Genomic DNA, 144,179 nt, shown 5'->3' with positions numbered 1-144,179 from the left:
TGTGTGTACTATCTAGTGTGCGTGTGTGTGTTAATGTGTTTGTGGACTGTATATATTGTTCACACCAATTTTGGGGCAGACACTTTGCTAAATACATGTATCCACGTGTTATTATTAGCTAGAAATTGGCTTGCAATAATATATATTTTTCTAAATTAGCGATTCTCCAGCTTGTACACATATCTGAGTCACCCAAAAGGTCCATTGAGGCACAGATTGCTGGGCCGCATCCCAGAGTTTCTTATTCAATAGCTCTCGGTGACCTAAGAATTTGCATGTTAAATAGAGTCCCTGGTGATAGTGATCTTCCTGTTTCAGGGACTAAACTTTGAAAAGTGAAGCTTTGAAAGATTATTTCAAATCTCAGAGCTACCACTGGCTAGATATTTTTCCCTAAATCCTGTGGTGACATTTTTGTCATCATCTTATGAGGACAAAAGGTGATAACAAATCTGAGCCCGAGTCTGATGTCCATGTCGCCGTTCCTTTTCGCCTCCCCGAGGCCCGTCACCCCCCTCCCTGCACTGCCGTCTGAGTGGGGAGGTGGTGAGCTTCACAGCATGCTTGGTGCTCATTTTGTGGATGTACCACGTGAGGAAGAAAATAGAAACACCCGAGTCATGAGTGACAGGTGACACAGAGAGACAGCCTGAATAAGCAGAGCTAAAGTAGAATCTGCTCTCTGAATTGTCCACGTTGGCTAGTGCCAAAGTCGCTTGCCTCAAACAACTCTTCGGTTGGAATGTCCTCTGAGTCACTATCATAAAAAAAATTAAAAGTCTGATTATGAAAACCCACTAGGCACCAAGGACCGAAAAGCACTTGGAGTCTGGGAAAACCCAAAAGGAACATTGCTGAGATCTCCTCTGCCGTGAATTGTAAATCCATGTGTTTCTTGGAAAAATTTAATCCACATGTTTTGGGATCATTTACACGTAACTCATCAAAATGAAGTTTTATAAGAGTTATTGGATGTCTACGAAGTCTGATGTGCTTTTCTTTCTTTCTTTTATCCCTCCCCCCCACCCCCACCCACAAACATAAGTCCCTGGAAGCACATCCATTCCCACTACCATTCCCAACTTCTCAAGCTGGAAGTTCTATTTCATCAATAAAAAATAAGCCCAGAATCTGAAAACGGGCACCCTCAGGCCTAACCTATAAGCCTGTGAAACATGACAAGCTTGAAATCCAGGCAAATAAGTTCTCTGGTTTCTCAGAAAATCCCACTAGCGGCTGTGGGAAGAGAGCCCACCCTGCTGCAGATGTGGCCTCCCCCACAGACAGCCCTCGGCCTGGCCCGGGAACACAAATATATTCCAGATTTGGCTTTTCAGTTTTCAATTCAAAGAGAGCTCTGCCCACTTTTCTCAGGGCAGCATTCTGGACTCCGTGCCCAGGAACTCCACGGGATACTAAACCACGAGGAATAATTCCAACCTCTCTCCATCTCACGCCCATGGGAATGTTTCTCTGGAAAAAGACCCCACTCCCTGCAAGGTCCTAGCCACCCAGAACCTTTTTTAGGGACACCTGAAATAGAAGGGACATAGTGGGCATGATCCACCTCACAGCTCCTAGAGCGAGTACTTCTATCCACATCCAGCATCCATTACTTACCCCATATGCTCTACATCCCTTTGGCCTTGTTAGGTTGCTCATGATGAATAGCTATATTGTTTTTCCAACTTGAAGTTACCATGAGATTGCTGACAGTTCGGCTCTCTTTCTCTCATCCCTCAAAAGAAACCCAAATCCAAGGAAAACGGTTCCCTAACAGATTATAGTTTAAATTCAAAGCATCTGAGCTCAAGTCAAGGAGCTGGTTTGGAGGCTGTATCTGCCTTGGGAAGTTTCCCCTTGTTTGTCCTGGGACCTAGAAATCATATTTGATCGAAGACTGTGTTAGTTTGGGTTGACTAGAGAAATAATTCCAGGGACCCTGTCTGTGTGTAAGAGAGAGCTTTATATCAAAGAGCAGTTGTATATTGAGAAAACATCCCAGCCCAGTCCGGATCAAGTTCCTAAGTCCGATATTAGCGCATATACCCGACACTAGTCCATAAATTCCTCTTCAGTCTCACACAACACATGTAGAAAGATCACAGGCCGGTTGGTAAAAAGTCTTGTGAATCCAGTGGCAGTATCTCAGCACTGGTGTGGGTCTCCACGTGGCTCCTCCAGCTCTCTGAATGTCTCCTCCACAGGACGGTGAAGCAGAGTGTGTCCCACCTCCAGGGAGAAAAAGAGGGAGTTCCCAGAATCCTCATGAGAAAGCCACGCCCACAAGGAGGATCATCAGGCTGTGACCTGATTGATGGCTAGACTCCACCCCTAGAGCTATTTATCAAGTTGACATGAACTTAACTAATTACCACAGAGACCAAAAAAGCAAACGCAGTCATCATCGGGTCGGTGCTAACTCATAGCGACCCCTGTGGATTTCTGAAACTCTTCACTGTCTCTGGGAGTAGAAAGCCCAGACTTTCTCCCCAGAGCTGCTGCCCACGAGTGGTTTCAAACTGCTGACCATGAGGATAACAGCTCAATGTGTCACCACTACACCACCAGCTTAAGGGAGAGGCACACCAAATGTGTCCTCTAGTTTTCTACTGTGTTTTCATCTTCGTCATCACTACGTCTTGCCCCACTGTTAATAAAGAATTTGTTGGTTGAAAAGGAGCCAGCGGGTTCGTATGTTTTTCCACCCCCAAACTGAGAGATAATAGGCTTTCCAGGATAGTGTGGCCGAGTGAAATTAAGGATTAACATGTGATTCCTCAAACCTCAGGAAAAATTGTCTAAAAGTAAGTAAGCTCAAAATCACTGCCACTGGCTCAGTGCTGACTCCTAGTGACCCTCTCTCTGCACAGAGTAGAGCTGCTCCGCAGGTTCCTGAGACTGCAAATCTTTACGGCAGTCGAAGGCCTCACTTTTCTCCCGCAGAGAGGCTGGTGGTTTCAAACTGCTGCCCTTATAGTTAGTAGCACACGCACAACCCACAGTGCCACCAGGCTCCCCAAATAAGTAAAATCACATAAAGACATACAAGCTTATGCTGTAAAACATGACGAATGTATACCGAAATTTAGGAACTGACTTGACATTTCTACGTTACCCCTGCAGAATAACCCTTCAACACACACACACACACACACACACACACACACACACTGCCATGGAGTGATTATGACTCGTGCTGACGCTGTGAAACAGAGTAGAAAGTACCCTTGTGGGTTTGTGAGACTAAATCTTTACAGGAATAGAAAGCCTCAACTTTCTCCCAAGGACCGGTTGGTAGATTCGAACTGCTGCTGACCTGGTGGTTAGCAGCCTAACTTGTAACCCACTATCCCACCAGGGTTCCCTCCCAAACTGTAGGGGAGAAAAGGATGCATGGGGAGTTCAGCCCAAATTAAAGTGTTTTAAGACCGATTTGTGTTTTGTGTGTGTTATTCTTTAAAAAAAATGGTTATGCTCTAGCGTTATGGCAAGTTTGACAATCCCTTGATTCCTCTTAATTTGAAATCTCAGAAGAGACAAGAATTCGGAAAGCCTTTTTAGAAACTAGGAGAAATACAATGTAGCTATAAAAACCTGAGGCAATTTCCCTTTCCTTTTTATGACTCCCTGCTTGATGCACAACTGTGTTACTCAGCCCTGTATTAACTAAATCTTCCATCTCTGTCCTCCAGGTTATCAGGACTCTGTCTCAAGACATGTCTGCAAAGCATAATTCCACATTGAATTAGGCCGGAGAACAGGCCCAGGCCATACATCCACGTCCTCCAACTAACCCCAGAACCAAGAACCCCCGGGAAGGCGCACATGATCTGACCCAGCGTCCTCCCAGGTCCCTTTGGAAAGCAAGGAGTTGTGCATCCAAAAGAGTGTCTGAGGAAACACTATTCAATAGCCGGACTGTGGTTTATGGACAGAGATAGGTTAGAGGTCAGAGAGGGAAAGGAAGAAATCAGAACCCCATATATCTAAGGCGAGGAAAGATCCGGGTGCCCCCAAATCAGGAAACCCTCAGCATTTTGGTCATGACACCCCGTGCTGCTCCTTGTCTGTGCAGACAATAGTCTCTGCTCAGTGTTGGTTTAACTGCAGTAAACTGGGCTAGTAAAACAAGAGGGGCCCGAGAGATTAAGCAACTGCAGATAAGAGAACGAAGCCAGGCCTGTCACAATGATGACAGCAGATAAAAGACAGAGGCATACGGTGTGCTGAAACCACTGGCAGGGAATACGAGATTGCAAATTAAACCTTCGGGAACAGCACAGGACTTTCTACAGCCGTCTTGTGCTTACATGTTTGGAGAGTCAAGGCACCAGTCGGTGGGATTGAAGTTGGTCCGGAGAAAGCTGCCCATGGAAATAGAAGAATGTGGGAGGGGCCGAGATAAGACTGAGCAGCACATCCTGAGTCAGCAGTGAGCTACAGAACCAACCAGGGACACACCGAAGTCCCCCCACAGGGAGCCCGCTTGGAATCCCAAGTCCAGAGATGTGAACCGCAACTTCCAGTGGAATCTTAGCCACCGCCTGACCAACAGGAAGTTTCTCCTCATGTCCACAGAATTCAAAGGGGTTGTGGAAGCACACAGTGAGTCAGCCGCCCTTCGCTGGAGGAAGAAGTTGGGGCAACCACTTTGGACAATATGTTGTTTTGGAAGTCAGGGTTTCTTTTACAACACTGGAGCCTGGGAACATAGCGTGCTTTATATAAAGCAGAAAATAAATAAAAGGTTTCCAGGACTTCCTCTCCCACATGACCAATCCCAAAACCCCGGCGGACACGCCCAAGTACTAAATGGATTCAATGAGCATTCATTGACTCCAACTTTTAGAAATGCAATACACATGAAACTATTTTAGAAGTTCTTTCTTAAAAAAAATTTTAAAGGTCACCAAAATGGGGACAAGTGGCCACATAAATTGGTTTTTATCAACTGGGACCTTTCAAATGACATTAAACAGGCTCCAGAGGTTTGCCCCGCCCCCCTCACCCCCCCACCCCCCCACCCCCTTTTCTGTTTTTTAAGAGGAGAAGGGATCATAGGTTTGAGGTGATTTCAGGAAACACAATTCGACATAAGTGTTAATAATTTAACGTCTGTGAGTAAATTATCTAAGGGTAACTTGTTTTTAATTTGGCAGGCGGGGCGGGGTGTGTGTGATAAATATCTTATCATCTCTGATTTTCAATTAAAATATACATTTGTGGCCGATAATATTAGTTGTCGCCTAATATGCATTAGATTCTTCTTCTCTAATAACAGAATACATGGTTTTTAACAAACTGAGGCCATAGCTTCTAGGAGTGAAGGCATTCTCCATTCCCCCATGCAGCTAGGTGTGGTCATGTGGCTAAAGCCGGCTAAGGCAAAGAGGAAGCGGCGTGCATAACTACGGAGCGTGACCTTAACAGAGAAGGCGCATGCTCCTCTTTACGCTCTCCTCCCTCTCTGTTGGTTGAAATTCAAATGCCATGGCTGAAGTTTCAGTGATCCATTTGGGCCTGCATCCACAGGCATTCTTGAAACTGGAAGTCACCAGCCGTGAAGGAACAAGATGGCAGGAGCCTACGTCTCAACAGCATGGCATGTCCAAATTGTCCAAATCTGACTTCTTGCATGTGAGACAAAGAAACATTCCATCCTATTTAAGCTACTGTTGTACACTTCTCTGTTACTTGTGGCCAAAACTAGTCCTATCTAATAAGTTGAAAACGTGTTTGTATTATTGAAGGAATGGAGTAGCCATCTAAATTCTCTATCATGTTTTTCTTAATCTGGTTGCTAAAATGACATGGCTATAGTCAACCCCCTACTACTAGTTAGTATCTAGTCTCTTGGCCCTGTGGCGCCTCACATGTGTGCGAGATGAGGGAGCCCAAGAAGAAGGAACAGAGATCTGGGAGCTTCAGCACAAGAGCACACACTTGTGCAGGTCAACTTCAGTGCTTTCAAGGTTAAAAAGGACCTGTGGATAGTGACCTTTGTCAGAGAAAATTCTGGCCTAGAGAAAAATACCAAGCCTTGGACCTTGCCATCAAATTATTAGTGATCGTCAGCTTTAAATGAATTCATGTTGTAAGAGTCTTTCTTACCATGTAAATACTGTAGTCCCTCATATTTGACTTTAGAGCTTATCCTATTTCATTCCTAACACTAAAAAGACCTTTGAAAGATAAAAGACACACAAACAACCCAAACCCCAGCACCATCGGTTACTTCTGCCTCGTAGTGACCCTGTCGGATAAAATAGGACAGCTCCTCTGGTTTTTCCAAGACTGTATCTTTACTAGAGCAGAAAGCCTGACCTTTCTCCCATGGAGTAGCTGGTGCATTTGAACTTCTGGTCTTGGGGTGAGCAGCCAATGTACAACCCTTTCCCCTATACTCCCTCCCATCATGTCCATTTCAATTCATAGAGACTCTAAAAGACAGGGTGAACTGCCTCTGTGGGGTTGTAAGACTTGAAATCTTATAGGAGTAAAAAGCCCTGTTGGTGTAGTGGGTAATGTGTTGGGCTACTAACTACAAAGTCAGTAGTTCAGAACCATCAGCTGCTCTATAGAAGAAAGATGAACTTTCTACTCCCATAAAGATTTACAGTCTCAGAAGCCCACAAATCTACTTTGCTTTACGGGGTTGTTAAGACTCAGAATCAATTCAATGGCACAAAGGACATATCATAAGAACTTCATATCTATATCTATCTATATATAGATATACTTTAAAAGTGAATGGAAAAAAAATTAAAAAAAACAAAAAACAAAAAAAAAAGTGAATGGAAATATCCCATGACCTTTTGAAGCCCCCTCGTATGTGTTAGGACATGGGAAAGGAAGAAACTGAGGAAGAAGAGAAGACTGGATCTTAAAAGATTATCTTTAGAGATATGTCAGTCTAGGTTGACTAGAGAAACAAATCCAGAGACACTCATATGTCTGAAAGAGAGAGTTTTATATCAAGAATAATTATATATTAACAAAGCATCCTGGTCCCGTCCAGATCAATTATAAGTTCAATATTAGCCCATAAATCTAATCTTAGTCTGATACCAGTCCATAAATTCTTCTTCTACAGACTCACACAGCACATGCAATGATGCTGAAAGCAGGAAGATCATAGGCCGGTGGGTAAAAAGCCTTGTGGGAACACCTCAGCACTGGCATGGCTCTCCATGAGGCCCAGGTTCTGGCTGCCATCAACATAGTTTCATGTGGCTTGTTAACTGAATGTGAAGCTGAGAGAGAGTGTGTGACCCACCTCCAGAGAGGAAGACAGGAGTTCCCAGAATCCTCAGAAGGCCATGCTCACACAGAGGCATCATTGACTATGACATGATTGAAAGGGTAGACCCCACCCCTTCGCTCAAATTGACAGGAGATTATGTAATTGCCACAAGAAATTTCATAATTATGCCTAGAAGACTGTCAAAATAAATAATGTTCTGGGCATTCACTCCTTGAGGCAACTGAAACCATATTGTAAACACATGACAATACTGGCATCAAATAACAAATCCTGGTGGTGTAGTGGTTACATGTTGGTCTGCGATCCCCATGGTCGGCAGTTCCAAACCACCAGCTGCTCTGCAGGTGAAAGACTGGGCTTTCTACTCCTGCAATTAGTCACAGTCTCAGAAACCCACAGGGTCACTAGGAATCAGCAGTGACTCAATGGCAGTGCACGTGTGTGTGTGTGTGTGTGTTTTAACATGACTGACATGCATATTAGCTCAAAACATGTAAAGAATTTAAAAACCAAGCTATAACCAGGAAGGCAAACTTAGGTGTCAGCAGACCATCTGCCAATGGTGAAAACAAATAATCCTTTTGGAAGTTTCGATATTCAGTTGGCAAATTCAACTTAATTTTGATCATATTAATGTGCTGAATATAGAAGCTCCTAATAAAATAATGGATCTACATAACATTTATTAATGGATGCTAAAACCATTCACTAAATTTGACTGGGAGACTACAGAGTAGATGGATCAAGGGGAGGACAACTGCTGAACTCACTGATCCAACTCAACATCGCACAGAGAGCGAATCAGACCGTATGTGCCTCCTGATGTGACGCAGTGGGAATGGCAGAGCCGCGGCTCTGAAGCCTGCCTAAGTGAGGAGCCTGAATCGGACTAAGTTTATAGCTCTGAGTATTGGTCTACTGAGAAACCTAGGAGATAGAGAAGCATGCCGAATGATATCTTGGAGACGCAATCAGCAAAGTGTAGAATATGGAACCATCTAGAGACAAATAAACGACAGGGAAATAAGACTGTAGTAGGAGGGATTGTTACCGGGAGGTAACACGAGGTTTTGAGCCTTTCCTCTCTTGGTTCTTGACCTACTTGCAAGAAGGAATTCAGACGAGCGGCAGCTTTCAGACCAGTGTCAGGGAAAGATGTGAACGGAATGAGTGAGTTTAGTGAGGAGGTACTTTGGTAGGGAACACCAAATGACTTCCGGCTAACCCAAGGCCATACAGTAAAGTGAGGAGCATGGTTTTTATCCTGCTGATTGGTGGGTCTTCGGGTCCTGCTGGCTTTTGGGGTCATCCCTCCTCTATCCAGGGACATGCACCCCTGCACCCTAGGGTTCGTGCTGTGTCATTGTCACCAGGCCCCAAGAAACCAAGGGTCAATTCAGCCATTCTGGGGGGAAGGGGAGAGGAGTGTGAGTATCCTGTCTTGTCCCACCCACACCCTTTCACTATTTCAGTCTCTTCCATTGACGAGGAAATGAGTTCTATGTGCTCTTGTCTTTCTTTGAGTTGGGAAGGCTTGGAGATGTGTTGCTGCACCTTCCTCTTCTGTGGGGATTTCTTCCAGTGTCACCTTTCCCTGACCCCTTTTCCGGTTCTGTCTGGCTAACAGGATCTAAAATGGAAAAAACAACAACAACCAAGAAAACCCATTGCCATAACATTGATGCTAACTCCTAACAAACGTATAGGACAGAGTCGACCCGCTCTGTGGATTTCCAAATGTGTAATGCTTTATGGGAACAGACAGCTTCATCTTTCTCCTGAGAAGTAGCTGATGGCTTTGAACTGCTAACCTGATACCAGACTATGGGTAGCCCATTCTTCCATCAGAGCTTCTGATAAGGAAAAAGAGTTTGTTTTAAAAGAGCCTTTAGAGACTAATCACCTAGATGCAATTTGTGATTTTTGTTTATATTGTTAAATCAATCAATTGATCAATCAATCCAGCAAAGGAACAAATAGTAATAGAAAAATAACTTCTGAGACCATCGGGGACATGTAAATATTGACTATAAATTTGATGATACTAAGAAAATATTACTAATCATTTAGATATATTAGTAGAATAGTGAACTTGGAGCAGGCTACCGTTTCTTAGATAGGCCATTAACAATCACAAGCAACAAAAGGAAAAAATAAAATGAACGTCATCCAAATGGAAACTTTTTGTTTTTCAAAGATATTATCAGGAAAGTGAAAGCATGTAGCCCATAGACTAGACTGGAGAAGATTTGAAAATCACCTGACAAAGATCTCATCTCAAGAAGATAGAAAACGCTTGCGATCTAACTAATCAAAGACAAATATCCCAAGTGAAAATTGGAATAATCATTTCTCCAAAGAAGATAGATTTATGAAGGGCCAATAATTACGTGAAAAGATGCTCAGCATCATTAGTCATGAGGAAGATGCAAATTAAATCCACAGTGAGATACCACTTCATGCCCACTGGAAGGGTTTTATTAAAAATACTAACAATAACAAGTGATTACAAGGGGCTGGGAACCTTCCTACATTGCTGGCGGGGAAGTTAAATGGTGGAACCCTTTCAGAAAGGAGTTTGGCACTTCCTTAAAACCCTAAATAGAGAGTTGCCATATGACCCAGTAATTCTTTCCTGGATTCAGACCCAAGCTAATTACAAGCATGCCTACCCCAGAACTGTGCACAGATCTTCAGAGGAGCATTATTTACAATACTCAAAAGGCGGAACCAACCTACGGTAATTGCTCACTAACTGATGAATGTAAGTGCAGTACATTCGTGCAACCGAATGTTATTCATCCATCAAAGGAATGGAGTACTGACATGTTACTGAAGTGCCCTAACGCTCATTTGCTAACCTGCTGGCTCTCGCTTCTGTATTTTTCCATTGCTTAAGCTTGCTAGTTCCGCGGTAGTTTTCTTGCCCAGAGCCACCGGCTTCAAAATGTTGGTGGCCGCTACCCACGTCCATAACGAATACAAGGGAAGTTCCCTCGCTGTTCTTCCCCCTAGTCCGCGTGGGCCAGAGTGATTGGGCGTGAAAAGTCACCCCACCCACTCATGGTTTGTTGTTTTATTTTATTATTTTTAATAGTGTTGTCTTTTATTTATATATATAATTGTATTGGGGACCTGTACAACTCTTATCACAATCGATACATCCATCCATTGTGTCAAGCACATTTGTACATTTGTTGCCCTCATCATTCTCAAAACATTTGCTTTCTGCTTGAGGGCTTGGTATCAGCTCCTCATGTTTGCCCTTCCCCCAATGAACCCTTCATAATTTATAAATTATTATTTTGTCATATACTGTCCGACGTCTCCCTTCACCCACTTTTCTGTTGTCCGCCCCCAGGGAGGAGGTTATATGTAGATCCTTGTAATCGGTTCCCCCTTTCCACCCCACCTTCCCTCCACCCTCCTGGTATCGCTACTCTCACCACTGGTCCTGAAGGGATCATCTGTCCTGGATTCCATGTGTTTGTGTTAGATCTCTCTGGGGAGAGACATAACTCAGTCCTTGGCTCCGCCGAGAAAGATTCATGCTGAAGCCGAGTTTTAGGAGAGTTAGAAGTTTTAGGTTTACACAGACACCCGCAAGGTTCCCCACCCCATGCAGCCTCCCTGGACAGTGGTTGGACAGTCACACGGTCGGTGCCAGGCTCCTGCCTTTTCAATTATCCCGCGGGAGGCCTGGTGGACCATCCTGGTGGACCCCATTGGCTGAATTGAATTTACCTGGCCTAGGTGGGCCAATCCAGATGCAGCATCCACCCAAGTGTACCTCCCCTTCCTGGTCGGAAACCTGAACCTCTGAGCATGCGCAGTGTACCACTCCTTCGTGGGCTGGTAGCTCAGACCTCTGGGCATGCGAAACCCCAGTCCCTAAGCTAGACTACCTGACATTTCCAGTTCCTGTCTGTAGGTTTGCTGGTTTATAAACCAGCATTTGAATAGCGCTCTGGGCAAGAGACTTTGGGCGACAGCTGACTCCCGGTCCCTCGCTTTTAATAAAGCTTCTCATTCGACCTGTTCGGTGTGGTCCTGGTTGACTTGGAAACCAGGTAAAACATTACAATATGATGGATATTGGAAATATTTTGCTAGGGAGAGATGCAGGCACAAAAGGCTACACATTATATGACTCTCTTCATTTTAAATGTGCAGAACAAGCCCATCTAGAGAGACAGAAAACAGATTAGTGGTTACCACAGGCTTGTGGGGGGAAGGATGGGAGTGACTGCTAGTGGGCATAGAGTTTCTTTTTTTTAAATAAATCATTTTATTGGGCATCATACAATTTTATCACAATCCATACATATATCAATTGAATAAAGCACCCTTATACATTCATTGCCCTCATCATTCTCAAAATTAGAGTTTCTTTTTAGGGTGATTAAAATATTCTGGAATTAGATTGTGGTGATGGTGGCACAACTCTGGGAATGTATTAAAATCACTGCATTTTATTTCACCTTAAAGTAGAGAACTATAGTTTGTTAATTAAATCTGGATTTAAAACATTATTAGATGTATGAATGAATAAAGGCATGAAAAACAGTGTTGGGGAAGCCAAACTGCATGGGTCTCCATTGGGCAAAGATAGCTTAATTTGAACATTACAAAAGATACTACCTGGAGGGTCCGGAATGTACTGGACCCGCGGTACCAGCAAGACAGGCCCCTGCTGGGCATGTTCCACACCAAATTCTTCGTGACAGCTGGTGTCAGCCACCTGGCCCCACCCAGCCTGAGCACCCACTACGGTTCCAAATCCCACTGGAGGTGACCAGGGCAGACCTTAGGAACTACCTGCGAAGTATGTACAGGGTGCGCGTGTGGGGCCATATGGACAGGATGCGGTGCCATCCCAGCAGAAAGCAGGATTTCACTCCAGGGTGAAACCACCAGACTGCAAGGTGGCCTGCAGGCAACTGGCTCACGGACAGACCTTCACATTCCCTGACCCGTTCCAGGAGAAGCCGCCAGGCTCCGAGGGCAGTGGGGACTCAACCACCAGAATCAGCTCTTGGAGCAGGGTCACCAGAGAGAGAGCGGCGACCCGGGTGCGGCATCGGCAGGGGTCCCCTCCTGGTTCGGTCTGTAGCAGGGACACTCATGTACCCAGCATGTAGGCGGCTATGATAAAAGTTGTGCTACGCAAAAATAAAGAAAGTAATACTAAATAAATACCCTCAATCTATTAAAAAACACCAAATAAGCTTAAATGTGTAAACTCGTGGATTAAAACACAAGACCAAGTTTTCTTTGGTCTTCTTCAAAGGTAGTTCCTGGGAACCATCCCAATAATGCCCAAAACGAGGAAATCAAGAATCAAGCATTTATCCGGGTTTTCCGATGGTAAATATGATCTCTACCTCAAGGTATCCCAAGCACCACGTCTCGTCTTTAATGAACGAAACGCCAGAGAAGGCACTGACTCTACAGCAACTCAGCCACCACAGCGCGAATCATGCACCCAGACGCCTGCTGCCTGGTAACGGCACAGAACGGGAGACGCGCAGAACGCACGTCTCTCCTGAAGAAGCGCACCCAGGGAGCTGTCTCATCAAGAAAAACAAACCTGAATCTGACCAAGACTCTAGATCCAATTTCCAAGGTACAGAAAGTACAAGATACAAACAACAACAGCAAAAAAACCCCTCAAAACCAAGCTTACTGTCATCGAGTTGATATGTCAGGCTGCTAACTGTAGGGTCAGCAGTTCCAAACCTCCAGCTCACCCATGGAGAAAAACGAGGCTTTGAGACTTTCTGTTCCTGTAAAGAGTTATGATCTCAGTGATCCACAGGGCCAATTCTACTCTGACCCCTAAGGTCACCATGAGACAAGAACATGTTAACCCACTATGGAGATGCCATCCGTACAGGTCAGCCTGGGGGAAACTAGAGAACAAATGTCCGTACTTAAAAATATATATATTGTGTATATAATATTTAAATATATATTATGTGAGGCTGAAAAAAGGGAATACATTGAAAGAGATTTATTTAAGAGGGCAATCAACTACTCAGAATGTATTAACCTAATTTGGTGGGTCCTGGTTCAAACAGAAAACTGTTTAGAAAAAAGAAAAGAAACCCTAAGACGGAGGTGAATATTTGTGGCCATTAAGGAATTGCTGTTTTTAGGCATCAGAACGGGATTACTGATGCAGTGTGCTTTGTGGGAACGCTTATCATTTAGAGATAGGTCACTCAAGTTGCTCAAGGTAGTTTGCAAAGCCCACCTTATTAATGGAGCCCTGGAGGTATAGTTGTTACAAGTTGGGCTGTGATCCATGGGGTGGGCAGTTCAAAACCACCAGCGGGAGAAAGACTGGGCTTCTACTCCAATAAGCAGTTACAGTCCTGGAAATCCCCAGGGGGGTCACTATGAGTCAGCATTGATTCAATGGCAGGGAGAGAAATGCAGTTAGCCTAAGGGACTTTACTAAAGGCAATCTACGGAACGTTTCTAATGGTCCATAATTAAGAGGCAAGCAGGCTGGCTGCGGATGTCACCTAAAAAGGGGGCAGAAAATTCTGAGAATCTTCTCTTATTTACCTGTGAGTGATTAAAACGATTTACCTTCTCGCTAGTCAATTAACAGAGACATCCTGAGACTAGCCTAAGACTTAAAAGAACGTTATTGTTCTATTTGTTTGGGTCAGCTATTGTTTCCTGTGGTAAATATAAACCTGAGTAAATATAAACTGAGTAAATATAAACCAACTTTACGTGACTCCTCCGAGTGTAAATTTCTAAATTAAATGTATCTATTCTTTATGTACTCTGATCTCAGGGGGGATGCCATTAGAGATGCTGTCGGCCTTCTCTTGGCTAGCCTGCCAATTAACTTCTCTTCCTTCCTTTCTGCCTTGGGGTTCCTGAACTGGTTCACTTGTTCCAGGGTAGAACAATTATTAGTGGTTAACAGATACATGCTAAAATAATTACAGATGAAATAACACAAATTCAATCTAGTCCTCTTAGGATTTCCTTTAGAATATTTTGGGGAGGAAAAGTCACTTAAAGAAAATAAATTTTAAAAAAAAGAAAAGAAGTAAGTTTAGCCATGAGTTGATGTCAGCTGAAGGTATGTGATCTCTTATCAAGCACTTTACTTCTTTGCATCTATTTTACATATAAATTTCCATAAAGAAGCAGTGAGAGTGGGTGAACAAGTAAATGTGGTGAAGAAAGCTGATGGTGCCCGGCTATCAAAAGAGATAGTGACTGGAGTCTTAAAGGCTTGAAGATAAACAAGCGGCCATATAGCTGAGAAGCAACAAAGCCCACATGGAAGAAGCACACCAGACTGTGTGATCACGTGGTCCCGAAGGGATCAGTTATCAGGCATCAAAGAACAAAAAATCATCATATCATTGGCTGCACACCTCCATGATACGATCGCCGAAGACAAACGGGTGCATAAGCAAATGTGGCGAAGAAAGCGGATTGGTGCCCGGCTATCAAAAGAGATAGTGTCTGGGGTCCTAAAGGCTTGAAGGTGAACAAGCGGCCATCTAGCTCAGAAGCAATTAAGCCCACATGGAAGAAGCACACCAGCCGGTGTGATCACGAGGTGCCAAAGAGACCAGGTATAAGGCATCATACAATATATATATATATATATACCATAGTGAATGAAGGGGGAAGTGCAGAGTGGAGACCGGAGGCCCAAATGTCGACCACTGGAGATCCCCTCATAGAGGGGTTTAGGAGAGGAGTTGGGTCAGTCAGGGTGCGATGTAGTACCGATGAAGAACACAGCTTTCCCCCAGATCCTGGATGCTTCCTCCCCCCAACTACCATGATCTGAATTCTACCTTGCAGGACTGGATAGAGCAGAGGTTGTACACTGGTGCATATGGGAGCTGGAGGCACAGGGAATCCAGGGTAGATGATACCTTCAGGACCAGGGGTGTGGGGGGGCGATGCTGGGAGAGTGGAGGGTGAGTGGGTTGGAAAGGGGGAACTGATTACAAGGATCCACATGTGACCTCCTCCCAGGGAGATGGACGGCAGAGAAGGGTGGGAAGGGAGACTCCGGATAGGGCAAGATATGACAAAATAGCAATCTATGAATTGTCAAGGGCTCATGAGGGAGGGTGGAGGAAGGAGGGAGGGGAGAAAAAAAAGAGGACCTGATGCAGAGGGCTTAAGTGGAAAGCAAATGCTTTGAGAGGGATTAGGGTAAAGAATGTCCGGATGTGCTTTATACAATTGATGTATATATATGTGTGGATTGTGATAAGAGTTGTATGAGCTCCTAATAAAATGTTAGAAAAAGAAAATGATTAGGGCAAAGAATGTACAGATGTGCTTTATACAATTGATGTATGTATATGTATGGATTGTGATAAAAGTTGTATGAGCCCCTAATAAAATGTTTAAAAAAAAAAAGAAGCAGTGAAAAACCAAAACTGGTATCTAGTCTCAGGTACATACAAAGCTGCTACATATGGTGCCCATAAGGAACCAGGGTCAGTGAGTTCAAATTAGTGGGCTGGGTGGGCTGAAACCAACTTTTGGGTTAGTCAGAAACTAAGCTCACTGTCAATCAGGTTGATTCTGATTCACTGTGACCCTATAGAACAGAGTTAAAAAAAAAGACTAAAAATGTATGCATATTTATGGAACTGAGAAAATTTTTAAAAATCATTTTATTAGAGGCTCTTTCAGCTCTTATCACAATCCATACATCCATCCATTGTGTCAAGCACAGTTGTGCATTTATTGCCATCGCCATTTTCAAAACATTTTCTTTCTACTTGAGCCCTTGCTTTCAGCTCATTCCCCGCCCCCACCCTCCTTCCCTCATGAACCCTTGATAGTTTATAAATTACTATCTGAGGTAGTTAATTTATTGTGCCAACCTGGCCGATAAACACGGGTTAATTAAAAGGTGGAAGGATAAATGGCTCAGTGAGCCTCTCCTTTCTAGTTTTCGGGTCTCTTGCTTTCTGATGGTTGTACAAGGGTGCAGCTGCCTTAGCCAGTTTCCTGCTTTAGCTGGCAAGACCCACTTCCTGCAGGACATCCCTGAGGAGAAACCACACGGATCTACCCCGATACAGCCCTGGATGCTGGAGCACCCGTGTGGAGACCCCTGCCAGCACTCCGATGTTTACACATTCACTGACTCGGCTTTCCTCCTGCAGTCGGCATCATTGCGTGTGTTTTGTGAGATGGAGAAGGACTTTGTGGATTGGTGTTGGACATATGGGTTAATGGGTTAATGTTGGGCTTGTAGGCTTGGGCAACACTGGGTTGGGATGTTTTTTTATGTGCACTTAACCTTTATATAAAACTCTCTTATACAAGACTAACACATTATCTTTTTCATGTCTTACATTGACTGTTGTCTCCCTTCTCCTATTTTTTTGTTGTCCATTCCCCAGGGAGGGGGTTATATGTAGATCATTGTCTCCCCCCACCTTCCCATCACCTTCCTGGTATCACTACTCTCATTATTGGCCCTGAGGGGTTTATCTGTCCTGGATTCCCTGTGTTTCCAGCTCTGATCTGTAGCAGTGTCCATGTGCTGGTCTTGCCAGATTTGTAAGGTAGAACTGGGGTCATGATAGTGGGGGGGAAGAATCATTAAAGAACTAGAGGAAAGTTATACGTTTCATCGTTGATATACTGCACCCTGACTGGCTCATCTCTTCCTCGTGACACTTCTGTGAGTGGATGTCCAATTGTCTACAGATGGGTTTTAGGCTTCTACTTTACCCTCTCCCTCTTTCATATCAATATGATTTTTTGCTCTAAGCTTTTGATACTTGATACCTGATCCCATCAATATCTCATGATCACACAGGCTGGTGTGTTTCTTCCATGTGAGTTTTGTTGCTTCTAAGCTAGATGGCCACTTGTTTATCTTCAAGCCTTTCAGACACCAGATGCTTTATCTTTTGATAGCCGGGCACCATCAGCTTTCTTCACCAGAATTGCTTATGCACCCATTTTGTCTTCAGTGTCTTGTCAGGGAAGGTGAGCATCACAGAATACCAGGTTATTAGAACAAAGTGTTCTTGCATTGAGGGAGGACTTTTGCTGCCTTACTACTTAACAGTAAATATATGTACAAAGATCTGTTTCCCTATCATTATATATAAATGTATTTATATATGCACATGCCTGTATATGGACCTCTATAAATGTCCTTTGCCTCCTACTCCTTTCCTCTATTTCCTTTTACTTTCCTCTTGTCCCACTATCATGTTCGGCCTTCATATGGGTTTTAGTAATTCCTCTCAGCTACATTGCACTTGATCAAGCCCCACCAGGCATCCTACATCCTCCTCACCACCGACTTTAGATCACTTGTTGGAACTCAGAACTTTTATGGGTATGGAAAGTCTCATCTCATCTTCAAGAGCAACTGGAGGGGTTGAACTACTGACCTTGTGGCTAGCACACTAACCCACTACACCAGCAGAGAAAATCTTTGTACCACCCTGAAAACAAATAAAAATTAAAACCCTCGGCTGTGGAGTCCATGTCATCTCATAGAGACTCTATGAGGTTTCCAAGGCGACAAATCTTTTTGGAGGCAGACTTCCAGGTGACTCTAGTCCTGGCTTCTCTCACCAAGGTATTCTTCTTGGTGGACAGTGGAACTAGCAGGAAGAAGAAATTTACTTTGCTAACTGGAGAGGTACCTATTTGTCTACTCAGAAAGTCTATCTTTTTATTACACGTGGTGAAGAAGTATCCTTTCAATCTTTGCATACAAGTGGTTGGCAGGGCGTTCCAGATAGGCTGGCATGCGAGGGCAGGGACCACTGAGAACTTCTTCAACTTGGAGCCTTTGTTACAGAGCCGTGTAGACTCCAGCAGCAGAAACTCACTGAGATGGGGAAGGAAGCATAGCAGCAAACAACAGTCAGCAAAAGCTAATGGCCACTAGGGGGTGCATTAGACTCCCTGTAGCCCCCCTCTTAGATCGGAAGAACAGGCATTTCAGACTCCAGCGACTAAATGCTTTGGAGAAAGTTCAAAGTATCTACCTTGCAATCATATCAACTGTTGCCTCTAAGAAACACATACACCGTTCTGCTCCCAAATGTAAGCCCTGGAGCCCCTGTGAGGCTGGCTAATGTCCCACAGCAGTTCCTCACTGATTCTAGCCAGCTGAGTAACTCTAAATCCATTTTCCACTAAATAAGCACTAAAAACAAAACAAAAAAACTAAGGCCATCAAGTAGCTGCTGACTCACGTGACCCCATGAGCGCCACTGGGTTTTCTTAACCCAATGGTTCAGGTTTTTCTTTTCGTTTCTTTTCTTTTTTACATATCTATGCTTGCTCCATGCTGCTCTTTAATTTTAAAAAAGACATGTTTAGTTAAAATTTCCATTCATGTTGAGAAAAAGGATAATCTCTCTCTCTCTTTCTCCCTCCTTTTATTTAGCATTTCCCACCCTTTATTGCCTATTCTCTTCAAAACTTATTTCATGGGCTAACTCTATCTCACCTGGAAAAAAACTTCTAGGTTTTCCATTTGCTTTAAAAAAAATCATTTTATTAGGGGCTCATACAACTTTTATCACAATGAATACATACATCATTTGTATGCACATTTGTACATTCATTGCCCTTGTCATTCTCAAAACATTTGCTCTCCACTAAAGCCCCTGGCATCAGCTCATTTTCCCACCTCCCTCCCCGCTCCCCCTCCCTCATGAACCCTTGATAATTTATAAATTATTATTTTGTCATATCTTATAGTGTCCAACGTCTCCCTTCACCTACTTTTCTGTTGTCCGTCCCCCAGGGAGGAGGTTATATGTAGATCCTTGTCATCGGTTCCCCCTTTCCAACCCACCTTCCCAGTATCAGTACTCTCACCACTGGTTCTGAAGGGATCATCTGTAGTTGTAAGTTCCATAAATGTACATACATTTTACAAAAAAAACTGTTCGATAGGGTCACGGTGAGTCAGAATCAACTTGATTGATGGAGTTTGGTTTTTGACTAACCAATAAGTTGCTGGTTTGAACCCACCCAGCCCCACTATGGAAGAAAGTCTGGGTAGCCTGCTTCTATAAGGATGCTCTGTCTTGTTTTTGTGCATGCTATTATCTCTGCGGGTCAGAGAAAACAACTGGACTGACAGTTCTGGGGGGACATGGGAGAGGGGGAGGTGTGGGGAAAGGTAGTGGTGTTAACAAACCCAGGGACAAGGGAACAACAAGTGATCCAAATCGGTGGTGAGGAGGTTGTAGGAGGCCTGGTAGGGCGTGATGAAGGGTAATGTAACCAAGAGAAATTATTGAAACTCAAATGGAGACTGAGCATGGTAGTGGGACAAGAGGAAAGTCAAAGAAATAGAGGAAAGAGCTAGGAGGCAAAGGGCATATATAGAGGTCTAAATAAAGGCATGTATATATGTAAATATATTTATATATGAGGATGTGGAAATAGATCTATGTGTATACATTTATAGGCTTAGTATTAAGGTAGCAGATGGACATTGGGCCTCCACTCAAGTACTCCCTCAATTCAAGAATACTTTGTTTTATTAAACTGGCATTCTATGATGCTCACCTTCCGGACACAATCGCTGAAGACAAAGCGGGTGCACAAGCAAATGTGGTAAAGAAAGCTGATAGTGCCTGGCTATCAAAAGATATAGCGTCTGGGGTCTTAAAGCCTTGAAGGTAAACAAGCAGCCATCTAGCTCAGAAGCAATAAAGCCTACATAGAAGAAGCACACCAGCCTGCGTGATCATGAGGTGTCGATGAGATCAAAGAACAAAAAATCACATCATTGCGAATGAGGGGGAGTGTGGAGTGGAGAGCCAACGCCCATCTGTAGGCAACTGGACATCCCTTTACAGAAGGGTCTCCGGGAGCAGACCACCCAGTCAGGGTGCAGTGTAGCAACGATGAAATGTACAACTTTCCTCTAGTATCTAAACGCTTCCTCTTTGCCCCCCACCCCACTATCATGATCCCAATTCTACCTTACAAATCTGGCTAGACCAGAGGATGTGCACTGGTACAGATAGGAACTGGAAACATGGGTATGGAAAGTCTCATCTCATCTTCAAGAGCGGCTTGTTATGAGGCCCCAATAAAATGATTTTAAAAAGAAAAAAAAAGAGCGGCTTGTGGGTTTGAACCACTGACCTTGTGGCTAGCACACTAACCCACCACATCAGCAGGACAAATCTTTGTACCACTCTAAAAACAAATTAAAATCCTCCGCTGTAGAGTCCATGCCATCTCATAGAGACCCTAGAACTGTCCCCCGGTGATTCTGAGGCTATACATCTTTACTGTCCGCATCACAGGGGGTGGAGAGGTGCTCCCCTTTACCACCTAGGAATCTAAAGAGGCTTTAGGAGCTCCGTTTTCAAATGTGTGACCAACGTTGCTTCAAGTCACCATTGTTTCAGAATGGCTAAACATAAATCTAAGCTGGCTAGTGCAGCAGCACCCCCAAAAACCCAAACTCACTGCCTCCTTCCGGGAGCAGAAAGTCCAATTCCCCTGCCCAAAGGCGGGTGGTTTCGAACTGCAGACTTCGTGTCTAGCAGTCCAACGGATGACCCCATTCAGCCACCAGGGCTCCCGAGGCCCCCTTCCCAAGCGGCATAGCCGCACAGCCGCCCCCACATTCCCACGCTGCGTGTGGACCGACAAGGCGGGAAATGACTCTTCTCCGACGTCTTGCTGCTCGGGGAGTCTGGCTCCCCGGCTTCCTCCCTAGTGATTTCCCGACTTGGCTTCGGCAGGAAGCCGAAAGGCGCTGCTCCCAGCGGAGGCCCCAGCCCATCCCAGGGAACAGGACAGCTAGCAACCAGGAAGCCCCGAGGAGAGGGGGCGGGGGGGGGGGAGAAGCGGGGAGGAGGAGGGGGGTAAATGAACGGGTCATTTCCCTGGAAGAGACAGAGACGAAATACAGGTTTTCTAATGCTGATTCATTCGCCCCAGACGCTCCCCGCCCCAGAGCTTCTGCATTCCTTCCTGCCCCCCCTCACCCTCTACCCCCGCCCCCTGCTTCCGCCCCCGGATATCCCCTTCGTTGCTAGTTCTGGAAACCAGTGGGTGATAGGTTAGCGCGGTGCTCATCCCCCGGTGTCACCTAGCAACGTGATGTTCATAAATAGCCACAATCATCTCTTCTCCAAAAACGGCTAAAACTTCTTTTAAAGGCACCAGGGAAAATGCTCTGCGCTTTCGGCGCGGGTGTGAACGAGGCCCTCCGGTCCCAGCCTTCCGCTCGCCCTGCTCAAGCCTTTCCCCCAGCACCTTTGGGCTTGACACCTTGGCTTTTTCAAACTGTGCGCATTTCCTCTCGCAGGGGCCCCCACAGCTGTTCCTGCAAACGTCCTCCACTCCATCCATTCAGCTCAAAGGCAATTCAGAAGCCAGAGCAGTCCTGGCGAATCCTCATCCAGTGCACTTTTCAAGAAATCCCACTGAACTGAACACTGCGCACGGTTAAGACTGAGAAAGAATGCCCAACACTTACTGGATTAAAAAAATTTTTATTTTACTAAACGTTTAGGCACAGGAATAAAAGCACTCCTTTTAACTAGACCAATGCCTGACAAACCTTAACGCGCATCTCACAAATACAACCTGCGGGGAGATGTGCCCTTTGTTAGGTTAAGCGATTGACTATGAACCAAACGGTTAGTGGATTGAGTCCATGCAGGAAGAAGACCAGGCCATTTGCTCCCATCGAGATTATAGCCCAGAGAACTCAGGGAACAGTTCTCTGCCACGCAGGGTGTCTAGGAGTCAGGACCAACTTGACAGCACCCAGTAGTGATGCTGCGTTTTCAATACTGGGCTAGATACAAAGATGAATAAGATTATGCCATTGAGGATTCACAGCACAGAGAGACACGTAGTTGGCATCCCAGGTGGATGAACTGGCATTCCGAACAAACCCTCCAGCTTTTCGTTTTGTCATTGTCATCACTGGGACTTCCAGAAGAACCTCCTATATAAACCTGGAGACGCCAACCACAGAGCTCTGCATTATCACAGAATAGAGCCTCAGGCTCTTGGCCTGAGGAAAGGGGTGGATGCTGGGCCCCTGGACTGACAAGGGTAGGATGACTAGCTTTAGGGGGGCACCAATTATATCAAGCATATTTGTATATATGTTGCCATCATTCTTTTTAGACATTTCCTTTCTTAGTATCAACTCCTTAGTATCAACTGCTCTCCTCCCCACCCTGGTGACCCCTTGATAGATTATAAATTATTATTTTCACTGACTGCTATCTCCCTTCCCTATGGTTTCTGTTATTCATCCTCCTGTTAGTTGGTGTGTGGTTTTGTGTTGATCTTTGTGATCAGTTTCCCCTTCCCTCCCCACCTTCCCTTTCCCCTTCCCCTTCTGGTATCCAATTCCCATTCCTGTTGTTGGATTCCATGTGTTGTGAGCTCTTGTCTGTACCTGCGTACATGCTCCAGTCTAGCCCACAGTGAGAAGCAGCACTGGGGTCATGATATTGGGGGGTCAGGAAGCCTCAAGGAACCAGAGGAATATTGTGTTTCATTGGTTGACTCACTCCTTCCCTGTGACCCCTCTGTGAGGCGATGCCCCATTGTCTCCAGATGGGCTTTGGGTCTCTGTAGGGGGGATTATTGCTCATGGTGATCCAGGTATTCCAGCTCATGGCGATCCCATGCACAACAGCCCTGCCTGTGCCATCTTCACGATCATGGATATTTATGAGACTTGTTGCAGCCACTGTGTGTTTTGAGTACTTTGCAAACTGGGGGTTGGGGGGCAGAAGGGATCATCTTCCAGAACTATATCGGGCAGTAGGTTTCTTACTGGCTAATTTTCAGACGCAGATCAGGCCCATCTTCATCTGGAAGTTCTGCTGAAGCCTGCTCACTGTGGATGCCCCTGCAAGTATTTGAAATACTGAACACATCGCTCCAGCATCATAACAGCAAGTGAATCACCAGAGTACAACCAAGACAGATGGGTAGTGGGATAGACAGAGAGGAGTCCTCTTTTAGTTGTTGCTGAGTCTGAGTTAATACTTGTTAAGGTTCAGTCAGGGACCAGGCAGTAAACAGATGCACGCTCACACTGGACACTGGAAAAACAGTGAATGAAGGCATTAGGACAAAAGCATGCATCACCCTGTGCAAGGGTTCGCAGAGAACCGTTAAGCCCGAGACAGTGGTTGTAGTTGGGAAGATTGGTGATCTCTACAGAGGAAGGTGGCCTAGAGAGAGAGACACAAGGCAGGGAGCATGTTTCTTGAGCTTTTTCTCTTCCTGCCTTCCCATCTCTTTAGGAAGCCCAACCAGAAGCCCGGGGACCAGAGCTAGGTGATGCGATGCAGTGTAGATGCGCTGAACAGAGCAGCGTGGAGCGTGGAGCGTGGGCGTGGGGAGATAGATGGAAACTCTGCAGCCCCACAGCCAAGTGGCTGGGTGAAGGCTCTTTAGTTACACAAGTCTGGGAGTTAAGGGAGAATTCAAATTTGGAGATAGAAATTTGGGAGCTCTTCGGTTTATAAATAGTAATGAAAACCTTGTCTCTGGATGAGATCACTCAGCAAAGATAAAAGGATTAAGGCCTGAGATCAAGGGCAGGTTAGCAACTGAACAGAGGAGGCGGGGGCAGCATGAGCAGAGGGGTCTGAGAAGGAGCAACCAGGGAGGTGAAAGGGAAACCCGCAAGGGGGGCCCTAGAGGAGTGTCATTTCAAGTCCACGGCGAAGGCCAAGTGTGCCCCAGGGCAGTCAGCAAACTGGATGAGCCGCAACTGTCATTCTTTGCTCACCGTTCCTTGTGATGCTTTTCCCGCCCACGTGGATGAAATGTCCCAGATGTGTGCTTGCTTCCGGGTCATTCTCAGCCCATGAAAATGTCATGAGCCACATGAACATGTCCAATCCAGGGTGAATCGGGATTCAGAACCTGATTGAAAGTGAGCAACTTCCCGAGCCTTGAGCCTCGTGGCTGCAGAAAGCCTGTAGTACATGGGTTCTCAACCTGTGGGTCGCGACCCCTTTGGGGGATTGAATGGCCTTTTCATAGGAGTCACCTAAGAACATTGGAAAACACATAGTATTTCTGATGGTCTTAAGAACCAAGACACTGCTCCTCTACCCGTCTCCAGGCGGGTCCGCCCACCTACAGATACACCCACCAACAAGTACCCAGTGTGAAGGCTGTTACCCATGCTACACCGTGCTTCCAGACAAAATTTCATTGTCATTAGAAATAAATATTTCACAATATGTAATTACATATTATTTTGTGATGAATCACTATGCTTGAATTATGTTCAATTTGTAACAGTGAAAATACATCCTGCAAATCAGATATTTACATGACGATTCATAACAGTAGCAAAATGACAGTGATGAAGCAGCAATGAACATAATTCGATGGTGTGGGGGGCACCACAACCTGAGGAACTGTTTGAAAGGGTCGCGGCATTCGGAAGGTTGAAACCACTGCTCTAGTAGAAAGTGAGAGGTTAGCCAGTTCCCTCCCCCGCTCTCCCTCCCGCAGCTCCCCCCCCTCCACACCATTTCTTGGCTAGCTATTAGTTGGGTTCTTTTAAGTAAGAAGCAGGAGAGAGCTGTGAGAAGGAGGCAGGGAAAGTCTGGCTCCACTGATTGGCATTGCCTTGAGCTGGCATTCATCCACCTGGAGCCAGACAGATACTGAATGCTGATCTTTCAGGATGCTTTAGAGACCCCTCCATTGGGAAGCATTTCTTGTCTTGAAGTTTCCTGAGATGGTTGACACATTCTCCAACTGTCTGCCTCCAACCCTGTCCTTGGACTCTGGCTATCTAGGGGTATATTTCAGGATCTTTCTACGAAGCCTGTCTCATGCCGCCCACTCTTTCTCTTGGGCAGACTGTAAGCTTACTGAACACCAGCACCCTGGTGGCCATGCATTGCGATCGGCAAGGTTGGCCGTTTGAAACCACCAGCCACTCCGAGGGAGAAAGACAGAGCTTTCAACTCCTGTAAACAGTTAAAAGTTCTCAGAAACCACAAGGGCAGTTCTACCCTGCCCTATGGGGTTGCTCTGAGCCGGCATTGACTCAAAGGCAGTGAGTTTGGTCCTCTCTCACTCAGACCACTCACAGCTGCCTCATGGGACAACTGTAATTCAGAACAGCTGTCGGCGGGAACGTCGTCACTCCCCAACCCTAGTCCCCTGCTGCGGGTAACAGGGCTTCTTCAGCAACTCTTTCCCATCATGTTTCTCAGCAGTGAGTCAGGCACTTGCCCACTGTATCGCACACGTTTTGGGAATACTTATCAAGATTTCTGTGTAGGCTTTCTTCAGCTCATCTTGTTAGGTAGCTAGCAGCAGGGATGAGATGTCCATTGGCGCATGCCCAGGAGAGCCAGCATAGGACAAAGCTGGATTGCCCGCCGGTGGGCGGGGATGGGCGTTACACCTGGAGCAGCCCACCTGGGCCAGGTGATTGCAATTCAGCTAATGGGATCAACCTGGGGTCGCTCACCATGCCTCCCCCTGGAATCCTTGAAAAGGCAGGAACCCAGAGGGAGAGGGGCTTGTCTTGTCTGGTCTTTTGGAGGAAAACTTGGGAGAGAGATCTTTGCGTGACCCTGAGCAGTCTCTGCCAGGCCGCAAGGGCAAAAGGAATCCTATAGGTGCCGCATAAAACCTGAAGCTTCTTTTGACTCTCATTAAATTCACTTGGATCACGAGCCCGGCATCAGTGTGAATTCTTTCTCTTGTGGAGCCAAGGACCGAGGATTGAATCTAGTCCGGAGAGAGAGACCTTACAATCTCACTTGACTTAAAGTAAAAAGCAAGCGTGTTATCTCCTTCACTTTGAAGGAGGGTGCGATAGTTTATCATCCTCTGAACACAGCAAACCCTTTCATGTCCTTGAGCAAGGCAAGGAGTCAGGGCAAATAAGCTGATCTTGATCCCAAAGGTTAGGCGGTCTGACATGTCTGAGGAACAGCCTGAAACATCGAAGTGGTTGACATCTCTGTGTGGGGTCTTCAATGATTTGCCTACAAAATGACTGTCGGCAATTTCTACCAGGCCATAGGCGCGTGCCATTCCTCCTATTTCAAGGTGAAGTATATTCTCCCTCTCCCTGAATCAGGGCTGCCTTCTGAACTGTTCTGAGCCCTCAAATGTGTAGAATAAAGCTAAGATGGGTCCAGACTTCTGCCTTAAGAAGCCCGGCCGTGTTCACATTTACCATCTTTAAAGGTAGTCCTCATATAATGAAACCCAACTGCCCACTCGGGAGGGAGGTCCTAGGAATGAGAAACTATGAATGAAGAGAGGCCCCACCAATGCCAGCCATTCCTGTCACCCCAACGGACATGAGTGAGGCGGCCATCTCATATCTTTCAGCCGGAGTCAATCTTGCCCAGCTTGACTGAGAGATGAGCTATCTCTGCCCTATTAGGGAGGGAAAACTATGGACAAATACCCTGTTTCCCTGAAAGTAAGACACCCCCGAAAATAAGACATACTTATAGTTTTGCCTCTCGCTGAAATATAAGGCATCCCCCTGAAAATAAGCCCTCCCCGAAAATAAGCTCCCCACAAAGCTACGGTAACTCTGGAGCAGCGGGCACCGCTGCACAGCTCACTGTTGGCCGCAGCGCAGCCACACCAGACAGGAAGTGTGAGGTCTCTTTTAGTAAAACAATAAATAATAAATGTGTACTGTGTTCTTCTTCATGGAAAAATAAGGCATCCCCTGAAAATAAGACCTAGTGCATCTTTGGAAGCAAAATTTAATATGACACTGTCTTATTTTCGGGGGAACAGGGTACAGGTACTTTATGTTTGAGTATTGTTTGGCATGTAGAAATAGGTAAATGAGATGAGATTGAACCATCAACAACCCCAAAGCCAATGGCATCCAGTTGACTCTGATACACTGTGACCCTACAAGTCCGTCTCTGATACACTGTGACCCTACAAGTCCGTCTCACGTCCTTTACATGGAACAGCGTGACAGCTGTGCAGTGCCTAAGGAAGCGCACCGAATCATGGATTCATTTGGATGACAGTACTGGCAGACAAAAATCGAAAGTATCATGGTCTGCCAGAAGCACAAGCCAATCTGCCTTGGATAACATACAACCAAAATATGGTTCCTCCTTAGGAACCAGGAGGGCAAAACTTCATCTTGGGTCCTTTGGACATGTTCTCAGCAAAGGCTAACCCCTGGCACAGGATGCTGTGCTTGGCAGGGGTTCAGCGAAATCAGTGTGATGGGCTGACACAGTGGTTGTAACAAGGGGTTCAAACATAACCACACTTGTGAGGGGGGTGCAGGGCTAGGCAAGCGTTTCCTTCAGTTGTGCATGGGGTCACTGACACTCGGAGCCAAGCTGAGGGCTCTTGATAAAAAGCAGCTCCACGTGGGGCAGGAGGCGGCTCTGACGCATAGGGTGCTCTCGAGGGTGGCATCCTGTGACTTCAAGTATTCCAGGGCTAACTGAACCTTCTTCCTCTGGTTCCCAAACTGGAAGGGTCTTTAGTGTCTGGGACCAGTGGGAGGATTTTCTTTTCCCAAACAAGATCTCCGATGAGACAAACTAGGTTTGTAGAACCAAACCTCTGGATCAAAGGAAGTAGGGGTGTCTGACCCAATTTTCAGCACTTTTCATTTCCCCTCCAGCCACACCGGCTTACCTCCAACACCAGGTCGACAATGAACTCATTGCCGCCCTCGGAAGTGACCAGCACAGGACAACCGACCTGATCGCTTGGGCTGTTTGGGTCCCGGGGCACTTGGGCCAGGTGGACAGCGCAAAAATGAACACCTACGTATTCATTCATTTAGGGAACACTGGTGGCATAGTACATGGAGTCCTGGCAGCACCGTGGTTACACATTGGGCTGCAATCCGCAAGGTTGTGAATTCAAAACCACCAGACATTTCTCAGGGGAAAGACTGGGATTTCTACTCCTGGAAACAGTTGCAGACTTGGAAACCCGAAGGGGTGGTTCTACCCTGTCCTTACACGGTTGCTATAAGTTGTCATTGACTGGATGGCAGTGTGTGAGAGAGAGGTGGCCCAGTGGTCACGAGTTGGGCTGCTAACCACAAAGTCAGCGGTTTGAAGCCACCAGCTTCTCCGGGGAGAAAGACAGGGCTTTCGCCTCCCGAGAGGAGGTACCGTCTTGGAAATTCACAAGGGCAGCTTGACCCTGTGCTGCAGGGCTGCTGAGTCAGATTCCACTCGATGGCAGGGAGTATTGGGTTGATAGTTATTCACTTAAAGATAACTATGGAGTTACTACACTGCTAGGTGCTGGGGCCTCTAATGATGCAGAAAACACGCTGCAATTAAGGGAGGCCAGCCGTGGAGGGCACCCCGAAGTTGCCACCACTCACTGAACTGGCGTGGCTCTGGGATCCACAAGCAGCAAGTCTCGGAGGGACACGCAGGGTGGCTGCGGTGGCACGGCGTTCTGAAATACTTTGGTCATTGGTGTGATCTTGATCAGGAGTCGGGAACATGCCTGCAAAGTGAGCACAGGGGAACGAGGAGCAGGAGCGGGGAGCGTGCCAACTCGATGAGCAAGACTTCCGAATTCCCCAGAGGGGTCCGCAAGATGAACTGCATTTTCACCCGTTGCCGTCCGTGGCTGAGAGACAACCGCAAGGTTCTTGGTTAATCATCTGTTTTTCTTTGGGCTCCAGGATCCTGTGACGGCAAAGTGTGACCCACTTTTGTACTTGAAGAAATGGGGGAGCCCAGGAATCTGTGGGTTTGCGTGGGGGGGGGTGTTTAGCAGTAGTTAAGGTGCTCCCTGCCCCCTGTCTACAAACTGCTAACACTGAGCACCTGATGCCCCTCAATAAAATGACTTATTTCAATCATAGAACAAGAAGTGGGAAGTCCAGTTAATGCTATGGCAATCACGTAGCTGAACAGATAGTGCCCGCCTGGTGCTGTGGAAGACTCTACTCCACCAGCACAGGGGAGACCTAGGCTGGCGGAAAGGGGAGGAGGAGTTAGTTGGGAGGTGTGTTACACTCCTGGGGCTGCCGGAACAAAGCACCACAAATTAAGTCGTAGTCTATTCGTTCCAGTGGCTGTTGTCACTAACTGCCACACACGGGAGGGCTCACGCCACTAGAAGTGCTCACAGAAGCTAGGCAATCTGATACCAAGGTGTCAGTAAGCTACGCTCTCCTGAAGGGCCTACAAGAGGATCCTTCCTTGTCCCTTCTAGTCTCTGGGGGTTGCCTGTGATCTTCGCTGTTTCCTGGCTTGTCGCTGGTTCACTCCACTCTCTGTCTCTTTATCCTCACAAGTTGTTCTCCCCGGTGTATCTGTGTCTAGATTTCGCTCATCTTATACAGACACCAGTTCTAATGGAGTGGGGCCCATCCTACTCCAGTATGACCTCATCTTAACTTGATCACATCTAAGACCCCATCTCTGAATGAAGTCCCATTCACAAGTCCTGGGGACTCAGACTTCGACATATCTAGAGAACACAGTCCAGCTCATGACAGGAAGAGGCAGGCGAAGGAAGCATTCCGCCACAGGGGATGCCTGAGCACAGGAGCTCTGGTGGGCAGGAGCGGGGACTGGAAGCTTGAAGGAAGCGACAGTGGCCAGAGCCCCGCAGGCCAAGGCCCGGCGTCATATTAACAGTTGGGGTTTTGTCGTGCGGCCAATGAAAAGCCACAGGGGGGATTTGAGCAGGGGAGACATTGGATAGGCTTCAAAGTACGGGGAATAAGTTGGAGGTGAAGGCAGTAGGCTAGGGCACGGACAGGTATGAGCCAAACAGACAAATGTAAAGTCTAGGCATGAGATGATGGCAGCTTGGACCAAGATGCTGAGTAGCGGCCTGGGAAGAGGGGTGCAGGACAAGACAGCCCCCGCCCCCCACGGCTTCTAGTTTCTGCCCTGCACCTGGTCACAGCATGATGACAGTCACTGAGAGAGGTCGTATAGAAGGTCCAAGGAGATCATGAGAATACTGAAGTGCTTTCTACTCTTTATACCATCTCTTAAGAGGGCATACTTTCAACTATTTCATTCTTCTCTAGAATGTTGTTTTTTTTAATTAAATACTTTTGGGGGGGCTCTTACATCTATCATAATACATCCATTCATCCATTGTGTCAAACACATTTGCACATATGCCACCATCATCATTTTCAAAGCATTCTCTTCCCACTTGAGCCCCTGATATCAGCTCTCCATTTCTTCCCGCTCCCTTCCCTGCCCACCCTCCCTGACGAATCCTTGATAAGTTACAGATTATTATTTTCATATCTTATATCATCCTCCATCGCACCTCACCCACTTTTCCGTTGTCCGTCCCCCTGGGAGGGGGTTATATGTTGATCCTCGTGATCGATTAAAGCATTTATGTCATTAAAGAGATAGCAAGTTGCTGAAGGTGGTGAACTGCTCTTCAACATGAACAGGGCTTCCCACAAAATGCCGGAATATTCTCAGAGCACGTATTATCCAGTCTTTTATTTAATCCTACCCCAAATGCCGTCTTCCCACCCAACCCCTCCCCATTTATTCTTCCTGAATGACTGGAGCACTCACAGTTTGATTCAGTTGTGATGTGTGTTTCTGGGCACAGCATCAAAACCTGCAGCTGCTAACTCCATTATGAAATCTTAGAATTTCCGAGGCTTAAGGGAACATTCGCTCTCAGCTGAGACCCAAAGAGCTAGCTGGAGACAGAACCAGGGTCAGCGTCAAATGAAACAAGTAGATATCAAATGCGCACTCACAATCGGATAGGCGATTTCTTTCTTATGGAGTTGTCTTTGATTTTTTTATTCTTATTTTACTGTTCAGCAGAAAGGAATGTCCTCACATGAAAATCTGGTTCTGCTAAGAAGTTCCTGTCCTTGGTTCCTATCTCCAGGAGTTAGTTTAGCAGGAGGCTCAGACCAGTAGGCCAATATTAGCCCCAGAGATAGGCGCTCCCTGGTATGGGGACAGATGCTAGGGAAGGGACCAGGAGAGACTTGAGGGAGGCTTCAGGAGGGAGGCGGTGATTCTGTGAAGTGTTGAGAAGGGCATACAGCTGGTTAGACGGTCAAGTGCACGTCAATCAGGGGGAAACGTGTGTGCAAAGGGCACAGAAGCATGGATCGGTTGTGAAGAAATTGTCAGGTGACAGCAGGACTTGAGAGACTAGATCCTAGTGGACTCCTAGAGATAGCTGCCGTCTATCAAATTGACCGACTCACAGTGACCGCATGGACAGCGGACGAACACGTTGACCAGTCCTGCATCATCCTCATGGATTTGAATGCATCGCCTTGGCTACTGAGCCACTCTCTCTCTGAGGGTCTCTCCTGCCATTGCTGGCCCTTCACGTCACCAGACATCATGTCCCCACTTCTAACAATCGATCCCTCCTGATGGGGTGTCCAAAGCAAGCTTGCTAGACCCTGCTCTGTTGTGATTCACAAGGTTATTAGGTGATTTTTCACAAGTGGGTGTGCAGCCTTTCTTTCTAGCCTGCCTTGGTCTGTATGCTCCACTGACACCTGTTCTGTGGGCGACCCAGCTAGGATTTGAAAGACTGATGGCATAGCTTCTCCCATCCTCAGCTGCCACAGGATGACGAACAGAGAGAAGGGCACCTCGGCCATGCTCACGAATAAAGGCAATCCATTACAGTGCACCTGACATATAATTTTGATACATAGAACCGCTCGAGGGTGTTGGGGGTGCGGTGATCAAGTGCTCGACTTCTACCTGGAAGGTTGGCGGTTTGAATGCACTGGCTGCTCTGTGGAGAAAGAGGTGGCAGTCTGATCCATAAAGATTATAGCCTTGGAAACCCGAGGGAGCCGATCTAGTCTTATCCTACAGGATCAGTGTGAATTGGAATTGATTTGATGGCCTGACCTTGTCTTTGGAAGCCCATGTGGCTGCAGTCATGTGGAAGAACAAGTCACTGCAAAACCCCAGCAGTCTGGTTTGCCCGCTCAGGGGCTCTGAGGTGTTGCCGTAGGTTGCAGGTAGATGATGGGCTAGCCCCACATGTCTTCCTAGTTTGTAACTCAGGTTGAAGGAACATTTGCTCTCTAGAGAACAAGAAGCCTAGAAGAAACTTCCAGTTGTGGGAAACTGGACCGGGAAGAGTATAGTGGACAAATTCTCTAAGCTGGTGATTAAAGAAGCCTGGGAGGCCAGGATTCTGGGGGGAGGGAGGCCTTCACATCGGTGAGTCAGAGAAGAGTCCCAGCCACATTCTTGTAATTGAAAATCAGCCTCATGATATCCACCCATTATAGTGCTACCTTAACCACAAGCACAAGGAGTGGCTGGCAGCTCTGATCTCCAGGAGCAGACATGGTGCTATTGTTCTCCCCATCAGGGGGCACACCCTCACCTTACCGACCCCCAGCTCAGGTGTTAGGTTACTCCCTCCATGAACTCAGGGATCTATAGGGGTAAAATACTGCCTGCCTTCTCAGTAGGTAGGTGGCTGTGGTTGAGGACCTTGCATGCCCCAAGACTATATAAGTTGGTGAAATAATACATTCTCTCTCTCCCCTGCTCACACCTGACTATGTGGAGGAGGTGAGCAGCCCAAAACTTTTGTCTGTGTCTATTTTTTCCAGTCAATGGCACAACCATCCCTTAGGACCCATCAGGATGTGGCTCTAACACTGTGTCTAAACTTCTGCGAGGAAGTCATGACGGATCACAGCACACTTCCGTTGTTCCAAGTGAGCCACACGACCACACCAGACCGAAGAATGATGAGGTCTGTGAGAGTCGGTCAAAACGTTTCGCTTCTAGGGTTCCAGCTCATACATGCATGAGTTTAATCCAAAGAAACTTGTTTAAACAGGTCTCTGTGTTCTGCGCTCAGCTGCAGATAAGTTCACTCTGAAATACTCGTGTCTTAGAAAAAAGGAGTCCTATTTGTGCCCGGGGGAAAAAAAAGATGATTTTGGGTGAAGGTAAATATCAAATTTTAACAAAACTCAAGTAGACATCTTCCCAAATCTTCTAACCTTTACAACAAATTTCCCAGAACGTTGTCCCACATAATGCAACAGTTTTTAGATGCATCAGGGACTTTAAGAAAGGGCAGGAAGACCTTTAAGATGGGCCAAGAGCGGGAAGACTGCCGGCCTCAGCAAAGCAAGACACTGGTTGAAGTCCAGTGTGATAGATAGAAATTTTTTGTCAAAGACTGTCGGCCTCAGCAAAGCAAGACACTGGTTGAAGTCCAATGTGATAGATAGAAATTTTTTGTCAACTTGGCTGGGCCAGAATTCTCAGAGTTTGGCAGTTAAGACCTAGTGATCTCTCATGATATGACCTCACACAATAAAATCAACTCCATACAGGATGTGCTATGAGCAACCAGTTACAAGAAGATTTGGGTGGATGCAACCATGACCTTACTCAGGTCACTGATGCAACTGAAAGGAAGTTTCCTCAGGGATGTGTCCTGCTTCTAAAGAAAGTAGGCACCGTGGGAAAGGGGTGCTTTGCTTTTCCTGGGTCTGGATCCTGCATCTGGCTCCAGTTCTTTGGAGTCAACAGCATGCCTTATTGCCTGCCGATCCTGGGAGCTGTCAGCACCCTGCCATCTGACCTGCCACCCTTGGATTCATTGGCCTCTGCAGCCAATGTCATCTTCCTGCCCCAGCTTGCGTTCATTAGTGCCACAGCCACTTCAGACGGTAGAAGCCTCCAGCCTGACATCAATAGACTTGGAACCTGCCTGGACATGCCTGCTTCTCAAACTTTCCTGGTCTAAATTTGTCTCCATATACACATCCATAAACGTCACTGGTGTTGCTTCTCTAGAGAACACAGATGGAAGAAGACCATAGACTCGCCATTGATGATGAACTTTTAACCATTGATGTACTTTTAACCATTGATGTACTTTTAGCCATTGATGTACTTTTAACCATTGATGTACTTTTAACCATTGATGTACTTTTAACCATTGATGTACTTTTAACCATTGATGAACTTTTAACCATTGATGTACTTTTAACCATTGATGTACTTTTAACCATTGATGTACTTTTAACCATTGGTGTACTTTTAACCATTGATGAACTTTTAGAGTTCACATGGCTTGGCGTTTTCAATTGTTAGCAAATATCTTGGCCTCTGTAAGCTTTCTGCTTAATGGGTACCAAAAGCATCACATGAAAATCAGCCAGCTCAAAGAGCTCCTGCTTCCATCAGTCTTTTAAGGAAGCAAATGAACTCTGCTATGGACTAAAGCGTAACCAGACAGGAGTCGTGGAGTTTACCAGGATACTTTGGAGAGCAATGTTAAATCCAAAGAGGGGCTTCCAAGGGGACCTGCTGGACCCGTTAAAATCAAGACAGAAAGATTAGCTCAGAAGGGTATGTAGCAATTTGGGGGGATATCAATGTGAGAATCTTGATAGATTTTCTTAAAGGACAAAGGGGCTTATTTTGAAGAAAATTGAAAAATGCATTGATTTGTGCTGAGAAGTGTTTTTTTTTCTTTTTTGACTTGCTCAGCTGTGATAGTGACACAAACTTATGTCACCTTGAAGCTCTGTAAGAGTGTAGGGGTGCATCTAACTTGTCAACTAGGGTACTGCCTGATGATATCTCCTTAGGATGTGACCTTCTCTTAAGGAGGGTCCTGGGAACTTCCCTTCCTCTTTGTCTTCCCCTTTCCCCTGGATGTCTACCCAGGCAGCTGCCAGAGGCCTGAGGCGTTTCTCCTGACCTTGGATCTATGAGACTTTGCATCCACCGGCCTTGGATCTTCCTGCATTCTATATCATTGCATGTGGTTTCCTGAGGCTAAAGAGAACTTAGGGACTAGTACCAGGCTATGGGCTTGAGTTGGACTGGGCTGGGACACGCTTACTCCTTGATAGAAAGCTCTTTCTAACACATACATGAGTGTTTCTCTAGTCAACGTGGCTTGTCACACCTTCAATGGAAGGCAGCAAGGGCTGTCCCATAAGACTTTGGTTGGAAACCTTATCCCATCTGCCCTACAGCCCTGATCTCGCCCCTTCAAAATTTTTGGTTTTGTTCTCAAGACGCAAAGAACATTCCAAAGACACATGATTTGAGTCCCTTGATGCCAAACCTGCTATTTTGAAGTCACATAAATAGAAAAGCACAGATGTTTTTCGAGGAAGGATTGGAGCAATGTAAGCACCGCCTTCAGCTATGTGTAGACCTAGGTATGACACCTGAAGGAGTATTTTTTGTTCTGCAAAACTTAGACCCTGGGACCCAGTCTGGAAAACTCAAGCTTCCCAGTTTAACAATGTAGTAGGCCATCTCACCTGCTTTATTGGCAGGGGAAACCTTTCCACGTCAGGTGGCTGTCAGGATAGTGTCTCTCTTACTCTCTGAGAACGAGTTTGTCTCCAGAAGGCTGTGTGGGCTTATGCAGGTGTCGGTTGTTATGTGGAAAATGTTTTCTGCAGGTGTTTCAGACCAAGGAGGGGAAGAATGGAGAGGCCTATCATTATTGGTGGGGAGACCTGAAAAGAAACTGAACTTGGATGAGGACCGACATGAACTGAACTACTGCATGTGCTGCCTAAAACCTCCACAGGTTATGGGCAGGTGTCTATCGGTTCTGATCATGTTCTACTGAACATCCATCCAGTAGGTTTTTGTTGTCTCAGAAGGCTTTTGCTGTTATTTTTTCCCAACAGAAAGCAGTTCTCTTTTTTTTTATTAGTCCATCTGTTGGTTTTAAAGACCCTACGGCAGGCTGTCTAGCCCTGGACCACGGGAGGAGTACAGGTATGTGAGGCAGAAGGAGTGGCTCCCTGATGATCTAGCCACTACCATGGCTTTACAGACTCCTGCCCTTCCATGTGAAGCCCCTCAGTGACCCACTCTGACGACCATTGCCTTTGACACTCTCATCACAAAGGACCTCCCATAAAGTTTCAAACATTGTACACACTGACCATGGCTTCATTTGCATAAACAAACTAAATGCTATCTTGGCAGGTACATGAGTTCCTTGGAGCTGCCTCACAAAGTACCTGAAACTGGGTCGCTTGAAACAATGAGCGTTTGCTCTCTGACAGCCGTGGAGGCCAGACGTGTGAGATAAAGATGCCGGCGGGGCCAGGCTTCCTCGGAAGCCTCACGGGAAGATTCTTTGCCCCTTCCCAGCTTCTGGTGACTCCCTCTGGCAACCCGTGGCATTCATCTGTTGGCTTGTAGCAGCAACACCAATCTGTCTCTGTCTTCACTGATACCCTTCTCCGTGTGCCACGACGCCGTCTCTAGTTATGAGACTTTCCGTCAATGGACTGAAGACATGTCCTCATCCAGTGTGGTCCGATTCTCACACATTCCATCACAAAGACCCCCACTTTCAAAAGAGGTCACAGGCTGAGGTCATAGGCATGAATTTGGGGGTGGGGAGAGGGTGTTATTCATGGCGCTAAATTGAGATTTAAATGAAAAAGCAGCAGAATCCATTCTCACTTATTTAAATAGAATATACTTTATCGAAGAACATTGGGAAGCTCACCGCATCTCTGAGTAGACTAGGGAACTCGGCCGGAAAACATTAAGGCAAACCAGGAGATTGTTCTCATCAAATCCTACTGCTACTCCCATCTGCCTGTCAGCACCGAGCTGTTTCAGAGCAAGATTTCAGAAGACTTCTGAATCCTCTAATCCAGGGGTCCTCAAACTTTTTAAACAGGGGCCAGTTCACTGTCCTGTGGACCCGTTGGAGGGCCAGATTACAGTTTAAAAAAACACTATGAACAGATTCCTATGCACACTGCACATATCTGATTTTGAAGTAAAAAAAAATGGGGCAAAAACACCCGGCGGGCCGGATAAATGTCCTCAGCGGGCCACATGTGGCCCCGTGGGGCCGTAGTTCGAGGAGGCCTGCGTCTAATCCCTCAGAAGAATTGGAAACATTCACCCCCATGCTTGACAGAAGAGCCATTTCCTCATGCTGTCTCCTATCCTATTGATGCTGTCTCTAGTCAAGATGACCGCCACACGCCTGCAACAGAGACGCAAGAGAAACTGGCAAATACCCATTTTTCTACTCTTCCCTGGGACACAGCGCCTTCAATGCAGGAAACTGACAAAATATGGGATGGGCATTACAAACCTGTCAGGCAGCCCGAAATGACGGCTATCCAGGAGCCACTGATGTCCTCCTTGTTAGCAGATTCGATGATTACGTCTCTATTTTTGGCTCATCCTTTCAGCAGGATTTGACAGTGGATCACTCACCCGTTGAGGCCATTCCTTCTCTGCTCTCTTCATAGCATCCTTTACTGATGCTCCCAACGCTCCTGGCTCTATTTCTTTTGCAGGCTTGTTCTCTGAAGAAGCCGCTGGGTGACTGACCGCATAGGGGTTGGCCTTATGATCGATCTTTTCCCAGACACACTTGATTCTTAAAGAATTTCCAATCCAGGACCTGACTCTAAAGACCATGTTAAAACCAATTTTACATCTTTGAAGTAGATGACCCCTCAGCGCTGCTGTACATATTTAACTCCGTATTCAGTCTCATAGTCAAGCCAATGCAACACTGCATGCTCCTTCTCCTGCTACCTGCCAAGACTTGCGCATACCCCATGCTGGCCCACATTGCTGGGGGGAAACTACCTGCGCTCCAATTGCTTCAGTCTAAGACACCTCTTTCACTGGTTCTCCCCTCCAGCTCCATTTAGTCCTGGCCATTTTTCTTCTAAAGTATAGGTAGACTCTGTCTACTTCTCTCCTTCATGACCATGACCGTCGTCCAAACAAACATCAAAGTCACTGCCGCAGAGTTGATTCCAACACATAGAGGCTCTGTGGGACAAAGTAGAACTTCCCCTGTCGGTTTCTGAGACGAAATCTTTACTGGAATAGAAGCCTCCATCTTTCTCCTGCAGACAGACTGATGATTTCAAACTGCCAACCTTATGGGTAGCAAACAGACCAACCCATAATGCCGACACTACCAGGGCTCTAGGCTGATAAGAAATCAACTATACAAAATAACAAATAAATGATAAAATAGGAACAGCCTCCTAACTTTCTGTTTTGCTTCCTCTCTCCCCAGTAATTCTCGATACAGTCGCCAGAGTAATCTTTTAAAAATTAAAATGTCCTCTAACTGTAGCGGCCTGAGGTGACCTGTCAAGATGGTTCGCTACTCACTCGACCCAGAAAACCCTACAAAATCCTGCAAATCAAGAGGGTCGAACCTCCGGGTCCACTTCAAGAACACCCGTGAAACTGCCCAGGCCATCAAAGGCATGCACATCCAGAAAGCCACCAAATACTTGAAAGACGTCACTCTGCAGAAGCAATGTGTGCCTTTCCGACGGTACAATGGTGGTGTTGGCAGGTATGCCCAGGCCAAGCAATGGGGTTGGACCCAGGGTCGGTGACCCAAAAAGAGTGCTGAATTTTTGCTTCACATGCTTAAAAATGCAGAGAGTAATGCTGAACTTAAGGGTTTAGATGTGGATTCTCTGGTCATTGAGCACATCCAGGTGAACAAAGCCCCCAAGATGCGCCGCCGGACTTACAGAGCTCGTGGTCGGATCAACCCATCCATGAGCTCCCCCTGCCACATTGAGATGACCCTGACTGAGAAGGAACATATCGTTCCCAAACCAGAAGAGGAGGTTGCACAGAAGAAAAAGATTTCCCAGAAGAAACTGAAGACGCAAACACTCATGGCTCGGGAATAAATTAAGTTTAAAATAATAAAAGTTAAAGTGCTAAAAAAAAAAATTAAAATGTAAAATAAAAAAATCATTTTATTGGGGTATCGTACAACTCTTATCACAATCCATCCATCCATCCATTGTATCAAGCACATTTGTACATGTGTTGCCTTCATCATTCTCAAAACATTTGCTTTCTTCTTGAGCCCTTGTAAAATGTAAATTTTATCATTCCCCACTTGAAGTCCTCCAATTCCTTCTTCTGACACTTAGAACCAAATAAAACCCCCATACTGTGGCTTACGAATCCAACATGATTGCTTCATATTTTCCCATCCTCACTCCCATCCTGGTTTTCCTTCCATTATTGTTGTGTGAGCTAGAGGCAAAGGTACTAGAAGGTCTTGTATTAACCTGGGAGAAATCAAACTTCCTCTCCTAACCCACTTTCCAGACTTATTTATGACTCCACCTACCTGCAGGATGGAGGAGAAGCATGATGTTCCTGTGTGCCAAAACAGAGGGGCAAGTCAAATATGAGTGAGCACCATTTCCAATTCCTGAAATACACTTTCCCCTAATGTTCACCTGTCTGGCTTCTTAATGGCATTTAGGACTCTTCTTAAAAGTCACTTGTCATGGCCTGCATGGTGTGTCTTCTTCTAAACTATAGGTCAACTTGCTGGACAATGATCCTCAGGGGTTTGGCAGTTATGACATGATGTGGTTACCGTGCAGGACACGATCTGATATGATCCCCTAATCGGTGGTATGGGATGAAGGTTAAGGTGCAACACCCTCACTCAGGGTGAAGCCCTGATCTGATGGAAGGAGTTTCCCTGGGGTGGGACGGGCATCATGTGTTAGCTCACAAGATGGGAAAGGGAAGAGAAGCGTGCTGTCTGAGCGGGCCCTCTCCCATCAAGAAAGAAGAGCGTGTCCAAGACACTTTCTCAGAGAGATTGTGATTAGTCACCCCCGAACTCAGAACTCAATTACCATGGAATCAATTTAGACTCCTAGGAGTTCAAAACCAGCAGAGTTCCTCAGGAGACACATGGGGCTTACTACTCCTGTAAAGAGATATGGGAGTAGCCATACCAGGAGGGTAGGGGAAAGGAGGAGAGTAAGGGGGAACTAGTTGCAAGGATTGACACATAACCACACTCCCACACCCACCCAGAGGGGCGAACAACAGAAACCGTGGCGGGGAGGAAGACAGCGGTTGGTATGATATGAAATAATAATAATTGATCATTTATTAAGAGGTCACAAGGGTGGGAGGTTGGAAAGGGAGGGAAAAAAAGAGGCGCGAATACCTGGAGCTTAAGTAGAAAGTAAATGTTTAGAAAATAATTATGGCAACATATGTATAGATATGCTTGATACATTGCTGTATGGATTGTTATAAGAGCTGTAAGAGCCCCCAATAAAATGATCTTTTAATTAAAAAGAGCAAAAGATATAGTCTCAGACACCCACAAAGGCAAGTCTTCCTTGTCCTATAGGGTCACTATGAGATTAGTCACCCACATAATCTTTATCTCAGCTGCATATTAATTATCTGCATAGGCTTCAAGTCTCTGGTTTAATTTTGCTTGACAACCCCCCTCCCACACCCCAAATGTAAATTCTATGAATGCAGGCACTTTGTGCGTCTTGCTGGAACCCCCAGAGACCCTCAATAGATATTGATTGAATAATTAATAATCACTCCAAAATGCAAATCTGATGGCGGAACCACTCTCTATTCCGTGCAGTTGTCTAATCTTGGGGAGACCATGCCAATACCCTGGCATGACGTGTGAGCCTTCGCAAAGTAACGTCCTTCACGCCCAGTGATTGGCGGGGCAGGGGGTTTGGTAGTAAGCACAGGTGTCTCCAGTCTCTTGCCGTGTCTTTCTCTCCCCTGTACCCAGAGTTAGACAAACAAACACTAACCACTCGGAGAACTAATAAACGCTTGCTTCTTCAGACGGATTGTTGACGGTGTATTTAATGGGAATGGGGAGCTATGAATGGTCCTACCGAAACAAATGGGAGACTGGCTTTGCAGTGGTGAAGCACTTGACAGCTAACCCGAAAGTAGGTCCTTTGAGCCCTCCAGCTGCAGTCTGTGGGAGAAAGATGTGTCAGTCTGGGCATGTAAAGCTCACAGACTAGGAAACACCACGGGGCAGGCGACACTGTCTGCTAGGGTTGTCGTGTGTCAAAAACGGGCCCAGTGACACGCAACAATACAAAGAAATACAACACAAAGGAAGAGATTCCCTTTTTACTTAAACTTGCTTTCACCGGCCAAGGAGGAATCGGTGTTCTAAAGAAACCACTCAGGGAAATGCTGTCACTGTCTTTGCCAGGACAGTGGTAGATGGTATGGCTGAAATCCCCAAGTATCAGGGGCTTATCTCAACAAGAGGCCCCTTCTGTCGGGTCCCATCAGCTCGGGGGACAGGCAGAGCAGCAGCAGCAGGGCAACCCAGCTTAGAGAAAGCTCTTGGTGGCCCTCGGTCCGCAGGCACATGGCAAGCGCCCTCCCCACGGCCAGGATGCCCCAAGGAAGGTCAACTGGCCGCCGCAGGAGCGGCGAAGGAGGCGCCCAAGAGAAGATCAGCGAGGTGTCCATGAAACCGGAGCCTACAAAGGTGGGGGGACAAAGCCAAACAAGGCCGCAAGCAAGGGATACATCTTCAGACAAAAAAGAGCAGGCAGCAAGGAAAAGGAAGCACAGGGGCAACAGGGTGAAGCCGAAAGATTTAGTTGCCGAAAGTGGAGAAAAGGAGAGTCCAGCCTGTGAGGAAGCAGGAGAAGAAGCCAAGTCAAGTCTGATGAATGTTTATCCACCATGTCTTATCATGCCTGCATCTGCCTTCCTTCTTGTACAATCCAGAGGACTAGTTTTATCAACTATTTTGTAAATGCGACTTTCTTTAGTAGGTCCAGAAACATTTTTTACATGCATGTGTTTATTTAAAAAAAAACATATTTGAACTTGACTCTGAGCTCGATGGGTGTCTGCAGACAAGTTATATGCTTGCCTTAGTCTCACTCCACTCAAAAGCACCTCACTAACCTCAACTCATTTAAAAAAATCATTTTATTCAGGACTCATACAACTCTTATCACAATCCATACATACATCAGTTGTGTACAGCACATCTGTACATTCTTGGCCCTCATCATTTTCAAAGCATTTGCTCTCCACTTAAACCTTTGGCATCAGGTCCTCCTCTTACCCCCCCCCCCCCCCGCTCTCCCGCCCTCATGAGCTCTTGATAATTTATAAATTATTATTTTGTGATATTTTGCCCTGTCCGACGTCTCCCTTTTTAAGAAAGAAGAAATGCACTTCACCCCGTTTTTTAAAAGTGTAAATGCTTAAAGTTTTTTTTTTTTAAGACGTGAAAGCATTCCCTGGCTGTTTGTATGCTGGAACAATCAGGAAATAGAGGGATGTTGTCAGTGGGAGGCTTTGCCCGTCTTGGGTGCCAACATTAACATTCTATGGGCTAGGGGCTGGGAGGGAGGCATTTTGTATCCCTGGTACAAAACATACTTAATGGCAATTTGGCTCACCATCATGCATTCTTATGACTTGAACACTTAACATGTTGTTTCCCGGTAGGTGTTTTTAATAGAATTGTGTCTGAAACCATTCTGTGAGCATGGCTTTCTTATCAGAACTGGGCCCGTTCTGTATCACCCATGGTCGCGGTAGCCCGGTTTTACTTGCTGCGAAGGGCTGAACATATGTGTGTGTGGTGTATGTGACACTAAATTGTGAATTAGTGGGACTTACACTGTAACAGTTTATCAACATTAGAATGTAACGGTACTTGATAACCTCTTAAAGAATTGCCTCCGGGGAGGGAGGGGAGAAGAAAAAAAGGAGGACCTGATGCAAAGGGCTTAAGTGGAGAGCAAATGCTTTGAGAATGATTGGGGCAGGGAATGTGCGGATGTGCTTTATACAATTGATGTATGTATATGTATGGATTGTGATAAGAGTTGTATGAGCCCCTAATAAAATGCAAAAAAAGAAAAGGAAAAAAAAGAGAAAATGATTAGGGCAAAGAATGTACAGATGTGCTTTATACAATTGATGTATGTATATGTATGGATTTTGATAAGAGTTGTATGAGCCCCTAATAAAATGTTAAAAAAAAAAAAGAATTGCCTCCAAGCATAAAGTTGGGAAGTCACTGGAAACTGGAGGAGAATTCTATCTACATGCCTCTTTGGGATTTGGGTATGTACATTAGAGTTGTGAGCAAACTGCTCATAATGTCTCTGTACTGATCTCAAAACAACCAATAAAATGCCAGTTACAAAAATCAACGAGTCTACTTTTTTATTAATCATTTTATTGGGGGGGGGGGGCTCTTACAAATCTCATGACAACCCATCTTTCAATTGTATGAAGCACACTTGTACATAGGTTGCAACCAACATCTCTAAAGTATTTTCTTTCTACTTGAGCCCTTGGTATCAGCTCTTCTTCTTACCTCTCCCTCCCCCACCCTCGTGAATCCTTCATTATATATTATTGTTATTTCATGTCTTACACAGACTGCTGTCTCCCATCACCCACATTTCTGTTATTCGTCCCCCTGGGCTATATATCCAACCTTGTGATGGGTTCCCCCTTCCGTCCCCTTTCTCCCCACCCCCTTACTCTCATGATATTGATACTCTCACCACTGTTCCTGAGGGTTTTATGTGTCCTGAATTCCATGTGTTGAGAGCTCCTATCTGTACCAATGTGTGTTCTCTGGTCTAGCTGGATTTGTAAGGTAGAACTGGGTCATGGTAGTGGCGGGGAGGAAGGATTCAAGAACTAGAGGAATGAAGTGTTTTTCGTTGGTGCTATATTGCACCCTGGTTGAATTGTCCCTTCCTTGTAACTCTTCTGTGGTGTGTGTGTGTGTGTGTGTGTGTGTCCAATTGTCTACAGATGGGCTTTGGGTCTCCACTCCACCCCAATGAGTCTATTTCTTATGTAGACAAAGTACAAGGAGGTTCAGGTGACCCTGTTCCATTTTATGACCTACACTAGCCACTACTCATCACCTTCAAGACCTCTGCAGGCAGCCGAGAGACAAGAGACACACTGACTCTTAACTGTCTTGGCCCAAATATGACAGACATATCATTGCCCTTCATATTACATCAAATCAAAGTAGTCTTGTGCCCTCAACTACTGTTCATGGAGCCTGAAGACCTGGAGGAGCCTTGGTGGTGTAGGGGTCACGTGTTGGGTGACAGTTGGAAACCACAGTCAAGGCGTTTCTGAGTCAGCATTGACTCGATGGCAGTGAATTCGGTTTGTTTTTGGTTCTTGGTTTTTTTTAGATATAGAGAAGCCCGCGGATACGGAATAAGCACTAACCATTTCTGTCTTAGATTGGTCATCAGTCATTCCCTTGACTCTTTCTTTGTACACAAATAAAACACTCAATTTGTTCCCAACGGACATGACTGGTAGTACCGTTTTGTTAATGCGTCCAAGTTAATTCCTTTGATCTCCAGGTTATCTGGGTATTTCTCATGATTGAAACAGGGTTCTCTTCCATAATCTATGCACCAAATATAGGAGCCCTGGTCGAGTAGTGGTTATGTATTGGGCTGTGATCCACAAAGCCAGCAGTTCGAAACCACCAGGCTTTGGAGAGAAAGACATGACTTTCTACTCCTGTAAACAGGTACAGTCTCGGACACGCACAGGGGCAGTTCTACCCCGTCCTATGGAGTCACTATGAGTCAGCATCAACTTGATGGATGAGAGTAAGTATGCGCCAAACGAGTCAAGTTATCTGTTCTCTAACACATCCCTTATACAACAGTGACAGAACAGGTTAACCGTAATAAAAATACCTATTAAAAAATAAGGAAGCATCCATGAAGATAGTATACAGGGAGCAGAGTGAAAGCTTCTTAGCCATAATCAAAGACCTGGAGGGAATGGGTTGCTGGACGTGGGGCTCCGGACCAGTCTCAGGAGGCACCATGGTCAGTGAGCGTAACTATCTAGAAAGACAATGCTTCACCCCTGCTTTGCTGACTGTTGAGGGGGGGTCTTATACAAGCTTTGACTAGGCAGCTAAGGAGCTATCGTTTGCTTTGTATGCAGCAAAGAGTGGAGACACAGAGCTGTGTTAAGAGTCCAAAGGACTGAGCCGTGCAAATGTCAGGCTCACAACCCTGACAATGCACCACTGGTAGGAGGCCCCTGCCTGCCACTGCTGACCACCCGGAAATCACGAGAAGACCCTAGATAGAGTGGGAGAAAAATGTGGAATGAAACTCAACAAAAACACAAAAGACCAGGCTTCCCGGACTGATGAAGCGCAGCAGACCCCTAGGGCAGCATCTGCCCAGGGCAGAAGCCGGGGAAGGAGAGGAGCCATGGGGAGGACGTGGAACGAGTGCTGTTCCATTGGAAGGATTGCAATCTTTGTCACATAACAAGGCATATTTGCTCTGTACACTCTCATTGAAACCACAACTAAGTGTTTTAAAAGCAGCAAAAGAGGACATAAAACAATCACTTGTTTACACCAGTTGTCATCCAGCTGGTGCCAATTCACAGCCACCTGTGCGAGTAGTCCTGCACTCCACAGGCTTTATATTTCCTTAAAGATTATTTTATTGGGGGCTTATGGCTCTTATAACAATCTGTATATCAATTGTATAGAGCATATTTGTACATGTTGCCTGCATCATTTTCCAAACATTTTCTTTCTACTTGAGCCCTTGTATTAGTGCATTTTCCCCTCCCTACCCCCCTTGATAAATTATAATTTTCATATCTTACACCAACCACTGTCTCCCTTCCCCCATGGTTTCTGTTGTTCATCCACCCCCATGGAGGGGGGAGATGCATTGATCATTGTGATCGCTTCCCCCTCCTCCCCCTATGCTCCTAGTGTCACTACTCCCATGTCTGTTCCAGGTCAGGGGTTTATCTGACCTGGATTCTGTGTGCCGTGATCGCTTATCTGTAACAGTGCACATGCTCAGGTCTAGCCAGAACTGAGACAGGACTGGGGTCATGATGGTGGGAGGTGAGGAAGCCTCAAAGAAACAGAGGAATATTGTGTTTCATTGATGCTACGCTAGACTGGACCTTGGCTGACTCAACACACCCTTTTGACTCTTCCGTGAGGTATGTCCAATTGTCTACAGATGAAAGCGACCCCCTTGTTCTCTGCAATGTTTCGTTTGTTTGTAGTCTTTTGATGCCTGTTGCCTGATCCCATCGACACCTCATAATCACACAGGTTAGTGTGCTTCTTCCTTGTGGGCTTGTTGCTTCTCTGCTAGATGGATGTTCGTTTAACTTCAAGCCTTTTTAAGTCCCCAGACACTAGATCTTTTGATAGTCGGGCACCATCAGCTTTCTTCACAATTGCTTGTGCACCCATTTTGCCTTCAGCGATCATGCTGGCAAGGGGTCCACAGGCTTTTAAATGGGGGGGGGGTGTCAGTTGGAAGTATATCAGGTCTTTGAAGGTGACTGCCTCTGGGAGGATTTGAACTTCCAACCAACCCTTTAGAAAGAAGCTGAGCACCCAGAGATGCTATTTCTTTTCCCAGATTCTCAGTGGAAAACCATGATAACCACCGCCCCCATCAGAGAACCGATGCATTTGAACTAGTGCTAGAAAAGATGAATACCCTGGACTGCCAAAAAAACTAACAAATCTGTCTTGGGAAAAGTACAGCCAGAGTGCTCTTTTGAGGCAAGGATGGAGAGACTCGTCTCATGTATGTCGGGCATATTGTCATTTACAATCTCAATCCTATTTAAAATTCAATTTCGTGTTACAAAGAAGTGCTTCAATGCCTGATGTGAATTGTGCAGGATGATTTCTATTAGGGTAGCGGCAGTGAGTAAAAGGAACTTGGGGCAGATTTAGGAAATAGAGCTGTAGGGAAGTGGGAACAGACGGGGGTGGGGGGTAGGGGGGGATGGGAAACAGGAAGTTAAAAGTGTTGACCAGCTTTCAATTGGCTGGATAGTGGGGTCGTCTTGCAAGGTAGAGAAGGAAAATTTAAAAACATATTTGAGAGATGGGGCTAAATGACGTCCATTTTGGAAATCCCGAAGTTGAACTGGCAGTACGAGTTTCACTGTAAGCAGCTGGATACATGGGGTGCAAGCTATGGTCTACACAAATTACTACATAACCTTGCTCGAACGTCTTCAGCTCTTGGGCATCCGTTCCCATGTGTGCTGCAGGAAGCAATCTTTAAGGCGTTTCCCATTCCCAAAACTTTGGTGAACACAATCCTTTAGTAGAGGCAGACCCAGGGCAAATGCTAGCTTAATGCCAATTACATGCTGTTTAATGTTATGTAAATTTGCCCTCAGTGGATAAAACCAATGCCTACTTGAAACAAATTCTTTACTACAAATCTTCATTTGCTGTAGTTAAAAAAAAAAAATTACTGAAAAGGCTGATCCCCTCCTTGCACTAAAGCGAAACGAGAACCAGATGTGCCAGGTCCGACTTACACAGTTTTAAAGACACTGTTAGGGATGGCTCTCATTTGTATTCTGGGGACAGCCTGTAGTCATTCGATTAAATTTTAAGTAATTTGGTTCATATATCTGTGCCTTAGCAAGAACTGGCTGGAAGCACATAAATTTATACAACTTTGTTTGTCTCTAAAAACTGTGAAAACATTGGCTTTCCTCATGGATAAAAAAAAAGAAATTCTGGCTTGCTGGATATTTTTTGGAAGTATGCAAAAATTAAAGAGTTGTATTGTTGAAATTTTCTTCTCTATGAATTCATGATTTTAAAAAGATGGGGAGAGGTTATAAAGGCAACTGGAGAGAGGAAAATACAGAGGGCACGAAAAAGTTACTTCTGACAAAATCCTCAAGAACATTTGCATTAGGATGTTTTAGAAACAAAAAAGCACAAATTTGTACCTTACAATTTGGCGATGCAAAATGAAGACTTCTTAAATGCTATTGTCTAGAAATCCTAGAATTCTTCCTGTCCAGAATACTGCCTTCCTAATAACACACAGCCTCTTGGTTCTTTTTAATTAGAGTTGACCCTTGCACAATGTGGAGGTCAGAGGTGCCTACCTCCGGTACAGTCAAAAATCCACATGGAATTTTGTTGATCCTTAGACGACACAGGTTCGAATATACATGGCTTTTCCACATTCTGCTGCTTCGAGTGTGTGTTTGAGTATTCTCATTAAGCACCGTGTGACACTAATTATTTCTGTATGAGGTGAGCAGTTGGTTTGGGGTCAAACTTATTTCCAGGTGAGCACAACCAATACTTAGGAGTGAAAAGGTGATCCAAATCGCATCTTTCTGACACGTATAAGTAGCCTGAGACTACAACAGCGATGGTGTTTCACACTGTGGACTACTTACAGACCACGGCAATTGGAGACCTATCATTTGAGGGGGTGGAGTGTGTGCTAGTTCGTTCATTTCAGAGAAAACCCTTGGATTTCAATAGCCCAAGTATCTTTCTTCCTTGGAAAAAACCACCTCTTCACTCGAGACGTCGACTCTCCTGAGGAAAACACTATCAATGAAATATTGAAACATCCTGTATTTGAAGCATTTCAATTGTCTCCCCAATGGCAAGGATCGCCGATGCCAAATTTTGGCAGCTCATCAAAGTTTAGCAGGATAAATGAAGAGGGCGCCCAGAAATGAAACAAGGTGGTAATCATGAAAAATATTCTCTCGGATAACTCCACATTTAAATAACAGAATTCAATTTTAACACATTAATACAATTGTTTATGAAGTTTATCTGAAATTCTCTTAACAGAAAGGCAAAAGGCCCCTGCACTGTGACTAAAAAATATGGGCTTGGGAGTAAGAATCTGGTCCTAATTCTGGTTACTTTTCAAATGATCTTGGGAATATTTTTATCCTTTAAAGTTTAAATCTCCTCAGTAAAAATGAGGACAACACATTTGAGGACAAAAGGTGATCATGTAGAAAGTTATATAAATAAAAAATGAAAGGTTGTTAAAACTTCACGCACTGCCACTGATTCTTAGCAACTCCGTTTGAGTGTGGTGATGCAGGGCAGGGTACAGTGGCCCCAAGTACAATCTCACTGGCTATGAACTTGAGTGTGTATCCTACTATACCAACGGAAGCCCAAGTTTCAATGCTTCCAATTAAAAACAAAAATGTGAGCGGTGGTGGTGTTCGATGCTGCCAAGTCCAGACTCCTATCAGCCCTGGGTGCTACAGTAAGAGCGGTTGACGTGGCTTTTCTCCCAACGGTCATCAACCTGCCTCATGCCGAGACCCTTTCATAGTTCCTCATGTGGTAGTGACCCAACTGTAAAATTTTCATTGCTACTTCATCACTGTCATCTCGCTACTGTTATGGATTGTCATGTAAATATCTGATAGGCAGGATGTCTTTTCATTGTTACAAATTGAACATCATTAAAGTATAGTGATTCATCACAAAAACAACATATAACTCAATATTGTGAAATATTTCTAATGACAAAGAAATGAAATGTCTTGAAGCATGGTGTAGCCAGGTACTTGTAGGTGGGTGGACCCGCCTGGAGACGGACAGAGGAGTGATGTCTTGATTCCGAAGATCGGAAATGTGTTTTCCGGTGGTCTTAGGGGACCCCTGTAAAAGGGTCGTTGGACCAGCCGGCTGAGAACGGCTGTTTTAATGGACTCGGCCCACCACCAGGCTATTGCGTCCTGAGTTTTAAGCACCACCTTAAGGTTGGCGGTCTAGTGTAAGGGACCGGCCTTGTGAGAGAAGACTTAGAAATAAGCACTAGCCATTTCATAACTCACAGTAAAGGCATACACTGTTCCTTCCCAAATAAGCAGAGTTAATCCGTCATTGTGGTCTTTTGTTATTAGGTGCCACCAAGTCAACTGTCCAATAAACTGCCCGCCCCTGCCCCGTGCTCACAACTGCTGTGTGTCTGAGCCCAGGGTCGCAGCCCCCGTGCCATCAGCTGGTGGAGGGCCTTCCTCTGTCGCTGCCCCTCCCTCCACTGGACCCAGCCCGATGCCCTTCTCCAGGCACTGCTCCTGGGAACACGTTCAGCGCACGTGAGGCAAAGTCTCGAAATCCTTGCCTTTAAGGAGCATTCTTAAAAGTTCGTGCATTTTGGTCACAAGATATACTATTTTATAAGTATTGTCCTAAATATTTTCCTTATCTAAATTATCGTTTATAATATAGGAGCCCTGGTGGCTAAGCGGGTAGGTGTTCTGCTGCGAATAGGAAGGTTGGAGGTTTGAAACTGTCAAGTTGCTCTGTGGGATAGACAGGGCACTCACTCTACCTCCTGAAGAAGTTGGGGGAAGTCCACGGGGGCAGTGCTGCCTGACCTAAAGGGTCACCATGAGGTGGAACTGACAGCATGGAGGCAGTGAGGTGGCCTTTTCAGTTTTGTTTGTAAAACTAGGCAGTGAAACTCTGACCAAAAAAAAAAATCAGTATTAGGTTAAAAAATGTTCTAGCCATCATTCAAGGTAGTTAGTCCAAACTTAGTGGTAACATGTTCTTGAACTAAGAAGGCATTCAAAATAAACTTTACTTGAACCCTGGGGAAAAATATCTTTAAAGGATGAAAATTAAAAGTATGATCAACTTCTTTCTGGCACTACCACCTTGTCCTTCAATAATAATTACCTCACACGATAACCTGACAGGCTCTCAAAGAGTAAGGAAAAAGTTCTTTTAAATTTCATGATAGGTTTAATTAGGTAATTGCAGGGGGAAAAACATTAAAACAAATTCTTATGATATCATCTGGTATGTCCAATTACATGGGTATGATGTAACAAAAACATCGAACAAACTTATATATGCATATTTACATTATATACTCAAAACTATCAAGCTAGTTAACTATCGAGGAGGAGATACATTATGACATGGGTTAAACAATTTTTCATTGCTTATTAGAAAGAATGCAGTCAAGCTTTTAATGGAAATAATATACAAGTGAGGCACTTCTGAGGTCAAGAATAGAAAGCAAATGACACTATATACTGGCAATGTTCACAAAAATCCGAGTATCTTTAATACAAAGGGTTTTCAACTAGATTACTCTTGAAAAATTTCAAAACTAACAACTTAGCAATTTAAGAAGCTTTCAGGAACAATGGCCAAACGTTTATCAGTGTACCAAAGCATATGAAAGTTTTTTTATAACCACCTGGCTGCTAGGCAAACAGTACCTTAATACCTTAAAGCCCTTTTGTTTATTTGGTTTACTTGAAATAACCTCAGGTTATGGGTTGTTTTCAGTTCTTAAATTTTTATGTAAGATTCACTGCAAAGGATCGTATAGTGCTATTATCGTTTATAGACCTTTTAGTTTTTTAGTGCAACAGTAATGCAAGTTTCTAGTGCTTTCTCTTACATTTAGAAATGTGACCCATCAAGATCAAACCTAGCGTGAGAGTAACAGTAAGTAACCTGCGGTTTTCACCAGATACTGAAAACCTGGATGTTGAGCTCAATGGAGTTTGGGGCGAAGTTTTTTTTTTTTTTTTTTTTAAAGAAGCATTCTTAAGACATTCATTTCAAAGTGTAATCGCCAAATCTGACAGTTCTTTGAACCGTCCCATCTAGAGGGAAAGTAGAAGTTTCCTGTGCTCTGGGGACTCACACCATTACTAAGAAACTGCAAGACTTACCCAAAATATCAGATAGGCACGCTCTACCACTTGAATTGTAAATGCATTTATTTGTATGACAGGCAGTCCTGGATGAAGAATCAATCCTACATGCTCTTTAATGTAATACAAACTTCCCTCATCTGGCAATGACTGAACCAACCCTCCCTCCCTCAATAAATGTTCCGTCACTCTCTCTCACCTTCACTTGCTGCCATGCAGCTTTGAAATTAATGAGAAGGCCACGGAAGCCTTTTCTTGCACCCAAGGAAGGCTAAACAAAGAACCATGTGCATCTGTTCAATTGATCTACACATTCATAAAGATGTGATGGAAAAATAGATTTCCTTCAGGTCCTGGGGACTGCCTGTATTACAAAAGCTCTTTTTAGGCACCTGCTGAATAACCAATGAAAATAGGTAGTTTCAAGTGTTTCCCTTTAATTTTAACTCTGGCCTGACATCATCTCAGAAACACACACACACACACACAAATTTGCTCGCTCACGTTCTTCTTTTGAAGTTGTCACGATGGCATACAGCAGATTGCTTATTCAAAACATTCTCCCTGTTAACGGGAGGAAAAGCAATAGAATTCTCGTAATGACTTTTGACATAAAGGGGGAGGGAGTGCGTGGCGAGAACTGGCTCTAACTGCTTCAGCACATCCGTTAAATTTGATTGCCAGTTCTAAACACCTATATATCCTTTTAAAACAGGATATGTAAGAACAAAGTGCTTTAAAATCACTGAACCAGCACAGCTTAGGAAAAAGAGTCACTCCACATCCTGCTGAGATCCTTCTGACTCCTGGCCCCCAGGAGGAGCCCCCGTTTTCATAATATTTTATTGGTAGTGATGAGCCCTGTTTGATACCGATTTCCATCTCTGCCTCTGGTCTGTAAACCATGCATCCAGTAGATGGTGCTGATGAATCAGACCTCATTTCTTCAGAAATCAAGTCAGAACCATCAGTGAAGAGCTATCAATTTTGAATACAAGCTCATCAGACCAGACCAGTCTTTCTTATCAACTAGATGAATTCATTTCGAATATTCACTGTTACTTAAGCATTTTTATTTAGCCATTTGCTACTACTACCAGATTGAAAAAAATGAGGAGAAAGGTTAAGGAGAAGCCAATTGGCAGTGTCACATCTGTATGGAAAACAAGATGTTCCAGAATGTACCTGCTGACGTGTTTAAAAATGCGAGCATCTGTTTTCACCTAAGGATTCTAAGTTACTTAAGAAAAAATTTCTACACAGGGAGTCAGATGACATCAATTAGTGTTTTAGATTGATTTGGAAAATGGTTTGTTAACTATAAAGATCCAAGATGAAATAGAAATCATTTCATCAGCTTAATTTTTTAATGAAGAAACTTGTTTAAAATCGTAAAGGAAAATGGGGATGGGACGGCAAAATCTTAGCAGCAAAGTGGTTAAACAAATTGAAAATATTAATGCACAAACATTAAAATATTAAAGCATATATGTTGCATATAAAATACAGTACAGGACCAGGAGTTGCACTATACTGATTAGTGCTTAAAAGAAGAAATGATTAAATTTGTTCTTCCCAGACATATGCACACAGTTTATTTCCACAGCGTTTTCCTATACAGCCAGCAAGTTATTTTCTTCAGTTATTCACACCTTGCTCAAACCTGAATTAGAGACTCAGCACTTACAAATATGAAAATTCGTTCACAAGAAAAACAGTATTTCCATTTGACCAATAGAAAGGATTTTTGAAAGTTTAACAGTCTATTCTAGAAACCAAGTTTAGCTGAAAACTTCAGAGAGGAAGATCATCTGGTGCAGCAGCGTTCAAATATATAAACAGGAAAAATAAGACTTAAAACGGCTGCTACAGTGTCATGTTTTGGATTTAGTTCATCCAATTGATTTTTAATACAAAACTAGAAATAACCTCTTCTTCATAACATCTATAGTTATCAATATATTTTTCTTCTTTTCAATGTGAAATAATACTTCAAGATGATCTATATACACAATGTTGTCAGTTCAAGCTGTCATATATAAATATAAATGCTTTCTTAAAAAAAAGTATTTTACAGACAGATAGTGTTATATACATTGTTCAGTTTGGTCTGAGACAAAAGACGGCTAACACAAATGTGATATGTATGTAAAAAGAAAGATACATAAATGACATTTAAAAACTTGCATAGAAAACGAGCTTTTAAATGGTAGTGTGATTTAATTTTCATCACTTCTGAAAGTGGAGGCCATCAGAAAAAGGCACACTTCTTAACTACTATCTTCCTCTGAGGGAATGTTCTCAAAGAACCCCTTCCTTTGTTAGAGTTTTAATGTAACAGCAACGACGACGACAAGACAATTTGACCCTGAAGTACTCTGAACAGTTGGAAAATTTACCCAACTACTTTGTAAATTAAACATCCAGTAATACAATGCTCTGCAGAAGAAATAAATTTTTATGTACAAGATATCTCATTCACAATGTTGGACTACATATGCTCTTCGGAGAATTTAAAACATATTTTAACATAAAATAATTTTGCTTTTGGTCAGTTAAATAAAATGCAACTGAGAAAAGTTATATTGTTATATGAAGATTAAGCTAAAAAAATTAGTAGCACAGCCGAACATATCCTGGTACAGCACAATGAGGGATGGAAGACCCAGGATAGAGTTTGCAACGAACTATCCAGTTACACCTTTTCTCTTGGAAAATAGTTGTAAATGCAAGAAAATGTTTTGAAGGAGGAAACTCTGAAAGAAAACAACTTGCTGGTTGAATACCACAAAAACAACCAAAAACCCCACTTTTTTCTATAATGTTTACTCAGTCTCTTTTTTTATATAAAAATAAGTGTTACATTCCCATCAGAACATTAGACAATTACATCTGTGCTTTAAAAAAAGTTGGTCACTCAAGGCTATTAGAATAATTTTTAAGGTTTTTAGATTACCAGAATGTACAGATATAACTAACTATAAATTGTAGCCATTAGGAAATGAGGATGAAAAAAAAGATCAAATCACTCACATAAAGGAAAAAAAAATTAACTAAATGAGTTAAATATTCAAAATATAATGGAATGTGACAGTAGATATACATACATATATCTACTTTAGAACTAGGAAGGGGAAGAAAAGTTTAATATGTAATCGTACCTTACATTTAGTTAAATATAAATATTTGTTATTTATACATAAAATTGCTTCCCCAAAAACCCAACTAATTAATGAATTAGTTGTACTTGTTTTACTTCTTAAAATTTCCAAGTGTTAACTTTTCTTAGACTGAAATCAACTGTTCCCTAGTACACTTTTAGGTCATGTCCTAATGAATTCAGATCTTTGAAAGTCCCATCACCAAATGCATAAATATACAAAATTTAAATCCTTTTAGTTGCATCATGTGTACGCTCACTTTTTCTAGTCAGTTACCAGAAATGGTTTCCTTTTTGCGAATCCTTGTTACAACCTGTAACAAAACATGCCATGCACCGAAGGGAAAAGTTAGGCATGGCGAGCATCTGTGAAATGCCAAGAACCGCCGAGTTCTGCTTCTTCCACGTGTGGGCCCATAGATACCAGGCAAGATTCGACATTGCCTGCCAAAAGCTTCCACAAATCCGAGCTAGCTAATTCCTGGAAACAAAGATTGTAAGCTCATCTTGGCACTGGATCGTTTTCATCCAGCAGCTTTGTGCTTCCCGCCACAGCACCCACATGCCTCCCCACAGCGATGGCACGTTCTCAGAGGGACATAGCAGCACATACACGGTACAATGAAAGACAGAGCTACCAGGGCCAGCCATCGCAAGCAGAACTTGTCATCGCTAGTGTCACAAGAACAGGGGTCAGAAAAATCTCCCTCCGAGTCTGACATACAATGATAGAGCATGCTCTCTGCACAGAGCATGCAACTAACTTGATATATGCATCTTTTAATAGGGTCTGGTGCATCCTGACATTTCCCTCTGCCATTTTCTTCATGATTAAACCTTTCCTGGCAGTAGACGCAGCGAGAACGTTCACCATCCTCTTTTCTTCGTTTTGACTTCTTAAATTTTAATGAGGAGGGCTGTGTCTTAAATACCACAGAGTTTTTGAGTGAACTTAACTTAGTCTCATCCTCACATGAGTACAGATAATCAGATTTTTTATTGTCTGGTTTTGAAAACTGAATATTGGAGTCATTATCATCTCTCTCCAAGTCATTTTTCCACATATCAGGATGCCTGTAGTCTGCATAGCGACGTATTAAGATATCGCGAGGGTTGATCCTGACGATCTCATCCTCATCTTGAAAGCTGACATGTCTGATGGATTTCAACGGAACCTATGAAGGAGAGATGAGAAACTGCAATAAGGGCAGACATGCTTGTGTAACCTGACGATATGGACAGTCAAGGCGGAAAGCCCTTGGCGGCCCTCCTGGGTGCGCTTTGGATAGTGCCTAACTGCAAGACCGGCGGGGCAAACCCATCAGCTGCTCCACGGGGGAAAGATGAGGCTGTCTGCTCTCCTAAGTATAACAGTCTCAGAAGCCCTTCTAGGGTTACCATGAGTCAGCAGGGACTGGACAGCAGTGGGTTTGTTTCCTGGGATGTGGGAAGGTCCTCAAAATGAACGAACACCCCCCCACACACACACACCCCCACCCACCCACCACCACCACCACCAACCCCTCCTCTCCCCCAAACCAAGTCTTTTATGAATATAGCCCCAGTCAAAAAAAAAAATACAGCTCCGGATCACATCCTCCACTCCTATCCCTGATGCAATTAGTAAGCAACTGATTCATGCTGGAGTGAATTTCTATTTCAGACCTGCAGGATCCGGTTAATATAAATTCCAGGTTTGGGTAAGAAGTGAGGTGATGGATGTAATCTAGTAAATTAAAAACATTCAAGTCCTACAGGCTCTATCTAAAGCAGTGAAATTAACCTAAATTCAATCCAGAGTCACGACAGAGCTAACACTAACAATTTTTATTTCTCTCACATATAAAAATTCTATTAATTAATGGAGCATCGAAATACTTAAAGCAATTTTATTTCAGAAGATTTAGCATGTTCAAAAGTTGAAACCCCAGCCCATCATCGGATTATTAATAATATACACTAAATAAAAACATTTTAACTGTTAGTCTAAATTATATGGCTCCGTAAGTATATGCCTAGCAAGTGTCTACAGTGGAAGATTTTCTACTAGAATTCAGCATATGGAGAATTAGAAGGATTGAAACTTCACCAAATATCAATCAGTTAAAATCATTATCAGAAGAAATGGGATTGCTTACCTTGTTTGGGGGCTTTACGTTTCCACATTCCTTGGATATTTGCCGTTGAGTATATTCCATACCTCTGCTCTGAATGTCTAGGTCTGGCTGACTGAATGTTATCTAAAATAGGAACAATTTCTACTGAAGTAAAAAAAATAATGCATTTTTTTATATTTAATCAAACAACAGACTTTAGGTACCCAATTTTTTTTGGCCTACCACATTTGTTGCAGGACAAAAGAAAAAAAAATATTACTCAGATTCCACTGTGGCAGTTAAAACTTTTGTACTATATTGCCCGTCCTGCAGGCAGGGTAAGTGTAGGCACACATCTGGATTTGCAGCACCTCCTGGATTGTTCCAGTGCCCCCCAGGGGGCAGTATCACCTACTTTAAGAAACACCAACAGTGTACTTTGAACATACTTCAAGCCTAGTATTAAAAAGCACAATTTGAGTTACCCTTTTAAAGCAACACCGTAAAACAATGAGGATAAAGGCACTAATCTCCCCCCCAAAATTTAAAGGTCTTATATATGCAAAATTTAGTTTAAAAAGTAACCCCAATGTCCATCAACTAGGGAATATGCAAACTGCAGTATACCTATATAATAGAATATTATTGAACCATAAGTAGGAATGTCATGCCACATGGAAGAACATTGATTAATACTATGCTAAGTAAAGATAAAGGAAGTCACAAACAACAGGTCACACATGATCTGATCCATTTATAGGAAATTTCCAGAAAGCAGACACAGAAAGTACATACAAGGTAGCAGGGGCTGGGGCCAGGGTGAATGGAAATGAGTTTTCTCTTTAGGGTGGTAAAAGTGTTCTGGAATTCAGGAAAGTGGTTACTTACACAAAAACCCAAGGATCTAAGCATCTACCTCAAGAAGCTAAAAGTGAAATTCCAAGGAAGAATCATAGAAAAATAGCAGAATCCAATAAACTAAAAATCAAGAGGAGCAAAAAGTCCCTAGTGAAGTGACTGAAAAGGCTAATAACACTGATAAATCACTAAGAAGAATAAAAAAGGCACAGAACTCTAATATCAAAATAGAAAAATGGGAAAAGCTCATCATTATTCCATAAATTAAAATACCTAACCGAAATAGACAAAATCCTTCAAAACACAACCTGTCATAGTAGACACAAAAGAATTAGAAAGCCTGAAAAGTATTATGCCTTCTAAAGAAATGGAATCTAATAAAAAAACCGTCTCACAAAAGAAATTGCAGACCCAGGTGCATAGAATTCTACCAAACATTAAGAAATAACAATCTTAACATCTTCCACAAACTAACATAAAAGAAACAGTGCCTAACTTATTTTCTGAAACTAACATAACCTTCATAATAGTACTTGATGATAGTACAAGAAAGGGAAATGATGTGCTCATCTCTTTCATAACCACAGAGAACAATCTTAACTAGGTTAAGAACAAAAATCAAGAAGCATAAATTTGGAGGACTTAAGTATCAGGCCTAGATTTAATACAAAACTCTAACAACTGAAATTGTGTGGCGCTGGTATGAAAATAAACACAGACGCCAAGAGAACACAACAGAGACCAGAAACAGCCTCAACTATCTAGTCACCTGACAAAACTGAAACTGCAACGCAGTGGTTTCAGAAAGCCTGGGCTTTTCAATAGATGGCACTGCATCAACTGGCTGTCCAGACGAAGAAAACAAACAACTTTGATATTCCAATCTCATCACGTACTCTTCAATAGGCTAACACTTCCCTCATTTTGCACAGTTGAGGCAATCCTCTATCTTTTCAGAGTAAATTCGGTGCGCGCCTTCTTGTGTTCCCACAGCACCACTACCTCACCTTCAGAGCAGAACTCTGTACAGAAACCACTGGTTGTTTCCCTAGATATCCGCAATTCTATGCACAGAGTGAGACACAACTCATGTGACTAATTTGTCGAATGGAATGCTTTTGCATACAGTTCTCGCTTATGAAAATTTCTTACCACGCAAACTGCATGTTTGAGATCTTCAGGTCAAATTTTAAGTAGGACCCAGGTGGGCTATAAGGCATAGCCAGTATGCTATGGAATTGTAATGCATCTTTTATTTACCACCTATGAAGAATGATATATTTAAAAAATTGTTTACCATCATTTTGATTGGCCTTTTGTTGTCAAATGATGGGTGTGATTTCAGTTCACAAAGTAACAGTAAGGCTACCATCACTAAGAGAATGCGGGTCAAGAACTGTCTTCTGATAAGAGTTATGTACTGAAATCAAGATTTCATTTTAGATTAACTTGGATATATTCAGTCTGAACATTTAATCCCAGTGAAAATGTCTTCACTGAATTGATTTAGGAGTACAATTTCAGTTTCTGAGGTATGCTACAGGCAATAACCTTGTGAAATGTGTGTTTATTATATAATAGGTATGTTTGCTAAAAATGTCTTTCACCTTTAATTGAGTATGACTTTTATACAATAATGCTAGGTAAACTTTTTGTTACCAAGAGGCTAGAATGCTTTCCTTCTTAGATAAATGAGATTAGAAATAATATATTCCCCTTTGCCACCAGAATGTTTAAATTCAAATTTCTGGCCCGACCATTACATCTATATAAGACTTTACTGTCTTAATGACCTATAACACATTCCATTTTCAGACATTTTATTAACAGCCTGAAAAATGTTTATCTTCTCACCTGATTGACCTGGCTTTGCAAGTAGGCTCTTCTGGCATTCAGATCTTCGAATGGAGAAGGTCTTATATTTGAGCTTCTATAAGGCTCACTGGTGACAACTGTGTCTTGCTGGAAAAAGTGGTCTTTCACTAGAGAGCTGGAAGTATCCTCTTCAGGTACCTAATGGGAATATCACCCAGTCGTCAGAATAAAGCCACATCAGCAACTGAACAACAAATTTAATATTCTGTACTCAATTAGTATTTAACGAATCACTGAATATGTACCAAGTATTATATAGAGGATCCAAAGGAGAAAGACAACAGTCCATGACTTTGGAGAATTAATAAATCAGTCTGGATTGCTAATTACTTAGAAGAGAAATACTTAGGACTCAATTTATATGCAAGAGATTAAGGTGGAATTAAAAGATCTCGCTCATAAAATTGGTAAAATTAACCGATAACACTAAATGACCAAGATATTTTAAATTTATAAATAGAAATATTAAAGTTCTATCCTTGCTCTGCGATACCATATAGGTTTGTGGCACTTAGTAATTCCGGCACTAATTTTCTCAATTTACAAATCGTAATGTCTGCAAGGATTTAGTAAGATGGTAAAAGATGTGAAATTTCTCTGAAAGCAAATAGTTGTTATTTTTTAAGGGGGGGGATTAAAAATTAAACTTTAAAAATACATATCTGGGATTGTGTTCTTTAAAATTAAATATGTCAAAACTAGCTAACTGCTACTTTCAGGTAATTTTTGTAACAGTAGTCCCATGTGCTAACAATTGATAGATATTAAATTCCTGGGAAGTGGACCAAACATCTATAGCCAGCAAATATTCTTTCAAAAACACATGTACAAAACTGGGATCATTTTATTTTTTTTAATCAAGAAATATATCTGACCCAGAGATTTAAAAATCTAAACAACTCAAACATAAGTAAACTACAAAACACGCATTGTTAAAAATGACTGAGATAAAGAATCTAGGTTAGATTGTTTCATCCAATTAAGAGTGTAACATTTTTCTTGGTTCAAAAGTGTAGGGGTATAGTTTTGAGGAATAATCTAGCCAATTAGCACATAACTATTTTTAGAGTTCTTGTTATAGCTCCATATTTGGTGAGCTATGTCTGGGGTCTTGAAAGCTTTCAAGTGGCCATTCAGGATATATCATCTGGTCTCTACCCACTGAGTACAACAGAGAGAGGGGATCCTGAGAGATTGGAGAAGAGACTAATTGATTGCACGAATCACTACTGGTTGTGTCACGGACCAGAAGAACCCCATGGTGCCCCACTACCATTCCTGAACATTCTGATCATGGCCAGGAGAGATGGATCCCAATGAAAGAGGAGAAAAATGTGGAATGAAATTCCAAATCCATAAAGATTACAGATTTACGGGATACCCCAAGACTGGCCCAAACCACAAAACTACTGTCTAGGTGGTCTTTGCTTTAAAACAATGTTGTAGATGAACGTGCACACAAATAGGTTCCCACATAATTTTTTTCCCGAATTAACTTTTTACACAAGTTATTCAATGACATTGGTTATCATTTTCACAATGTGTCCGCATCCTCATTATTTCCATGACTTGTTCTAACTGATCTAGCTTGTCTGTCCTTCTTGCCTTATCTTGTTATGGGGTATATGCTGACCTACAGGAGCTGCAGGCTCCAAAGCCCACAGGGGAACGCTGAGGCAGCACTGACTCCATGGAAGTGAGTGAGCTTGTTTGACTTACTGATCTCAGATAGTTGATTGTTTAAGGCAGTGGTTCTCACCCTGTGGGTCGTGACCCCTTGGGGAGTTGAATGACCTTTTCACAGGGGTTGCCTGATTCATAACAGTAGTAAAATTATAGTGATGAAATAGCAACAAAAATAACTTTATAGTTGGGGGCGGGGGTCACCACCATAAGGGACTGTATTAATGAGTCACAGTATTAGGAAGGTTGAGACCCACTGGTTTAAGAGACACATTAATTCACGGGTGATATTTACAAGCTAATCTTGCTATCTGGCTGAAAGAGAACCTCCTAGGATAGCTTCAGTTCTAAGTTCAAAGGGGTGTCTGAGGGCAATAGTCTCGGGTGTTCCTCTAAATCTCTGACTTAAAAAGTTAAGTTTAGCCATTTTTAGGACTTCAAAATGTGTCCAACTTTTTCCTCTTATCCTATCCAGAACCCTCTACCGTATCCCGAGTCAGAACCGTTTGTTATGTTAACTGGCCACCATTTCTCCTGGTCTTGGGCTAGAAAAGGCTATTAGTCCCATGGATTAGTTTCTTCTTTGAATCTGTTTCCTTCATCCTCTGGCTTCAGATAAGAGACCAAGAGTGTTTTATTATTGATGGCTGCTCATAAGCTTTTCGGCCCCCACATGCTAGTCGGCAAACCAGAATGGAGAGCACTCTCATTAGGATGCGTTATGACCGTTGACTGAGTTGTTGCCCAAGACCAGGTTCCAAGCCTGTTAATCAGCCCAGTAAACCAATCCCTTGAGGTCTTAGATTTGTTCAGGAAATCTCCGTAACTGTACTCCCCCATGTGACTGATACATATGCCACAGTCAAACATGATATACAAATGCCTACAGATATACCCATACATGCACTTACATATTCTCGTATATGCCTTCCAATACACATACATGTTCTTTATCTGTCTATGTAGATACATTCAATTGTTGGATGCTCGCACATATTTTCTGGTTGTTGTCACTGCTGTTATAAAGCTGTGTATGTTCCATCAATTTACCGAAATTGTCCCTTACATTTCTGTAATTCTTAGTGACTTCATTTGCCTTAGTGAAGTTGTACATATTTCATATTGGATATTGCTTTTACCATCATCAAAAATAACAAGGATCTAATATCCAAAAGGTGACGATTCTCTTTTCCTACCTATCCCATCCATTTAACGAATCAAAGAACATTGCTTTCTGTGTATAATCTTGACCAAACAACTGGTCTAAATTAGATCAAGTAGAATGGCGCTTTATATTTGTGTTCTCTTAAAAGATTAAGTATATGAGAGCAAATCGACAATCTACAGAATAGAGAAGATGGGGTGTTTTTGTTTATATGTGTGTGTGATTCTAAATTAAAGGGGAACAATTTCAGCAGTAATAGCAAAATTGTCACACAAAAAATATAACCAATACCACTGAACTATAATGTATACAGATTATTTAATATATTTTGCTGTATACATTTTCATAAAATATTAATTTTTTAAATAAGGGGAGAAATCATAAAACTTACGTTACAATTTATTTGGACAAACAAAATGGTAATATAACACTATTTTACGGTACTGACTTATTAATTTATTAACTTATTAATTTATTCCATAAATTAAATAGCACCACAGTCATTTTTGATTAAAAATAATGACATCTTGAGGGAGGGGGGAAAGGGGAGGGAGGGGGGGAAAAAAAAGAGGACCTGATGCAAGGGGCTTAAGTGGAGAGCAAATGCCTTGAGAATGATTGGGGCAGGGAATGTATGGATTGTGGTAAGAGTTGTTGGAGTCCCTAATAAAATGTAAAAGAAGAAAAGAGAAAAAAATGATAAGGGCAAAGACTGTACAGATGTGCTTTATACAGTTGATGTATGTATATGTATGAACTGTGAAAAGAATTGTATCAGCCCCAATAAATTGTTAAAAAAAAAAAAATAATGACATCTATTTTTTAGGGAAACAATCCCAAAACATGTTTAGTTTCACTAGTAAGCAAATGAAAATATATGTAACAGTTGGGTAACAGATGACCTCGTTCAATTTTAAAATGTTTCCCAAAATAGATAGAATTAATTTACTATAATTTATAATTACATACCAAAAATGGGTTTTAGCTAATAAAGAAACTCAAGCAACTTACAATTGTTTGATATGGGTTAAAATACTCATCTTGAAGTTATTTTTAAATAAATCATCACTTGAAATCTGAGTGGACAATAAGGGAGATACTATCCAAGAATTGTGAGAATATATAGTAACAATTCTGAAACTTTTAAAAAACAGTGATACGGAAAATGCAACTTTCATTTACTGCTAATTCTGTATACACAAGAGTAAAATCTGGAACAACCATTTTTGAAATGTAATCATAACAAAAATTAAAAAAAAATCTTCACACATTCTGGCTACTTCTGAAACATAGTTAGGATGGAAAAAGCTTTAGGGTCCTTGGAACAACTGAGTTGGCTCTTTGTAGCTCCCCATCCCTTTGCTGGGGATGAGGGAATTACTTACAGGATTTGCTTCCCCCCAAAGTAACTGATGACCCCTAAGGAGGAGTCCTGGTTGGGCTGCAAACTGCCGAGGTCAGTGGTTTAACCCCATCGCTGCCTCATGAGACAAAGGTGAAAGTGTATGCTTCCAGAGGTTTGCAGCCTTGAAATCCCTATATTCACGGTTGCTGAGTTGGAATCAACTTGATGGCAGTGAGTTTGGTTTGGTTTCTTGCTTTGAATTAACTGTTAAATTTTCTTTTAGTTGAAAAATACTTTAGGTTTTTCCTGAGTGATAAACCACTCTTGAGGTGTTGGTTTGACTGGGGAATCTTATAGCTTGTAATTGACAAAGAATACATGGATTGACTTCTAAGAACGCTGGGACCTGGGGACAGAGATCTAGGGATTGACATCTGTGCCAGGCAGTATGGCAAGCACAGAAATGGCTGGAAGTAAACCTATCCTGCCCCTGAAAAAAAATTAAAGATCAATCTTATGTTTTGAAATATCTGCAGAAGTCCGATGTTTATATTTGTCAATATAAAAATTAGTAGGCGGTGGAGGGGAGAGGGAAAGGGTTAGTCAGGGAAACAAACACAGTTATATACAAGACCACATTCACTCTTCTTTTAAAATGTATATATATATATATTTTATGGGGAAATTTCATGGGGCTGTTTTACTGTCCTACAGGGTTGATGCGAGTCCAGAGTCAGAATCGCTCAGAGGCGGTGGCTGGAGTTGGGTTGGGTTTGACTCTGACAAAAGAAAAACCCTCTTTTCAAACAGGGTTCTAGTCCCATTCACAGGTACAGAGGTTGCAATGTGAATGTAACTTTCAAGGGGACACAATTCAATTGACTTTAAAAATTACTCAGTCAATCCGGTATAACGAGCATTTAGATCGTTTCCAACTTTTTGTTGCATACATTGCAATGTGACTCCTTAAGCAGGTTATTTTCGTGCATTTGCAGTATTCTTGTTGGATTAGCTCCCATATAGAGAATCCATGAAAAGTGAAGTATATGTTCAATTATGTTACCAAGCTACCGCTAGTAAGTCTGTATTCTGTAACAACAGGTGACAGAATGATCCCTTCCTCATGTTTCAGCCCACACGAGCCATATATTCACTCATTTGCCCATCTAATGAGAAAAAATATTTCACTGCCACTTCCAAAAAGTCTATTTGCAGAATTTGTGTAATTTGAGAAAATAACAACCAAAACACCCTTTAAATTTGGATACAACTGAATAATATATAATCCCTGAAAAGCAACAATTACTATGGAAATATGGCTAAAATTATGTGATGGAATATCACAAAACCCTCCACAAGAGAAAGTTCCATATATGAAATTCATAGAGACTACATATACATTTCTATGATCTCTAGCTTTAAAAAACTTTCTAAAGTAGTTTCATACCACACACACTCAGTGAGTTCAGTATTGTGTGGCAATAGGCTCATCTGTATTATCTATAAAGTAACCACTCCAATATTTATTGTGTAACGGAAATCTGATTTACTCTCTGTGGCTGGTATAATAATTATCCTCCTATGGTTGCTAAGAGATTGCTTAACTTTTCCTTTTTCCAGACTATTCTAACATTTCTGAGTGCAAAGGACGAAGGATATTGGGGAAGTAATAAGATAATTCCAGCTGTAGCTCCCCACCAGAACATAAGCAGAGGGCAGCTGTGGAGAAAATGCACAGGCTGCTTCCCACCTTCCTCTGCCCCTTTCCTAGTATTAATTCTACGTCACGATAAACTTAGTGTTGTTTTGCAAATCCTTTTATACTGTATTGTCTACAATCAAGGAAAAAAGCAATGACGTCTACACAATGCTCAAGAACTTTATTCCTATAGTTGCAGTATCAAAAATCACAGGTTTAAAATGTGCTGCTGAGTCATGTCCAACATGGGAAGTTACACATAATTCTACTATTGGTTTATTAAGTGAAAGAACATTAAAATTTTTGTTTTATATACCTCCCATTTTACTTTTATAACTCTGCTTATAAAATACTAACAAAACAATTGTTCCTTTTACTAATTAAATGATATACAAACTTACAAACCAGAATAAGAGAAATATTATCCACAATTCTAATAAGTTCAACAAAGTAACTATTAACATTGTTGTTTAGTGCTTCAAGTTGCAACTCACCTGGACTTGGCCACAATTATGTCTCATTTTGTACAACTCTTTTGGCTAGTTTTGATTGGCTTAAGTAGAAGAATAAAATAGCCCTAGAGTTTTTAATTTGCCATTTGCTATATGATGTTTGTCTAAAAATTATAATGATATAGAATCAGGGATGAGAAATATGAAAAAAATGTGAGTTATGTGCAAAGATATGGCTGACAAAAAAAGAACAGTAACTTTTGCCCTGGATCACTGTAGAAAAACTACTTTTTAAATTAAAAGTTATTTGGACTTGATGTAGAAAGAGTCATTTTCAAAGACTTTATTGTGTATATATATCTAAATTTGAGCTAATAATCAATAGTTACATAGCAATATCTATATTAAATTTTTATCATAATTCCTAAGTCGTCAATCTTTTTCTAGAAAAACTCCCTAAGTACAAATGTGCTTGACACCATGGGTGGATGTGTGGATTGTGATAAGAATTGTACGAGCCCCCAATAAAGTGATTTATAAGAAAAAAAGAAATAAAAACTCCCCAAGAACACACTTCAAGGTACAAACAAAAATTTACATGAAGGTCCAAAGAGGAATGAATCGAATGTTTAACATTATGTGACTAGTTAAATTGTATTATGGCTACACCAAGACAATAATGATGGAAAAAGGCTCTGAAGTCAATCTATGTCGATTTCAATTTGATGGACAACATTACTTAATTTCTGGCCCCATCCACATCCACAAAAGACCTGCCAAAACCAGAATCTAAATGGCAAGTTTTAAAAACAGACTGCATTTAAAATGCATGATCTTCATAGTATCTTTAAGAAGTTATGTTTTTATACAACATGCAGAGAAGAAAGAGAAACCTGGGCAAAAGCTGCCAAAACATTAACAGCAGGTATCTCTTAGTATGGATGAATGATTATTAACTTCTTCTTTATAAATTCTAAATACCCAAATATTCTACTTGAAGATGCACTGGTTTAAGACTCAAAAAAAGTTAAAAATAATCAAAGCATTGTGCATAAAGGTTAGACAAATTTTACTTTAATTCCTTATTAGGTAATAAATACAACTCAACCTAAAATGAACACTCAGGGTTTTGGGAACTTCACTGTGGGATAGTTCTTACTGAAAGATACTGAAAAGTTACAGTATCACAGTGCCACAGTATCACTTTTTGGCTAGCTAAATCAAGGCTACTCAGTAACTTTTCGCACATATCCATAGACTTGCTAAAATGTTACTACTTGTGTAAATCAATATATAAACAATTCACATCCCACCAGAGAAAAGGAAAAGCAACTTAGAAAATATCCTTGAACTACAAGCTTTTCATTTGTGAAGTGTTTTGTTTTGTTCTTTGTCAGTGGTTTGGTTTTGTTGTCTGGTTGTATACTGTTGCTTTGTTTTCCTCTGTCTTGTTTTCGTGCATGTTAGTGTCTCCACAGGTCTGTCTGAATAGGACAGGCTGGATGAACTATCTGGAGGAAAAACAATGGGACTGACAGTTGGGGGGAGGGGGCGGTGGGGGGGAGACTTGGGGTGGGGGAGGGTAAGGAAGTGGTGTTAACAAACACAGGGACAAGGGAACAACATGGGACCCAAAATGGTAGTGAGGGGGGAGTGGCAGGCCTAGTGGGGAATGATCAAGGGTAAGGTTGTGTGGAGAAGAGGTATAGCTGTAGCCCAGGTGGGGATGGAGCATGGTAGTAGGGCAGGAGGAAAGTCAAGGGAGATGGAGGAAAGAGCTAGGAGGCAAGGGGCATTTATGGAGGTCTAGACAAAGACATGTACATGCAAATATATATAGGAGGATGGGGAAATAGATCTATGTGTCTATATTTATAGGTTTAGTATTAAGGTGGCGGAAGGACCTTGGGCCTCTACTCAAGCACTCCCTCAATGCATGAACACTTTCTTTTATTAAATTTGTACTCTATGATACTCACTCTCCCGACACAACTGCTGAAGCCAAAGTGGGTGAATAAGTAAATGTGGCGAAGAAAGCTGATGGTGCCGGCTATCGAAAGAGGTAGTGTCTGGGGTCTTAAAGGCTTGAAGGTGAAGAAGCGGCCATCTAGCTCAGAAGCAATAAAGCCCACATGCAAGAAGCACACCAGCCGGTACGATCACGAGGTGCCAAAGAGACCAGGTATAAGGCATCATGCAAAAAAAAAAAAAAAAGAATATATATATATATATATATATATATATATATATATATATATATATATATATATATATAATAGTGAATGAAGGGGGAAGTGCAGAGTGGAGACCCAAGGCCCAAATGTCGACCACTGGAGATCCCCTCACAGAGGGGTTTAGGAGAGGAGATGGGTCAGTTAGTGTGCAATGTAGTACCGATGAAGAACACAGCTTTCCCCCAGATCTTGGATGCTTCCTCCCCCCAACTACCATGATCTGAATTCTACCTTGCAGGACTGGATAGGGCAGAGGTTGTACACTGGTGCATATGGGAGCTGGAGGCACAGGGAATCCAGGGTGGACGATACCTTCAGGACCAGGGGTGCGAGGGGCAATGCTGGGAGAGTGGAGAGTGAGTGCGTTGGAAAGGGGGAACTGATTACAAGAATCCGCATGTGACCTCCTCCCTGGGAGATGGACGGCAGAGAAGGGGGGGAAGGGAGACTCCGGATAGGGCAAGATATGACAAAATAACAATGTATAAATTATCAAGGGCTCATGAGGGAGGGGGGAGCGGGGAGGGAGGGGAAAAAAAAAAGAGGACCTGATGCAAAGGGCTTAAGTGGAGAGCAAATGCTTTGATAATGATTGGGGCAGGGAATGTGTGGATGTGCTTTATACAATTGATGTATGTATATGTATGGATTGTGATAAGAGTTGTATGAGCTCCTAATAAAATGTATAAAAAAGAAAAAAAGAAAATGATTAGGGCAAAGAATGTAGAGATGTGCTGTATACAATTGATGTATGTATATGTATGGATTGAGATAAGAGTTGTATGAGCCCCTAATAAAATGTTTAAATAAAAAAAAATATATATATAAATCACAAATCCTATAATAACCTTGGTTCAGAAATGAAACTAATCCAGAAAAAGGATTGAATTACTTCTTGGTGGCCAAAGGTATGTTTATATATATTTGAAAAAGGGAGAACTTTTCTCAGATTACTCAGTTCTCATCTTTTCTATGTCTAGAAGTATAGCACCCCATATGTTTTCTTCTTATAACCTCCTTTGTTGTAAGATGAGCTCTGTAGGTTTTGTATCAATGCTGAATATCTCAGCAACCAGAGATGGAAATGTAACCAGAAAACACTGTAAAAATTATTTTAGAATAAACATAGCCTAGCATTAAAAATCAAACAACTATTATTTGGCTCATTAAAATAGAGGAAGCAAAATCTTAAATATTCTTATTTCATTAAATATTAGGTTAAGTAAATACTCAGATTTTTGTCAACTTTTGATAAAACCTTTCTTTATCAACTACGCTATATATTTGGTCAGCACTGCAGAGAAATACAAAGATAAGCAAGACAGGGTGTTAAATGGAAATTATGGTGGGTATGACATACTTTAAAGGCAGCCCTCCTTCTGTTCCACCCAAGAAAACCTCAAATCGCTGAAAACAGAGAGATCCATAAGCAAGTAAGCAAATGGTCCACACTTTATTGGCACAGACTAGGTGCTCCAATATTTGTTGAATGAATGAATATTCAAAATGGAAATGATTTCCAATCTGGATTAAAGATGTTTATGGAGTGGATTAAAGATGTTTGGATTTAAAGATGTTTATGATTTAAATAGAGTAAAACCATTACTTCTTGAGTTAAAAAATAATAAATGGGTTATTAAAAAAGTCGTTTTGTCATTGCACATAATGATCATTAACATATACCTAGTATATAGCCACTATGTTAATTTGTTAATTCACGATCAACCTATATTAAAAATAAACTCAATGTGCTTGGATGAAACTCCTAAGGGAAATTATGACATAATATAACATGTACTTTATTCCAAGTGGTTAAAAATTATCATATCATCCAGTATATTAAAAAAAAATGGACTAACCTCTAAAACAATGGCATATTGTGAAGAAAAACATGCTATAATAAAGGTGGCACTAAGTCAAGCATTGGGTTGCTAACTGGAAAGTCAAAGGTTCAAAGCCACCAGCTGGCTCTATGGGAGAATGATGAGACTATCAACTCTGTTACATTTACAGCCCTGGAAACCCAACATAGGATAACTGTCAGAATCAGTGCCAAACTCATAGTGACCGTATAGGACAGAAAAGGCTAAACTGTGTATAGGAGTAGCGAGCCCAATCTTCCTCCTTTGGAGCTGATGGTGGTTTAGAACTGCTGACCTTAATGTTAACAGTCAATACGTAACCACTAGGCCAACAGAACTCCTCCATGGGAATATGGGAAGGTAAATTTAAGAGTTTTCTTGGGCAATTAAAATTTTGGGAAGTGATTCCTTATGAAATATTTTTTAAATAGGATGTTCAGAAAAAACGATCTCACATATTAGCTAACACCTCAGTAGTTTCCCCCCTTCTCTTATAACTCAGGTTATATTAAATAATTGGATTCAGATTTCTTTAAACTCGTAAGAAGATTTCTTTACTGTGAACATACTTTTAGCTGTAAAGGAGGTGATAAAAATAAGATAAAATGATTCTGGGCCAGTTTACTAGATGACTTTTGTGAGAGGACTTCATCTGAGAGGACTTCATCTCATGACACAAACGTTCTCCTGGGTTCCAAAAGCGTCCAGGTGTCGTAGCAGCTGGCACCCTCTACAGTAGTGACCCATGAAAGAGAGGCCAACGGAAAGGGCAATGCCCTACCCTTGGAACCCACCACACTCATAACTCCCTCAATACAGCGCAGCCAAAAGGATGAGAATTAGACTCCACTGAAAAAAACAACAACAGTATTTATGAAAAGGTATGAACTTGTTTTAAAACACCATGGTATGTAGCTCTAGACTAGATGGCAGTGAGTTTTGGTTTTTTTTTTAAGCTATTGTTTCATCTTATCACCATTCCACTCCCATCCCTGATAACTATGAAAACCTGTTTCTTTTGGCATGGAAACCTTTTCTTGATTAAAAAAACAAAACCAAACCAAGGGTTAAGCTTAATATAAAAATTGTCTTCAATTTCAATTATATTTGAAGCAGTGGTTCTAAAAAAATCTATCATTGTGAATGAGGGGGAGAGCGAGTGGGGACCCAAAACCCATCTGTAGGCAACTGGACATCCCCTTACGGAAGGATTGCGGGGAGGAGACGAGCCAGTCAAGGTGCAGTGTAGCAGCAATGAAGTATACAACTTTCCTCTAGTTCCTAAATGCTTTCCCTCCCTCTCCTGCACTACCATGATCCCAAATCTACTTTACAAATTTGGCTAGATCAGAGGATGTACACTGGTACAGATAGGAACTGGAAACACAGGCAATGCAGGGCAGATCCCTTTAGGACCAGTGGTGAGAGTAGGGATACTGGGAGGATTACAGGGATCTACATATAAACTCCTTCCTGGGGGACAGATAACAGAAAAGTAGGTGAAGGGAGATGTCGGACATTGTAAGATATCACAAAATATAAGATGTGACAAAATAATAATTTATAAATTATCAAGGGTTCATGAGGGAGTGGGTAGCGGGTGGGAAAAATGAGGAGCTGATGTCAGGGACTTACATAGAGATCGGATGTTTTGAGAATAATGAGGGTAACAAATGTGCTTTACACAATTGATGTATGTATGGATTGTGGTAAGCGTTGTATGAGCCCCCAGTTAAAAAAAAAAAAAAAAGAAAAAACCAGTGGTTCTCAATCTTCCTATGCTGTGACCCTTTAATACAGCTACTTATGTTTTGGTGACACCCAACCATAAAATTATTTTCGTTGCTACTTCATAACTGTAATTTTGCTATATTATGAATCAGGCAACCCCTAGGTTGAGAACTGCTTACTTAAAGGAAAGCCTAATTAATACTAAGGCCTGTAATGACATTACATATTTACTATTTTGTGCGTGTGTATGTGTGTGAACATAAAAACCAAGCAAGTGCTTTAGTGCCCAAGGAAGGTAAAATATGGTTTCTTTAGGTATGTACTTAAGTGTGTATAACCTCACAACCTGCTGGACTGAGAGCAGAGGAGATGCATTACCACCAACAGAACAACTGCTCGAGCCTTTCTTCCACATGAACCGTTTTTGCAAGCCTCTGCTCTCCCCTCTTTACTATTTTTGCCTGACTCTGTGACAAAATTATGACTTTCCATTCTTATCTCCCCTATTCTATATATTGTACCAAAGCTGATGCGTGATATCAGCAGCGAACACCATTACAAAAACAAACCATAGCTTTTGCTGAATGCTACACGCACAAAGTCTTGTGATATACTGGGTACCATACAAGTTTATGAAAACAAAAGTTTCTATATAGAAATTAGGTAAAAGTGTATTAAATATAACTATTATGTAAGGTGAATCATATCACTATGTGAAAATGTTACTTTTTAAAAGCATTTACCTTCACCAAAGAACAATTCAGAAAATGTTTGCCCTAATCCCAGTCCTATGTTTAGATTGACACGAAAATAAAATGAAACCTTGGAAAGCAAATAGTTACACATCAATGAATGAAATGCATTCATATACACATATCAGAACTTATAAATACATGATAGGGTTGATAGTTATTAGATTTATGCTTGTAAAATGAGAATACAACTGAAATGTTAAAAACTGAAAAAGTTGAAAAATACCAAAAATAATAATGGTTATAATGGATGGCATTATGTTCATGGTTTTTCTGTAAGCTTGCTTTCAAATTTTAAGAAATGAATTTATTTTCTGATAATGAAAATATTTAGATATAGGAACAAAAATATTGCTATTTAGATCACAACTACTTTTGATAATATGAATATGTTTAACAGAAAGTATGTTTATGAATATTGAGGGAGGAAAAGAAAGCCTTGAAAGACACATATAATATTTAAAAAAAGATGTTCAGAACAACTAAGAATTGTAAAACTGCAATAAAAATGTTAACATTTTAGGTGAGTCATGAGAACAGTACAATATATCTTTTGTTTTTATTGCTTAAAATGCTGTAAGCAGGTTCATAAGCTATAAAAATTCTAGTGACTGTATGTCTAAAAGATAATTTATTATTCTAGTTAGTGGAGATAGCTAACTTTTTATTAACAGTGTTACAAATACACGTGTGTGTGTGTATATACACAAGGAGAGCCCTAGTGAAAACTGTCCAGTAAACAAATGCCATCAGCCACTTTGAGGGAGACTATTTGCTCCTGTGAAGATAGACTGTCAATGAGTTGGAACCAATTGATTACAATATATACACACAGATATATGTCTACACATAAATTTGATATATCTCAATTTCCTTAGTACAGCTTATTAGAAATGGAATCATGAGACCAACAGACATGAACGTTTCAATTTTTAAGAGTTTTAAATACATTCTACCAAATTGTCTTCCAGAAAAACAGCACCATCATACTTTCTTTAACAAGGGATCCAGTTGCCAACTAAAGACACAGCATGAAGGAGTACTGTATAGCATTTTTAAAACCTTTGGTAATGGGAAGGCACTAACCTGCAGTAATTTGTACTGGTTAATAGCGAGATAAAATATGGTGTATGTAACCATAAGCTTATTGATAATGTGTAATTACCATCCTGTAAATAGTTTATACAGATATCCTGCCTATCTTTTTTTTGGAGGGTGGGGATAGGTAGGATTGTCTTAGTGATTAAAAAATAATTTATATGCATTATTTACTTATAGGATAAAAGTGTCATCTATATTCTTCATGTGTTATATTGAAAAGTTATTTTTCAAGACCAACTACTTACTTGTAAGTCATCTTCTGGTCCTTCCACTTCAGTTTTTGATATTGGGCATCCTAACAAAACAGGGAAAAGACGATTAAGCACGGACTTTTTGCCTTATCGATGACACCATTTTAACACTGGCTGCCTCACAATCTGTATCTGTTGACCACTCACGTTTGCCCCTATGGTAGAAAGGGAGAAAAAAGATTTTTCTCTGACAACGACTACACACCACATTCTTCTGGTGTTAAGGAGATACTTCAGTTTGAAAAACGAGCAGCCTTTGAGTCAAGCGGCTCACAGCGACCCCATGTGTCACAGCAGAACTGTACCCCACAGGGCTTTCAATGGGTGATTTTCCCAGAGAAGTGTGCTGGACCTTTCTTCCAAAGTGCTTCTGACTGGATAAAATCTCCAATCTTTGAGTTAGCAGCAAAGTGTACAAAACAATTAGTACCACCCAAGTCCTCCAGCAGATGCCCTCATGTCACTTATTCAGTTTTTCTAATTGTTCTGATTCTGGAAACAGTATATAGAGTTTAGCTGCATCAGTGCAGAAAGCAAATGAACTTTAGTTGACTATTAACAGTCACTGACCAATAATTAATAACTGATCTCTGTATTAATGTGAAGCAATGTCTCACTGTAGTGGAAAGGTTTATTCTGATTTGCATGGACAGTTAATAAGAAAAAGTAATGGCCTAATAAAGGCTGCTTAGCAGCTGATAATAATTTTTTTTTAAAAATAAGGAGACAGGGTCGTTGAGAGTTGTCAGCTGTTCTACCTGGCTAGGAATTTGTAAACTTCCTCTCAGAAGTCACTTTTTACAACCCTGTACCCAATCTATTTGGAAAAGTAGACTATTAATGGGAACTTGAGTATGTGCACAAAAGTAATTAGAAACTTCAGTGAAATATAAAATTCAGCAGGCATGAATTAATGATTTTCACTTTACAGCTCTGGTTTTTCAACCTTAACTAAAGATTAGAATCAAATGGAGAACATACAAATGATGGCTTATGATACTCAAACAAAGGTGCTAAAAATCTGTGCAAAAGCTTAGACTTTAAAAATATTAAGTTTCCCAAGTGATCCTAACTTGCAGCCAGGTTTGAGAATCTAAAGAATCTTAGGATCTACAATTCATCCTTTCCCCCCTTTTAATGGAAATTAAAATTACTTAGCTAGGGCAGTGATGATCACATTTTAATTATTTGGGGAGCTTTTAAAATATAAAAGATGACCACTCTATTCTCTAGAGCAGTGGTTCTCAACCATCCTAATGCTGTGATCCTTTAACATAAAATTATCTGCGTTGCTACTTCATAACTGTAATTTTGCTGTTATGAATTGGGTGACCCCTGTGAAAGGGTCATTCGACTCCAAAAGGGCTCGTGACCCACAGGTTGAGAACCACTGCCCTAGAGTCTAGATTGTTAGATTTGATTGGAATTGAGTGGAAACCAGTTAGTCTGTTTTTCTAAAGCTCTCTGGGTGATATGAACATGTAGCCATGGTTGAGAAATATTCATCTACAGAGAATTTACAGATTTCTGTAACAAAAGTAAAACAATACCTCATTCAATACTAAAATCCCAGCCCTTTAAAGTTACTAAATAACAAATTTAACCAGAATTTCATGTCCTAACAAAACATTTATAGTAATAAGCAGTTCCATGTTCTCACCCAAGGTTGCACTAATTATTTCATGTCAACAAATTTTAATTGAAATGACAGCTTCAAAATACATAAATCATAATGCAGTCTAATACATTGTGATTCCATTATTTCACATAAAGGGTTATAAAAAACTCATGGAAAAATACACTATCTTAATATTATATTCCCACGAACTTTTTGAAGATGCCTATGATAGGTCATTTACATTATTGGAGATATTTTCCTTAGTTACACTTGACCTGAGAAGTCATTTCCTACCCTTAATTAGAAAAACAAATAAAATCTTAGTTATTACTTCCTTTTGGGAAGCAGTTGTTTCCAATCTTGTGTGAGAATATGCTTTATGTTTAAGACTTGTATGTTTTAGAGTTAATAATATTAAAAGATAGCAAGGTATCAGGGACAGACACAAGTGGATTATGGCCTCTACCAATCTTTTATAGTGGAATCAGGTAGAGACCAAAAAAGGGTTTTGCCATAGAATGAGATATTAAAGATTCTCTCTACTAAAACGAGGATGTGGCTGATAAAATTCCACACACCTACCAGCCCTACCCCGTTGGGATTTTTAACAGCTCTCCTGCGCTGTCCTCCTTTCCCGCTATGATTTCACCTATCATAAAGGTTGATTCATTTCCTCAGACTTTTAATATACTTTCCTATTCTGAAGGCTGCTATTGATGGGATTTTCAAAGGTAACACATGCATTTTAGAGGGGAGGGGGGTAACAAATATAAAAGAGGCTAAGGTGCATACTATTTTATCTTTACCCCGAGTGAGCTCATGAGTTTGAGTCCACTTTTAGAGAGGGCCTCTTCTACTCTGCATAGCTGGTAAGTTAGGAAAACAATCAGGAAAACTTACCTTGAGAAATATCCTCTATCGCTCTTCGAATACCTCTGTCAAAAGCTCTAGCATCAGCAGGACTTTGAAAAGTAAGGCCAAACTTTTTATCATCTATCTTCCAGTGGTGAAATGTTGGAGTGACCTTATTGTAAATGAGGTCCTTTTTAAGCATACATTCCAAAACCACCTGTCAAAAAACAAATCCCAAAATTACGATACATTTATCAAATGTATATTATACAAACAAAAGTGAATTAGGAGCTGTTATTTTTAAACTATGGAATATTTTCCCATATCTTTAATAAAGAAGTCTTGTTACTTAGTCTATTTCACAAAGTCATTCAATATAGAAACTAAGACAAAGAAAATTTATACAGATTAATATATATATGCATTTATGTTGGATTACAGCAATGTTTATACTCCCATTTAAAAACATATACATATCCGGCCCTTTGTTTGCCTACTACATTTACAAAAGAATGTATCAGGAATTACATCTGGAAGCATGGTTAAAAAAGAGTTAACTTTTAAACGTCACTTTCCTGAACTCTTAAAAAGACCTATTAACATTTTGTTTGAGGATCTAATGATTATAGGAAATCAAACACCTGATTTGTCATTTTCTCAGTATATGAATGCTGGTGGTTACTTAGCCTTCAAAAATGTCTTTAGGTTTTCTACATAGCTAAAATAGCAATAGTGATATTAAATATCTTATAGTTTTAGTGGAATCACTGAACATTGAAATAAAGAACATCACATATAATGTGGTAAAATATACTTTTGTTTCCTTTTCTCTGGTTTGTATTTTTAAATAATTTTAACTTTATACCAAATTTGCAATAGTAATATAGAAAATTCCTGTGTAACCCATTAGATTTGCCATATTTATTATTAACATTCTCCCTGTGTATGAACATTTTATTTATTAAAAACCATGTGAAAGAAATTTACAAGTACTATGCCTACTGTTCTTGTGGGAGTTACATAATCTCCTATCAACTTGCAAAGGGGTGGAGCCTAGTCTGTCAATCAGGTCATAGCCAGTGAGGTCTCTCTGTGGGCTAGGCCGTCTCCTGAGGATTCTGGGAACTCCTGTCTTCCTCCCTGGAGGTGGACACACATACCCTGAGAGACATTCCTGATGACAAGACACATGGAACAATACTGATGGAACCAGAGTCCTGGAGCTGGCAGTGCTGAGGTAACTTCCACCTCTACGGGATCCACAAGACTTTCTACCCACTGGCCTGTAATATTCCAGCATTTGGCATCATTGCATGTGTTTGAAAAGGAAATTAGAGACTAGCATCGGACATATGGGCTAATATCAGACTTATGGACTTGATTTGGACTGGGCTGTTTTCTTAATATTCAATTGCTCTTGTATATACAGCTTTATCTTCTTTCTTTTTTAATAGCTCTTTCTTATACACATATGCGTGCCTAAATTTGTTTCTCTAGTCCACCCAGACTAACACAGTCCTTTAATACTAAAACATAAAAAACTTCCAATTTAAGACGCAATCTAGGATTGTGCATTATTTATTTATAGTATGTCATGACGGAGCTGAGGTGGTGCAGTGTTAATGTGCTCAGCTTTACCAGAATAATCAGTGGTTTGAGACTACAAACTGTAGGAGAAAGATGTGACAGTCGGCTTCCATAAAGATTTACAGCCCTGCATATTTTTTGTAGCAGTTCTGCTCTGTCCTGTAGGGATGTTAGAAGTCAGAATCAACTTGACGGCAACAGGTTTATTTTAATTTGGTTTTGGTGGTACAATGGTTAAATTGCTAACCAAAGGGGTGGAGGTGGAGGTTCAAACTCACTCAGAGCCATTTAAAAGACACAAATATTTTGAGTTTACACTCCATACCATCTAGCACTAAAACATGGAAGATCTGGTCCCCACAAAAGACTGCAGTCTAGAAAACTATAAGGGCAATGTTACGGTTACATGACATTACTCTGAGCTGAAGTCAACTCAACAGTGCATCACAACCTCTCTCTAGTCTTTCTGAATTTGGATTACTTCCTTAGTTTGATTTTTATTTTTTATGATGCCTAGAAGTACAATTTTAACAATCAGATCAATGAGAAACTAAAATTATACAACAATTTGTATAGAAATTATTAAAAGGGAATCTAATTTGGTTTGTTAGCTTGCAACTAAAACCCAATAAAACATCTGTATTATTTAAAAACTAAAATCAGAGTTCATTGAGATTTGATTTTTGCTACTGGGAAAAGAAATCTTTTTTTGGTCGTAAAAAAATTAAAGATATAAACAAAGCAAACCATACTTTAGGGAAAGGCTAGTGTAGTAGCAGCTATTACACATTTAGGAATTAGTGTGATGAAAAGGGCAGGATCGTCTACTAACATAATCACACACCATATTTATAGCTGATTTTTACATTGTGCCTCCTGGAATGTTCTGCACCACTCAACAATCATGTAATTCTCACAGCCCTATGCTCAAAGCATAACAATTTGTCACCAGCCACATAATATACGAATAGTTCTTTTGCTTTTGCCCTGAAGTAGCACTTAAAAAGAAAAGGTACTCTCATCAGATTACAGGGAGAATACAGAGGACTTGATTAACTAATAGGGATAACAAGTATCTGCTGTAAATTGAAAAATGAATGGGATTGAAAATTGCATTTAAAAAGCAGACAGAAGAATGTTTCAAGATTATTATTCATCTTATAATAATAAGTAACTCGGTATCCCTAAAAATCACAAAGTTTTAAGAGCTGAAAGGATTCTGAAAAAAATTGTGTTTTCTGTTGCTGCCTTTCCACTGCTGTTCCTAAATTCTACCAGCATAAAATGTCTTTATGTTAGCACACTGTGTTACTGTGTGTCTCACTATATGATTCTGTATTTTCATTGCAATAATCATAGGAACAGAGGAAGCGGATCTCAGGGTATCATAGCCATGATTGCGGAAATCAGCAATCTATAGAAAAGGGCAGTTGTACATGTAATGCCAAAAAATTACAATCAACCAAACCAGCCAATATTACCATGTGAATTGTTTACAGAAAAAATTAGACAAGAGGATACATTATTTCTGTTCAATAGAGACGTACATCTATCACTGAACAATCTAGTAGCGTGAATGGCTCCTTATATGCTTAAAGTGGTTATCTCAATTTTCCTGAATGTATGAATTATTCTTAGAGTTGCTGTATAAGAGAAGATCTAGCATAAAAGGAAATGATTAATTCTGAACTCTGGTAAGATTATCCTAAGTCAATTTCTAGAATCTATCACATCTATCAAAATATGATATTAAAAATATTTAGTCTACTCTTGTTAAGCTTGAATAACATACTTAACTAATCCTAATTAATAGCTGAATAAACTTCTTTCTGGAGTTAAGTAATTCTGGAAGTATGTAGATCTCATCAGAGCCTCATAGTAACCCCGAGGGACATTCATAAACGAGAAGGTCTACCAGTAGTGTCACTTAAATATCTAGCTAAAAGAAAATAGCTCTTATTAAGTTAAACAGGCAGAGTTTAAATGGTTACTATATAGGGAGGGAATTTTAAACGTTGATACGGACTCACCAAAGTTATCTACAAACTTGGTAACCAAAAATGATGGTGGCAACAAATGTACTTTTCACAATGGATGATAGATGGATGGATTGTGACAAGAGGTGTATGAGCCCCCAATAAAATGATTTTAAAAAAAACCAAAAATACAACATCAGTAAATGCTTAATTAATCCATTTATAATGTGGCTGACTAGTAAAGGACAATAAATTAAAGAGTTACTCTTTACAGTCAGCTACAACCTTTGGAACTTTCGACCAACAATAAATGTATTGGGATTAGAAAAGAAATATTACTTATTCTGAACTGAAAAAAATTCTCAAAATAGCAATAAACCACAAGTTCAAAAGCATTTAAATGTTGTTACAGCCAGAATCTTTCAAAATTAGACATTTACATACAAGCAGAGCTGACTAAATTTGAAGTGAATACAATTGTTATCAATAAGACTAGTTAGAACCTGCTTAAATAAGCTGACTACAATAAAGGAGGGGAGATAAAATTATGTAGAAGTTATCAGGAAGACAGCCTTGCATTCCATGACAGATATAATAAAGTTTGTTACCACTCTAAATTCTTGTCTAGCTAAATAAATACTTTGGAACCACTAATATTTTAATAAGATATACCTCTGATCCCTTGAGGCCTCCTCACTATCATGACCCCAGTGCCGCTTCCTAATCTGGACTAGACTGGAGCATGTGCATAGATATAAGCAAGACATAAAACTCACAACACATGGAACACAGGTACAGGAATGGGAATAGAGGTACCAAAAGTGTAGGGGGAAGAGGGAGAACGGTGGGGTGGGAGGGGGGGCACCAATCGCAATGAATGGCACACACCACACCCCTAGTCAGGGGAAGAACAGAAACCAGAGGTGAAGGGAGACAGCAGTTGGTGTGAGATTTGAAAATAACTAACAATCTATCAAGGGGCCACAAGGGTTGGGTGGGGGGGAGGAAGCAGGGAGGGAAAAAAAGAGGCTCTGATCCCAAGGGCTCAATGGAAAGTAAATGTCTAGGAAAGAATGATGGAATATAATTACTAAACAGATACAATTGATGCATGGATTGTAACAAGAGTTGTAAGAGCCCCCAATAAAATGATTCAAACTCCCTCCCCCCAATGAAAAAAAGGTGAGTTTATCAATCTGATGATGATCAAAAGAATAAATTCCCATGCTAATGTCTGTTAAATAAATGTTAATAATATATTGCTAAACAGGAGAACTTTGGACCTTAAGAAATATAAAACTTATCTTAGAAAAAATGCATTACATAAAATTATTAAAATCTGATAAAAATCAAGGGAGAGATGAGGTTTCTCTATTGTGCCAAGTCTATGAAAGAGGTAAAATGTAGTGAGAAACGATTTTTACATTATAAACACTCCCTAATTCCTGTGAGATGATCAAGAGTACCCCAATACCAAAACCAAAATAAACTGGGCTATGAAAATGATACATTTTCCAACCAAGATGCAAGCCAGTGCTAGGATTTAAACAATTAACTAAGCATGTGGGCTTTGCAGCCAAGACTGGCTCGGTTTCCCATTCAAGTTCTACCATTGCCACCCAGCTGACGTTCCAGAGTTAAATGACTTAATACACTCAGAATACTCAAAACAGTGCCTAACACCTTGTAAGCTTCAGTATACGCATTACCAGCCATGCTGATGTTAGTCATTAAATATCACTGCTCCATAATAGATCAGTTGCTGTGAAAGGCTGGGAGATCAAGATTTATAAATGGAGATTCTCCCATCAAAATATGTGAATTAGAGTTTGAATGACAAATTAAAAATTGCTCAGGAATGCAAAGAGTTTATATATTTTTTCTTTAAAAAATCATTTTATTGGAGGCTCGTACAATTTTTATCACAATCCATACATAAATACATCCATTGTGTCAAAAACATATGTACATTTGTTGCCATCATCATTCTCAAAACATTTGCCTTCTACTTGAACCCTTAATATCTGCTGCTAATTTTCCACCTCCCTCCCCACTCCCTCCTATCTCGTGAACCCTTCATCATTCATATATTATTATTATTTTGTCATATGTTACACTGTCTGATGTCTCCCCTTGCCCGCTTCTCTGCTGTCCCTCCCCCAGGGATGAGGCTATGTGTAGATTCCTGTAATCAATTCCCCCTTTCTACCCCACATTCTCTCCACCCTCCAGGCATCGCCGCTCTCATCACTGGTTCTGAAGGGGTCATGTGTCCTGGATTCCCTGTGTTTCCAGTTGCTACCTGTACCAATGTACATCCTCTGGTCTAGCCAGATTTGCAAGGTAGTATTGGGATCATGATAGTGGGGAGGTATGTGAATAGATTTTGAAAAACTTAAATGAATAGATTTTAAAGTCAATGAAAGCCTTTCTTCCCAGCTTTCCACTGTTTTTCCTTCTCCTAAATGAAATTTCAGAATAAATATTAATGGACATTTTTTAAAAGGGAGAGGGAAGTGTATTTATAATAAATCACTAAAGCTCCCTAAGATATCTTGGGAAATACAGAGCAAAACTTCCATCACAAAATTCCTACTGTATTGTTTGCCAAGATGTTTGTTGTAGGATTGCCCTAAAAGGTTTCTAAGTCTATAATCTTTATGGCAGCGGACCACCCTATCTTTCTTCTCCAAACTGGTGAGTTTCAACTGCAAGCCTTTTGTTTAGCGGCCTGGTTCTTACCAATTGAGCCACCCAGGGCCCTTTAAAAGGACGAGTGCACAGAATTAGAGTTTACATGCTCTCAAACCCAACAGTTTAAAAAACAAGCAAGCACCTGAGAAAACCACAGATGGCCAATAGGCACATTCCAAACCAAACAGCAAATCGAATGCCATGGAGGCAATGGTGATTCATAAAGACCCTGTAGTAAGGGTTCTGAAGCTGTAAGGCGTCTGCTCCAGGAGCAGACAGTCCCACTTTTCTCAGCCAGCACTCCTCTCTAGGGATTGGCTGCCACTCATCGCTAGGGAAATGGGAAACCACCCACATCAAGCTGGCATTACACAGCCAGCAGGATGGCTTGAAGAACAACGACGATTCCACAAAATGTCCAGAAACTGTATTATTCACTGGCAATTGTACATTAGGAATAAAATACAGTAAAGCTACTGTTGAAAAAGTTTGGCAGTTTCTTATAAAATGCAACATGCAGCTACTTTAAAGTTCAAAACAGCATTATTAACTTTAGACAAAAACTGAAAATAGCCTAGATGTCCCTCATTGGGTAAATGGTTACTTTAGCACAGGCGTCCTCAAACTACAGCCAGCGGGCCTCATGCAGTCTGCCGAGGACATTTACCGGATCCGCCACGTTTTTTGCCCCATTTGTTTTTTTCACATCAAATAAGATACGTGCAGCGTGCATAGGAATTTGTTCACATTTTTAAAAAAAAAACTATAGTCCGACCCGCCAATGGGTCTGAGGGACAGTGAATTGGGCCCTGTTTAAAAAGTGATAAATTATTGACATGGTCAAAGACTTTGATACATACCTGGATAAGTAAGCCACATAAAAAAAGCTAACTAACCTGAAAAAGTTACACACATATGGCTCCTTTTATGTTAACTTTTTTTAAACAATAAAATGTTAGAAATTGAGAACAGGTTAGTGACGGGGAGGGTAGGAGGAAGATGAGTGTAGAGATCGCTGTGAGGACAGAGCTCTTTTGTTATCTCGTCTGTGGTAGTAAATACTGACACATTTGATATAACTGCATAGCCTACATGCATGCACAAACGAGTGTTAGTAAAACTGGGATATCTACACAAAGTGCATTATATCAATGTGAATGTTCTGATTGTGATATGATTTATCATTTTGCAAAATGCTACCATTGGGGGAAACTGGATACAAGGTACAAAGGATTCCTCTGTATTTCTGACATCTTCATTGAATAATCTATAATCTCAATACAGCGTTAAGTAATAAAACAACTGTGGAACACGTGGCAGGCACAGACTTCATGGAAAGTTCTGAGTGGGAAGGGCAGAAAGAACACAAGAACCCCTGCTTATCGTAATAACAGTCAGCATCACACTTCTCTGTGAAACATTAGAAATTCCATTAATTTCAGAAAGATAACGACACCCTGGATTGCCAAATTTATCTAACAGTACTTAGAAAGCTCTAGCCAATCAATAAAAACTACACACACACACACACACACACACACACACACACACACACACACAAACGGTCAGAAGAAACACTAATGAGGAGGAACGTGTAGTACCAATATCAAACTCTCTTTATGAAGCTACCATATGACTGTCTGATACAAAATGGTCAATACCAAGCTCATTAATGCCTAGGATATTGATCGAGCATTTCATTTTGGCCGCCTTCCAATGTTCCTTGATTCACACTTCGTACCTTCTATGTTCCAATTATTGATGGATATTTGCATCAGTTTCTTCTCATCTTAATTATACCTATTTTGAATTAAATGATTACATGTACTATGCTGGAAATGACAAACTGAAGATGCATGATGTCACATTAATGTCCTTAAGCCTAGTAGGAAGACCATTTAACTTGATTTATTATTTGAATTTATATACCAACCACTAATGCCAAACATGAAGAAATTCAAGTTTTACCAACTTCTACAGTCTGAAATTAATTAAAAAACACCCAAGATTTATCGATAATTATTGGTGATTAGAGTCTAAGCTGGATACAAAGAAGGACTGGTAGTTCCAAAATATAGCCTTAGTAGAAAAGGATGCTTGGAAACTGTTGTGGTAGCAATTGTACAATGTTATATGACATGATTGAAGTATGGCATGATATATGTAATAATAATCTATTTATAGCCTTAGTGATAGAAATGATGCCAGAGATTGCACAATAAAATTTTACAAAAGCAACAATGTATTTGTTGCAAATACCCTTTCAATAATATAAATTGCAACTATACATATGGGCCTCATCAGATATAATACACAGGAATCAAACTGAATCCACAGTTATCAAACTGATTACATCTTTGGAGAAAGAAAATGAAGCTCTGTGTTATCAGTCACAAGGTCAGGGGCCAACTGCAGAACAGACGGTCAATTACTCAGGTAAGTTCAAGTTGAGGGTGAAGAAAACTGAAACAAGTTATAAGATCCTGTTTAGAAACCATCTCAAGAATAGATTTGACACACGGAATACTAATAACTGAAGCATACCAGACAACATTAATAGTACACACAAATAAAATTTTGAAGAACATTTTAAAATAGCTGTAACAATATAGTGACAGAGAATTGATAGAACTTCAAACCAAATTTGGGAAAAGATGTGAAACAAGGTATATCATTGTTGATGTTAGATGGATCTTGGCTGAAAGGTGTTTATCTGTTCTTTTATTGATTAGGGAAAGGTATTTCACTACATGTATCATAACAAACTATGGACCACATTGAGAAGAATGGGAATTCCAAAACACTTTAAAGTGTTTTGTATATAGTGTTATGTACCTGCACGTAAATAGAAGCAAACATTCTATTAGAACAAACGAATGTTTTAATGGTTTAAAATCAGGAAAGGTGTGCAATAGGGCGCTCTCTTTTTGCCATACTTAATATATTTGTACTCTGAGCAAATAATTTGTGACTACAGACAGTCTACAAAGAATGCAGCATGAGAACTGAAGGAAGCTTCATTAACTACCTGCATTATACAGCTGACATAATCTTGTTAGCTGAAAGTCAGGAGGTCTTGAAGATTCCCTGATGAAGAGACAGTCTTCAGTAGAGATCACACCTTAGCATAAGGAATTTAAGTCCTCACAACTGGATGAACAGACATCATGATAAGTGGAGAAAAGACTGATGCTTAAAGTTTTTCATTTTACTCGGAAGCAAAGAAATCAAATAATGTACTGCATTTAGCAAATCTGCTACACAAGACCTCTTTAAAGTGTTGAAGAGAATAGATGTCACTTTGAGGACCAAGGTGTTCCTGACTCAAGCCATGGTATCTTTCCGTCACTTCATATGCATACAAAAGCTGGACAAGGAATAAAGAAGGCAGAAGAACTGACGTGGAGCAGGCTTAGGCTCCCATGCTCGCCCAGCCCTGGTCCCTTACTGCCCACCCGATCAGCCCAGCTCAGCCATTACCAAGGTTACCCTCATCCTCAACACCCAGGGGAAGCTGCAGATGTCCAAGTTCTACGATCCCTACAGCAAAAAGACACCTCAAGGAATCAACAGAGACATACTATTTGGTACCTAAGGGAGATGAAAATGTTTGTGATTTCCTAGGAGACTGCTAATAGGAGGTTCTGACAACAAACTGATATGTAGACGTACACAACATTTTATGTTGTCCTTTCAGAAAGTGAATTGGGCATTTTAGATCTAATTCAAGTTTCTGTGGAAACATTAGATAAAATGTCTGTGAACTGGATAAGGTTCACAATATTCTTGCAGAAATGGTGATGGGGGTATGGTCTTGGGGGTATAAGCTGCATTTCTATGCCTACCCAAGGTATACCTCTTATTCTGAAGAGTGTTTAAGATATCTCTCTCCTTATGTCCAACCCAAAAGGCGGGTGGTTTTGTATGGATCTTAAGCACAGCAATCCTTACTTAGTTCAAGAACCAGCTATGTACTGCATGAAAACATGATCCTTTCCTTAAGCTCCAAGGTAACTGGACTTACTAAAACAAAAAAGAACTGATGCTGATACACTTGAATTCTGTATTAGTGGAAGAAGACTCAAAGGACCACGGACTGCCAGAGTAACAAACAAGCCTGTCTTGGAGTGAGTACATCTAGAATGCTTCTTGCAGGCGAGGATGGTGGACTTCTTATGCTCTTTGGGTATGTTCTAACTGGGATCAATAGATTTAAACAGGAACTGTAGCACATATAAAGCGAAAACTCAAACAGCTATCTGCTACATAAAATAATACTGCCATCCAACCAATTAGTGGCTAGATATATTCAAATTCTTTTAATTTTAATAGAACAAACAGAGTAAGTAAACATTTAGACACTTAAAATACAAAGTCAATATTTTAAGGTCAAATCATGTGGACTTAATGTAGCCAGAGTAGCGACAAGCTGGCATTAAAAGAATGGCAGTAAGGTTTCTTTTTCTTTGTTTTTTAATGTAGTCATTCAAGAGGCTAAAACCATTTAATGGCAGTTGGGATGAAATGGAAAGGACATGGAGTCCACTGGGAAACACTTCGCAAACAGGTGTAAAAGAGACGGATGAAGTCAGTGATAAAGGTGATACACCAGATCAACCAGCATACATTAACAAAGGTACAGGAAGATATTAATTTAAAACAAACAATTGAATAGTACTGAGGATATGTAGGAGTTAGTACTAACTCAACAATTTACTGCCATCAAGTCTATTCTGACTCACATTGACCCTGCGACAGAGGGCAGAAATGCCCTGGTGGGTTTCCAACACTAACTCTTTATGAGAGCAAAGAGCCTCATTTTTCTCCTGTGAGCGGGCAAGTAATTTGGAACTGCTGAGCTTGAGGTCAGCAGCCCAGCACCTAACCATGGCTCTAGTAGTTAGTAAAGAGAGTGCTTAACAGAGGGAGAATTATAAACTGAAGCAGTGTAAAAAGGAATATAAAGGCCACTAGGAAAGTGACACAGGTCATATTCTAAGCCTCTCCACACCAATTGTCTTATTTTTCCTTCTGTGGCTTACTGTGATAATAAACAGAAAACAATTTCCTGTCATTATTGTTTTCTCAAGACCAGCACGCTGTCTATCCACATACTCTGCTTCTCATAAATTCTTATTCTCTGGGCCAAGGTCAGGGGATGAAATGGACTCTGGGATGTTACTAAGAATCATACCAAAGAAATAACAGACCCAAATTTTAGAAAGTTTATTATGTTAAACAATACAGACAGTAAAGAGGGATAGGCTTAGAAAACAAGAGGCAAGACATAATAGGTGGGGAGGTGCAGAGACGAAAAGGATTAAGTATAATACAGAATAGAGAAGACTTGTTTGAATAAATGAAAGAAACACGGATTATTCCTAGGTTTATGATTGTTTTTGATGCGAGGATTTTGTTATTTTAGCCTAAGAGCTTTACCAAGGACACAGAATGACTTGATTCCAACAATACACAAAAATGTGAAACACTGAATACATCAATCAAACAAGATCTTGTCCACAATATGTTTTCTCTATTCAGATATTATCTACTTTCTCAGCAAGGTCTTCCTTGGTCACTCTATATAAAATTTTAACCAATCACTGCTCAGAACACTGCCTAGTCTTCGAGTCGGATTTTACTTTCCCCTTGTTAGTTACCACTACCTAGAATACTACTTGGAGGTTTGGTGGGTTAGTGGTTGCTAATGCAGGGTCAGCAGTTTGAAACCACCACTCAGCAGGAGAGGTATGGCTTTCCACTCCTGTAAATAGACACGGAAACTCACAAGAGCAGTTCTACCTTGCCCTGCTGGCTGGCTATGAGTCAGCATGGATTAGACGGCAGCAAGTGTGTGGGTGAGCAAGCTACTTATTTATTGTCTGTCTCCTTCCAGTAGAATGTCTCTCTTCCCCTTCATTATAGTCCCTTAAAAACAGGGATGTAGGTACAATTACATACCAAGGGTCTAGCACACAGTAGCTGTTCAATAAATATTTGAATGAATGAAAAATGTCACGGACACAGGCTGCCAGGTGAGCTCAGCCAGACAGCTCTGGCCACGTGGCATAGTCACATCCAGCCTGAGTCCCGACAGCAGAAGGCCATCTGTCAACTGCGAATGTCTGTGTCACAGTAGAGGCAGTTCAGAGTGACAAACTGCACAGCATGCACACATAGGCGCGTGTGCACACATGTACACACGCACAGGCACACAAATTTAATACAAACCAAAAGTCTAAAATAAACTCTAGTTCTTCACACAAAAAGAAAAGAAAAATGCACTTTAAAAGAAGCATTGACTGTCATTTATTTAATGTACAGCATGGTAAGGATCCAGTAACATACTGTCTATTGCAATATGAATGAGAATGGTTTAAGCAGTTCAAAAGGAAATTTTAGATTGTATTAAAAGGGAATAAAAAATACGTAACTTAAACCAGAAGGGGCTTAGTAAAATTGGGGGGGGGGGGGGAGAGGCCCAAGAAACGGAAAAGTAGAAGAGAGTAAAAGAAATGACAAGAAGTAGCTAAATTTCTCAAATGGGAAAGTAGGCTGCTGAATGAAGACCACAGGCCAAGACTGCGGAGAAGAGTAGCTCTGACTAACGTTGCAGTTCACACACAGAATGGCTGCCTGTGTACAGCTATGAAAGTGAGAGCTAAATAGTAACATGAATAGAACAAAGTCTCAATAGTGGAATATATATATGTACCATAGAGAAATGGCCTATAAGGTGAATAAAGAACAATAATAATAAATATTATAAATATTTTCCTAACTTTAACATTAGGCTTAATAAGAGAATCTGTTATCTTCTAAGAGACAGACTGAATTCTTAGAACACTACTAAAGGGAATTGTTTTTTTTAGGGTAGAAAAACTACTATGGAAAAATTAAGGTTCACAATGAAATAAGTCACAGAGACTCAGTGAAAATGTTTAGCAGGAAATCTTTGTCCTATACATCTATCAAATTCATGGCTTTCCCATGATGGAAATGAAGGTAAGTCTCATTTTAAGTAATGCCACTATTAGGTCATAGTGCAACTTCTTAATATCTTTTTTTAAAAATCCACGTCTCCTAACTTCCACCAAATGATTGGGTGGGACTATGTACACAAAGCCATCCGTGACACTAATAGCGGGGACTGGCCATTTTTAACTACCTCCTGCCCCAGCAAACAGTATGAGCAAAAGCAGAGGAGACCCAGGGTCACCAGGAGGAAGTGCAGCATGTTCAAGATCTCTATCTGAAGTGGCAGAGGCTGAAATCAGAAGCACTAGAGGCCACGGCATGGATGCTCTGAGACAGAACAGTGGAACTGACTTCTGGGCCCATGGAGGCCGTCGGTGTGGCCAAGATACCATGTGGCTGCAGAGAGGTATTATTATGGTACCATGGACCAATGATGATGTCCTTAATGTTTTGAGTATTGTCTGTGAGTTCTATGTGGCACTGCAAGGAATTATTGAATCCAGAACAGAAGTAGAATGCTATAAGAAGAACAGCTGCTGTCAGAACAGGTAAAGAAAGATGGAGGGTGGAGGTTTGTCTCATCTCTGCCTTGCGGTGATGGGAAACCAAGAGGTCAGATGTCATGACCCCTGCACATAGCTACTGTATTTTTTTGCTAGAAAATAAATACAATAGTTTTGGTCAAGTCCATTTTCTAATAAATGAAGCAAAAGCCCATTTTCAAAATAAGTTCCTTTTAAACAATTTTATATCATTTTAATTTTAAACAACATTTTAGCTATAGTGAAATTACTTACCAATCTTAAAAATAATTCCTTCATATCTTCTGTAACTTCCTAAATTTTAAATACTTCTTGTCTTTCCTTTCTCCATTTTAATATTACTATTGCCACTCTAGGCTTATAATAGTAGCTGTCTTATGCCTGGTGCTTTGACACAGACCATGTTCCTGCTTTCAGTGAGCATCTCTAGGGGATTATGAGTTCTACTTCATCTTTCCATCTAGCCGACTGCAAACTGTGTCACTTAGAACGTAATAGGTGTTTAGAAGACAGACTAGCTTTAATTAAGTTAGAAAATGTACAGTACTGCACTGCTTACTCCACCTAAGGAGCCTGAGGGTGGCACACATGGTTCAAATAACTACTAGCTAGAAAGATGGAGGTTCAAACCCACTCAGAAGAACCTCAAAAGAAAGGCCTGGGCATCTGCTTCTAAAAGGTCAGTGCCTTGAAACTCTCACAGGCCAGTTTTACCCCACAGAACCCTGGGTCACCATGTCTGTCCGCACTGACCCCCAGGAAGGCAACTGTTGTCGTTTGTGTAATTTTTGGCATGTTTAAATAACATTTAGATGTTATTTAGATGCTCATGTAATTAAAATCTAAGTTTTTAGTCTTAATCCAATGTTTTAAATATATCCCACATATATAATTCTGCTAAAATGGTTAAACAACATAACATATATGGTAAACATTTTGATAAAATATTTGCTGTGTGATATCTATGCATTAACTACCCTTAACAAACACAGGAGTGTAAAAGAAAACAAGGGTGATGGGAAAATGTAGAGTTCTATGGTACAGAATTACCTACAGAGATGAACAGTTAAGTTGCAGATTGCATCTCTGAAAGCATGTTGCCCAAGGTAATACTAACTCGTATAAAAGAATTAGAGTTAGAAAGACATGGAGGCGGCAACTTAGATCCTACAAGGGAAAAAAAGCGTCTGAGACTCTGTCCTTGACAAAGACCACTGTGCCTTCCTTTAAGGTCGAGGAGTCTACAATGAACAATGACTTGTGAGCATGAGCACAGCACAGGTTTCAAACAAGTCTCTGGGAGAAAGGGAGCACATTTCATTTTCTTATGCTACAGCGTCAACCCCAAAGTCTGGTGCTTCTTACGGATTCTTTCTCAAACATCAACGAAGCACAGAAGTGAATGGTCTGTCTGGAGCAGTGCTTTTCCAACTCTTTTCTCCTAGGGCATACTACTGTGGAAAAACCACTCTTAAACACGGCAAAGAGAAGGGAGCTGACAGTGACCAGACACAACCAGCCTGCGAGCACCTACCACTTGAACTATTCTGTGGTATACAAATTGTAAAGCTCTACTTTTGGGTATCAAAAGGGAATAAACTCAATTTTCGTTTAGCATCATAAAGACAATCAAGTTGAAACTAAGCTTTATGGAAATAATTACTTCTGGTCAAATTGAGTGACTGAATGGCAGTGACCCAATTATACAGAATAGCCTTTGAAAAAGTCCCAGGCAGTCTGCCCCCCCTTTCTAATAAAGGACGAGTTAAGGATAAACCCTTTTAGGAAGTGTACGTAACAAGACTTGTTTCTAGCACAATCAACTGAAAATCAAAGACTAGAAACACCTGCCAAAATTCTTCTCTCACACTTAGGAAAAGCCATCTTTCTTGCATAAGTTACTATTTCTTGATTACTACTTACGTGGCCAGCTACAGGCTCCTCCTGTTACTCTAATCTAATCCTACTTCAAGGATCCTCACCCCTACTCCCCATGGTATGAGAGGAAGGCATTTCACACCATTTCTAGAAATCATGAAGGTACAGGATTCCCACCAACAAAATGGGTATGGCACACAAGTGTTAAACAAATCTATTTTACATAATACACAAAACCAAATTCACCGTTATCTTAGTCGCTATCAACCCATAACATATTAAAAAACCAAACTAACTGCCATCAAGTGGATTCAGATTCACAGTCAACTGATATAGGACTTTTAAATTATTTTATTGATCATTGTATGGGTGACTCTATATATCTTATAACAATCCATAATTCAATTGTACTAAGCACATTTGTCCATGTTACTATCATTTCCAAAACATTTTCTTTCCACTTGAACCCTTGGTATCAGGTCTGTATAAGACTTTTGAAACTACAAATCTGTAAGAGAACAAACAGCTGAACCTGTCAGCTTGAACTGCTGTCCTTACTTCGAGGACTCCAACATGTAAACCACAGCACTGCCAAGGCTACTGTTACTATTACACAAGACCATTAAAACGGAGAATATACCTACCAAGAAGGCATTTGAACAAAAGGTAGCACAAGTTGGGAGGAACTACTTAGACTAAGTAGGCACCAAACCAATCAATTCTGACTCAGGCAGACCCTATGGGACAGAGTAGAACTGTGGATCTTCCCACTGGTAAATCTTTATAAGAACACTAAGCCTCAGCTGTCTCTGAGAGTGACTTGTTCCGAATTGACCTTATGGTTAGCGGCCCAACAGGCAACCCACTATGCCACCACAAAACCAAAACCAAACTCACTGCCACAGAGTCAATGTCGACCCACAGAGACTCGATAGGACAGAGCAGAAATGCCCTTGTGAGTTTCTGAGAATAATTCTACAGGAATGGAAAGCCCCATCTTTCTCCCTAGGAGCAGCTTGTTGATTTTGAATTGATGAACTTGTGGCTCACAGTCCAACTGGTAACCACTATGCCACGATCAAGAAACTAGAACCCAGAAAAGTGAATTAAGATAAAAGCAACCAATAAATGTATATTTACAGAAATGGACATTAATGATTCTCAATTACAGTAATAATGAAAAGTGTATACGTCAATCCAATTAGCAAATTCTTCTGAAGTAGTCATTGTCAAAAGTATTACTTATCAGCATGAGGGGAACAATTAATTTGCTTATCTGACATCTCTGTTCCACTGCATTTGGGGCTATCTTCTGTTAATAACCATGTTATTGCTTGTGGTCATACCAGTTCCTACAACCTAGAAACTTCACTATCACTAAACTCTATAGAATATGGCACCCGTCCAACTGAAAGTAATTTCTCCTTTGTGCCAAGATTAAATATGTTTCTTGGCCTGTTTCACAAATAATATGCTTCTTCAAGGAAACTACCTGACGGAGAAATGCTTAGGTGGAACAACAGATGCTTTAATTCCTAGCTTAGTGCTTCTGGTTAGAAAACGTTATTTTCTTGTTAATCTACCATAGCTCCCTAGAGACTAGGCTACAGGTTCCTTTAAAAATCCTAGCATAGGGAAAAGGCGTGTGTCCTGCCTGCGGCCCCAGGTTTATCCCCTAGCTTTATGTTGAAACTGCCACCTAGCAGTCACCTACTCCATTAACCTGTCAATTCTGACCGGCACCACACTTCTCTTCTACTTAGGATTTGGTCCCTATTTAGCCACTCTGAAGAAAATATATTCCCATCAGTGTACACAATACTGTGTTTCACTTTTACTTTTATTTCCCAATTTCACGTCTAGTGAATAATTATTCGGTCCTGTTGGTTTACCCAAAGGACTGCTAATGGCAAGGTCAGCAATTCAAAACCACTCCACGGGAGAAAGATGAGGCTTTCTATTTTCTGAGACTAGATTTACAGTCTCAGAAACACAATGGATAGTTCTACTCTGTTGTTTAGGATCGCTATGAATCAGAATTGACTCAGTGGCAGTGAATTTGAGTTTTGTGTTTTCTCTAGTACAATCTTTTCCCCACTACCTCCTCTTCCACATTTAGCTTAGTTCTTCTCTTTTACTCTTTGTCTCAACTTTTAGGAAGAAAATGAGGAACAAGCAAATTACGTGACATTAAGTATATATTAATCAACTTTTCAGAAATAATTCAGCATTAAAAATACTAATAAAGGCTCAAATTTAAACACAGGTATCATTAACTATGTAAACATGTGAAAGAATTGTTTGGAACGTAATATAAATTTGCATTGGATATAATATTATAGATGATCAGTGTGCTCACAGATCAGCCCACAAATAGACCAGGAGCTTCAAAAGATTCTTGAAAAATTATACTCTATTTTAATTCCATTTCCCCACATTTTTAAAAGTCCCCCATATATTTAGAGGGATTTCTAGCTATTTCTAGGGTCTCTGGAAATTTTATTCTAATTTCAATAGTGTCTGCTCTTCTTTTGCTTAGTACAGACAGGACATAAGCATTCATTACTGAGTATTCATTTTTCCAGATATGTTTAGTGTTATTTTTTAGCTCACCAATAGAATAAAAGAGTGAAAAAATCTTTCCACACTATTTAAAAGAGAACACATGGCATTATAAAAAATAGATTTAAATTAAACACATGCATATATACACACATATGAAAACATTCAGTGGGGCAGACTTAGAACAACAGAAAACATTCTGAAACAAGTAACGGTCGGGAGGAATGGAAATAGTTAACTGACATGAGGTCGATAACTCCTATCACCCCTTTCCATCAAAATTCCTAACAGCAGTTCTCAACCTGTGGGTTATGACCCCTTTATGAGTCGAACAACCCTTTCATAGGGGTCACCCCACTCATAACAATAGCAAAATTACAGTTATGGAGTAACAATGAAAATAATTTTACACAGTTATGGAGTAACAATGAAAATAATTTTATGGTTGGGGGGTCACCACAACAAAAGGAACTGTATTAAAGGGTCGCAGCATTAGGAAGGTTGAGAACCAGTGCCCTAACAAGGTAATAGAGTATTAAAAATTAAGCTGGCTACCAAGTAGGTCTCTGAGCCCAGAATAACCAGTTGGGAATGCGTAGACAAAACGTGCGTCTGGGAGAGACACAGAAACATTTTTCTGTAAAAGTCCAGATATTTACGATCTCTGTTGTATTACGTAATACTTAATTGATGTATGCCTAAACAATGTGAAAATAAATTAAGTGTGACCAAGTTCCAATAAAATTTTACTTTGGACACTGACATTTGGTTTCATATAGTCAATGTTTGGTGTAATGGTTACAAGTCAGAGTACGATCTGCAAGGTCAGCAGTTTGAAACCACTAGCCACCCCAAGGGAGAAAGATAGGCTTTCTATTCCAGTAAATAGTTACTGTCTCAGAAACTCACAGTTCTATAGGGTTCCTGTGTGTCTCCATTGACTCATAGCAGTGAGGGTGACAGTCACTTTTGTATCACTATAAATTATTACTCTTTTGACCTTTTAAATGTTATTAATCATTTTATATTGGGGGGGCTCATACAAATCTTATAACAATCCATCATTCAATTGTAATAAGCACATGCACTTGTACATGTGCTGTCATCAACATTTCCAAAACATTTTCTTTCTACTTGAGCCCTTGGTATCAGCTACTCATTTCCCCCCCTCCCTCATGAACCCTTGATAATTTATAAATTATTATTTTATTGTCATGTCTTACACTGTCCGACATCTCCCTTCACCCACCATTCTGTTAAGCATTCGAATAAATGTAAGACCCACACTTAGCCAGTGGGCCACAGAAAAACAAGAGTCAGGTTGAATTAGGCCTGGGCAGTGTAATTTTCAGACCTCAGCCTAAGAGACAGTTGGAGGAAAGGAGAAGCAGCGTAGGACTGGTTTACCATCTAGGGGACTCTACCTGTATCAAACACACATGCAAGGTGGTCTCTCCTCCCCATGTGCCCGATGTCAGTTGCAATTATGAGAAAACATACTTCATTATCTTTACCCTAGTCAATGTAGAATCACTGAATAATGGGCGAGTACAATTCTCATTAAAAAACACGCACCCATCATAATTTCATAAGCAGAGAGTTATTAACAACAGACTCATTACCATTTTGTCCCTGAGTCGTTCTCCGTGGATAAAAAAGTTAGCACAGCCATTCTCTTCCTGGTGAGGGGCTTTGAAGACAGTGACGCAGCTCAGTCCACTCCCTCCAAGTGGTAGCCATCCTCCACTTGAGTCATCCCGGGTCATCACCACAGCTCGGACTCGGGCGTAACTATTACTAAAATAGATGCAAAGGTTAAGAATTAGCTTGCAATCAACAGAAAAGCAGCCACGCTTTCAGTGTTGAGAAAACAAAGACCACACTAGTTACTAGGTAGCGCCTAGAAGGTTTACTACTTCTATGACAGCCCACAGAAAGCAATGACCTTGACAGAGTTCAAAAGCCAAATTAACTAACTTTAAAGGTTACTCTTTATTTTTTAAGACTAACCTCAGAATAAAAGACTACAGAATTCGACCTTCAAATCATCGTTTGATTAATTCAAGCATGTTTGGTTGCCATGAAATAAGTTATGAAAGATACCAGAGACAACACTGTCAAGTTACATAGGCTACCATCAAAGTTCTTGGGCTTAAAAAAAGAATAGCATCACTTTTCAATATTAACAGCAACGACCCTTTTAAAAGGTAGCACATCTTGCTGACTTTTCAGAAAAAAAATCGCACTGAAATTTTAGGCAACAGTTCTGTGTTTTACAGCGCCTCTGCATGCTCTTAAAGTGTTAGGTTGTAATTTGCCACTGTCCTATTGGGAATTCCTTTTTAAACATTTGACATATTTACTTTATTAAGGCATAGTTTACATACAACAGCATGCAACACCCTTAATATAAATTTAACAAATTGTGACAAATGTAGATGCCTGTGTTACCAACATGCTAAACAGAGACTTTTCATCACCCCAGAAAAATTACACGTGCCTCCTGCCTATCAAATAGGTAAACACTGCAGATTTCCTTTTAAAAAAAACACATTTTATTGGAGTCTAGTACAACTCTTTTTTTTAAAAGCTTTATTAGGGGCTCATACAACTCTTATCACAATCCATATATACATCAATTGTATAAAGCACATCTGTATATTCATCGCCCTCATTTTCAAAGCATTTGCTTTCCACCTAAACCCTTGGCATCAGGTCCTCTTTTTTCCCCCTCCCTCCCCACTTCCCCCTCCCTCATGAGCCCTTGATAATTTATAAATTATTATTTTGTCATATCTTGCCTTGTCCAACATCTCCCTTCACCCCCTTTTCTGCTGTCCGTCCCCCAGGGAGGAGGTCACATGTAGATCCTTGTAATCAGTTCCCTCTTTCCAACCCACTCTCCCTCTCCCCTCCCAGTATCGCCCTTCACACCCCTGGTCCTGAAAGTATCATCCACCCTGGATTCCCTGTGTCTCCAGCTCCTATCTGCACCAGTGTACATCCTCTGCTCTATACAGACTTGCAAGGTAGAATTTCGATTATTATTGGGGGGAGGGGGGACGCATTTAGGAACTAGAGGATAGCTGTATTCGTCATTGGTTCTACATCGTACCCCAACTAACTCATGTCCTCCCCCCTAGACCCCTCAACACTGCAGATTTCTAAGATAGATTACTTTGCTTATTTTTGAATGCCATATAACTGTAATCAAAGAGACACACTACATGTACTTGTCTGATTTATTTTGGTTCTTATGTCATATTAACTGTTGACTTTTTTTATTGCTGAGTGGTCCTACACTGAATGAACACATCACAATATTCCTCTTTTTCCACGTTGATGGGCAGTTGGATTATAGTTGGTAACTATTAAGAAAGCTGTCATACACATCCTCGTACAATCCTCTATTTAGATTTATACTTCCATATTTCTTATACAATTACCTAGGAACAGAATTATCAAAGTGGTTATACCATTTTATATTACCTCAAGTAATATAATTTTAGTTGTTACATCAGTGTGACATTTAGCCATATTGTAAGTATTGCCCATTGTAGTGAGTATATAATGCTAATTCACTGTGAGAAAATATTACTTTGAAAACTAAGGTATGCCAGACCCAAGTCAAGAAATTTTCAATCGCCTCATATACATGAGAAAGTTGGAAAAAGATTAAAAAAATTAAAAGTTGAAGAATTGTTAATTTAAAAAAGTATTTATGATGTAGTTTGTATATAAGTGGGGTTTTTTTGTGGGGGGCAGTATCAAGGGATGCTTACTGATGGATTTCAGCTTACAGGGATCCTAAAGAATGGGCTAGAACTGCTCCTGTGAATATCCAAGACTGAAACTCTTTCTGGAAGTTAGAAAGCCTCTGCTTTTCCCCAAGGAACAACTGGTGTTTTTGAACTGCTGCTCTTGTGGTCAGCAGCCCAGCACTATGCCACCAGGGCTCCTGTTGTCAATGAACAGGTGAATTTTACAAGTGTCACTGTCTAGGGGTTAAGACGGAGGACTCTAAAGTAAAGGTCTCATGAGTAGAATCCTAGCTCAGCAACTTACTAGCGTGACCTTGAAAAAGCTGCTTCAATTTCCTAGTGCCTCAGTCTCACCTCTGAAATGAAACAACCACTATATACTCCTACAAATGTAAATAGTACCAGGCACAAATACCACGTAAGTATTAATTAATAGCACAGCAAAAAAGAAAAAAGAAAAAGCTGTCATGCTGACAATCCAAATCCAAAGAGGAAGCTGTCTGTTCCCATAAAGTATTATAGTGTCAGAAACCATATACACGGTGGCTATGAGTCAAGAAATCAACTCAATGTTAATGAGTTTGTTTACAAATTTTATTCATGACCTATCTTGATTTTTTTCTTTGGGCTGTTGGTCTTTGCTGATTTTTACAGTTATTTTAAAGTAATTATCTTCTCTTTTCTGTAAGGACAGGAGGGTTTACATTGTGAGCCACTCCCCTCCCCCAAACATCCATGTTCCACAGACACTGACATAAATGTCTTTGCAGATGTGATTGACATCATTGCTTTGAGATGGGCTTATTACCCTGGGTTTTCCAGATGAGCCCCACCTAACTAAGCATCTTTAAAAGTGGAGAGTCTTTCTTTCCTGTGGCCAGAGGGAGATGTCAGAGGAGTACAGTTTTGCTGTGGCTGTGAAGACGTAAGAAGAGAGAGAGGAGGGCATGAGCCAAAGAAGACGGATGACCTTTCAGACACCAAACAGACTCACAGCTGCCAAGGCAGTTCTGATTCATGGAGCCCTACAGGTTGCAATATAAGTGCTCTTTGGGGTTTCTGGAGCTGTAAATTTTTATGGGAGCAGAAAGTCTCAACTTTGTGTCATGGAGCAGTTAGTGGGTTTGAACTGCTGACCTTGTGGTTGGCAGCATAACACATAATCCACTACATCACTTGGGAGTCTTTGGTGTGGCCTCTTCAACTCATTGCCATCAAGTCAATGCCTACTCATAGCAACCTTATTATATATAAGACAGGGTAGAACTTTCTGTAACTGTAATATTTTGAGACTGTAACACCTCATCTTTATCCTGCAAAACAAATAGTGGATTCGAACTGTTGGCCTTTAAGTTAGCTGCCCAAGGACTAACCACTACACCACCAGGGCTCTTTAGAGTGGTCTCTAGGAGTCTAAAAAAGGCAAGGAAATTGATTCTCCCTTGTGCTCCAGAAAGAAATATAACTTACTGAACTCATTTTAGCCTAGTGAAACCCATCAATTTTAACCCACAACCTCCTGAAAAAGAAAGTATCCCCACATACATTGCTATAAGTCATTAACTTCTTAATGCTCTAAAAATGGCTAATACTTGGACATAAAACTTCCAGAAAATAAACATTCCATGATTATTCTTAACAATAAATCCATAAATAACAAAGCAAACAAGGTGAAGGGACACCAATCAAGAACAACTTTGGATACAGACACTATCAGGTCATCTAAAGTCTTCATCAAATTAGAACCCAGTGAAATCTGAGAGCCATCAGTAACATAGGTACTTAATTATAAAGCATTAATAAAACTACGTCCTATAGAAAGCAGATCCAATGTGAGAGTGAAAAGCATACCGGCAAGTAGATAATCCTCAAAGACCCTTGACATTTTCTGTCAGTTTTCCTTCTAAAGGCAACAAAACCAAAACTAAATTTCAAGGAAATTTGAATACTCTACAGTAATGCTGCTCAGTGTTAAGTCACACATATATTGTTTAACAGTATCTTATTTTAAAAGCTGCTGGTTCGATGTATCTCACTTTATTAATATCAACTATCAAATACAAGCATTTCACTGTAGGCAACTTATTTTTATAAACATTATTTTGCCTACATATGAATAAAAATAAACATCAGTAGAAAATGGCTTTAGGAATTTAACATAATCTTAAGAGTTGTAAATCTGAAAAGCATGCTGTTTTTAACAAGATATGCTGCAATAACATATAGCTAAAATGTCACTGACAAAGGCAGAAATAAAATTCCTGCGGCACATTAATTTAAAAATTTTTAAAGTGGGACCGTGATAAAATATTCTGAAATGCCATCTAATATTATCTGGAACTGTAGAAACAGAGGAAATTTACAAGACCTGCTGGCCAATGTGTGCCAGCAAAAGTAGATTTTAAAGGTGTAACGAAAAGATACATGCTCCTCTAGAAGGAGGTCTGGCAGCTAATAATTAACCAAATGAATATGGATCCTTTTTGGGGTAAAAACAAAGACATTCCTTCATATTTCTCTAGTTATATGAAAACATTTCATTTCAGGGCTAGTCCTGCCACCTCCACTCCCATAGTTTTCCAAAACTAAATGGTAGTGCACAGATTTAAATCAATGTCCAAGTAAATGCACAATAGATGTTACTTCATTGATTGAAGACTTAAAAATTCTTTAAGGTTTCAAGAATGTGCCTGATGCCTGAAGAGTAAGTTAAGAGATTTTCCTCATGTACATGTATGCACACATGCTTATACACACACAGGCACACACCTCCATAGAATCACAATAGTCATTATTATAAAGTTTGCAGGAGATCTTTTAAATCGAAGGGCTGAGAAAGCTTTATATCAACTTTTTTTTAAAGTCTATTTACTATAAAATTGGCTCTAAAGATCATCTTGCTTCACTAACTCGCGGATCATAAAATACTTGATAGACCCAGTAGGGAGGGACTCTTTCCAATGCTCAGAAATTCTGAAACTGAGACTCGCTGTTCTTATTTGTCTGGCTAGAGCTGCATGCTTATCCAAGAACCAACCACATTTTTAAGCCAACTTACCTAAATCCCAAGTCCTGAATGTGAAACTTCTCCAAAGTAGAGTTTATATCAGAGGATGGACCAAAGACTTCTTCATAGAATAAAACCACCAATGCAGATTATTGAAGAAGCAATATGGACATCTATTTAAGAATTGCTAAAACATTATTTAACATAGCTGGCAGACTTCACAAAAGACCATATATGGGTGTGCATGATATACACTATTCTTCAGTGAGAGGGTTTCTGGTAACAAACACCAGAACAAACAGCAATCTGGTAAAGACCTTTGCAGTTAAGAAGGGAATGATTCTAGGCCCCCCCCCTTTTTGTACAGAGGAGGATATGATTTAACTGGGACCTAAGAATAGTTCTATTAAAAAAATAGGATCAGAAAAGCTTGGAATAGCTAGGAAGCAGAGACCGTAATCCAACAAGAAAGTATTTGAATCCAGATGCTATTTCAGTAAGGAAGACTAGGAATATGCTGTGTCCTTATAGATAAAGCTAGAAAGTAGCATCCCAGATCTATTTATTTAAACAAAACAATCAGAGCAAGTATTACAGAAAAGAAATCCATTGCCTTGAGTGGTTTCTGACTCACAGCACCTTACAGAGCAGACTAGAACTGCTTCTTAGGGTTGCTAGAGACCATAAATCGTTATGGTAGCAGACAGCCTCATATTTCTCCCTCAGAGGGGCTAAGTTAATGACTTTGCTTAACTCACTGGTCCACCAGGGCTGCTTGTGAACCCCTGAGATCATTAGCTCCTTTTCGGGGACTCACCCGGCTATCCTCTCTCACTTGGTACCCTGTGTCGATACTGAAAGCAACTGGAAACTGAAATCCCATATGGTCCAGCAATACCACTATTCAACACTGACTTTAAAGAAATGAGACACAACTCGAGTGGGATGTATGTATGCTCTTCCATATTCATAGCAGCACAGTTCACAATTGCAAGAAATTGGAAGCAGCCCAAATGCCCAACAGTGGAAGAATGGATAAAGAAACAATGGTACATACACACAATGGAATACTATGCATCCCTTAAGAAGTGATGAAAGTGTGATATGGAAGGACCTGGAAACCGTTATGCTGAGTGAAGTAAGTCAATCACAAAAGGACAAGTATTGCAGGAGTCTACTAGTATAAGGAGAAACACCAAATCTTAGAAACCAATTCCTGAGCAACTGGGGAGAAAGCTCCCTAACTGGCCATGAAGCACAGTCACCTCCCTTTTTATGCATTTCACAAGAGGCCAGCTGAAGGAGACCTCACATTGCCTGGGGTCACTCCTTCAAGAAGGAGGAAATGGGAGAAGACAATTAACTTGAGGCTACATAACACCAAGGCAGGGCTGGAACAAACTGATGAGTCCCCCACAGGAAAGGAAGGAGAACTTTGCCAGAAAATCAAGCCAAGATCAAGGGAGAGGAGCTTCTACATTTTGGAAGAGACACTGATAGTTCTGTTACTGAGTATGGTAGGTGATCAGGGAAGAAGTAACCTCACATCGGGAAGCGATCCTAAACAATGATTGTAGGGAACCTAGGTGGACAATGTACCCGATTTGTGGTCCTGGGTAAATACTACAAATATGCTTCTACCCAATCCACAGTGAACCACACCACAGACTAAACACCATGACAACCTTGGACACTGACCTTGTGGGCAGCATGGCAGAACTCAGGGGCTACAACAGGACTTAATATAAAGACCTGGCAGAATGAACTGAACCCTGCCTCAAAGGTGCCTGGCACCATTTGGACTGGGCTACTTGGATAGGAGAGGAAGCAGAGAGTGCGTGCCCCAGACCTGTGGAAGTGGTGGTCATTGAACCTTGGGGAGAACCCTTTGGTGTATGTCCAATGGAAAAGAACCAGGAATCAGCATCGAGTACTTCAATGCCCCCTCACAGTGACATGAAGGTTTTGATCTGTTGAGCAGGGATCTGAACTTGAAAGACTTGATGCAGGAAGATTCTTAATGGCACCAATCTCTGTGCTTAGGGTAAACAGAGCTCAATGGCATGGGGCATGGAACTGTGTGGGGCAACAACTCACGGGCTGTGACTCACTGTGGAACTGTATTTGCATAGACTCCTCATACTGACAGTGCCCAGAGTGCTGTATTATTGGAAAAATTAAAGATGTTACCAGTGTAATCACCTTATACCCGGGGGTGTGACTGACAAGGCTTTATTTTTCTGTTCCTATGGGCTTTTGTTTTCCTGCCTTTATTTTATTTGGTTCTTTGTTTTCTGCTGGTTGATTTGTTGCTGTTGTTGAAGTAGTTGGTCTTAAGGTAAGGTGACCAGATGTCCCACAGTGTTTTAAAAATGTCCCGATTTGGGGGAAGAATGCACAACAAGCTAGGGAATGGAGGGAGAACGGAAAGGGAATATACATAATACATAACACCACCATTCAAACAGCTGCTGATTTGTTGCCCATAGATGTGGAAAATATTGTTATTAAAATATATTCTTATTCATATATATATATATATATACACACACACACACTGCGCGTTGAAATGCTTAAAGAATTTTGTGAAACTGCGGAGGTCAAATATCAGAAAATACTTGGATACAGTAAAACGCACTGGTAGCTCTTTGGTCAGCTGTCGAAAGAATTTTGAAAATATATGATCCTTTGAAATCCTACATTCGATCACAGGATAAATGTCCTAGAATTTTAGAAGAGTTTTTTGAAAAAGAATCTTAAAAAATTTGGCTAGAGTTTGTACACAATCAAGCAGCTCTTTTTCAAAATGCTATAAAACTTTTTAGGTGACAAAATTTCAGTAATCGAAGTAGCAAATGAAGTTAATAATTTAAAATTTCAGTGTCAAGAGCGGTTAGAAAATAATTTTCTTCCGTTAACTATCCGTAATAGTATAAGCCAGCTAGAAGAACAAGGTGCAATAAATCATGCAGATATCATGAATCACGTTAAAAAGTTCTATAGCAACTGCATAGATTATTTAGGAGTAGATGATACATTACAATGATACTGAACATTTTCATTGGGTTACATTAAAACAACTTAATTGGAATGATGTGCAAAAATCATTCAATCACATTACTCAAAATTTCCCATATAGTAATATATCTGAAAATGATCTTTCTAATGAGGTATTATAGTTAAAAATATATTGATAAAGAAAAGGTTAAATCTTGGGCATCAGCAAAAACCACAACAGAGAAAAAAAGGTTAGAAATATTTCATCATTTTGAAACAAACCATGTTCCATACAATAAAGCACTAAAAATTGTGGAATACGCGCTGACCTTACCAGGAACTAATGCTGCGACTGAACGCCTTTTTTCTACGGTAGATAAAGTGTGGACATCAGAAAAATCACAATTAAGTGTTGAGACTTTGAAAGCCATTTTATGTGTGAAATATAATTTAACAAATTCTTGTGAAAATTTCATGACCTTTTAAAGAAAGACAGCCATCTACTTTAAAAATTCACTCAAATGAGAAATATTAATCCTAAAGTCTTGTGTTTAAATAAGCAGCTATCTAAGTGAGGAGTCAACTACGCTCACATGCAAAAAGCACACCAACTTGGGTAATGCAAAGATGACAAAGGAAAAGTATCCGACCATAAATTATGAACCCCAATTTGTAGAAGGCTATGGAGGGCAGTGGAAGCCCAAAACCTATCTGCAATGTCTAGTCAGATTAAGCTGCTGGCAGATCCCCTCTAGCCACAGGCAAGGGACTCAAACAGCTTTACTGTCAGATAGGTTTCACTGTAAGTGTGATTATGGTAATTGGAATTTGATACTTGGTCAATTGACCTTCCTCTTGACCTAACCTGAAATTGTTCTAGGTGAAAGTATTTCTTGCTTGTTCTATGACAAAAATTTCTTCCCTGGCCTTTTACATACTGATGGTGGCATTTTCCTACTTGCTCATTATTTTTATTTTTATCTTTGTATTATTATTTTATCCTAACCACTTTACTTTGTTTCTGTTGGGTTTTCAAGTTTGTGAAGCACAATTAACCAATTAGTTTTAAAAATTACAGCATTCATTTTATAATGACATAGCAATGACCAGGAAATAAGGAAAATTTGTTCTTTGGAAAATCCTAAATCTGTGTCTGACTGAGTGTTAGTGTTGGAAAGGCCTAATGCTCTACTTCAGAAAAATCAGCCATTGAAAACTTGGTAGCCCTGACACGGGATCACCATGGGCTGTAGTCAACGTGTGGAACTGGAAGAAGAGTAAAGGGGCGGAAGGGAAGGAAGGAGAGGGCCCCTCCAAGAGACAATGAGCCCATCACAGGGCAAGCCAGAGAAACCATGAAACCAAAAGATTCGGATGGATTTTTAGGGGAGGAAGGAAAGAGAGCAGTAACATAATACACAGAGTAGACCAAAATGCCATACATTCAAGGATTTTGCATTATTTTAAGAAAAACAGATTTTGAGACAACCAATAAGATGTGCAAATAGAGACCAAAGTACTTTGCATGCAGGCGACCAGGTGGGGGGTAGAGGTGTATAGTATCAACAAAAGATGCACAAGCCATTTGAGCAGTCGGCCAGATACACAGACTAGAATGATAACTGGATAAATGGATGAGAAAGCTAATGGACTGAAGACATTCTGCAGGTCAAACGGCGTTATCCAGGGCGCTTCTAAAATTCAGGCTGCTCTGTTCTACTGTGCCTTTTCAATTATTTCAGCCCATCCAATAAAGTTCTCATATGTTTAAAATAAAGAATTAATGGAGTAATACCTTTCAACTAGCGTTAGTGTGACTACAAATACACAAGACCCCATTTTTTGCCCCGGAGTTCACCATCTAAATAGTCTGACAGAAAAGTAGCAATATAACCGTAGGCAACATGAATAAAAATATACAGACTCCAAAATGAGTCCAACATAAATTTCATAAAGTGGGACAATATTATTTTCACATCAAAATTCAAATATTTAAAAAGAAATAAAATTGAGAATAAAGAGATACAATTTCAGGAAAAGTTTACTACCCCAAATAGATGCCATAAAAAATTGAAAAATATAACTGATTCTTGGGAGAATGGGTGTAAAATCAAAATAAGGAGTTATTAGAATCTTGAAAGCATTTTATTATGCTGACTGAGGAAAGTCAGTTACAAAGACATGCATGATTCTACTTAGTCTTTTCACTGTTGATCTGTTCATTAAAGATGTGGCAGCCCCTTCCGTAAAGATTTACAACCTTGCAAACTCTAGGGCAGTTCTACTGTCATATAACTGTGATTTCTGACTCAATGGCAATGGGTTCCATTTTCTATTGCTTTGTTTTAAAAAATCACAGGTTGGAGGGAGGGAAAAGGGGAGTTTTTTCTTAACAGGACAACAATTTTCTATTAGTGGTGATACAACCATTTGGAAAAATAAAGTGTTTAATAGGTTGTACATGATCAACATAACCAGTATCACTGAGCTATATATATGTAAAAATTGTTCAATTGGCAAATACAGTGTGTGTCCCCAGAAAACAAAATTTGAGTCCAGTGTAGTTGAAGAAATTCCAAAAAGATAAATTAGAAATGTTAAGTCAGTTCACAATTACAATGTGCAAGACCTAAGGTGACCAAGCCTGCTAATGAAAGGTCTAACAAATCTGAATGAATAAAAAGGCATTTTATGTTTTCTAGAAGCTAAACTTACTGGTAAACTGTTGACATTTCTGTCTAACCTCTCTAATCTCCATTGGAAATGCAGTTCAAAATACCAGTAGATTTTACTTGTGGATGGGGAGGGCGTAAATTGGATGGGGAAATTTTTTTTAAAGAACTGTAAAGCTTACCTAGAAGTCAAGAAATCTGAGTGGCTCTTTGAAAAACAAAAGCTGCAAAACTCTTTTTCAAAAAAAAAAAAAAATCTAGACTAAGCTGACATACATCTTTTTGAAAAGCTCCCATACCTCAGTCTGAAAATAACTAATAATGAGACACTCCCAACTTCATGAGACATTCCATTATCAGACAAATCATATCATTAGAGTATAAAACAAAACCTGCCTCTCTAATTTTCATCCATTGATTCTAATTTTACTCTAGGGACAATAGGGACTAAATTTACTCCCATTATTATGTGATATTTTAAAGATTTTCATTTATCAACTCTTCTCCATGCTCAATCTACCAAGTTCCTATAAATTGTTCTCATCTTTACCTAGTTTCTAAATTTCTCAACATATTGATAGATTTATTATAATGCTAATGGACAGGTGATGGACCCAGCTCAACAACAATTATAGGAGTTTTTCTACAATTATAGGAGTACTCCTAGATGATGGTCTACTGAATTCAACCAGAACCAATAGTTATTTCAATTGTGGGAGATGGAAAATAACTTTCACCGATAAACTGAAGTCCTTTGGCTTTACAACCCAGCTGTTTCTGGTCATGAAACGAAATGTCGTTTACTAGCCCAGAACAGATTCAACTTCAAGAATACGGCACCTAACCAAATGTTCTAGATTTGGACGTAGCTGTGAGAGAAACTCAATAAAATGGACTGACACAGGGGCCACAACAACAGTTCACAAAGATAACACTGGATGGGACAATATTTTATTGGATTATACATATTGTCATCAAGAGTCAGTGCAGGACTACAAGAACCAACAAAATATTGACTACTTCCCCCTCTTACAGATATGTGAGCGAAGATGTCACTGTGAGGATTAAAGGATGCCTGGACGAGCCATGGTATGTACAATTGCCCCCAAATACATATAAAATTGGACAATGAATACGTGTGGAGTAGAATTGATGCATGTGAATTATGGTTTGGCAAAGAATAGTGACGCCAATATGGACGGCCAGAAGAACAAACAAATTGGTCTTAAAGGAATTATAGCCAGAATGTTCCTTAGGTCCCCCCCAATGATAGGTACTTCTGGAGAAATTCTGTCATCTGCTTCTTTCTAATGCTCTGTGACAGTAAACTGCTTGATAATAAATATTTGGTGGCATTTTGTTTTCTGTTTTAATGTTTTCTCTTAAATTATGCAAATACGTTAATGACTGGCTGAGACCTGTCTCTGAATTCACCTCTGAATCTTGTAGAGTTTAACTCATCCAATGAAAATGCTGCGATATATTATTCCATACAACTAACATAAATGCATGCTTAAGTGTTTGCACTGTGTTGGAGATGTTTTCAACTTCTTCTAGGCGTCTCTTTGATGTGTGGTTTTCAGCAATATTTTCTAAGGCATTTAGAACCTGAGGATAATCCCAGGGATGCACTCGCTGCTACAATACGAGCTTCTCAATGTGTAATAGACATTTAAAACTCGATCACTGCCTAAGTGTTTGAGAACTACTAATTGGCGAGGTAGCAAAAAGTACAGAGTAACTGAGTAGCAGGAAGAATAAAAAACTGTTACAGAAAACAACCTACTATACTACAGCTAATAAAATTAAGTGAGGATGCAGCACATGGTGTGAAAATAGCATGTGTGTGCGTTATCACACTGTAAAATTTTATTGCATGATTTCCTAATGTCCTGACGTGTTGGCACAATTGTCACAGTACTGGCCCCAGCACACAGAAAAATTAACTTTTCAAATGTCACATAAATGGTGATTTGCAATTTTTTCATCTATATGGCATTTTAAGCAAGTAATTATGATTGCTCAACAGGTTGTCCAACTTTTTGGGATCCCCTTCTTAACTTAAGACTACAATACTTGCTGATTATCATTTAAAACATTGGAAGTGCAATCTACAAACAAATTAAAGCACTGAAAATAGTTGATCAAACTTTATCATCAATTAAGTGTACTGATTCTTCACATATTACTTTAGACGTAAGACTGCCTTTTCCTGTGTCCCATTATTTTGATACGTGGCCAGGGGAAAATGGATCAAACTGCGCAACAAGAACAAGTAACCACCACCCCCCTTGCCATTTTGTAGGAACTCAAAATGCTGTTTCTTTTTCAAAGAGAGTCCACGTTCAGTGATGTATGACAGCAACAATGCATTCTACAACAGCATGGCAATACTGAGTCTTTGTTAATTTCGGTTTCCAATTCATAAATTAAGCCAAAAACCATGTCTTCTGTTTAAATATGCCATCATATAATCCTATGAATTGAACTGTGTTCATGATTATCAATCATACTTCAAAAGCTGCACCAATCACTAAATCAACAATAGTAAATCGAGAACTAGATGACTTAGGGTTGGAGACTTTTGCAAACATAACATGGAGTCAAGTGATGGAGAACACAGTAACGCCTCTTTATAATTTTCACCATTAGCTTTGCACCCTGGAATTATAGTCTGGTTACAAAATCTTGTATATTTAGCTTCCAGAAACTTTTCACACAAATTTTCAAACAGTCGACTCTGATGGTGACATCACTTTTTCAAACTAATATACATCATTAGAAGAAAATGTGTGGGGAAAGGGAAGGTGGGGGAATAAAAGGGGAACCAATCGCAATGATCTACATATAACCCCCTCCCTGGGGGATGGACAACAGAAAAGTGGGTGATGGGAGACATCGGTCAGTGTAAGACATAAAAAAATATTAATTTATCAAGGGTTCATGGGGGGGGGGGGGAGAGAGGAGCTGATAACAAGGACTCAAGTAGAAAAAACTGTTTTGAAAATGATGATGGCAACGAATGTTCAAATGTGCTTGACACAATTGATGTATGAATGGATTGTGATAAGAGCTGGATGAGCCCCAAATAAAATTTAAAATAAATAAAAAGAAAAAAAAGAAAATTTGCTCAACAAAGCAGTATCTGTATTTGTTATTTAAGGGTTTGCAGATGCTAAAATAGTTGCATTTTCTACACCATTATTAATTTTTTACTACTGTAAGGAACATTTTGTTGCTAATCATAAGGTTTTCACGGATCAATCTTTTTAGTAGACCACTAGACTTCCTAGTCTGGAAGCTCTGTTGAACACTGTTCACCTTAGATGATACTACTGGTATATGATATACCGGTGGTGTAGCCTCCAGCATCACAGAAACATGCAAGTCACCAGAGTACTACAACATGACAGGCTAGTCGTGGTCAGCTGCAGCATTCTATCAACAGGAAACTTTCAGAAATTGAAGCTCATTTCTGAAGAAGACATGGAAGAACCTATCAGATTGGATCTTGGCTAAAAGCAGATGTTTGTATGTGTTTTTATTGACATGCAAAAGCATTTGATGATATGGATCATAACAAACTATGGATAGATTAACAATGGAAAAAAATGAGAATTCCAGAATACCGATACATAGAGGCAGTTGTTCAACAACAGGGTTACTGCGCAGGGTTTTAAATCAGTAAAGATGTGCATTAGAGTTGTATCTTTATTCAATCTGTAATGCTGAACAAATAATCCAAGACACTGGATTATATGAATAGTGTGGCATCAGGATTGGAGAAAGCAACCTGTGATATGCAGATAACACAACCTTGCTTGTGAAAACCTAGAGGGCCTGAAATACTTACTAGTGATGAGCAGAGACTCCAGCTATCAAGGTGGACGGCACCTTAACACAAAGAAAATGAAAATGTGCACAACTGGACCAACAAACCATAGTATGATAAATGGAGATAAGATGGAAGGTGTCAAAAGACTTCATTTTACGTAGATCCACAGTCACTGCTCATGGAAACTATATTAATCAAATAACATACAACATTGGCTAAATCTGCTTCAACATAAAAAACCAAATAAATTCTTCTTTAAACTGTTTAAAACCAAAGAGGTGACTTTGAGGACTAAAGTGCACCAGATCCTTATGAAAAGGAGACAATGATTAAGGAAGATAGCAGAAAAATTTATGCACTTAAAATATGGAGTTGACAATGAATACTGATGATACTATGGGCTAATAGTAAAAAGAACAAACCTTTTTTGGAACAAGTACAACCAGAATGCTCCTGAGAACTGGGGATGGGGAGATTTTGTCTTATGTATTTTGGAGGTATCAAGAGGAATCAATGGTGGTGAAGAACATCATATTTGATAAATTAGAGGGTCAGCAAAAATGAAGGCAAATTTGCATAGAAATGGATTGGCATGGTGGCTACACTAATGGGCTCAAATACAGTAACAATTGTGAGGATGGTGCAAGACCAAGCAATGTTCATTCTGTTATTTCACTGCCATCGAGTCGATGCTGATGCCCAGTGACCCTATCGGACAGGGAAGTAGAACTGCCCTTGTGAGCTTTTTGGATTATAACTCTTTATGGGAGTGGAGTGGAATATTCTGTCTTCCTCCAACAGAGCAGCTGGTGGTCACAAACTACTGACATTTCAGATAGCAGCCTAATGTATAATGACAACACTAGGGTTCCTCAGCCTGCTATACATACAGTTAAATAAGATTTATAAGCAGCACCTCACCACAGGAAGGGATGGATGCAAACTGGGAACAAGTTCTGTTATATCCACATTGTTATTAGTAAACAGCACCAGCAGTCTTAGAACAAAGATCTGTATCCACTAAACTCAAGCTTTCAACAGAACTCTCTTCTGAATTCTTTTGAAAGGAGAAAAGTTCATTTTGGAATTATCTTTTAGGCATTGAACATCGCTCCCTTTTTACATCTCCTGCAAATTTTCCTTTTTTGTACATCACCTAGTTATTTCAATTTACCTGGCCATAAAAATATAACACATTCAAAATTCAGTTCTATCACAGAAAATAAATTTGAGTAATTGGAATTAAAATTTGAATGATAACAAAAATGTCTATATTTGAAAATAAAGAATTGATTTGGAGCATGTGATTTTGTTCTTCAGGCCTGAAAGAGTCCATAGAAATAGTACCATATGTACTCAGTATAAGCCGACCTGAGTATCAGCCGAGGTACCTCATTTTACCACAAAATCTGCAATAACAATGTGCCGCAAACTCAGCTTATAGATGAGTATATACAGGACTTAAAGTGTCGTTTGAAATCAGTTGTCATTTGTCATATTATGTTTGTAAGCAAAACTCTTTGAATAAATCCAGTTGTCTTTCATCCAGAAATACTCATAATACAACAATAAAGGAAGGGACACAAATGGTAATACACAAGTGTCAAATGGGCCCACGCTTTGAACGGCGACAACTCCCACTTATGCCCCAACTCTTACCATTTTATCTGGTGTTAAGAATAAACTATCAACCTTCAGCATAGTTTTTCCACCTATTAGTTACTAATACCTAACCATGCCCCAATGCCAAGGGACACAACGAATATTCACATTGAATTCCCCAATAGGAAGCAGGCTACTTGCAGAAATGGGAAGATTCCCATCGGAGGAGAGAAAGTAGAGATGAAGCAAATGAAGTGCTCAGAGATGAGAAGGCATGTCAACACTTCATGGGACTCCCAATGGCCATACCAAGGCTAAATTAACACAAAAATAACATCACAATGGTTGATGACCCATAGTCACATACTTAAAAGAGTAAAGATTTCCCCCCTAAAGAATTCCAATTAATGAAAGGAGATGAAAAAAGGAAAGTACCATTTGGTAAACAGTTAATTGTTGCAGACAAGAATCAACAGATACTGAAGTTAGTGGCAAAGTGTGTGACACTTAAAAAGCTTTAAACACCTTCCCAGAAAACACTTATTATAAATAAGGCTATTTGGCTATTTGTTGAAAATAGTTGAAAACATGTAAGACACCATTTTAACCAAATGATCAAAGCTCCTATTACCAGTAATGAGATGTATCAAGATTGTGGGCTTCCTGATTTGATGAAGGACGTTATCTTGGTATGGCTGCCAAAAGTGTCTAATTTGCATGTAACCATGAGCAAGCATCAGTCAGTGAGCCCCGGTGATGCAGTAGTTAAGGTGCGCAGCTGCTAACTGAAAGGCTGCTGGTTCAAACTCTTATGGAGCAGTCATTCTCTGCCCTATAGGGTCACTGGGAATCAGAATGGATCAATGATAATGGATTTGAATTTTGTTTGCTTATTTAAGCATAAAGACAAACTTAAACTAAGGAACATTCTACAAAATACTGCCATCTCATGTGTCGAGGGGGAAAAATGGATTGAGGAGCTTTTAGAGTTTAAAGGAGATTAAGGGCATTTGACAATTTGGATTAAATCCTGATCTAGCAAACAAGGACATTTGTGGGATCATTGGTGAAATTTGACCCAGTAGATAATGGATCAATATTAATTTCCAGATTTTTGTTATTTATGGATGTATGAATATTTTCAGAATTCCCCCCCTGCTTTTCTGTGGGTCTGAGAAGTGACACTGGATATGAAGGTGTTGCTGTTAGGTCCCATAGAGTTGGTTCTGACTCAGGCTGGACCCTTCAAACAACAGAATAAAACAATGCCAGTGCACGCACCAGCCTCACAACATGAACAGACGTGCGAGCGTGTATACATTTGGCACCTATCCTTCACTATTCACGAATTCCACATTTACAGATCCACTCTTCTTGGTTACCTGCTGAAATTTATTACGTAAAAATAAATACCCTGTGCTTTCACAGGCGTGTGCAAAGCAGCACTAAGTCGCCTGCCCCTTACACTCTCACCTGAGGTAAAACAAGGTGATGTTCTGTCGTCTTGTTTCTGCTCTCACACTGTACGCAAGTGACTGGCCTTTTCACCACCTATTTAGTGTCACTTTTTCCCCCTTCCTTTTTGTTGGTGATTTCACTGATTAAAATTACCTCGAGGTGTAATGCTGAAGTGCTGTCTATTTCTAATTGCAAGAAAGCTGTGATGTAACTTGATGGGTAAAATACATGTGGGTAAGCGTCCTTGAGACGTGCATTATAGTGCTGTTGGCCATGACATGGAGTCAATGGAATCAAAAGAATCTACAACACAGTATATCAGAACAGGAGAGAAGCAAGCTGCTGATTGCATGAGGCAGCTCTGGAAAGGGTCTGTAGCAACCGTGTGATGAAGCTGTGAGACAAATGAACAGTGCCCACATCTGTGCATGCACGGATGACAACTGCTTTAAAGTGGCTGTGAACCGTGTTGTCGGAAGGGTAAAAGCCAAAGAAATGTATTGCCACATCACTCACCCAAAAACCCCTGCCATCAGGTTGATTACCACACACAGACCCTGTAAGAGCAGAATTGCTCCACTGAGCTTCCAAGGGTTTAAATCGTCACAGCAGCACCCTGTCTCATCTTTCCCCCGCAGAGAAACAGAGCCTTTGGATAGTGGCCCAGTGCTTACCCCATTGTATCACCAGGGCATGTTTCTCTGGGTCTGCGACACGTTAACTCTCTTAATTTAAACATAAAACAATGTCTTACTATTTTTGAAAATGATGCATACAATTATTTGTAAGGTACTTATTGTCTTTGAACTGACTGACAAAAATGTGGCAAGAGGGTCTCGGGATTTAACCCTGTACTGCCCCCTAGGAGCAATGGCTCAGTGTTAGCCTGTTCTTTCACTCAGTGTTCTCAGTGATTTCCTACAACTACTGCAAATGATGAGAATCAACTCTCCATGGGCAGGCTTCAAACTCACAGAATTATCAATCCTAGACCCCATTAAAGTCCTCCAAGTATAATTTCTATGGGAAGAACCTGAAAAATTTTCATATAAATCATTTTATTGGGGGATCTTACAGCTCTTATAACAATCCATACATTCATCGTGTGAAGCACATTTGTACATATGATATCATCATCCTTTTCAAAATATTTTCTTTCTACTCGAGCCCTTGGTATCAACTCCATTTCCCCACCCCACCCTCGTAAACCCTTGATAAATTCTAATTATTATTTTCATATCTTACAATATCTGCTGTCTCCCTTCACCCACATTTCTGTTGTTTGTCTCTCTGGGGTGGGTGGGTGGGTTATACATCGATCATTGCGATTGGTGGTTCCCCCTTTCTGCCACCAACCTGAGGGGTTTATCTGTCCTGGGTTCCGTGGATCCTGGATTCTTATCTGTACCAGTTACATGCTCCGGTCTAGCCAGATTTGTAAGGTAGAACTGGGGTCATGATAGTGGGGGCAGGGGGAGAAGCATTAAAGAACTAGAGGAATGTTGTGTGTTTCGTCAGTGCTATACTGCTGAGTCATCCCTTCCTTGTGACCCTTCTGTGAGGAGATGTCCAATTGTCTACAGATGGCCTTTGGGTCTCCACTCTGATACCCATGGTCGCATCAATGTGGTTGTCTGTTTTGGGTTTTCTGATGCCTGATACATGATCCTGTCAACACCTCATGATCATACAGGTTGGTGGGCTTCTTCCATGTGGGCTTTGTTGTTTCCCAGCTAAATGGCTGCTTGTTTAACTTCAAGCCTTTAAGACCCTGGATGCTGTATCTTCTAATAGCCGGGCATCATCAGCCTTCTTCACATTTGCTTATGCACCTATTTTGACTTCAGCAATCCTGTCAGGAAGGTGAGCATCACAAAATGTCAGTTTATTAGAACAAAGTGTTCTTGTGTTGCAGGAGGACTTGAGTAGATGTCTGGAAGAACCTGAATTATAAATTCAGAATACATGTAGAATTTCGGTCCTAAGCCATGGTTATCTAAATCTTAACCATGAAATCTAAAGGGAAGCAAACTTCTAAAATCGATGTCTAAACATCTTAAAACGAATCCCTTCTCCATGTCACTATGAATCTCAAAGTGGATTCAAAGCATAAGAATTTTATCAGGGGAGAGAGTAATATAAGGAGGGGTAACATAACTGGGTCCCTGAATGGGACAAATAGTTAAGTGCTTGACCACTAGCCAAAAGTCTGTTATTTGAACACAACCAGATATGGCTCAGAACACAGCATGGCCATCCTGAAAGCTTTTTGGTGTGTGTGTTGCTCTGCCTACACACACGTGGGGTCAGCTTGTTGGCAACTAACCACAGTAACTTATAGAAACTGTACCAGAAACTGCCACAGATCTGTGACCGATAGCTCTTTCATACACAGTAATAGCGGGGAGGGCGCTCTTAAGACTACCTGGGTTTGCAAACGAGGTAACGACAGGAAAGCATGCATGTTCTAACTGGACCTCTCACCCTATAAACGCTCCATTTTCAGGAAAAGTAACCGAAAGATACAGCGTCAGGAGGTTCATAAAGGAAGGGTTATTTGAAGAGTTTGGAACCACAACTGTGTCCTTGACCTAAAATGTGCCATAGTCTCCCAATCAGAAATCCAGGCTGTTTGGACTACTTATCTTTAAAGTGCACATCGCATGCTCTTACATTAAAGCCTGACCCAGCTAGGTTAATGATCAATAAATTGTATTCATTTCAAAGTGAGGTCAATTATAAAATAGGCACACATAGCCTACAACTAATAAAGTTTTGTCATGCATTAATGTTATATACAATGCATAAACACAAAGTAAAGACCAGTAACAAAGATGAAATTATTTGACACTCAATCTTTTCACTCATTTTAACAATCTATCCTGACATACAAACTTCAAAGCATAACGAAAACAATTAAGATCATAACTTAGATCGCTAGACTACTAAACTATAAAAGTTGCACATAACACATAAAACTGCCACTTCAAGATAACTTTTTAAAACTTTTAACAGTCTTCCCTACTCTCCTGAGAAAATTACCCCTAGTACAGAATCAGTATATAAGTCCTACATTAATAAACACTCAATCATGCATGAGACTGAAGTCATGGAAGCAAGAATTCAGACGTTATGCCACTAAATCCCCAGTGCCTGTCATCCTAACATTTGGAATGCAGTAGATCTAAAAAATGTTACTTCCCATCCTTTCCCTGGCATATAATATTTCTTTCACTGTCAACATTAATGAATGTGCCAAAGCCACGAGCAATGTAAAAATCCAAGAGATAAGCTGAATTTGACTAATAATAATGCTGCTACATCCTAATGTCCTGATCGGTGCTTCTGTCAATTTGTTATTATTCATATACAACTATTTGATGGATGCTTTTTTCCAGGTCGACTGCACCAAAGCATTTCACCACCACTAAAACACGTAGCTACATTCAAGACCTGAAGTTAGAAAACCAAAATACAAGAATACACTTATTATATCTCAAGCTGAAAGAACTGAAGAAAAAATTACAAACTTCATGATACAATATTGAAAGAATTCATGGGCAAAATAAAGAAGATGGGAGAAATATACAGTCACCATACAAAAAAAAACAAAACCGACCAAGCGCCCAACCCAGCAGTCAACATTCAACCACTCTAGGAGGCAGCACAGGATCAAGAAGCACTGGTACAGAAGAAAGAAGTCCAATTTGCACCAAAGACACTAGTGAAAAGCAAAGCTTCAGACTACCAGGTCCGCGCCCAGGGTGCCTTTGTGGCACTGTAGGGTAAGCACCTGGCTGCTAATAACAAGGTCAGTGGCACAAGCCCACCAGCCAGCCCTTTGCCCAAGAAGGCAATGAATCTGCTCCCTTAAAAGAGAAAGATTTGGAAATCCTATGGAATTCTACTGTCTGTCCCCAGAGTCAGCACTGACTCCCACGTAGTGGGTGGGCATTTAGCTTAATCTACCAGAGGCAGTAAACACGACTATTGGAAGATTGGAAGCTAGCCAGTGAATATTTCGATCAAACTTTTTTTTATTTGATGTTGGAACCTAGTAGACACTGTACAGGTACAGACTCAACAGCAACAGGGTCTACTATATACGTGAGGGAAATGGTTTTTTACTCTTTTCTTTCCTACCCTAAGTTTGCTGGTCAAATCTGCTCTCTTCTGAATAATCAAGATGAGAAAAACTTGCTAAGGAAAACCAAGGTTGCTAAGGACAGGCTTGTTTCACTACCCTTCTCCTTTAAATTACTATATAATTGAAACATATTCTAATTTGATGTATTTATGAAGCTTATTTGTTGTGTTCTTAACAAAAGTTTCCTTAAAATTTCAGGTGGAATAATCCTCACAAGAGAAAGTATATACATTTTGTTAATTATATTTTTAAGTTGATGATTTATGTTCTTTCAAGATCTTGATTGATAGATTACTTCAAATTTATTCATAAATCAAATACCAGTGAGTATATAAGGAAAGCTTCCAAAAATCCATAGAAAAATTCCATTATCCTTTAATTCCATTTTCCATGAACATTTGAAGCCCCTTTGTATACAAATTTCAATTAGTAACTGTGCAATTAGCTTCAGAGTAGCAAGACTGTCAGACAAACTATAAATAAATGTATGTTTTAGCTGTTGCTGATCATAAGTGCAACAAGACAGAAGCTTATTAAGGATCCTGTTGTTGTATGCTGTGGTTTATTCCAACTCATAGGGACCTCTATAGGACAAAGGTGAACTGCACCCTAGGATTTCCAAAGGAGTAAATCTTTACTGGAGCATATTGCCCAGTTTTTCTCCATTAGAGCGGTTGGTGGGTTCAAACTGCCAAGTTTTGGGTTATCAGTCTACTGTTTAACCATTGTGTTACTAGCAATAGACAGACCCTTAGCTGCCCAAATTGAAGCTAGCAGGTAAGAACAATTAACTTCTAGCTGAAAGATTACTGTCAATTTCACTAATAGGCATACATACTAGCTTGAGATATATATATAAATTAAATAGCTATTCTTTAACCACCTAAATTTCCTTATGAAATTAGAACTTTTGCTCTTCTGACAGTGATATACAAATACTACTACACAGTGAACTCTTAAAGATGCCCGCCCTCCGTCAAAAACAAGGGAAGGGGGAAAATAAAGAGATGATAAATATGCTTATAGTTCTAAAATGTGCTCAAATGATAAAATGGCCTTAATGAAATGCTTTAGAACTAAATAACAAATATTAAAACAAATTGCCATACTGTCTTTCCGAACACTAGTATATCTACCTCTCTCACTTAAACCTTTGCCAAGAACCAGGAAAAGAATGTTTACACCATAAATTTATATTGTTTTCCTGTTTGCTGGCATTTTTCATATTTTTCTGTGAATCTGCTTCTTACGACTAAACTGAAACACTATTTTCAAGCAGGTCAATAATCCATTTTAAAAAATAGTGCAACCCACCTTCAAGCTAAATGAGTATGTACAGTGCGTATTTCATAAATATGGTACTTTTCTTCTGAACTAAAAGTCCTTCTTAATATTCTCTTATCTCTAATAAAAAATGTTATCGGAGGAGGGGAGGTAACATTTATCTTAACATCCCTCTGAAGTAAGGACATATTATCCTGGTTTCACAGATGAAGAATCAAGCACAAAGATAGGTTATTTGATTTGCCAAAGTCTTAATACACTACAGCCAGCAGTTAAGGCCAGAGCGATGTGAATTAAGAGCACCTGGCTAGCCATAGACACTGGATTAGTAAAATTTTCTCTCAAAGGGCCTCTATAGGATCGGAGTAACCAAAGATTACAACAATTTCTGACTCTCAAACCAGAGTCAAAAACCATTGTATTAAGTCTTCTCTGACTCAGAGTGATCTACAGACCCTATAGAACTGCCCTTTGGATTTCCAAGACTGTAAATCTTTCTCCTCCTGAGCAACTGGGGGGTGCGGGACTGGAACCATTGGTGTTGCAATTGGCAGCTAATTTGTAATCAACTACACCCTAGGGCTCTCAAAAACAATTTAATTTACTTGGACAAAATCCTGTAATATAAATAATCTTATGCCATGTCAAAAAAAGAAAACAACAAAACTCACTGCCAGGGAGCTGATTCTGACCCATAGCAACGCTAACATTAAAGACAAGCCAGGTCTGGATAATTTATTCATGTATCTCTCTCTCTTTGTAATTCCCAACACCCCTCATTTACTGATTTTTACAGAAGAGTCTATCATTCCAATGCTCTGAGTGTCTCCCTTTCCTCATCCTTTTCACGCCTACAAACCACTTCTTTCTCTTTAAACTGGGCTGGGAGCATGCATAGCCCCCAGTAAATCACTCATCCCACATTCACATGAAAAATGTTAGCAGTTAAAATAATGTAATAATTTATAAATTATTAGGGGTGTGGGGGGAGGGGGTGCAGGGAGAGAGGGGAAAGAAAAATGAGGAGCTGATGCCAGGGGCTCGGGTGGAGAGCGGGTGTTTTGGGAATGATGATGACAACATATGTACGAGTGTGCTGGACAATGATGTATGTACGGATTGTGAGGAGAGTTGTATGAGCCCCCAATAAAATGATTTAAAAAAAGAGAAGAAGAAGAGTTTTCTGGTTCAAGTTAATGCATAATGATTAATTTTGACAATGAATAAAAAATGGTTTTCATTTAAAGAAATGTTAGCAGTGATGGTTCAGGATTTCTCTCTACTCTAACACCAGATACTGTCCCAACAACCTATAGTGTTGACAATGTTCCCAAATTAAACATTCAAGTAGACCTTGAGTGCCCTACTCCCACATCCTTCACTGACTAATCTCCCCTCAGACATCACATTCTGAAGCTCATGTTCTCTGCTCAAAATATTTATCTTTTATTTATTCCACTTCCTCTATACATGCTCTTTAACTTTCAGTCTCTTAAAATAGCTGTCAATGATACATGCCTACCTATTTATTACTTCATGCTCCCCCACCCCATAAAATCTCATCTGGCCATTAAATGCACGAGGTATAGAGTAGTGATACAAATGTAGTGCAATTTAAAAACTCCGTTTTGTGGCTATACACACGTTACTGTGCTAATCTGGACTCTAAATAGCCTCACCTGTAACCTAGGGTAATTCTTAGCTAGGTTTATCAGAAGGGTTAACTCTAGCACAAAGTAACCTTTTTTATAACCTTTCTGAGCTTAGTTTTACCAATTCCCCTTTCTTGACATTTCACCTACCCCCACCCCTTCTCTCCAGTACAGACTTCATTTTAGCCAACAAAGCATCTCAACTCCTAATTTCCCCTGAGGGCTTATAACGCCCTTAATGCCCCCACTTCACTTCCTATTGTCCTTTTCACCTACATAAAACTGACATCTTAAATTCCTTTGTTACATACCACCAACACAAGCTTTCTGAAATAACTAACACTGACAAACACCTTTCTCACAAATTCTTTTCCTCCTGGCTTCATAAACATTTTTCTATCTGAATTCTCCTGCCTCATGAGTTTCCTATGCTTTGCTCTCTTCTACTCTCATTTACACGTGTTGCCATGTCTCACCATTTGTCTCTGTGTCTATGCAACACGCCACATGGGCAGTTGTCCACCTTGCAGGCGCTGTGGGTAAGTGCTTGGCTGCTAAGGCAAAGGGAGCTGTTTGAACCCACGAGCTACTCCTCAGGAGAAAGGTGTCGTCACAGCCTTCTGTATAGACTTACAGCCATGAAAACCCCATGGAACCTATGCCATGTGTCAAAATGTATACGTTGTTGAATGGAAAACTAACAAGCTTTCACTCGCCCAAAATTTAAAAATTAAAAATGACCATATCTACTCTTTCTATAAGGGTTCTATCAGTGGGAATCAACTTGATAGGACTGTTGATTAGCATGCTGAACACATCAATTTCAATGCTACGTCTTAACCATTTTTGCACCCGAATTTACACTTAGGAAAGTTTGAGACATGTTCCACCTCGAGTCAGCAAGATCCAAACAGGTTATTTTCCCCTTAAAAACTTGTTCCACCTTTAGTTGCTGTTCACTTAAGAGGATCACAGCAGTCCACATTTAAAATGCTGAAGTCATCTCAGACTCTCCCTACGCCTTCTTGTGCAGGAAAATAATAAGGCACACTGGCCATCTCAACTATTTCCTAAATCTTATCTCTTCCAAATGCTTTACTTCCCTGAGTTCATGTTCTTCTCCCTCCAATTAACTGTCCAAATAAGCGGCAGCAGACAGCTTTCTAAACAAACACTATCATTACATCACCTCTCTACTTAAAATGATGCTTGCTCTCCAGCACACATGATAAAGCTGAAGCTTCTCATTAAAACTGACTGGCTGAAGAGGACTGTAGTGAGGATAAAAATATATAGTCTAAAGAACAAATTGTCTATGGAATCTTAGTGCTTTATGTAAAAAAAAAAAAGGGGGGCTCCATTTGAATCTGTTTTAAAAACCAATGCTACACTGATCTGTTAAATAAACCCTCATTAAGATTTCTGCCACCTAATGAGTCTCAGGCTCCAGGGCTTAGCCAACCACTCCTTGCCAACGTATGTGATACAAAGCATGCACTGAAACTACTCACTATCTGCCTGCTTTCCATATCCTTCACACAAGTACATCCCAAATGCTGTTATCTTTCTTCAAATCTTTCCTTTTAAATACTTCTGTTTATTTTTTTTCACTCTCTTCTTTAATGCCCTTCCTATTTTCACTGTCCCCATCTAAAACTGACTTCTATAATTCCACTTCTCGGTAAGACAATCTCTTAAAAAGAGAGATTTGAAATAGAGACACCGTATGATCCAGCAGATGAGCCCTGGTGGTGGCAGAAGGATTACATATTGGGCTGTGATCCACAAGGTCAGCAGTTCGAAACCACTGGCCCTTCCAAGGGAGTTAGTCTTGGAAATTCAAAGGGGGTAGTTCTATAGTGTCCTACAGGGTCATTATACATGGCATCTACTCAATGGCAGTGAGAGATAATCCAGCAGTCCCATTAAACCCCCAATCCAAACCTGCTGCCTTCAAGTCAATTCCAACTCCTAAGCAGTTGATGTTTGAACCACTGAACTTGCAGCCAGTAGTTCAAAGCCTAGCCCATAGTTCCAGAATTCTTCAGCAGATCCACTACTAGGTGGATGCTCTAGAGCAGTGGTTCTCAACCTTCCTCATGCCACGACCCTTTAATACAGTTCCTCATGTTGTGATAACCCCCCCAACCATAAAAGTATTTTCGTTGCTACTTTAAAACTGTAATTTTGCTATTGTTATGAATGGGGCAACCCCTGTGAAAGAGTCATTCGACCCCCCCCAAAGAGGTCTCGACTCATGGGTTGAGAACTAGAACTACTGTTCCAGAGAAATAAGAACAATGACACAAATAAGTCTCTTCATCGCAACATTTTTCATGACAGCAAAAAGTTATTGACACCCTAAGTATCCATCAACAGATGAAAGGCTAACCAAGACACAGTGCATAAATCGTACAACGGAGTACTAAGCAACGATAGTAGGTCCATGAACCATAGCATATATAAACCTGGAGGGCAGTATCAGAGTGAAATGTCAGTCACGAAAGAACAAAGATTGTATGAGACCACTACCCTTAAAAAGTCAAGAAAAGTTTATGCAAAAAAAACAGCATTTAAAAAAATGATTATCAAGGGTAGGAAGGGAAAAGCAAATCACAGTATGGGGGAAAATTCATTACAAAATGACCAAAGCAAAGATAGATACTGCAAGGTATGCAGGAGTAAAAGGCAACAATGGTAAATACCATCACATAACAATCTTGCAATTAACAGTTAACAAATAATTGATGAGTGGAGACGCCAGAAGATCTGTAAGCTGAACAAGTGTTTTGCTTCTCTTTAGAGAACCCCAGCTAACACAGGTGGCATTTGGAGTATATTAATGAGCACAGACCATCCATGAGCATAGATGAGTTTGGAAAAGGGTATTTCTACGTATGCTTTGGTATGTGCTACAAACATATCTGTGTATTTTGCAGAGGATTAAGAGTCCTCTATGGGTCCGCATCAACTTGGTAGTAGTGAGTTTGGCTTTTGAGTTTATAGGGTGCAACAAAGTTAGAAGAGTTCTTATCTATAATCAATATCTGGAAGCTGCATCACTGGGTTTAAGGGTTAAGTTAATAGCCTGGTGAACAGGCCTAACAGTCCAGAAAGCTAATGTTCTACACCTCCAGTGGTGACTAGGGACTGGGTCTTTAAAAGCATACCAGAGGTTGTCTACAGTGCAACTACTGGTCTTTCCTCAACCCTGGCCAAGAAACGTAAATAAAATCAAAGACTCAAGAAACAATGAGTCTAAAGCAGGGGTGCTCACTATGTTGAGCCATCTACTAGTCGACTGCAAATGTAGTGTGGGTAGATTGCATGGCATTAAAAAAAACAGATGTAAGCCTATCATCCATCCCGTCACTTAACTGATATACAGCGCAGCCAATTAGATGCAGTCTTAGGTGTCAAATGCATGTGCAAACAACTGCGCTAAGTGCAGCAAAACTGACAAGCTAAGTAATTGCCAATTTTTAGACCTTGTGTTTTTTCTCTTAAAACGTAAGAAAGGATATTAAAATGAGTGGGGGCGCTGGACCAAGTAAGCAGACAAAAACGTATCACTTTCATACGGAATGGGAGATTTTGACACAAGCTGACATTCCAGTTCTGGAACTTACTCGCAGAGGGAAAGCACCCAAACATGAGAAAATGTGCTACCTCCTTGACTGCATGATTCGGCTCTACTTATTTACGTGAGTCAGCCTTTTCCCACATAAAGATCATTAAGTCCAAGGACCATTCCACCATGACTGATGATCATGGAGGTGTGCTTCAGGTTGGCAGCTACTGTCTGGACTCTGCATACCTGGCTCATTCCATTCAGTGCAAGTCACCAGAGTAAATGCAGGTAGTGACAAAAAAATGTACAGTTAATTGTGTCGTGTAATATGGACTCATCGGTTATGCTAGGTACATAAACATACACTGCACATATAAAGAATTCTCAGTTCATCTGTGAATAAATGTGATAAATAAATACATACATGTTTGGCATTTTTGTAGTTGGTAGATCATTTTGACTTGATCATTTTATAAGTAGCTCGCATGCTGACAAAGTGTGCGCCCCCCCTGGTCTAAAGGGCTAATGGCCCACAAGAACCATAGCTGGAGATAAGAAGCACTAGATGGTGCCTGGCTCCCATTTACTGAGTGCTCTGAGTTGGATCTCAATAGGAAGCCCTGGACAAAAGGGGAATGAATGTAGAACAAAAGTCAAAATCTTTAAGAAAAGATCAGACTTACTGACCTAAAGGAACTTCTGAGACTATGGCCTTTCAACATTCTTCAAACCTGACACTGACCACACTCCTGAAGATCACCTTTCAGCCAAATTAGCCAACAGACAGGTTTATGAACTGCACATAACACCTGCGAAGAGAATGCTTCTCAGAATAATTAAGCACACCAAAGCAAAAGGATAGCATTTGCCCCAAATAAAGGTCGGATGGCAGGGGCAGAAAATATGGGTGAATGGAGATGGGGAACCCAGGGAGGAAATGGTGAAGATGCTATTACATTGAAGGGATTTCTTTTTTCTTTTCTTTTTTTTAAATTTTAACAATTTATTAGGGGCTCATACAATTCTTATCAAAGTTCATACATATACATACATCAATTGTATAAAGCACATCCGCACAGTCTTTGCCCTAATCATTTTTTTCTCTTTTCTTTTTTTACATTTTATTAGGGACCCATACAACTCTTATCACCATCCATACATACACATACATCAATTGTATAAAGCACATCCATACATTCCCTGCCCCAATCATTCTCAAGGCATTTGCTCTCCACTTAAGCCCCTTGCATCAGGTCCTCTTTTTTTTTCCCCTCCCTCCCCTTCCCCCCTCTCTCATGTGCCCTTGGTAATTTATACCTCGTTATTTTGTCATATCTTGCCCTATCCGGAGTCTCCCTTCCCCCCTTCTCTGCCGTCCCTCTCCCAGGGAAGAGGTCACATGTGGATCCTTGTAATCAGTTCCCCCTTTCCAACCCACTCACCCTCCACTCTCCCAGCATCGTCCCTCACACCCTTGGTCCTGAAGGTATCATCCACCCTGGATTCCCTGTACCTCCAGCCCTCATATGTACCAGTGTACAGACTCTGTCCTATCCAGGCCTGCAAGGTAGAATTCGGATCATGGTAGTTGGGGGGAGGAAGCATCCAGGATCTGGGGGAAAGCTGTGTTCTTCATCGGTACTACCTCGCACCCTAATTAACCCAGAAGGGATTTCTTACTAACATCACAAAAGTGTGTTTAAATTGTTAAATGAGAAGCTACTTTGTCCTGAAAGTTTTCACCCAAACCACGATAAACACCAAACCCCTTTCTCAAAGCCGCCTGTCACGTAAAATCCTATCCTATCTTCCACCCTAAGCAGAATCACTTTCTCCCCGAGCCTTAAAGAACTTCATAAACAGAGGCCTTGTCGCATTCCAGGGTCCTGGTTCCCTTGTTGAGGAGTCAGAGCAGTTACCAGGTTTTCCTTATCTGTGTATCTTGGAGGCTCGGGGAGTCAAGTGTCTAGTAGGCACTCAGATGTCGCTGAAATGAAATTCTTAAAGAACAATTACAAATGGTGCCTGCTTAAGTGTTCTTAAAAATGCAGGGCATGCATATATCTAGCACAGCAACTAATATTTTGGAACGTTAAGTAGTAATTTTTGTGTATTATGAAGGGAAAGAGTTCAGACTTGCTCTGGAATTCTAAACTCACAAAATATCAATGCATTTCACAATAAAATAGATGGAAGCAAAAGTCTGGTAACTTTGCTGACGCTAATATCACCTCTGATGAGGTGACAGAACAACTTTGAGCAAGTGCTATCTATCATAAAAGTCACAATTCGTGAGATTTCATCTAAATTTTCAATAGTCCTACTGTACTACACCAAGAGAAGTCCGAGTCGCATAGTCAGCATGTGCTGACTGCCTCTGGTTATGCATAAGGTCAGCAGTTGGAAACCAGCAGGTGCCCAGAGCAAGAGCGGGCTTTTTACTCCTATAAAGAGTTAGTCTCGGAAACCCTGTCATAGAGGGTTCCCTACGAGTGGCCACTGACGAGATGGTATTTTTTTCATATACTATACCAGTACAAAGAGGTCATTAATAAATACAACCCCTCACTTACTGATGTGATTAGGCTCTAAAAAGCAAGTCATTTTGTAAAAATAGATGTTAGTGAAAAATAGAGGATGCCTATACTATATTGGGACATAATAACATCACACCACTATATATTTCACATTAAACAACTGCCAAGCCACTGAGAACTAAGGCCCAGCCATGTCCACCCTTACCAGACTTAGCGACTCTCCCATTGCACCTCGGCATCCTTACTGCTAGATGGATGTCGTTAATGTACGACATAGATTTTTCACAATTGCCACAAAATGCAGTATACCATATCATGATACAATCAGTATGTGAGAAGTATGTATACGCTGCATTGGTGAATTGGTCATGTGACCAAACCGGATGTTCTTAATCATACAAAAAATATTAAATACCACTAGAGAAGCATTAACTATACAGCAAGTCATAACGGCCTTTTTCTAAATAACTAATCATACATTAGATACAGATAAAATACATAAACAAGATTGCTAAACCTTTTAGATTTTAAATGTAACTTTTAATTACTCTTGAATGCACTGAAACTTAATTCTTTGCACGCTCAATGTACAAAGAAAAGGACCTGCAGAAGAATGCAAACATTTCAGAGAAAAGGAGGCAATTTCCACCAGTCAACCCTAAAATAGCAGGAATGATGTGTTTCAGAAATATGAAATATATCACCTAGGATGACGTAGCTTCTGAACTGAAAGCAATCAAAGATGAGTAACTCTAACACTTTCATTTTAAGTAAGAATTATAAATCTAATTTTGCGGGCAAAAAATATGAACACTCATTGTCTTGTTGTGACTAATAATGAGTTTTTCTTATATATTAAGATTATATCATTTTTCTCCTTAATCTTTGAATGTGACTAAACTACAGCGATTTTCTCATGTGGACTCATTCTTGCATGCTCCAGATAAAGCCGGTTTGACTGTGAGGCTTTGTTTTTAGTTCACGGAATTGAGTTTGATTTGCTACTTCTTAAGAATTCTCAGCCATTATCTCTGAATATTTCCTCTTCCCCATTATCTCTATTCTCTTCTTTCGGAACTGCTGTTAGCACTATTTTGAAAGTACTTTATTCTTCAAACTTCTTAATCTCCCTAGTTTACCAGTCTTCTGAAGCTCAGAATCAAGCAGGGGCTTTGTTTTTGTTGTTCAAGCTTTAGTGCAAAGGACCACACAGCAATTGGTGAAGCCATGGCTACCCTTCTCATCATTCAAACCTCTAAAACAAAATGTTTAAGGTAACATAAGAAATCAGCTATATTGAAATAATTATAAGTACTTAAAAATTTTATAGCAATAAATGTTTCACTGTTAACATTAAAATGTAATCTCTAGCAAAGGTGTCCCCCTCCCTCCAAGGCAATGGTGGGGGCATTTAATTTCAATGGGTTGAAATTAAGCCCATGGTTGATGACCCTTAGGAGGTAGAGGTCAGAGATGCCTCATCTTTTTAAATAACTCTGACACCAACCATCCCTCTCATACTCCTTACTCTGCTAGATTCAGTACTTCGCTGCAATGGTCATACACAACTCTCAGAAATGAGCAACGATTATGGAGTTTACTAAAGAAGTTAGAAGTTACAATTTGGGATCAGAAAAGACTCAGGATAGTTACTCATGATACTCTTCGCAGTCAGCACAGGTAGGCCTCTACCTTGCCCTCCTAGACAAGCCTGGCGAGTCTACCTATATCAACAAGTGCCTGGGGGCGCTCATCTCCACCAGCCAGCTTCCTGCCCCGTGGAGCTCAGCCTTCTTGGTCTTATAGATGGTCCCATCTCCCACCAGTCATTTGTTCTGCCATCTCTGCTAATGCTTCTTGGTATCTGTTGCCATCTCCCCTCTCTGTGTCTCCTATGTCTACGATGTTCTCAGCACAGGGATCCTGGGTCCAAAGGCTGTGCTCTACTTTCATTCATCTCTCGGTGGTGGTAGCGGTATGCTACCATCTTTACCCCTGCTTCGGAATTGGTTCTCTTTTAGCAGTGGTATAGCAAAAGAAACCAATCCCCTCTCCTGGTAGGGTTCAATATACTTTATCTGCATGGTCCCACAAAAGTGCTGTGTACCTTTAATTTACATCATTAGCAAGCTATCCAAACCCCATTGCTGTGCCATGAATACCCAGTCATTTGGTCCACCTTACAAAGACGATGGCAAAAAGAGTCATATTGAGCAGTATTTATGCAGGTCATAATTAATTTTAAATAACTGTAGATGCTTCAAAATACTGGGAACAACTAAAGAGCAACTGTACTACAAGGAATCTCCAATTTTAATTTGTTCCTCAAGTACCTTTAATATTTTTATGGCTTGTTGGCATTATGAATACAGAAAAGCTCCAGTCAGACACTAGAAAAAAATAACATTCTCCTCCCTCCACCCCATTCACAATACTTATTTTGATCAACCTTTAGCATACAGCAATTTATCATTTGGCCTAGGGTCTAATATTAATGAATTTACTATATTTTAACAAAAATCACCAATAAGTATTTTTGTATCAAATCATTCTGAGTGCAACAAGAGGAAAAAATCCTTATAGATCTTTAATGCTTTTGGTTCTGGACTTCAAAAAATAATTTTTTTATTTCAAAATTAATCCAGCTATCATATGCAAAATACTGTGTAGAGTGAAATAAGTTTAAAGAATAAAAGGATGACAAATTGCATTTATTTAGGTTAACTTATTAAACCAATTAAATGTATTATTACCCCTCAGATTAATTGATATGAAAATTTTCATTTTGGCATTTCTTTGCCAATAAACAAAGCACGGGAACTAGCATTTTGTTACTATCTTCCTGAGAAATACTCAAATTGGTGTTTACCTTAAGAGCTTTCTGCTCACTTATCCATTCATTAACAATAGCTATACTTCCAAAATGGACATTTCAAAGACAACAAATGAACCAACTATTTGCCAAATATTCTATTTGGTTATGCCTTTGTCTCATCATCACACTACCACATCTTTCCTGGAGGCTTCTTGCTTTGATATGCTGGGGATAAAATAAGTTAATCAAATACCACGTATGTGTGTAATTTAGTCTGAGTATCAACTGCTCCTAGGTGAGCCCGTTGTGTGTCAGAGTAGAACTGCCACAGAGGATTGTCAATGGTTGATTTTTCAGCAACAGAATGCCAGGCCTTTCTTCTGTGATACCTCCTCTGGGTGGGCTCCAATCTCCCAATCTTTTGGTTAGCAGCTAAGTGTGCCAACCCTTTAGACGATTGGGGGATTACTTAGTAAATCTAGTGACACACAGTGCCACTGAATGTCTATGAATGTATTCCTTTTCAGTGGGCCAAACACAACGGGGTCCTGTGAAAGACCCACAACGATTCTTAGTTCAGATTCTTTTTTACTAAGCAATCTGAGGTCCCAAGGATCACAGGACTAATCAATAACAGCTAGGGGCAAGAGTGTACCCAACTCCAAATACAGTACTCCTTCCACTATACTATACTGCACAGGAGATGTGAGAAGTTAATAAAATGATATGCAAATAACCTTTTCCTAGTCATAAAACATTCTTGTTGGCTGAAACATAGATGTTTGGGTTTTTTGTTTCTAATTGACTTTACATTTTAAAGATAGGAATCAGACTCACAAGCAAACTCACTGCCGTGGGGTCACTCCTCCCTCACAGCCACCCTACTGAACAGGGTAGAATTGTCCTTGTGGGTTTCCCAGGATGTAACTCTTTGTGGGAGTAGAAAGGCTCGCCTTGCTCCCCCAAATAGGAATATGTACCCAGTTTCACTACGCAAAATTAATAAATGTTTTCATTAGGGATTGAATATTTCAAGGCATATATTTCTATACAGGTTTGTTTTCTTTTCTAAGAAGGCAATTTACCAGAAAGAATAAGAATATGTTCATCTCTTATAACACCACTTTCTAGATTATCTCAAGGAATTATTAAAATATTTAGAATACACTGAAGACTGTAATTTGGGATTAAATACGGCATTGTTAAGGAACAACAAATATCCAACAAGAGTGGACTGATAAAAGTATTTGCAATGTATTACAGTATGCTAGCATCTAGCATGTATTTTCTGTTGAGAATACATGCATGTGCATAAATTATATAATACTTGTACAAAGGCATTTATTTCCATGATTGGCACATGGTAAAATTCAACTGACATGATTCATCATCCACATCCTAAAAAATAAAGATTCGATCAAATTAAAATGATAAGACTGAATAGTAAAACTATTACTCACTTTAGAGATAATTTTGTACATTATATCAAATAAGCCAGTATTTCTGCACAGGAGGGGGAGGGTTTTATTCTTGGGTTTTTAACCCCCTTCCATTTTTTAATGCAGTTCCACCTTCTAATGAAGGTTGGAGAAGAGAAGTCTTAGACCAATCCTGTTCTCAAACTTGAAAGGACAAATACAAGTCAAGTCACCACACAGAAGCTAGCTTATTTCCCTTTTTTCTTAGGCCTTCCTCAGTCACCAACAGCTGCAGCATGAAGGTAAAGAACATTTGCCATTCACTCTTTCCAATCAATTCCTTTTCCCCTAGCCAGTTCCTAAAAATTGACACTATGGAGGAACTAGGAGGAGATAGAGTGGGAAGAAACATGAAAACACAGAACTATTAAAATGCCAGAGATACAAATTCCTAAATTTTGAGCTCCTGGTTTGGGTCTTGAGATATACCATACAACTTACAGATTTCAAGCACATTAAAGGATTCCAATCAGCGTCCAGGACTGTTCTAGGTTCCACTCAGCTACAAGCTTTTTCAGCTTGTCCTTGTCTTAAAATAAAGCAAGCTTTCTTAGAGGGGCAATTTAAGCACTTACTTTGCTCATACTATTTTTTTAACTTATTTTTCTAATACAGCCAATGATCTCAAACAAACAGAAAGTAAGACCATACACAATCTGAAGCACTAAACCCATCAATTCAATCACACGTATTAAACATCTATTAGCCAGCACTGTACTAGACACACAAATAAAGGTGAATACTCATATAGGAGGAATATACAAGCCAAACCCTTTACCACTGCGTAATTTGATTGACTCATAACAACCCTTTGAGACAGAGTAGAACGACCTCTACAGGGTTTCCAAGATTTAATTCTTTCTCCTGCAGATTACCAGTTCATTTTAAAATATAACACGATCTCAGTTGGGTATTTGAATCTTCGTACTGTTTCTGTCTACAGTGTGCTTAGTAAACAAAATGCTTAATATTTCAGCTGTTTCACTTCTCTAAGTGCTTTGGCCAAATTGGCAAGATTATCATACAGTATTATACACATGGACAAAGACCTTTAAATATATGCTTCCAAGTATCTAAAACTCTATTAAGAAACCTTTAACAATGTACGACAGTATGATGTTACCTACTGTAAATATATTACAGCATACTTTATGTAAAATAAAAAACTATAAAATAACCAAGTGTATGACTAGTTCCTGTACACATTTTGCTGTCAATTATTTTTATTTAGCATCTTAAAAAATTTTAATAAAAAATGTAAAGAAAAATAGAACCATTTCATTCTATTTGAATGCTTTCTTCATTTGTTTTGATACTATGCAATATAGGGCCTACACACCTAAGAGGTTCCTCCACAAAATTTTGATTAACTATATACTTATAACCAACTTCTAAGAGATATCTCTCTACAGTGCTTTTAATAAATAACAGCATGCACTAGATGCTTTCAGAATTAGGCCTCTAAACATTTTAACTGGATTTTATCACAGCTGTATTAATGAGGTCTCAAGAGATTGTTGCTTTTCAATTGTTTTTGTTTTGTTGGATGTAATCAGGTAGAAGGGAAACATTTAATTGTATTAAGAACAGTTTCGGGCAATGAATGTAGAAATGTGCTTTACACAAGGGATGTACGTGTGGATTGTGATAAGAGTTGTATGAGCCCCTAAAAAAATGATTAAAAAAAAAAACAGGTTCCTAGTATAATTAAATGAGAATTAAAGTGTGAAGGGAGAAATTAAAAAAAAATTAAAAACCCACATAAGGCCTACGTAAAAATTCCTGTGAATGGGCAGTTTTCAACTATACTTCAATAGTCTTAATCCATTTATATATGTTCTCTCTTAAAGCACAACTTTATACATATACAATTTGAAATACTGCATTTCAAAAAAGTCCGTGCTTTGTGGCCTCGTAATTTATACACACATAAAGTTGGCTCAAGCAAAACTAATTACCAGAAAAACACACAGCACTACCTAATAAAAAGCACTTTTTAAGTAAAAGTCCCCATAAGTCTGTCCCCCAAAAGAGCTAAAATCTCATATTGAAATATAGGCTAAGACACATTTACTCTTTGCTGTGCTTATCCTACCAAAACAATTTTTATAACAAAGGTGCTAGGGAATAATTTATTATTAACACAGGGCAAATTTGCGAAAACATAATTTTAAAAGTGAGTATAGTCATTTAATGTCCAAGCTGTGCCATTAAAAAATTAAGGAGTTTCAAATACCAATGCCTTCGGAATGAAACCACTGGGAATATTTTTAAACTTAGTGTAATATAGGTGTCACCTGATAATCACTATGCAAAGAAAAAAAAAGCACTTTCAATTTGTGGTTTTTGACGTGTTAATTCACATGCTCTCATTTGCTTTTGTATTAACCACAAGGAGGTGTTCGATATTGAACTAAAAACAAAACTGGAAAGTCTTTTCCCATTTCTAAAATAACATTTGACTCTGAGGCAAGCTACTTGATACTGATAAAAATTACCTTTAGTAGTTTGAACAGTTTCTCTTTAACCAGGAGTTATGAGATAAACTTCTTGATCTTCCTCAAAGTAGGTCTAATCTGCCGAAGGCAGTGAGACAGTGTACAGCACTGTGAATGGACAGCCAGGTATTTTATGAATGGAGGCAATCACGTGATCCCAGCACCTCCCCGAACTGATATTTCCCACATAACTGTGTCAACATTCTGAGAACAGAGGTGGTGGTTAGTGTGTTCGTATGTTCTTCGATTGAACCCCCAACTTCCAATCTTCTTTACTGCCCAACTCAAAACTCTACAGGCCGCCAGTCGAGCTTCGGCTAATCTTCCCGTAGGAAATCCTTTCCGGATGTCCAAGGTGATGGATGTTTAATTATTTTTTTTTATGAATGAAGCGTGTGCTATGCAAATGAGGGCGATTCACAAAACGAGCGAGAACATGGCGGCCACTGCTCCTTCCAGCGGGCTGCTCCGAGCCTGCCCGCGGCCGGCCTCCTTCGGCTCCGCCCGCTCCGCCGAAGCCTGGGCCGGGGGGCGCGGGGCCGGGGGCCGCTGCCGGGTATTCTCCGGCTCGGTCCTGCGACACAGGCCCGGGCTTTGGGCTCCGCGGGCCGCTCGGGGGACAGCGCTGCGCGTCGGCCGCCACCCTCGGGCTCGCGCGACCCGCCGGAGCCGTTTGCAGCCCGCCACACGCGCCCAGCGCCCGCGGGGAAGCGCAGCCTCCGGGCAGCGCTCCCGGGAGCGGCGCCGCGTTCAAGGCCCGCGGCTCCGCCAGCTCCAGCGCGCGACCGTCCGCCCGGGGTCCCGTCTACGGCTGAATGAATGAAGTCGCCCCCGAGGGCGTGCCCGCACACAGCCGGAGGGTGGAAGACGAGCCTGGAAAGCCGCCCGGGTGCCCGCAGCCGGCGCCGCCGACCGCGACCAAGTGAAACGCCCCCCCCCCCCCGCACCCGCCAGGCACCCCGTGTCGGACGGGAGTTCTGAAACTGCTGGCTCCGAGGCACCCCCGGCTTTGGTTCAGGACGAAGCGAACGAGAATCTTAGGGGTCACCAGTGGACCGGGGGGCGGGGGGGCGGAATCGGGATCTCCGAGTCACTGACTCATCGAATCCGGGCTCGAGCGCGGCTCGCTGCGGACGGAGCCCCCGCACGCGGGTCGCCCCGGGAAATCGCCCCGAAGGCAGCGCGATGCACAACTAACCAGGCTCCGCTCCAGGGCAGTCCGGCCACCTTCGGGGCGACCGCTGCCAGCCCACCCCGACACTCAACACCCTTCCCCCGAAGGAAGCGACTCCACACGGGCGGCGGCGCCCAAGGGTTCTCTGCACACCGCGCTGCAGCCAAGGCGCCCCGAGGGCGGCCGGCTTCCCCCCGGCACCCGAGTCTCGGAGGGGCCCCGGGGGCGGGGGAGGGGGTGCGGGGAGGCCCGGGGGGAGGGGAGGCCCCGGATCCGCGAGGCGCTTACTCGTCAGAAGGCGCCGTCTCCTCGCTCATCTTTCCCTCACGGCGATCCGGTCTGGAGATGGAGGAGCAACGGCAGGCGGAGGCGCGGCGGCAGCACCGAGGGGCAGCAGGCGGCGGCGGCGGCGGCCGGGGGGGCGCGGGGGCAGCGGCGCAGGGGCCTCACCATGGTGGACGCCTCAGCCGGAACGGGGCCCCCCGAGCCGGGAACCCCGGCCACCCCCGCAGGGGGGTGGCGGCCACAACCCCGGCCGTGGCGACCGCAGCCCCGGGACCGGCGAGCACGGGAGGCGGTGTGGGGCAGAGGAGGCAGGCTGCTGGCGCGGCCAAGTGCAGAGCGTCTGTGTCCACCGGGGTGGAGCGCGGCGGGGTCCGGCCAGGAAGCGGCGCGCGGGCGGAGAGCCGGGAGCAGAGGCGGCGCTTCCCTCAGGGATGCGGCGAGGAGGAAGCAGAGCTCCGCTCGGTGGGGGCCGGCGGGGGGGTGCCCAGCCGAGGCTCCGGGTGGCGGCGGCAGCGCGGTCCCGCCGGAGCCCGGCCCACCATCTCCTGCCTGGCCGCCGGCTGCCCGCTCAGGCCCCGGCGGCGGCTGGGTCTCGGCTCAGGAACGACGGGAACCGGGCGGCGAGGGCAGCCGCGGCGACGGCGGGAGCGGATTCCTCCAGACACGCTCCAGCTGGGACGCCTCCTGGAAAGGGGGGGCGGGGAGGGCGGACGGCGAGCCGATTGCCCCCTCACGGGTCGGGCGGGTGGGCCCCCGAGAAGCGGCGACGAGAGCCGGCTGCAGAGCCCCCCCTCCGGCCGGTGCCCACCAGCAGCTGGGCGGACCAGCGCCTCACGCCCGCGAGAGGGGAGCCGCGACGGGGGCGGCGGAAGCGCTCACGCCGCCCGCTCCTTCCGCCGCCGCCGCCGCTGTCCGAGCCGGGGGCGCCCGCGGGAGGCGGCGGCGAAGTAGTCCCTGGCGACTGGTAGCGGCAGCCGGCCGGCCCCTCTGCTCGGAGCAGGCCCGGGGTGGGGTCCCCGAGCTGGGCGTCCGGGTCGCGAGAGTGCGTGGGTACGAGGGCGAAGAGCGGCGGCCTCCGGGCGAATCACTGCAACTCGAAGTCGTGTGCAGCATAGCAAGTTTCAGGAAAGTAGTTCCCTCCTCCCTTCAGCTCCCAAATCGTTGGCGAGCCGCTCGAGCGGGGGGAGGAGGGGGAGGCGCGAGGCGGAGGGATACGCGGGCGCTCGGCGCTCGTGTGCGTGCGGGCTCCAAATCTTGGCACGCTGCGAAAGGGGGCGGGGGTGCGAGCTGCAAGGGGAGCTGCTTGGGAGGCTGCATTGTTGCGGCACGTTACTCCCCGTCACTCGGCCTTGTTGCACGAACGAAGACAATACAAAAGTGCGCTCAGAGAGGAAATTGGGGGGCGACTTGGTCCTGCCGTGCGCGCGCGCGCGCGCGCCTCGCAGAGCAAAGAATGAAACTGGCTGGAGTTCATATTGAGTTGGTGGGGGTTAGAGGGAGGGACTGCAAAGAGAGCTCCGCCTGCTGTCCCTCTCGTTGCATTGCTGCATTTCTCTAGCTGCAAGCAAAGAGTGTGTGTTTGTGTGTGTGTGTGCTTGTGTGTTAATTGAATACTTCGTTCCTCCGATTCCTACTGCGCCAAGGGGTATTCGCTGTGCAGGGCATTCATCTGTGAACGCTGAAGTGGTTGTTAATGGAGAACGACTTCCATTGAAGCACCGGGGAGGCGGGTTACATGAATCTGGCGCAGGCATGAGCACAGGAAATAACTCCCGCTGTGAGTGCGGTTGCATAACTATAGCGCAGGAGATGCCTCTGTGGCGTGAACTGCTCCGAACCCGAGCTGGAAAGATTGTTGAATTGGCAGCTGTCAAGTGTGCATTGTCAAGAGGACAATGTATGCATTTTTCTCAAAAGGTTTTTGCACGGAAATCTGCTGGGGTTGCTGACTGGAACCCAGGGTCGGCCAGATCAGAGGACTCCGGAGCTCCTGGCTCTTCTGATTCTGGTATCCCTCTTCCCCCAGAAGGCCCGGACTAAGTCACTCGCCCCGGGGCACTGAATCCCAAACACTTGGGAGTTGCTGACGCATTTCTCCAGCTACCAGGCGCGCTCTGTACGGTGTGCTTTTTCACGGTCAGGTTTATGCAACCAAAGAACAGAGTTTTCTGCCCCTGCCACTTCGGGGAGCAGAACAATTCCAGGGGCAGAAGAAAGCGGAGAACCTTTTAAACAAGCCAGCATCCCTGCCTTACATCTCCAGGAAGTTTCAGGAATGCTCTTGTCTAGCTGAGGAGATCCTCTGGCTTGCTAACCGTGTTTTGCATATGCTCTGGTTCTGCACTGTGTACCTGGTTCCCATTCAGCGTGACCTTATGTGCAACAGAGGGAAACACTGTCGGGTCTTGGGCCATCCTCACCGTTGTTATGCTTGAACCTTTTGTTACAGCCACTGTGTCCATCCATGGGCTCAAATGTGCTGAGGAGGGTGCAGGACCGGGCAGTGTTTTGATCTGTTGTACAAACGGTCGCTGTGAGTTGGAACCACCTTGAAGGCACCAACAACAACTGTGTCAATCCATTTCTCTCAGGTCTTTTTTTTTTTTAACTGACCTTCTCTTCAAAGATTGGGGCCTCCTGATAATATGTCCAAAGTATGTGAGACAAAGGCTCTCCATAGCCCATTCTAAGGAACATTCTGGCTGAACTTCTTCCGAGACAGATTTGTTCCTTCTGGCACTCCATGCTATGTTTTATATTCTTTGCCAACATCATAGTTGAGATAGTTATAGTGTATTGTGCCAACCTGGCCAAGAAACACATGTGGGGTTAATTGAAGGGTGGAGAGATAAATGGTTTGGTGAGCCTCGCCTTTCCAGTTCTCGGGTTTCTTGCTTTCTGATGGTCGGACCAGGGTGCAGCTGCCTTAGCCAGTTCTCTGCTTCAGCTGGCAAGGCTGACTTCCTGCAAGACATGCCCGAGGAGAAGACACATGGCCCTACCCCCATGCTGCCCTGGGTGCTGGAGCAGCCGTGTGGAGACCTCTGCCAGCTCACTGATTTCGTCTTTCCTCCTGCAGTCGACATCATTGGGTGTATTTTGTGAGATGGAGGAGGACTTTGTGGACTGGTGTCGGACATATGGGTTAATATTGGACTTGTGGGCTTGGGCAGCACTGGGTTGGGGTGTTTTCTTGATGCGCTCTTAACCCTTATATACAACTATCTCTTATACATGAGTTTCTGTGGATTTGTTTCTCTAAAGTACCCAGACTAACACAATAGTTTAAAAGCATCAGGGATTTGGTCTTCTTTAGTCATTATCCGTGTATAGGAGGGGATTGAAAATCCCAGGGCTTGGGTCAGGTATCTGAATTCTCAAAGTGTCAGCTTTCCTCTTCGGCACTGTCAAAAGAGGTCTCCTGCAACAGATTAGCCCAACGCAATGCATCATTTGATTTTTTGACGGCTGCTTCCAGGAGTGTTGCCTGTGGATCCGAGTAAAATGAAATCGTTAACAACTTCACTCTTTTCTCCATTTCTCATGATGTTGCTTCTAGTAGAAGCTTAGTAAATATTTCATGAATGAATGAATGTTTGACAGTGACGAATTCATTGTGCCCCTGGATGTCTGAGGCTTCTTTATATAATGATTGGATTGCTTCCTGTCTCACCAGCAGCTTTGTCCTTGCTCAAATGGAGGAAGAGAGGATATTGTTGGCAGGAAGCGTTGAAGTGACTTCAGACCTTGCCTTTTGGAACTTGCTCCTACAGAAAACCTGGATGTGCTGTGCTGGTCACTTCTTCCAATCACTACTCCGAAGCACTTTAGTTACTTGGGTTTGAATGAAGTATGTTTTCTTAATACAAAGTACTTAAATTCTGCGCCTCTGCAAAAAGAGATGGCACCAATGTTGCTGTAATGATTACTAATGATAGAGTATGAATTAATGATGGAATACAGATTATTATTTTTTAAGATAGAAATATAATGTTCATGGTAAGGTGGTGGCAGTTACTCTGAAGTTTCAGCATTCTCTTAATATAAAACTTTCCGTATCTTTGCTCTTTCCCAAACTAACTGGCAGTGTCTCCAGTGTTCCAAACCAGTGCTAGACCCATCGTTTGGCCCTAATAAACCAAAGATACAAAAAACCTCACTGCCATCAAGTCATGCCAATTCATAGTGACCCCATACGACAGGATAGAACGGCCCCTGTGAGTTTCCAAGATTGCAACTTTATGGGAGTAAAAAGCCCCGTCTTTCTCCCAAGTGGCTGGTGGTTTCCAACTGTTGACATTGCAGTTAGCAGCCCAACGAGGAACCACTATGTCATGAAGGCTCCTGTCCCTTCCCAGGCCATGATTGAACAGCTTACTATTGTTAAGTAGAGGCAATGGTGGCTCAGTGATCGAAGCCTCACCTGCCATGGACTTGGGTCCATTTCCTGGCAGATGCACCACAGACACAGCCACAGCCACAGCTCATCTGAAAGAGGAGGCTTGTGTGTTGCTATGATGCTTCCAGGCTGCAGCAGGGCGTCCAGACTACGACAGATTAAGAAGAAAGGTCTGATAATCTACTCTTGGAAAGCAGCCCTGGAAAACACTGGATCACAGTGGTACACTGGTGGCCCTGAGGGAGGAGCTAACTCCGTAGCAGCTCACAAGTACAAGAAGAGTTAGGGCATTGGCAAAGACTTCTTTTGGAAGAAACTTGCATTTGTCTAATACAAAAATGTCAGTAGGATCTCTGGGAGGAAATATGAAAACCCTCCTGACCTTTCTGTGGCAGTTATGTAATCTGTCAACTTGAGCAAAGAGGTGGAGTCTAGCCTGTCAATCAGGTTGCAGCTTGATGACCTCATTGGGAGGTGTGACGGAGATAAATAGCTCACTGGAGGCCAAACCCATTCTCTCTGCCTTCTCCTTCAGGCTGTTGAGACACTCAGAAAGCTGGAGCAGACACATAGAGACCCAGGCCAGCATTGAGATGCTTCCACTGCCACTGGATCCACAAGACCTTCTACCCACTGCCCTGTGATCTTCCTTCATTCAGCATCATTGCTTGTGCTGCCTGAGTCTAAAGAAGAATTTATGGACTAGGATCAGACATATGGGCTACTATCAGACTTATGGACTTGATCTGGACTGGGCTTTTTTTTTTCTCAATATACAATTGTTCTTGGATATAAAACTCTCTCTTACACATATATGAGTGCCTCTGGAATTGTTTCTGTAGTCAATCTGGACTAACACACTTTCCAAGCAAGATGCTGACCATTTTCACACACAATTCTTTAACTAAAGGAGCAAGTTGAAGTCTTGATCCTCAACCCCAAGGCCAACATACTGCCATTAACCATTCACTCCCTTGGTCGTCTCCTCTGTGTTCTCGGGACACTTCTGTGCCCTTCTTTTTTGGAATACTTTCTAGTGCTCTTTTTCTCGTACCCACTTGCCTTTTTGTTTTGTTTTTGTTTTATAATCAAATGGGTGGAACTTAGATCTTCTCTAAAACGGAGACTGTCCTATGATATGATGCATTTCCTCTCAGCAGCTACACAAAATTGAAGCTGCCTCAAAAGGGCCTTAAAGTGAGACAAGAAACATAACCATCAAATGTAAAATGTAAGATTTTATTTAGATCCTGATTTGGGGTGGGGGGAAGAAAAATTAAAAGTTGACATAGTTGGGAAAACTGAACACAGATTAGATATATGATGATATTAAAGAATATAGTCATCCTTCAGTGCCCACAGGGGATGGGTGCCAGGACTGCTGTAGATTCCACCATCTGTGGATGCTCAATTTCTTGATATAAAATAGTGAGGTGTTTGCATGTAACCTATGCAGATCCTCCTGTATACTTTAAATCATTTATAGATTATTTATAAAACCTAATACAATGCAAATGTTATGCATATATAAGAATCACTTAGAAAACAAATAAAACCTCACTGCCACAGAGTCAGTTCTGACTCACAGTGACCCTACAGGACAGACTAGAACTACACCTGTGGGTGTCTGAGGGTGTCCTCTTTAAGGTAGTAGAAAGCTCTGGCTTTCTCAGAGCAGGTGGAGCCAATTAAAACATAGATTCTCAGTTGGTGTATCTGGAGTATAAAGGCAAATTCTCTGCAGGGGGTTGAACAGGAATGAACTGGTTCAAAGCCCTGCACCTAACATCCTTATTTAAAATCGCTTTTCTAGCCAAACCCAAAAGAGGGTAGCCCAAGGTATAGCATGGGCTTAGAAAGAAAATGATCAAGGCCAGAGAATTGCTCAGCTGGAACACATGGATCCAGCAAGACTTAAAAAGTTGTATGTGAAGGGTCGATCATAGATTCACCTTGTGTTACAACTCCATTTTATAATGGTTGACATGAAGCATTAGTCAGAAGGATTCTGTGGCAGGGTCAGGGCTCAGCAGGAAAGGGAACCCTAGTATCTGGTAGGCCATTTTCTTAAGGAGCCTGGTCATTTAACTGGTGCTTATGGATGGCTTTCTGTGCTATCCCCCTTAGCTTCAGAACTTCACAAGAGCCATGCAACCCATTCAAAACTGACATTTACATAATCTCTCAATTTACAGAGGGGTGGAATCTAGACTGTCAATCAGGTTACAGTCAATGAGGTCTCTGTGGGCATGGCTTTCTCCTGAGGTTTCTGGGGAAATCTTCCTTGTCTTCATCCCTGGAGGTGAGACACATTCTCTCCCTGCCAGACATTTCCTGTTGACAAGCCACATGTAGCTACACTGATGGCAGCCAGAGCCCTGGAGCTGGAGGAGCCACATGGAGACCCACGCCAGTACTGAGATTCTTCCACTGCCACTGAATCCACAAGCCTATCCACCCACTGGTCTGTGATATTCCTGCATTCCACATTTTTGCATGTGTGGCATGAGTCTGAAGAGGAATTATAGACTGGTATTAGACTTATGTGCTAGCATTGAACTGATGGACTTGATCTGGACTAGACTGAGATTTTTTTTTAATATACAATTATTCTTTATAAAAGTTCTCTTTTACACACATATGAGTGTTTCTGGATTTGTTTCACTAATCAACCCAGACTAACACCGAAACCAAATAAAACTCACTGCCATTAAGTTGTCTCCACCTCAGGGTGACCCTATATAGGGTATCTGAGAATATAAAACATTAAAAATTGTTTTATATTGGCATATAATTCACATATACAATGTCATCATTCGATCATTTCAAGGAGATTTGTACAATCATCACAAGATAGTTAAAGATTATTTTGCCAGCCTGGCTGATAAACGTGGGGTTAATTGAAAGGTGGAGGGATAAATGACTCAGTGAGCCTCACCTTTCTAGTTCTGGGGTCTCTTGCTTTGTGATGGTCGGACCAGGGTGCAGCTGCCTTTGCCAGTTCCCTGCTTCGGCTGGCAAAGCTCACTTCTTTCAGGACATCCTTGAGGAAAAGCCACATGGACCTACCCCGATGCAGCCCTGGGTGCTGGAGCAGCTGCATGGAGACCCCTGCAAGTGCTGAAATGCTTACATCTTCACCGATTTGGCTTTCCCCTGCAGTTGGAATGCGTGTGTTTTGTGAGATTGTGGAGGACTTTGTGGATTGGTGTTGGACATATGAGTTAATGTTGAACTTGTGGGCTTGGGCAGCACTGGGTTGGGATGTTTTCTTGATGTGCATGTAACCTTTATATAAAACTCTCCTTTTTATTTAATCATTTTATTGGGGGCTCATACAACTCTTATCACAATCCATACGTATATCAATTGTATAAAGCACATTTGTACATTCTGTGGATTGTTTCTCTAAAGTACCCAGACTAACACACATCACTACAGTCAATTTCAGAATTTTCTTCTCCTACTCATTGTAATTAGCTTATCATTTCTTCTTCTTTTTCTTTTAAAATAGTTTACTAGCACTTAATCCACACATCATATAATTCAATAACTGGATCGTATCAAGAAGAGTTATTCAATCACTACCACAATCAATTTTAGAACATGTTCTTCCGTGTACTTGTTATTGGTATAAATTTTTTTAATTGTGAAACTATACACAACAAAATATTCTCCTATTCAGCAACTTCTACATGTATAATTCCTTCCCAATGAGTATTTTCTTCGTGTGTAAAACCATTATGATATACTTTTACAAAAGTAGTCCACTACATAAACTCAATGCCCCCAAGAGCAAAAATACTTCCTCATTCTCCCGTGGTTGCTCCCCTATTTTCCTATCCTCTGAGACTGTACATATTTATGGAAGCAGATAGGCTCATCTTTCTTCTGAGGAGAGACTGATGGATTTGAACCTTCCATCTTGCACCTAGCAACTCCACACCTAGCTCATGGCACCACCGGGGCTCCTTACGTAGCCCATTAGAGATGTCGAGCTACCAGGATGGAGGAACAACTGCCCAACTGCCAAGTCACTGCTATGTAGGATGCCATCAATATTGAGGAACTATGGATCCGGAGTGACACACCAGGGTTCACAGGACAAGAAAGAAGCTGACATCACAGAGGCTCTGGCTGATGGCACCTAGCAGTCTGGCTTTCAAGGCCCACGCCTTTGTCCCAGACCACTCTTTCCAAAGTGAGCACAATCTTCTCAAAAGACTTGCCTTTTCAATTCCTTATTTTTCTGACTGTACATGTTTTAATACTTGTGTTGATAATGATCTTTGTTTGTTGGCTTGTCATTTAGCCCAGGAGTTGATGTTGGTTTTCCTGCTCATATTTTAAGGGGCTTGAAGGCAGAGGTCTGATTTCTTGTGTGTGTGTGTGTGTGTGCGTGTGCGTGTGTGTGCGCGTGCACGCGCTTTTAAGTAATAGAACATTC

The 144,179-nt window shown here is 41.4% G+C and overlaps 2 protein-coding genes across 4 annotated transcripts; one reads left to right on the top strand and one right to left on the bottom strand.

Moving 5' to 3' along the window:
- Positions 1–53,826: 53,826 nt before the first annotated feature.
- On the bottom strand, positions 53,827–136,444 carry SPRED1 (sprouty related EVH1 domain containing 1). 2 transcript variants are annotated; one of them, XM_075531904.1, is made up of 7 exons: positions 135,337–136,444; positions 96,183–96,357; positions 76,392–76,560; positions 73,868–73,917; positions 59,578–59,736; positions 56,908–57,009; positions 53,827–55,944 (listed from the first exon to the last, which is right to left on the bottom strand). In XM_075531904.1, the coding sequence occupies exons 1-7, from the start codon at positions 135,363–135,365 to the stop codon at positions 55,294–55,296; spliced, it is 1,335 nt and encodes a 444-aa protein (XP_075388019.1). In that variant the 5' UTR covers positions 135,366–136,444; the 3' UTR covers positions 53,827–55,293. The 2 variants fall into 2 exon arrangements, with proteins under 2 accessions (XP_075388019.1, XP_075388020.1); XM_075531905.1 differs by lacking the exon at positions 135,337–136,444 and adding an exon at positions 133,875–134,002.
- Positions 134,089–142,181, top strand: LOC142426369 (uncharacterized). Of its 2 annotated transcripts, XR_012779743.1 has the most exons (3): positions 134,089–134,229; positions 139,013–139,183; positions 140,268–142,181. XR_012779743.1 is itself a non-coding variant. In XM_075531906.1 (2 exons), the coding sequence occupies exon 1, from the start codon at positions 135,394–135,396 to the stop codon at positions 136,282–136,284; it is 891 nt and encodes a 296-aa protein (XP_075388021.1). In that variant the 5' UTR covers positions 135,345–135,393; the 3' UTR covers positions 136,285–139,183; positions 140,268–142,181. The 2 variants fall into 2 exon arrangements, 1 of the variants encoding a protein (XP_075388021.1); XM_075531906.1 differs by lacking the exon at positions 134,089–134,229 and having other exon boundaries at positions 135,345–139,183.
- The last annotated feature ends 1,998 nt before the right edge of the window (positions 142,182–144,179 follow it).

Source organism: Tenrec ecaudatus, chromosome 14, assembly GCF_050624435.1.
Source record: "Tenrec ecaudatus isolate mTenEca1 chromosome 14, mTenEca1.hap1, whole genome shotgun sequence".
In the NCBI taxonomy this organism is placed as follows: domain Eukaryota; kingdom Metazoa; phylum Chordata; class Mammalia; order Afrosoricida; family Tenrecidae; genus Tenrec; species Tenrec ecaudatus.
The sequence above is the reverse complement of the archived record's forward strand: the minus strand, read 5'-3'. Positions and strand labels throughout refer to the sequence as shown.

Coding starts and splice junctions, on each gene's coding strand:
- SPRED1 (XM_075531904.1), bottom strand. CDS start 135,365: ATGAGCGAGGAGACGGCGCCTTCTGACGA. Junction 59,737..73,867: donor GACCAGAAGATGACTTACAA/GTAAGTAGTTGG, acceptor TATTCCCATTAG/GTACCTGAAGAGGATACTTC. Junction 55,945..56,907: donor ACGTAAAGCCCCCAAACAAG/GTAAGCAATCCC, acceptor TCTCCTTCATAG/GTTCCGTTGAAATCCATCAG.
- LOC142426369 (XM_075531906.1), top strand. CDS start 135,394: ATGGAGGAGCAACGGCAGGCGGAGGCGCGGCGGCAGCACCGAGGGGCA.